At 38.1% G+C, this 144,179-nt stretch overlaps 3 protein-coding genes and 1 pseudogene across 26 annotated transcripts in view; 2 read left to right on the top strand and 2 right to left on the bottom strand.

The window, feature by feature from the left end:
* Nucleotides 1-7,398: 7,398 nt before the first annotated feature.
* On the bottom strand, nucleotides 7,399-64,947 carry NCEH1 (neutral cholesterol ester hydrolase 1). 3 transcript variants are annotated; one of them, XM_082689030.1, is made up of 5 exons: nucleotides 64,563-64,947; nucleotides 26,691-26,919; nucleotides 24,611-24,680; nucleotides 13,460-13,631; nucleotides 7,399-11,137 (listed from the first exon to the last, which is right to left on the bottom strand). In XM_082689030.1, exons 1-5 carry the CDS (start codon nucleotides 64,698-64,700, stop codon nucleotides 10,520-10,522), a joined length of 1,227 nt encoding a protein of 408 aa, XP_082545156.1. In that variant the 5' UTR covers nucleotides 64,701-64,947; the 3' UTR covers nucleotides 7,399-10,519. The 3 variants fall into 3 exon arrangements, with proteins under 3 accessions (XP_082545156.1, XP_082545157.1, XP_082545158.1); XM_082689031.1 differs by lacking the exon at nucleotides 64,563-64,947 and adding an exon at nucleotides 62,641-62,784; XM_082689032.1 differs by lacking the exon at nucleotides 26,691-26,919 and having other exon boundaries at nucleotides 64,563-64,815.
* Nucleotides 34,694-46,624, top strand: LOC309841283 (uncharacterized protein; the record flags this gene model as incomplete). The annotated part of the gene is made up of 3 exons (XM_082684178.1): nucleotides 34,694-34,712; nucleotides 41,027-41,849; nucleotides 46,457-46,624. 3 exons carry the CDS (start codon nucleotides 34,694-34,696, stop codon nucleotides 46,461-46,463), a joined length of 849 nt encoding a protein of 282 aa, XP_082540304.1. The 3' UTR covers nucleotides 46,464-46,624.
* Nucleotides 64,948-86,529: 21,582 nt separating the features above from the next.
* The window catches only part of ECT2 (epithelial cell transforming 2), a 63,553-nt gene continuing 5,903 nt past the window's right edge, over nucleotides 86,530-144,179 (top strand). The window contains exons 1-22 of one of the 21 annotated variants that reach the window (XM_082688793.1): nucleotides 86,530-86,901; nucleotides 90,236-90,387; nucleotides 93,511-93,590; nucleotides 93,707-93,799; nucleotides 95,074-95,256; nucleotides 96,503-96,592; nucleotides 97,324-97,431; nucleotides 98,391-98,464; nucleotides 99,172-99,302; nucleotides 99,483-99,598; nucleotides 100,064-100,126; nucleotides 101,421-101,556; nucleotides 105,887-106,023; nucleotides 110,640-110,759; nucleotides 118,143-118,211; nucleotides 120,032-120,142; nucleotides 120,806-120,902; nucleotides 121,670-121,751; nucleotides 127,466-127,544; nucleotides 128,134-128,253; nucleotides 131,172-131,310; nucleotides 133,079-133,233. In XM_082688793.1, the coding sequence (XP_082544919.1) occupies nucleotides 90,258-90,387; nucleotides 93,511-93,590; nucleotides 93,707-93,799; nucleotides 95,074-95,256; nucleotides 96,503-96,592; nucleotides 97,324-97,431; nucleotides 98,391-98,464; nucleotides 99,172-99,302; nucleotides 99,483-99,598; nucleotides 100,064-100,126; nucleotides 101,421-101,556; nucleotides 105,887-106,023; nucleotides 110,640-110,759; nucleotides 118,143-118,211; nucleotides 120,032-120,142; nucleotides 120,806-120,902; nucleotides 121,670-121,751; nucleotides 127,466-127,544; nucleotides 128,134-128,253; nucleotides 131,172-131,310; nucleotides 133,079-133,233 (2,313 nt within the window). In that variant the 5' untranslated portion in view covers nucleotides 86,530-86,901; nucleotides 90,236-90,257. Of the gene's footprint in view, nucleotides 87,132-90,235; nucleotides 90,388-93,510; nucleotides 93,591-93,706; nucleotides 93,800-95,073; nucleotides 95,257-96,502; nucleotides 96,593-97,323; nucleotides 97,432-98,390; nucleotides 98,465-99,171; nucleotides 99,303-99,482; nucleotides 99,599-100,063; nucleotides 100,127-101,420; nucleotides 101,644-105,886; nucleotides 106,024-110,639; nucleotides 110,760-118,142; nucleotides 118,212-120,031; nucleotides 120,143-120,805; nucleotides 120,903-121,669; nucleotides 121,752-127,465; nucleotides 127,545-128,133; nucleotides 128,254-131,171; nucleotides 131,311-133,078; nucleotides 133,234-144,179 lie in introns of all 21 variants that reach the window. The other 20 variants (XM_082688792.1, XM_082688789.1, XM_082688778.1 and 17 more) reach the window with 20 other exon arrangements.
* LOC309841294 (phosphatidylinositol N-acetylglucosaminyltransferase subunit P pseudogene) lies at nucleotides 137,266-137,661 on the bottom strand (annotated as a pseudogene). Its single transcript has one exon. The product of its transcript is annotated as a phosphatidylinositol N-acetylglucosaminyltransferase subunit P pseudogene (transcript).

The following is a 144,179-nucleotide window of genomic DNA, read 5'->3' on the forward strand; positions in this document are numbered from 1 at the left end:
GATAAGGGTCCTGTATTCTCCGCTGTATTAAATGGTCCTTCAAAAATGCAGAACACCATTTTTCTGTCAGCTTCTTTCCAAGAGGATGGCAATTACAGACCTTGAATAAAACCATGTAAGAGAAACAGACAAACACTTTGGTGGGCAGGGAGATGAGTCATGCTCTAACAAAGGATCACTAAAAGTCCTTTTTCTGTTTTGTTTTGCTTTGTTTTGAGAATTCAGTTGTTCTCTAGGAGGTATTTAATGAGGATTTTATAGTCTCTCCACTTTAAAAAAATCCAACTTAATTTATTCTGTTATGAAACATAGCATGGCCTTTTATTTATCTTTGATAAATATAAAACATTACAGAAAGCAAATCTTTTTTCCAAAATTCCAGGTGAAAACACAATATGGAGGATGGTTAATGCCATCGCCTTTCAAGAGTGCCCTCTGCTGGCAGTTGCCTTGAATTTAAAAATATTTTACGGTAGGTAGGTTTCAGGATTTCATTTGCTGACCAAGTTTTTTTTTTTTTTTTTTTAACCATTAGGCCTTTACATTTTTTTATATTTTATTTTGCTTTGTTTCATTTTATTATTTTATTTGTTAGACAGACAGAGAAAGAGAGAGAGCACACAAGCGGGGCAGCAGCAGTGGGAGAGGGAGAAGCGGACTCCCTGCTGAGCAGGGAGCTTGCCTCAGGACTTGATCCCAGAACCCTGAGCCAAAGGCAGACCTTAACCGACTGAACCACTCAGGCGCCCCAAACCAAATAAAATTTTGGTTTTTTAAGATTTTATTCATTCATTTGACAGACAGAGATCACAAGTAGGCAGAGAGGCAGGCAGAGAGAGGAGGAGGAAGCAGGCTCCCCACCAAGCAGAGAGCCCGATGCAGGGCTCGATCCCAGAATCCCAGGATCACGACCTGAGCTGAAGGCAGAGGCTTTAACCCACTGAGCCACCAGGCGGCCCCCAAACCAAATAAATTTTTAATGCAAACCAAATAAATTTGTAATGCGTTAAAAAAAAAATCTGCAGGAAAACAAAAGCAAAACAAAACGGATTTTATCTGAAGGATATAGATAAGCAAATATATTAAATATAATAGAATCAAGCATAATTTTATATATTAGGAAGAAAAACACTGTTTTACTTTGTGAGAACATGAGAACATTCGTTCAGCCAAGATTCCTTGAGTGCCTATTCTGTGAGAGGACTGTGTCAGCCGCCCAGCCATCCGGATGACAAAAGTGCTGCTCACTCGGGCCAACATCAAGGATCCCACGGTCTTGTGAGGGAGTCAGACCCACTAAAAATTACTCAGCGCTGAGTGTCCAGTGCACTGTGAGACTAATGAAGGATACTAGGAAGGCAGAACCTTCCCAAGAGGAAACCACCCTTGAAAGTATTTTGCTCCTCAGGGGAAAGAGTCCTCCACCCTTTCCCCTGTGATAGATAGATGACAAAAACCTGATTGGATGACACACACAGCAAGGGTTAATCAGATTAAAACAGCCTATCAAGAAGCTTCTAAGAACCCCTAGACTTAGAAACTCTGGTGGCAACCCTTTCGGGTCCCCTCTCTCTTTGGGAGCTTTGTACTGTCATTTTTGCTATCGCTCAGTAAACTTTGTTTTGGTCTTCACCACTCTGTCTGGTCTACCTCTTCATTCTTAGAAGTGATGTGACCAGGAACCATGGGCACTGGGGAGAAAAAATATCCTGCAGTAAGATCAAAGGGAGGGATACATGAATCCACCGGAGGAGGGAGAAGTTAGGAGAGGTACCCTGGAGGAGGCTGGCAGAGGAAGATGAGGAAAGGACAAAGAAAGGCAGAAGGAAGAGGACACAGGGTGGGTATTTCAAACCATGATAATAAGTTCAGTGTTGGCTATCTACCGCTTAGCACAACATACAGGGCTTGCCAATCGATGAGACTGTACAAAGCAGAGCTCCAATGTTTTGGTCTCAGGACCTTACATTCTTTAAAATTTTGGAGGACCCAAAGAGCTTTTGTTCATAGGGACTTTGTTTATTGATGTTTACGGTATTAGGAATTAATTACATGTTAAGCTTAAGCTGTATTTTATGGAAAAGGAAATGCAAAATTTTACCCAACACAAATGAGTGGAAGTGTGGCATTGTTTTACATCTTTCCAAAAATCATTCATGTCTGGCTTAATACGAGCCAACATCCTACCTGTTGAAACTGGTCCACATGTCCAGTAGCAGCTGGGAATCTCCACTCATGAAAGGAAAACAGTGATGAAGGCAAATAACATCACAGTATTATTACCAGAATTGTTTTGATTCTGTAGGCCTCCAAGGGTGGCCAGACCACACCTGGAGAAGCATGGCTGCCTAAGTCTGCAGGGGTGGGGCCATGAGGGGGCACTGTGCTTGTCGCATTTGATGCCCTGAACCTAACCAATGGCCTGAAGGACTTTAAGCTTGGAACTAGAACAGACTGTCCAGGCTTGGAAAGAAGGCAATGGATTTTGCATGTTTGAGATATACATATTTGTTGTTTGCATTTTTATTTAAATCTCTTATAAATATTAAATATGTAAGTATTTTATCTAGAAATATTTGGGAAGTAGATTGATTGGACTCCATGACTGACAAAGTTGAAGGACTATGGGGTGCCTGGGTGCTTAGTTAAGCATCTGCCTTCAGCTCAGGTCATGATCCCAGGGTCCTAGGATGGAGTCCTACTTCTTCCCCTCTCCCACTTCCCCTATGTTGTCTCTCATAAATAAATAAATAAATAAATAAATAAATAAAATCTTTAAGAAAAAAGTTGAAGGACTAAGAAGGTAAAGACAACTCTCACAGTCCTAGCTTGGGTGACCGGAGAGAGAGCAGAAGTACACCTGGTAAAAGAAGGCCTAGGTAAGGCCAAATAATGCAGAGCAAGAAGACAATGCATATATTTAGTTTGGGACTTGCTGCACCAGTGGGGTTATCAGAGGGCCCAGGGAGGCATTTAGAATGAAGGTGAAAGCATGAATCTGAATCTTATGCAGGGGCAGATTTACCATAAAACTTGAGCTTAGGGCCCCTCACATGCATGGGTCCCATTCAGGGAACCAGAGGGACCCCACTCACAGATGCACAAGATTATTGCCTTTTTAAAATACACAAATGTTAAAAATACCTTTTACCTGCCCTTGTTCGTATCAGTGACTCCACCCCAGTTTGTCCATCACAAATTCTCTGGATGCTTAGAATGGTTGCAGATGTTCTGGGGGGTCTGGTCAAGGGGAAAATTGAGTTGGCGGTGCATTGGCCTTGGGTTTAGTGGGATATATTTATGTGATTCACATCTTCTTCAGCTACTGCTGACTCACCCAGTAGAGGAATAACTTCCAGGAGTCCCCGTACCCCACCCTCTGCTGAAGTACTGGGCCAGATGTATTAAAATAGGAACTACTGCACCAGCACCAGAAGTTCAAGGGGTAGTGGAGGAAAAACAAGGTCAAGAACATACGGGGCCAGAAGTAATCTATGGAAAATACTCCCCATCGTCTGATGTGCTGTAAATGTAAGCGGAGGGTTTTGTTCTTGTCAATGACCTGCAGAAATGAACATTCTCTCCAGGCAGGAATTGTGGTGCATCAAAGATGACTTTAATTCCTTGTCATTCCTTCTGGTGAGCAGGAAGCAAGAAGCAGGAAGCAGTGGTGCCTGTTTCCCCTCCCCTGAATCTGGGCTGTGATTTGCTTTGACCAATGGGATATGGTAAAATGATGCTGGGCAACTTCCAAAACTGGATCTTAAGAGGTACAAACCTTCCCACTTTTGCAGACTCAGAATCCTCCATCATGCAATCCCCATGCCATGCTTCTAGAATTCCAATACAGGAGGAAAGGCCATGTGCTAGAGAACCAAGTCACCCAGCTACTGGCCAGCAACAACTGTCAGGCTTGTAGTGAGCCCCATCCTGACGTTCCAGCCTAGCAGAGCACTCTCAGACTATGGCCCTAGTCAGCAGGTGGGTCTGCTACAGCCCTAGTTAGCCTGGTGGCAGGCGAGCCACTGGGCTAAACTTAGTCAACCCAGAATCATGCAGTAACAAATGGCTAGTGTTTTAAATTACGAGTCTCAGCCTAATTTATGACTCAGCAATAAATAACGAAAAGAGTTATTTTGTGTTTGGGTCGGAAGGAAGACACAGTGGAGATAAAGGACCACGAGAGAATTTTTTCTGGACAGGACAGATTTGACTCTCTTTATAGACCAAAACGAAGGAGTGAATAGTTCAGGGAAGAGTAAAAGGTCTAGGAGAAAGGGGAGATATGTCCTTGAATGAGACCATAATGAATCAATTAAGGAGGCAAACTGATGTACTGGCTTTGTATAGAAGACAGGAAACTTCATTCTAACAGAATGGTGGAAATGAAGTCGGCAGGGGATAATACGAAGTTACTTAGCTTGGTAAACCTTTTATCTTACAGAAGAAAACTTAAAATAATTTTAATCTGTGGCCAAGCAAATAAATATTTTTGCATGATTTTTTTTAAGTCTAAATTTTTTTTTTTTTTTTTTTTTTTTAGTAATCTCTACACCCAGTGTGGGGCTCCAACTCACAACTCTGAGATCAAGAGACACATTCTCAACCAACTGGGCCAGCCAAGTGCCCCTATTGCATGAATTTAACTGGAATAAAGAACATAGAATTTGATTCCCTATTAAAGAATAATGAGACCAGAAAGAAGACAATCTCCTAAAAGGGGTAGAATTGCTTTAACTGTTTAAAATTTCTCAGGTTCTTAAATGGACTTCCATGGAACACCTGGTGAAATATGTTATGTTATATCATTCTTTTAGGGCACTTTGCGACAGTTTTATTTTATTTTTTTAAAATATTTTATTTATTTATTTGACAGAGAGAGATTACAAATAGGCAGAAAGACAGGCAGAGAGAGGAGGGGAAGCAGGCTCCCTGCTAAGCAGAGAGCCTGATGCGGGGCTCGATCCCAGGACCCTGAGATCATGACCGGAGCTGAAGGCAGAGGCTTTATTTAACCCACTAAGCCACCCAGGCACCCCTGTGACAATTTTACTTAACACAGTAAAACCCTTGGCTGATATCTGTTAAGAAAAATACAGAAAGGACTTGAGCTATAGAAGGAAGAGAAAAAAAATAATCACTTCACTTTATCGGATGCGACAGAATATTCAGGGTCTGGGAATGAATGGTCAAGAGGGAATTCTGAGGACGTCTTCAGCACAAGAAGGTTGTTTCAGTAAGGCACAGGGACAGGACCTGTGGGCAGAAAGAGCTGCACGGGGTTGTGACAGGTGATTGATTAGATACTTTTAAGTTGGGAGGGGGTTAAGGATGGTGTATGCCTCTAAGGAATTTGGAAGCAAGATTTTCAGGACCTTGATGGGCTAGCTGTTGTGTAAGATAAGGTCATTTACTACTGTCTAGGAAAACCGTAGTCTTCAGAGCCTTCAGATGAGTATCAGTGGGCCATATGTTAGGAAGATGACTGCTAACATATATTTGGGGGGAGGAGGATGGCGATAAAGCAAGTTTCCAAAAGGATTTTTATATGTTGAAGAAGACTTACAGGATCCTGGAGGTCAGGCTAATGTCAAGTTAAGGTTGCCTTTTGCCTCTAGCAATGTATTAACAGTGAGGCCACTGAGGTCCTGGAGGAAGGTCACCCTGACAGTTTGAAGTACTTGTCAGTGAGCTGCAAAGAAAATTTAATTATTTTCTATATTTCTTTTGCTTTTGTTCTCCCCATCATTACCATTCACTTAAAAACATTTGTTTTTGCGTTAAAATGTGGTAGTTAAAAACAGGTATGTAATTACTTTGAATTATTTAAATTTTCTTAGAAATGTTTAAGGCAATAATTTCCATCTAAAGTAGTTTTTTATATTTGACATAAACTTAATTTACTTCTAAAAGAAACACATGAAAAATAATCCAGTTCTTACAAGCTCATTTTTTTTTCCCAGCGAGGATTTATTTATTCAAAAACACATTTTGAGGAGCCCCTGGGTAGCTCAGTCGGTTGAGTGTCCACCTCTTGATTTTGGCTGAAGTGGTGATCTCAGAGTTGAGAGACTGAGCCCTGCATTGGGCTCTGTGCTGGGCATGAAGCCTGCTTGGGATTTTTCTCTCTCCCTCTCCCTTTGCCCCTCTCCCCACCAATCTCTCTCTCTTTAAAATAACAATAACAACACGTTTTGATAGTCCACTGTGGTGTGCTCTGTTCTAAATGCTGAGGAAACAGGAATGCACAAAACAAAGTCCCTGCCTTCATGGAGCTTACATTTAAATATGGGGAGAACAGAAAACAAACACAACTAAATACCGAGAATTGCAAACAGCAGCCATCCACGGCGGTCAGAGGGGCTGAAGTAAGCCTGGTGACTGGAAGGGCTGGGTCTCCTTTGGACAGACAGTCTGTCCAGAAGGTGGGGCCCTCAACCTCCTGTCAACAGTGGGTCCGCTGTAAGAAAATCTGGGGGAGGAGCCTTGCCCCACAAGACACAAGATGTCACCAGCCTGTCTAATGACACAAGATGCTGGTTCTAAAGTGACAGGGCTATCCAGTTTGTAATACACACCTACTAGAAATCGTGTCTATGTCTCCAGCCTTTGAGGTCTGGGGAGGCTGGTCCTGATACCAACATCTTCTAGATGTTTAACTACAGGATGTATTGGAAAATAAGAGATGTTATTAAAAAAAAAAAAGGGAGATAAAAAATGACATTGACAATAGAAACAATACTAAAACACATGGAGTACATCGTCAATGCTCTGAAGGAGAATTGCTGGAACGGTTAGTGGATCTTCCGAACAAAGTAGAGCTCTACCCTAGAGATTCCATTGGAGAAGATAAAAGAAACTACAACTGAGTGGGAAAACATAATTTACACACAGGTATGTGACCGTTCAGAACCAACACGAACAATTCACTTTGAACTTCAATGTTATTCCTGTAACACTGATATAAACTTGGCATAATAAACTCAAGTGTGGAATTATTAGATTTGCTTGTAATGTCAGGGTCAATTTGAAAACTCGCTTCTAGCACTATTGATACTTCCGTGGCTGAACTGCTTTAAATCCAAATTCATTTGCAGCAAGGATCATCCCCTTCTAATCCATGGATTGAAAGTCCCCAAATAGTCTCAGGGCCTGCCTCACGTTTGCAAAGATTCTAGCCAGTCCGAGGCTGGTTTCCCCAATGTAAGCAGCACATACTGCATCCAGACATGAAATGAATGTCATCACGGAGGCCACTGACCAATCTCTCTGTGACTGAAAGGCAGCTCCGGGACTCCGGTGGGCAGAAGATTTGGGCAGAGCTGCGGCTAGGGACCCGAGATACAGAGGGAGAGATGGGAACCAGAAAAAGAGACGAGAAGAAGTAAAAGAGGCACATTCCCAGATGGAGCCATTTTATTTCTAAACTTGAGTCAAAGCAGATACAGGCTTTCCTACCTCCACCCTGGATTTTCATCTTATAAAATAGATTTGCTACTAAAATCCTTCATAAAATCTGCCTTCCTCTTGGCAGTGGGAAATGAGCAAAAAGTCAAAGGTTAAAAGGTCATGCATAAAATATCACAGCCACCAAGATAATTATACAATAGTCTCAAATTCTTCACAAATCAATGATAAAATGTTAAGACTAATTTACACTCCACAATATTTGCAGCACTTCAAGGTTTTTTCTTCATATATTTATGTTCATATTTCACGAACAACAATATTAAAAAAGACTATCAACTTTTTTTCATAAAATAGGAAAACAAAACAAAGCCATCATACTATAAAATTAATCTGCAGAGCATAAACTTCTTAATATAAGAACGAAAACTTGAAAAGAGAGAGAATTCACCCCCACACTAAAATATCTTCACCATAAACTCTATAGGTTTCCCCAAGGAGTTCTTAGCACTCAGATTTCTGGTTGGTTTAAACTCTCTTGTACCTACTGATTTTTGTGTATCCTGACTCCCAACTGTTATTATTTCAGGGAGAATTTCAAAAAAAGAACTTCAAGCAAGGTCTGAGATAGGATCCAGTAACAAGTCATTAGACAAATTATTCACACACATTAAAGCTTTAGTGAAACTCAAGTGTTTCATTTGAAACAGTGGTTGATCCTTTTTCTTTTACTCTGTGTTCATCCAAGAAAACCTTTTAAAGATCTAGAATCATTTGGTGTCTGTAATTACCATAGCATTTAGCTCCTAATTCTGGGGAAAAACATGCCATTTTAAGAAACTTTTTGCATGTATATTTTCCTTTATGTCTGGAGGTCGATAACCTCAAAATAAGGCCCAGACATTGGTCCCTTCAAATGGTATTTAAAAACCCCAACAGTATTAAATGAGGAGAGTAGCTGTCAAAGAGTTAAGAAACAAAATCCTGTTTTTTTTTAGAAAAACAAAATCTTCGATGATACTTGTGTCTATGTATACGAAAAAATGACCTACAAAAAAACCCCAGAAAACAAAACAAAACAAAAAACCAAAACACTAGAGAAGTCAATATGATTTGTCAGACTGACAAAATGCTTGGAATTTACGTTTGGAAGGGACCTCGTAGATTAACTCAAAGTAATTCAAAGTGCTGATTTTAGAGGGAAGGGAAAAAGGCCCAGAGATGGTAAATGACTTATCTCGTTAATCTGCATGATTATTTTTTATATACACAGAGGCAAACACACACACACATACACACACACACACACACACACATTTTATATATAAAATGCTACTGGCTTATACAATAAATGAAAAATAAGGGCGCACATTTTCACTGATTTCAATGCAGAGGTGGTTAGTGCCTCCCTTTCAAACGAGCGAGAAGCTTTCACTTCCTCTCCATCCTCTCCACGGATGGACAGGCCATATCATAACCAGGCTGTCCCATTGCCCTCTGCAGCCCTTGCAAAGAATGGGGGAAGTGTGGGGGGGGCGCAGGTGTGTGTGTGGTGGGGCAGTGGTCAGAGTGGTCAGAGTGGCAGGAAGGAGGGTAGAGGTACTCAACCCAGAATCGGAGTCCCTTCCTATGCCAAAGATGTTCCCACTGGCAGTGAAGGCTTTACAAGAAGTCGAGCTTGGGGTATCGTAACTTCGAGACCAGGCTGGAAGGAGATAAGAAGAGGTGAAGGTACCAGGTGCCAATGGACGCGTCACCCAGCAGAATATGAGCTAGTGTTCCTCTGACCACAGAGGAGGGCAGAAACGAGCAGTGTGTGTCTTACTGAAGTTACTGAGCTATAAACTTAGACGACTTTACTGGGTGTAGTCACAGTTTCTAATTATTTTAATTTGTGATTGCATATAAGCATCAAAATATTTAAGCCTAATGTGTAGTAGTATTAGTAGCTACTTTACGTCTTTCCATAAAATTACATGTGGATATAATTCTAAGGTAGTTTCTTTTTTTTAAAAATATCATTATTTTTAATATTCATTATAGACATTATTTTGAAAAATCTTAAGTCTAGCTGTATATATTAACATTAAATAACTTAAAAAAATAAACAATACATCATATATACCAAAATAGCCCCATTTTAAAGCCATGTAAGTGAAAAAATTGAGTTTTCAAGAATAAACTAGACCCTCTGAAGATATTTTTCATAATTTCAATATTAAATGTATCTTCTTTCCTGACTATGCCAAATATATTACACACTGCTTTTGGTAATTTACGTCAGAAGTATTACTTATGAAAATAAATAGGTCTGTTCGTTTGTCTGTTTTTACTTGTTCTGTACTAGAAGATTTATCCTAAATCTAAATGAATTTGCTCCCAGAAGATCTCCCCAATGGAGAGAGCATACCCAAAAAATGTAGCAATGTACAAGATTTCCAGCCCATGCGACTATATTTTCTAATAATAGTGGTAGAAAGTAACTTTCAAGTATTGTTCTAATCCGACTGGACTTAGAGATAGCTATCCCATAACATCAACGCTCTAAAGGAAGAAAGGCATTTGAGAAACTTGTCCTTGCTAGAGCACCTTGGCCAAAATTCCCATAGGAAACAAAACCATCTATCTGTAAAGAACAGAGGGCACTTGGTACCCAGCACTGACCTTTACGTGCACACAGGTAACACTGCTCTGAATTTAAAGTAGACCCTCGCAAGTTGAAGAAGAGCTTACATTTTCTTTCCTCATTAAAGGTCACTATGTCATCCACAGCTGGAAGAATTTCTTCTAGAAAGATTTTCTTGAGGAAGACAGAACCTAAAGCTATTTCAGCTCCTTGTCCTGTTCTCTGCAGTCGTGAGTATTGGTAGTAGTTTGGCTAAAACAACAAGAACAGAGAGACTGGCCCGCTTTGAGAACCAGCCTCAGACATTTTGTATGTACGTTAGTTAAGCACATTTCCAGAAATTAAATTCACACAGGGTAGGCAAGGAATAGAGATTACGTCACTCACAAGTCACCGGGGGAAATCAGTCAACTAAAAAGTACATCAATTTCCGAAGCAGGTGCAGGAGGTCAAGAGGGGCTCACACATTCTAGAAATGTGACTCGTTCACAGGTTTTGATCCAGCCACTTGATGTAACTATTCCTAGTCCGGATTCCCACTGAGAAGTTGGTGGGCCAGCTGGTGAAAATCATGCAGCCGTGGAAACCATCCTCATAGTGATCAAGGGTCACCTCCACACCTGCGCTCTCCAGACGCTTGGCGTACATGATCCCATCGTCTCTTAGGACGTCGTACTCACACGTCAGAATATAGGTCTTTGGGAGGTGCCGCAGGACTTCCTGATCAGCGATGAGAGGGGCTGCCCGGGCATCCAGCAGCTGAGGGATCTCCCGCACAATCCTGGCGTTGCCAGTGGTCTGCATGACGGGCCTGTAGCCCTTTGTGATGGAGGCCGGCAAGAGGGACGTCCAGTTTAGACGGGCCCTGAGGGCAACAGCTTCTTCCACGTCAAGAGAAGTGTGGTTGTTGACTATCATTGCCTGGACAAAGTCATGGTTGCCTTGGAAGTAGTCTACCCAGTACTTCACCATGACGTAACGAGGTAGGATCGGCGTGTTCACATTTTGCTGGTAAGAGGGTGTGTTGAAATCTAAAGCTTGTAGGACTGGGTAAATCAAAGCTTGCACCTTGAACTTGTCTTTGAGGTTGGCATCTTGAGAAAACTGGGGAGGAGGAAGCAAACACATTATTTCTTTTGGCATGGCTCCTTTTATAGAAATCACACCTTATATAGTAGCTTGATACCTTACTTTAAGCCAAGCAGAGGATAAAAGTGTGAAATTTCCACCAGCCATGGGATTAAGTAATGTAGTTTAAAAAATAAAACTCCCGGGGCACCTGAGTGGCTCAGTGGGTTAAAGCCTCTGCCTTCAGCTTGGGTCATGATCCCAGGGTCCTGGGATGGAGCCCCACATCAGGCTCTCTGCTCAGCAGGGAGCCTGCTTCCTCCTCCCTCTGCCTGCCTCTCTGCCTACTTGTGATCTCTGTCTGTCAGATAAATAAAATAAAAAATCTTTAAAAATAAAAAAAATTAAAAAAATAACACCCCCCCCCACCACCACTGCCCCAATCAAGCTGCTGGATATTTACTGAGAAAGGTATGATGTTTGAATGAACCCTTCAAATGTACACCATCTCTTAGGTCTTTAAACCTCCACGCACACTTCACTTGTCTCCGTTCTTTGGCAGTAGCACACTCTGCTGGATACGACGGATGGATAACCTATGAACCTTATTTAGTTCACTATGCTCTGCAAGGCCCAAAAAAGGCAATGGCTTCCTGGAGAGAAACAAACTAGCTGACCCTTCCAGAAGAGAAGGGTAGGAAAAGCTAAAGGAACCGATGATGGGACTCCAAAGTGTTGGAGCAGGACCTTAGGATATCTCCTCCAATGAGTAGTTAGTGTTCACGGTGGGTGAGAGAATTTAAATGGTGTTGGCAATGTGCCTTCCATTCTCTTTAATGAGTGTGCACCCCGGAGTTGAGGTTGAAATGGGAACGTCAGTGCATCCCCTACCTCAGCAGATCTCAAATCCCCTATGCCCCCGCAAAATGCAAACATACTGCTTCATTTTAGACAGAGTTCTAGTATCTAAAATGATATATATTTTCCTTTTTTCTCTTTTTTTTGAGTCTGTCAAAAATTTTTTATTTATTTTTATTTATTATTTATAAATTATTACTATTTGATTTATTTATTCAACAAGTATCTTGAACTGTTTCCACACATTATCCTCCCCTCTCAGCCCTTATTCATATATTTTTTTAAAGACTGTTTTTTTTTCTGGTTTCTTTTTCTTTCTTTTTTTTTCCTCTCTGAAGGGCAGCTAACTAGGACACCGTGTTTTATAGCAACTAAACAATCTTCAAGGTCACTTTAGCCATACAATTTTGTTTCACGCAGGAGTTTAGAACCCTATCCCCAGGGAAGATGAAACTATTCTGTCAAAGCAAAAGGAAATGATTGGTCAATAGTTCTTTTAATATGTGCCAGGAATTGCATATATATCATTTCACAAAATTCTGGCAACAGCCCTGCAATCACATGGTATTATCCTCATTTTCCCGAGGCTTAGAGATGTTAAGGTGCTTGCCCAAAGCCCTGTAGCTCTCAAAGCAGGGGGACTGGATTCCATCCCAGTTCTGTCTCATTGTGAAGCCCATGAGGCTCTCCTCAAGGACTAGCACTTTCTTCTTACCACACTTGACACAGGTGTAGCAAACGTGCCAATGCCAGAGAACAAAGTTCTCCACATGCAAAACGGAGAAGAAACCGAGTTTCGCCACAGATAAAAAGGCAGATGCTCTCTGGGATACCAAAAGAAATCTGGAGGCGAGAAGACAGAGCTGCTGTTCTAAACGTATTTAATCCACCAGAGGAAAAAGATGTACTTATCTTTGAACTTACACAGCTGCCCCCAATTCTGGGTGCTCTTAGAGCTAGGTAGTTTTCAAAGAATTTAACCAAGTAAGCTCGATGAACTTGTAAGATAACATTTGAAGTGGCTGACCCATTTATCATTTTTTTTCTTTTATATTTATAAAAACCAACCAACCAACCAATAAACTTTGGGAAACGCTTTTTAACTTCTCAATTTGACTCCAAGTTCTAAGGAAGCCACCTCAGCATTGGAATTTAAGCACACAGACCCCGATTTTGCAAGTCTGACGCGGACAAGAAGCCGGGGATACTTGATTTCCATGCATAGCCCTGAGCGGCAAGAGAGCCCTATAAAACATCAGCCCTTCTTTCATAATGGTCGTAATGGGGGCCTTTCTGAGGACTGAGAGATGACACTTCTATCACTGACCTCTCTTCCTACCTCAGAAAGATCGGCGTGTTCTCCAAGTGCCGTCATCTGAATAACGTAGCCCACTACTGACCAGCCCACCTGCTCCGCCTAGGCCATACCTGGTGGAGAATCTGTCTGTCCGCAAGAGGTAAGCCAGTGCCCTCCCACCACCAGCACCACAGGGCTATTACCTGTTGGCCCACAGCAGCGGCCAAATTCCCACCAGCACTGTCACCAGAGATGCCAATTCTGTCTGGGTCAACCGAATACTTGTGTAAGACTTCCGGCTGCAGGAAATACTTCGTGGCATGCACAACATCATGAATCTGTGCAGGAAAATAAACCTTTGGAACGAGTCTGTATCTGTGGAGACAAAAGTGGTATTCATTTAAGGACTTTACCAAGTCTTTCTAGTCCATTTGAAGTTTAAGGGGAAACTGCTTCTTTGGACACAGAAATAAACAAGTGAGGCATTAAAATACATCTAAAGGGGCCCCTGGCTGGCTCAGTCAGTAGAACATGTGATTCTTGATCTCAGGAGTCCCACATTGGGCACAAAGCTTACTTTAAAAAAAAAAAAAATATAATATTTCTTATTTATTTTTTGTCAGAGAGAGAGAGAGAACACAAGTAGGGGTGGGGGGTGGGGGGGACAGAGGCGGAGGGAAAAGCAGGCTCGCCGCTGAGCAAGGAACTCAATGTGGGACTTGATCACAGGACTCTGGGATCATGACCTGATCCGAAGACAGATGCTTAACCGACTGAGCCACCCAGGCATGCCAAACCATTTATTTTCTTGCAAATAAAAAAAATACCTAGTTTAAGAATGTAATGATTTTGTATTAGCAGTAGTCCTCTCCCTCTCCTTTTTATTTTTATTTTTTTTTAATTATCAACCTCCAAACAAAACAAACACCTAGGTCACCACCAATGGAAAAACAAAACTTCGAAGTTGAAGGTGGGTGTTACTAAGATATGGGTAGAACCACAATCGATTCTGAAATTTTATTTCTTGAAGTCAGTGTTCCAATTTACAGCACCAGTGAGTTAGAAGGTAACCTGGCAACATTAACCATTTCATTAACCTCATGCTTAATGCCTCCATGTGGTATCCTTTATGATTTACTTGAGAAACATAGTAAAACTGTACTCCAATGAAGAGTACATTAAACCCAGGAAATGAATTCACTCCCTAGGAGGCCGAAACGGAAAAGCTAGTTGCCAACCAGCAAAGAGGAAGCCAAGTCTGCAAGACAGAAGACAGGCCCTCTGGGACACTTCTGAGGCTTCTCCTATCACTCCACTTTGTAATATCAGAGTCCCTTTCGGATCCAACTCTGTATACTTTGTAGGATTCCTATGCTCTTAACAGTTCCAAAGAACCCAGTTTTGTCAAATGCCCCCCCCCCATAATATCATCTTACAAATCCATATTTGCTGATAACCTCAACCTGGAGGATCCTCTCAATCTCCTTCTTTTCTTATTAATTCTCACTCATCCTTTAAGCCTTACCCAAGGGTTTGGACTCCTCCAGGTAGAGGTTCTGGACTAAAGCTCTACTCACTTCTGGGGCTGAGCTAGGTACCACTCCTCGATACTTCTATATGCTGGGGTATATTACTGTTCTTTCTGCCTCATCATAAAATGATTTCTTTATGGACTTCCTCTAAAGAATGTGTTCTTTGTTTTATTCATCACTGTGTTCCCAGTATCCATCAATGTGCCAGGCATATAACCAACCACCCATCCAGTAAAACCTTTTTGAATATTCATGTACCTTCCTTTTGCAGACAAAAGAAACTGAGGCACCTGCAAGTTACATTATTTGTAAAATAAGTCAAACACAGATAAAAACAAGGTGGGATAGAAACCAATTACTTAATTAACGATATGAAGAACTTGGGTCTTGTAATTACCATTTTAGAACTAACATACTTATTCTCGGAAACTAATTTTCTCCCACCTAGAATCCAGCTAATTAATTAAATATTTTGACATTCAGTACAGATACAATCAAGTGGACAAATATTTGTGAAATACTACAAGAACTAGTGAACATTGATCTGGTTACTCAAGAATGACAGAATTTTGAAAATTCGAAGTATGATAAAAAAAAAATTCCCTTAGTGGTTGCCTTATAACGACAAACTGATTTTCTGACTTTTTTATTTTTCCATCTGTGGATCAATTAATCATCCTAAATGGTTTTTCTCCCTTTGAATTCCATTATGTCCTAGGGCAGCTGCTGTTATGTACTACTACTCTTGGTTAACGAAAGGAGTAGGATTACACTATTTTGTCCACTAGATGGCGCCATCTCACATGATTCCATTTACCCCCAATTCCAGCACAAGATCTCTTTTTGAACTTGTTTTACCAAGCTGAATTCTTTTTTTTTTTTTTTTTTTTTTTTTTTAAGATTTTATCTATTTATTTGAGAGCAAGCGACAGAGATAGTGAGAGAGAAGGCGAAAAAGTAGGCGGTCAGAGAGGAAAGAGAAGTAGGCTCCCTGCAGGGACGCCCCCTACAGGGAGCCTGATCTAGAACCCAGGGATGATGACCTGAGCTGGAGGTTGACGCTTAACCAGCTGAATCACCCAGGCGCCCCCAGGCTGGATTCTTAATTCTTTCAATGAAATAAAAACAAATGCACTTCATGACTCAAGTTGTGACAATAAAGGCTATTCTATCTCAACAAGATTCCATATATCACAATAAACTGTTTTCCAGGTAGCCAGGATGTCAGAATATATTCTATCGGTACACATACATGAATTGAATCTTCAGGTGTTATTTACCCAAAAGGCCTTAGGGACTTTCAATCAAGGGAAATCGGTACTCTTAAAAAAACCTTGGCTATTGCCTCAATCTTGGTATTGCCTCAATCTTACCAGTCTATTAATAATTGGCTCAGATAACAAAGTAAACAAAAGACAAACAGGTCATAATAGAGTCTTCCTGGTACTCTGAAACATTTGTCTCCTAGTCCCTCCTACCTTTATTTGAGCTGGAAACTTTCTCTAGTTTTATTCGATAAGGGACACAATTTTCATAGATTGGAAAATAGAGTGAAACTATATACTTCTGAGGTCACCTTGTGTAAGATAAGCCTTTGAAGTAACTTGAAATGGACCTGAGAAGTAGAGCAAAAGTGCTGTAATATTTTTGTAGACACAGAAAACTTGGAGTCAGGAGAAAATTAATGAGTGCCAGAGCCAAAGAAAGCAAGTATATATCTATGTACCTGATCCTTTTGTTTAAAGATACATTCCTGCAAAGTATGAAAGTATGATTCTGACTTTTTAAAATTTAAAAATGATAGATCTTGAGTTAAAGCACCTGATGAATTTGTGGCAAATATGGTCTTAATTTGCCCAACTCACTGCGGGGACAGATGACTCTGCAGAGTGGGCTTCTGCCTATCTGTTATGGCACACGCCTCCTTCTAGCAAAATTTGGTTGTGAACTCAGGAATGAAGCTTAATCAATTTAATAAACGCATACTCTCTATAAAAATTATCTAACTCCTGCTAGGTGAGGCACCCGGCCAAGTACTCTGCAGGTGTTTCGCTCAAATCGCAGGGCAAACCTCTGGGTTTAAGAATGAGAACGTGAGGGGCTCCTGGTGGCCCAGTGGGTTAAGCCTCTGCCTTCAGCTCTGGTCATGATCTCAGGGTCCTGGGATCGAGCCCCGCATCGGGCTCTCTGCTCAGCAGGGAGCCTGCTTCCCTTCCTCTCTCTCTGCCTGCCTCTCTGACTACTTGTGATCTCTGTCTGTCAAATAAATAAATAACTATATAAATAAGAATGAGAACGTGAGGGGCACCTGGGTGGCTCAGTTGTTAAGCCTCTGCCTTGGGCTCCCGTCTTGATCCCAGCATCCTGGGATAGAGCCCCAAATGGAGCACCTCACTCAGCGGGGAGTCTTCTTCTCCCTCTCCAGCTCCCTTGTACTTGTGTCCCCCTCTCTCGCTATCTCTCTCTCTGTGTAATAACTAAATAAAATCTTCAAAAAAAAAAAAAAAAAGAATGAGAACGTGAGGCTCAAGAAGGATGTGTGACTTGTCGGCGACAGCTGGTACATGGCAAAGCTGTGCAGTGAATTGACCACTGACTTCCAAACCCACGTGTGACCCCTGGCTTGGAAAACATTCTCCTTCTTCAAAACTCACAGCCTTGTCAATGTGCATGGGTACGTGTGCTTTCTCATTACCCCACCCCAAGAAATTCTTAGAACTACAGACTTCTGACATCCCGGAGCATGATTTCCATGGTTTTGCAATATTCTCAAACAAACCACCTACTGTCACTGCCTGGCACATGGTACATCTTTAATAACATACCTTTCTTCCTTCCACACAAAATTTTATACCTTTTACATATAAAATATGTCACAGAGCACTTTCTGTGGTGAGAAAAGTAATAAGCCATATGGCTTTAAAAACATAAAAAAAGAAATTGTTCCTAACCCACCCACTCTCCAGGCACATCTCCAGGAACTCTACTTCTTGCATTCTATGCATAGCTCCGAGTTTCTCAACTCTGTGTGCACCTCAGGATAATCTTGGGAGCTTTACAAAAACACAGAGAGGTTTGAGCCCCTCTACAGAACATTCCAATTGGGGTGGAGCCTTGCATATCTGTATTTGAAGGGAAATTTCCCCAATAATTCTAAGGCACAGCCAAGACTTGGAAATATCACCGAGTCCAGCCAAACTGCCACTGTTCTCTAAACACATTTCCCTGTTCCCATTCCCAGTGCTTTGGTCTGTCCATCCTCCGTGCCCTTCCCCAAGGAAGTCTTCATTCAAAGTGCCTGTCGTGTAAGTCTCATCTCAAATGCCGCTTCTTCCGTGAAACCTTTGGAGAGCCCAGGAAAAGTCACTCTCCTTCCTTGGAGTCCTCAAAGTCTCTCTGACAGTAGTCTCTGTAATCTCTCTGACATCTCTGACAGTCTCTCTGACATTGAGGACACCTCTATTTCCTCTACTAGTGGAGGAAAAGTCCACATACTACAGTTTCACAACAGTCCCTGCGATGGTTTGACCGTAGTCATTCAAGCAAAGGAGAGCTGAGATTGGCGAAGGCTTAGCCCATTGGGTAAGAAGGGCATTCAAGAGAAAGGACAGAGGTCAAGGTGGTTTGCCAAAATCCTGGGAGTGATTGAGTCTACAACTGTGATTCACTGGGATCAGTGTAAGTGAAGTAATTCTTGGAGCACGGTTGAAGACTTTGGGAGACTTCTCTAGTACATGGCGGGGATCTCCCTGGGCTCTAGGCCTGGATCTAAGCAGCCTCCTTCCATTCAGATGTAAATCTTGCCTTTGACGTCAAGGGTAGGCCCAGAGTTCGAGCACTCTCCAGTGGGTCTGGAAGCCCAAAGAGGCTTGGCGCCTCCTCCTTCTGGCCTCCTTTCTTTGTGTGACTTCAGGAGCTAAACATAGCTTCCAGGAGCTCAGGTGTGGGTGGCACTGAGCTGCACACCCTCACTGCGCTTCGCAGTCACAGGTGCTCTCTGAAGCTGCAACACAGACTTGTTGTAAAAGCTCTGACTGTCCCCCTTGTCCTCCCACCGGCCGCTGCCCTGAAATTCTTGAAGACCCAAACCACAGGAGAGAAGCCAATGGATTTTTCATATTACTAGAAAACAGAGCTGGGAAGACATGAGCTGAATATGTGTAAAAAGGAGAGATTCATTAGTCGATGACAGGGAAGAAAATAAAACAAGCTACTTCTTTTTTTTTTTTTTTAATTTTATTTATTTGTCAGAGAGAGAGTGAGTGAGAGCGAGCACAGGCAGACAGAGTGGAAGGAAGAGTCAGAGGGAGAAGCAGGCTCCCTGCGGAGCAAGGAGCCCAATGTGGGACTCTATCCCAGGACGCTGGGATCATGACCTGAGCCGAAGGCAGCTGCTTAACCAACTGAGCCACCCAGGCGTCCCAAAAACAAGCTACTTCTTAAAAGAAGCACAACATTAGCTTTCTCTAGTTTTAAGTTATTTGTGATGTGGGCCTTTAGATTTGCTCAAGTTGGCTCTAAGTTTTCAGCAAATCTTTCCTTACTGGGGGAGGATGCTTAGGAATTTGGTCTGCCCACCTTCCAGGGCTGCCCAGGTAGGAGGGATGCACAAAGATTTCTCAGCTCAGGACTCAGAAGAAGAGCAGAAAAAGGCATGGAGAGAAAGTCACAGCTGGGTCACCATTCACTCTGTGTTTTTCTGGAGACCTTATTCCTACAACAGTTTGCTGAAATGCGTGTTGTGTTGGGCCTGCTAAAAGCTCTGTGACTTTGTCAGCTTGCACTCATCTAATTTTGTGAATTAAAAACAAGGGGGGCTTCTGGGTAGCTCAGTCCTTGAGCTTCTGCCTTCTGCTCAGGTATGATCCCAGGGTCCTGGGATCAAGCCCCACACTGGGCTCCCTGCTCAGCAGGGAGCCTGCTTCTCCCTCTCCCACTCCCCTTGCTTGTGTTCCCTATCTCGCTCTGTCTCTCTCTGTCAAATAAATAAAATCTTAAAAAAAATAAAAAAATAAATAAAAACAACAAAAGCCTAAAAATCCCATTGCTTATAGATATGTTAGCAGCAAATGCAGGAAAGTTCTTCAGCTTCTCTTCCATCTACTTTAGCAACATTCTTTATGGCTCTGTAAAGTTTTAAAGGCTCTGTGCACAAGACCACCTGATATTTGGTAGAATGGGACTAGATCTCCATTTACATAAAACAGAAAGTTTGAGTGTAGTAAGGATTTAATTAAAAGCAAAACACATTTTCCATACCCTAAAAAGCAACAAAAATGCCTTGTAGAACTTAATTATAGAATTAAGTAGATCTATTAAATAGAATTTAATAAAATTCAACATGCCTACTTTGCTATTATCTTGCATTTTATCTTAAAAAAAAAAAAAAAAAGGGACGCCTAGGTGGCTCAGTTGGTTGGGCAGCTGCCTTCGGCTCAGGTCATGGTCCCGGCGTCCTGGGATCGAGTCCCACATCGGGATCCTTGCTCCGCGAGGAGCCTGCTTCTCCCTCTGACTCTGCCTTCCACTCTGTCTGCCTGTGCTCGCTCTTGCATGCTCTCTCTCTGACAAATAAATAAATAAAATCTTAAAAAAAAAAAAAATAAGAAACCTTCTTTTCCTATTATGTCTTATGGTTCCAGCATTGTGTCTTATTATATAAGCTACATGTAAAAGGGTGCAATGTTACAGCTAAACTGCATTAAAATTTATGAAAATAGGTTTGTGGATACAAAACAGAGCCTTCTTAGATTATATAAATGAGGACTATACTTATGAGGACTTAGGACTAAGATACATGGTACATCCGTGTATCTTAGGTAGCATAAGATGAACTTTTGCATTTACTTAACAAATACTTGTTGGGCAATTAATATGTAAAAAGGGCATGGTGTCATAAAAGCAACTGAGCAGAGCATGGCCTAGTTTGAGAACTTGAGACCTTTGTCAACCTTAGTTGCTGGGTCTGTCCCCAGAACTGTGCATGAGCCAGCAACAAGGATATGAGGCGTGCCAGCTCCTGGTACTGGCTCCGTGGGAGTGATTCCATTCCTGGGGCTGACCCCAGCCCTTGCCTACCAGCTTCCTTAGGCCGTAACCCTTCCCAGGGCCATATCCCATAGGAAGCTAAGCCAAGCCACCACCACCCAACTGCTGTGGGCCTCATGGATAAGGAGTGATTGTCTCTACACTGCTCCCTGCTAGAAGGTGGGATTCCAGGAGAACCAAGGGTCTATCATCCTCCTAAGAGCCTCAAGATTATCTCCGTCTCTTTCCTATTTTCCTTAGTTATCACCAGAAAGTTCAACTATCTTCTCTTGTGTTTCATTCCCTTCATGCTCTCTGCTTTCCCCCTTTCCTCCAAGCCCTCTCATTACACACACTGGACTCCCATGGTCAGTCCACTTTGTCTAACTAGATTCTGCTCATTCCTAGGAGCTCAATGCAAACACCACTTTCTTTAAGACATGAATTTTCTGACCTTTCAAACTAGGTAAACTCTTACCTATTTGATGCCTCTGTACTACGTAGCCTTCAACTTCACCTCACTTATCACAATTTAGCATTATTTGTTCATTGTTTATTTTCTCATCTAGACTGTAACTCCATGAGGGCAGGAATTAGGTATGTCTCACGCTGTGATGTCAGCAGAGTATAACATAGTAACTGGCACATAACAGAAATTCAATAAATATTTCTGGAATAAACGAAAGGGGAAAGAGACGAGCAGTGAGAGGAAATGATGTTCCCAAGTTAGACCTCTGAGTATACTTTCCAAGAGAAACACGATCCCATGATGTTGGCTCTGCCTCAACTACAGAACTGGTTATATGGCTCTTCATGGGCTAGCTAGCCTGGATTTTTTTTTTTTTAATTTAACTTAATTTTTTCAGTGTTCCAAGATTCACTGTTTATGCACTACACCCAGTGCTCCATGCAATCCGTGCCCTCCTTAATACCCACCCCCAGGCTTACCAACACCCCCACCCCCTCCCCTCCAAAACCCTCAGTTTGTTTCCCAGTGCTCACAGTCTTTCATGGTTCCTCTCCCCCTCCACTTGCCTTGATTCTAACCACGTTAGCTCTTGATTTCTGCAAAGACGAGTGCTGTGAGCTCTACACACATGTTGATAAATAAATTGTCAGTTGGACCATCCAGTTCCATGGGCTAATCCTCCCTAACTGTCTAGTGCTTTAGTGTATCTGAAGCCCGTTTAGCTCAACTGTCCAGACTGACTCTTGCGACAGTTCTCGGCAGTCCCTAACCTAACTCAGAGTATGTTTACTTAGCATACTTGTTCTAAGTTTTGTATTGGGTGATGGGAACTGGAGGACAGAAGACAGGATTCCCCTTCCCAGTAGCTCACATTCTAGATGCACAGGACAGACTCCTCAGTCCAGCTAGCACATGGCACTAAATGATGTGGCTGAGGTCAGGCAGTCTTGGGAAATGGTACTTGCCTACCACAGTGATATGTCCCTGTGATAAACTTAGGGGTACCATACCACAGAGATGGGGCAGAATGGAAAGTTAAGATGAAAGTAGTCCCTTCCATATTTAAAAGAAATCTTCTTAAAATCATCCTATCCATCCTTATCTGTTGTGTGAGAAGCCTAGTCTTAACACCTATTTTACTTGAGAGAGATTCTCAAGGTGGAGACAGGCCTACAGGAGGAATTTAGACATGCTGCCCACTGCTTGCACTGAAGCCCGGGATGGTAAGGCCCGTAATGGAGACTCTCCAAGGTGCCAAGTAAAGCCGGCACAGTGTCCTTCCTGTCCTCAGGCCTGTGAGGAGCCGGAACCACGCAGGAAAGCACTGGAAGGTCTCAGAGGCTGGTTCCGCAGCTCTGAGCTGTGAGACCTTGCTCCACAATAGGGCCCAGCTACTTCAGCAGACCCTGCTGTCCCGGCTCGCTGCCCAGGCGAGATGCCGGCCTTCTGGTGAAGGTTCCTGCATTATGAAACTGTGCCGCGGGCCCTCTGGTGGTCTGGTAGGATTCCCTTACATCTCCAGTCTGAAGCAGGGGCACAGACCCACAGACCGGGAGAGCCATGAGCAGAAGAACAGGGGGCAGAGAGGCCGCAGTGGGGAGAGGGGAGCCGGTTAAGCTCGAGCATGGATGCTGGGCGTTATCAGTGTCCTTCAGTACTGGCTGGACACTGGGTCCAAAAGTATAGGGGCCTCAGGACGTGGGCTTAATGCCACACTCTACTTACACAACTGGCTGGCTTTGCGACCTCATTTCCTCCTCTAAGAGAAAAATATCAAAACATTTATCTTGAACAGTTGATATGAGAATGAAGATAGACTCCTATTCATTCGTTCCATAAATACTGGTTGAACGCTCACTATCTGCCAGGGATGTTCCCAGGGGCCAGTGATTAACAATGAACAAAATGGGCCAAGATCCCGAAAGTTTCTGACTCTGTGGAACTTACTTTGTCCATTTCAACCCAGTACAATAAATACCTAATAAGTCGAATATATGGTCTGTCAGAGGTTGAGGGCAGTTTTGAAGAAAAAGGAAACAGGAAGATGATATTTGAATTAGGATCTGAAGGAGGAGAAACAATGTATTGTACCAGCACCCGCATAATGCCTGCCACGGAAGAGGCAGCAGGATTTTGTATTTTTGACATCACCACCATTGTAGTAAATCTTACTCATATTCTTCTGAATACTATTAGTGATGATGACTGAGATTTGTTGAACACACTCTATTTACAAGGTCTGAGTTACAGAATAGAACTCTAGGGGAATGAGTTTTCCAACTCTGGATTGGTTTTTAAATTTTACTTGTTTTTAAAATTTTTTTAAAGAATTTATTTATTTGACAGAGAGAGAGAGAAAGATAGAGAGAGAGAGAGAGACAGTGAGAGAGGAAATACAAGCAGGGGAAGTGGGAGAGGGAGAAGTAGGCTTCCACTGAGCAGGGAGCCTGATCCTTCTGCTGAGCAGGGAGCCCAATGAGGGGCTCCATCACAGGACCCTGGGATCATGACCCCAGATGAAGGCGGACATTTAATGACTGAGCCCCTCCCTACCCAGGTGCCCGGTTTTTAAATTTTAAAAGGCAGTAAACAAAATAATTTGCTATATATAACTGCATATTTTTCTGTTTCAGTTAATTCCTTTTCCAGAAATTTTTAAAACTAAGATAAAAAGATAATTCAAGGTGTTAGAAAGCTAGTTCAAGAAATTGCAAGTTGGGGGCACCTGGGTGTCTCAGTGGGTTAAAGCCTCTGCATTAGGCTCAGGTCATGATCTCAGGGTCCTAAGATTGAGCCCTGCATCGGGCTCTCTGCTGAGTGGGGAGCCTGCTTCCTCCTCTCTCTCTCTCTCTCTCTCTCTGCCTGCGTCTCTGCCTACTTGTGATCTCTCTCTGTCAAATAAATAAATAAAGTCTTTAAAAAAATAATAAAAATTTAAAAATTTAAAAAAAAAAAGAAATTGCAAGTTGTATCAGAATCATTATATGAGAGAGTGAGAGAGCATGAGCAGGGGGAGGGGCAGAGGGAAAAGCAGCCTCCGCACTGAGCAAGGAGCCAGACTCAGGACTCCATCTCAGGACCCTGAAATCATGACAGGAGCCTAAGGCAGACGCTTAACTGACAGAACCATTCAGGCATCCCGTATTTCTTTTTGAGAGAGAGTGAGCACGGGGAGGCAGGCGGGTAGTGGTGGGGTGGGGTGGAGAGGGAATCAGTAGACGGGTGTGGGGTTAGAGGGAGAGAGATCTTAAGCAGGTTCCACGCCCAGCACACTTAACCCACTGAGCCACCCAGCTGCCCCTCTATGATTAGGATTATTAACTTACTCAATGGAGACAATGACAGCATTCAATTCTTCAGCCATTGCTGTACAGAGCTCATCATAATACCGGATTTCTAAAAGAGACAAAGGAACAATCAGTACTAAAACAACTTACTTTAGAGTGTCCATTTTTAAATTCTGCTCACTGTGGATTGCTTTTAGACTTGGACTTAAGTTATTCATAATAAAAATAATAAAAAGCAAATGTGAACCTATGTCTCATTTATAGGGTTACATATACAGAAGCAAATATGAAATCTGGTTTCTGATAAAATGTAATTGGTATAAAATAACAGGAAATCCACATTAGATTACCTTTTAATGTGTTTTTAAGTAACTAGACATTTATTTCACAAGAGACTATATGAAATACACCAAATTAATTCCAATTTTATAGCTCTTTCAGTGTATACCTTTCCAAAAATCACAGCAAATAAACAGTTTCCTCCTTGGAACCACAAAATTTTTGTTTTAATACCTTCATTTGCTGCAATTCAGTTGCATTCTTCCAATTTGAAGAACAGCATAGAATTTTGGGAAGTCTTAGCATTTCTTAGAAAGAGGAGCCAAAGACATGTAGTGACAAATACAATTGTAATAACTACATAGCCATGTGCATAGCGTCTCCAACCCGAGCTCTTCCTCTGGCAGGAGTGATCAGTCAAAATCATGTAGACAAGGCCAGGTGGATTGGTAATCCATGTGATTCCTGGTACTTACACTTCCTGGCCTCTAGTGGAATGCCGCCCCAGTACTATAGATGCAATCATTTCTGTTATTCACTTCTGTATCCTCATCCCCTAGCACATACTAGTATAACTACAGATACAGTGTTGCACGTAACTGTTCGAATATTGGAAGTCTTGAACCCCAGGAAACCCCTCAGTCCTGGACAAACCTACATAGTCCATAAACATCTGTTGAAAACATGAACCGAACCATGAATAAAAGAATCAATAATGAATATGAAATGGGATTACTAGAAAGGTTATCCTTTTTTGGCCTTTGCCACATTAAAAAATGCTATTTAAAAACACAGAAAAAGGGATGCATGGGTGGCTCAGTCACTTGAGCATCGGACTTGATTTCAGCTCAGGTCTTGATCTCAGGGTGGTGAGTTCAAGCCCTGCATCAGGCTTCACGTTGGGTGTGGAGTCTATATTAAAACAAACAAACAAATAAACAAAACCCACAAACAAGCTCAAACAAGTTGTCATTACCTTTAAGCCTAGGAGATGCCAGGGTACCTGGCTGGCTCAGTTGTAAGAGCATGTGACTTCTGATCTCAGTTCATGAGTTCGAGCCCCCATGAAGTATACTCAAATGAATAAAACTTTAAAAAACCCCAAAAACAAAAAACAGAAATCATAGGGGATGCCGGTAGCTTTGGGCTGAAGATGAGAAAGTAGCTCCGTGATAATTACAGGCCCTTACTACCTCCTTGGTATGCTTTCTGCTAGGCTGTTCCACTTGGCTGCCTGCCATTTTCAATGTGTTCTGCTCATGAAAGGATCAAACACCAAAAAGAACATTCTTGAATTTTGCAACATTGTTTCCTTTTAATGCACCTTTTATATTTTCATCTTTGGTTTCCTAAGAAGGTAAAATGTGGATGAGTTAACATGGATATTCTGAAATACTGGTCCTACTTCATAGAAAATTATCTTCAAAACACAAGTCAGCAAAAGAGCTGCAGATCATTTCCTCATATTCTGTCCCAGTGAAACTTTGACTTGTTTTGGTGCCAAAAGCTTCTGTCAGCAATTCACTTAAGTTAGCCTATGATTCAGGTCACAGGACCTATTTTCAAAAGAGTCTGCCCAAATTAACAAGCAATAAACAAATGGGCAAAAGTTTTACGTAGGGAAATCATACAGTTAATCATCCAAGACAGAACATTTTCAAGTGTGAAAAGGAGACCCTGTGAATAATTCTGCTGGGATAATAGCAGTAACTGAGACTATTCAAGGGAACCAAATCAAACGGTCCTCCTCTCCTTACCCAACAAGGAAGTCAAGCTCAATCGCACATATCTCCCAGGGCCAACCACAGTCCCCAGAGCCCCGGAGGTGACTAGGACATACTTGCACTGGCCAAAGCCCAGCCTCCTCCATGGATGTAGATAATGCTGCGTTTCAAAGGCTCTTCTGGCTTCGGGGAGCCCTCAAACACTCTGACTTCCACCCCGTCAAAGTCAGTGTCGGTCACCTTCACCTGAGCCGATGACCACGCGCTTTTCTTGCCAAAAGAAATGATGATAAAATTCAGTGCAAGCAGGTGATGGCTCAGGCCCAGGGAGTGTATCAGGTTGCTCTGCAGGGTGAGGGAAGGAACACAGAGGGAGAACACGAGTCAGCTTTGTCATACCCTCACCAACTCCTGGTGTCTAAATTATTACAAGCATCTGCTAATTCTCTTTAGGATTCACTGGCCACTTTCAATTCAATAACAAATTGGATTTGTTTGCAAAGCGTTTGCAAAGTATTTTCCTACAGGAGATTGTATTTTTTGGATCAGCTTGGAGAGGGACATTGGACAGGTCCCATCATTCCCATTTTATCAAGAAGACTTAGAAATTAAACAAACATGAGCATTGAGCTGGCTAAGTGGTAATTGTGGGACTTGTTAATTTTAGGTTTTAGTCCTTTATTTCCCCCTCTCAATCAGCACATCACAGTTCTAATAACACACTAAGAATACAGGAAGAATACTTTCTTTAGATGCAAATAAAAGATATGGAAGTTTCATATTTACTCTAACTACAAGCATGACTTAACTACAGCATGTCTGTTGTTTCGAGAGTGAGGAAAGAAATGAGTGTATGAGAGGCCAGGAGCACAGGAAACTCTGGCCCCAGTGTTGAGAAGCAGAACACCTCAGACATTACCAGGAGCTTTACAGAAATGCGCAAGGAATAAACACTCTGACATCACTTCCTCTTTGAACCCAAGGGCACTGAGCTCTGCATTAACTGACTGCAGGAAGTTATCTAGTTGGAGAAGGAACAAAGAGAGAAGAGACCCAAGTCACCTACCCAGCAAAGACCCTATAGAGTGTACTCCCCTCTTTCCACATCTTATACAAGGTCCTCCTGTTGCAAATACTTATAAAACTGACCTCCCTGTAAGGCTTAATGGCCATGTTTCAAATCCAGAGAACTGGAACCCATCAGGTAGCCAGGAACTAGTCCAACAGAGAGGCTCACAAGTCTTAAAGAATGACTGGAAACTTTCCTGGCACAGGGGCATGAATTTAGATACCGTATCTCCTAGTGGCTCTCCAACCTAGGGTAGAGAGTAACAGTGCCCTTCTGGAAAATATGAAACAGAACACTGATGATTAGTGAAATAGGGAATGCCATCATAAGGTCAAGGAAACAATGTTACTAGTAGCAGAAATCAGGACTATAAAAAGTCTTTGATACAGCATAATACAGCTTCCCAGTAAGGGCCTGCGGCACACTGATGTGCTGTAATTCTGATCCCCTCATCCCTGGGGAGCCAAGCTCATGAGAGCACCTTACCCCAGTGTCCCATATAAGATATTATTATTGTATATGTATGCCCAGCCATGAAAAGACTAGGAAAACACTGCATTTATATTGGCCATGTTCATGAATAACAGAAACAACAGGCAATTAATTTAACCATGAAAAGCTACTCCAGAAATTTCATTAATATTTGTTTTTGGCAATATAAGCAGCAAATAAACATTAATAAAATAATTCAATTTCTATATCCATCAATTGCCCAAATTTACTGAAAAAGTTAAAACTAATAGTGTGCTTGCTATGAATAAATGTGTGTGCTATGAAATAAATTCACACACACGTAGACTTCGAACTATTAAATTAAGGTTTTTGGCGAATCGGGAAAAGGCAATCATCATTTGAGTTTCATGGTAAAATGTCAGCTTTCTTGGGGAATATTAATTTCTGCCAGGACATAGCTAAGAATCACTGCATTCATTAAGCATTCATTTCTAGAGTTTACACACAAATCCTTGTCAATATCGTTATCAATTAACCAAGAACACACAGGGTCCATTCCATTTCTCACAGAACAAGAAACTTGATAGGCATGAAATAATGAATGTTTTCAAAGCAATCCCAGGCTTGGCTGTGTTACTTTCTGGACTTTTTTTTTTTTTTTTAAGTTAAATGAAGACTTCTGAATACTTAAGACAAAGTATATGTGAGTTTCTTCGACTACAGGAAAGCTGTAAAACAGGTGAATTGTCTTTACAAGCCAGATTAGAGAAGATTGTTCATTTTACACAGGGTCTACCTCAGGTTTCCTTTATGCACTGCACATGCTCTGAGTGCATGAAGCCTCGACTCTGTTTGTCTATGCTTTTCCCAAAATACCTCCCCCGTGTCAGCTTACCATCATTCGCACTAACGGAAGTTCTGAACAACTACCGGCATTGCTCACAATGCTGCGGGGTGGTGGAGGGGGCGGCAAGGAGCAGAAGGGTTGACTCAAGAAGGGACAGTTTAAATGGGAAAGACAGTAAGCAAATAGGAGTAAGATAGGGTCAGACAGATGCTAAAATAAAGTCGGGCTCATGTTTGGAATTGCACTGATAAATCAGAGAATGAAAAATAGTTACCTTCCAGAGAATGCCAAGATTATTTCAAAATTTGAAAACAGAGACACTCCAACAGTAATCTGTCACCAACTACTCTTACTATTACTATTGTTAATAACACGTCTCACTGTCCGAGCACCTACAGGGCTAGGGTAGGGTAGACCTATTCAGTATGGGATGACTCTCGCATGTGCATGTGATATCATGTGGCATGATAAAATTGTAAATATTATCTAACTTTTTTCTCCAGTATTTTTTCTCTTCTCCCCAATATTAGCTCTTCTCACTGCTCCCCTCCCTTCCGAATCTTTCTGTAGTTGTTACTTCAGGGAAAGGTATGAGAACAAATAGCAAAGAAGTGGGAGTGACTTTATAATTTTAATTTTCAAAGCCTATATCCTTGGGAGAATTAAAAAACAGGCATTGATTTAGAAGATCACATGATGAGTAAGAAGTCTTCTAGACCTGAAGATCATTCTCCAGACTAGGAAGTGGGAGAGGGGAGGACAAAGGGTGGAGATGAAATGAGGAATGTGTGGATTGATATTGGAAGAGATCCCTGAGACACAGCAGCCCCCAGATAATCTGAGGAATCTGAGAGCAGTGGATATATGCCCCATGCCCAGACAGAACCTCAGAAGGAGGCCAGACCCTAGGGAAGAGTGGCTGCAAGATATATTTAAGACAATGGTGCCTCAAATGGCCTCAGAGTGTTCCTTGGGCTTCCATTAGTGCAGGAGCAGCTGAACGATTCCATACTCCAATAAAGGGATAAAAGTGGCAAGGAAGGGCTGCATGAGTGTCTTGGAGATGCACTTGAGAACACCTTTCTGTTAGCCATGGTCCACTATATGCTCTCAAGGGTCCAATGAGGATAGAGGAGAGCACTAATGAACCTGAGGGTTCTTATAAATTAGAACAAAGGATACTCCAGGGCAATGCACAGGACTCAAACACCAAAGTCTGCATGGAACAATGATGTGAGCCAAGGATGGGTACCCAGATGGCCTCCCCATTCATTATGCCTCAACATTTTGTAAGACCCTCTGAAACCTAAAAGTAAATAGCACTTAGGGGGAATACCTAAATTTATAGGCATGAAGTTCTACCTTAAAAAGGTAGACTCAGGGGCACCTGGGTGGCTCAGTGGGTTAGGCCTCTGCCTTCTGCTCGGGTCCTGGTCTCAGGGTCCTGGGATCGAGCCCCACATGGGGCTCTCTGCTCGGCAGGGAGCCTGATTCCTCCTCTCTCTGCCTACCTCTCTGCCTACTTGTGATCTCTCTCTCTCTCTCTCTCTCTTTCTCTTTCTCTCTCTGTAAAATAAATAATTTTTTTTTAAAAAAAAGGTAGACTCAAAATGACGTTTTATTTCTTGCATCTTTGAGTTTGTAGAGTGGGATTCAGATCCACCCCCCAAAACATTCTTGAGTTGAGAAAGTTTCCCAAAATCTCTTTAGAAGTAGCTGGAAAACTCCAGTAGCACAGAGAAGCAGGCCAAGTTTTTGGAGTCTCATAGGTTGAGAATTGACCAGTTGAAGTACCCTAGGGCAGTGATATAGGTCTTAAAACTTGCCCCCATAACCATTCCAGGATCTAGGGGAGAAATTCTACCTGAGGACATGGGAGGGATGAGGGTACCCACTACACCACGGTAGAACCAGACACAACAAAAAAGGTGAGCCACTGGCTCCCTACCCAGGCATGATGGCCAAAGATGGAAGGACAAACAACAATCAAGGGAAGCAAAGCAGAAGCCCTACTAGTTGTTTAATCAATATACATGTTAGTTGTTATGTTTGTGCATGGGGTTGTTTTCTGTTAACTCACTCAACATGTAAATTAGGAAGTCAGGGAGGCTGATGGGAGAGAAAGAGACACTCTCCAGAGCAGACGAGACACAAGGGCTGCAAATGAATAGCTCATGTCTGTGAACTAAGTAACACAAGCAGTCAGGGAGATAGACAAAAGGCTGCAGGAGCCCAGAGAAGGAAGGAATTAATTCTCCTTTTTTGTTTTTTTTTTGTTTTTAATTTCTTTTCAGTGTAACAGAATTCATTGTTTATGCACCATACCCAGTGCTCCATGCAATACATGCCCTCCATAATATCCACTACCTGGTTCCCCCAATCTCCCACCCCCCGCCCCTCCAGAACCCTCAGATTGTTTTTCATAGTCCACAGTCTCTCATGGTTTGTCTCCCCCACCCCAATTTCCCTCAACTTCCTTCTCCTCTCCATCTCCCTATGTCCTCTGTGTTATTTGTTATGCTCCACAAATAGGTGAAACCATATGATAATTGACTCTCTCTGCTTGATTTATTTCACTCAGCATAATCTCTTCCAGTCCCATCCATGTTGATACAGAAGTTGGGTATTCATCCTTTCTGATGGAGGCATAATACTCTATAGTGTATATGGACCACATCTTCCTTATCCATTCGTCCGTTGAAGGGCATCTTGGCTCTTTCCACAGTTTGGCGACCGTGGCCATTGCTGCTATAAACATTGGGGGTACAGATGGCCCTTCTTTTCACTACATCTGTATCTTTGGGGTAAGTAGCCAGGAGTGCAATTGCAGGGTCATAGGGAAGTTCTATTTTTAATTTCTTAAGGAATCTCCACACAGTTCTCCAAACTGGCTGCACCAACTTGCATTCCCACCAACAGTGTAAGAGGGTTCCCCTTTCTTCACATCCTCTCCAACACATGTTTTTTTCCTGTCTTGCTAATTTTGGCCATTCTAACTGGTGTAAGATGGTATCTCAATGTGGTTTTAATTTGAATCTCCCTGATGGCTAGTGATGATGAACATTTTTTCATGTGTCTGATAGCCATTTGTATGTCTTCATTGGAGAAGTGTCTGTTCATGTCTTTTGCCCAGTTTTTGACATGATTATCTGTTTTGTATGTGTTGAGATTAAGAAGTTCTTTATAGATCCTGGATATCAGCCTTTTGTCTTTATTGTCACTTGCAAATATCTTCTCCCATTCCGTAGGTTGCCTCTTTGTTTTGTTGACTGTTCCCTTTGCTGTGCAGAAGCTTTGATCTTGATGAAGTCCCCAAAGTTCATTTTTGCTTTTGTTTCCTTTGCCTTTGGAGACATATCTTGAAAGAAGTTGCTGTGGCTGATTACTTCTGCTTGTTCTTCCTGGGATGAAATTCAGTACGGCTTCTAGCCTAAATTGTGGCTTAACGGAAGATGAAGGATGGGAAGCAAAGAAAAGGGCTGGAAACCAAGATGTAAAAGTGCCGGGCAAGTGGTGTAATTCAGAGACCCACGGGGAGATCATGCACATAAGGGAAGTGAAGGCAGAGGGGAGGGTGGAAATAAAAGGCTTGACCTAAGAGTCACAAAGAGTGCCAACGTCAACAGCACAGACTTCCAGCCCTAGGGTGCCTAAGTGAAAAGCCCGGCTCCCTGACTTACCAGGGGTAGGATCTTGGGCAAATAGTAAACCTCTGAGTGTCTTGATTTCTCATCTATAAAATAGAAATAATAATACCAACTACTTCAAAAGATTGTTGTGAAGCTTAAAGAAGGTAAAAATGCCTAGCATAGCACCTGGCATATACTAAACCTTATATGAGTTGTTGTTGGTGGTGGTGGTGGTGGTTGTTATTATTATTATTAAAATACCCCTGATCCAGGAGATCATTGCAGAAAGAAATGTGAGCCCAGGGACAGACAGTCCAGTATTTCTAGGGAAGATGAGACTATCATTTTTCTCATGTACATTTGTTTTTAGGACCATGCTAATTACCAAGTTCTGAAATTAGTATGGGTTAAACAGAAGGAAAAGAATTACCTGTAAAAAGTTCATTTGAGGGTGCTCGCTTGGCTCAGTTTGTTAAGTATCAGCTCAGGTCATGATCTGGGGGTCCTGGGACTGAGCCCCATGTCATTGGGCTCCCTGCTTAGCACGGATTCTGCTTCTCACTCTCCCTCTGCCCCTCCCTCTGCTCATGCGGGGAGTGTAAAAGGGAGGAGCAGGGAAGCTGATCAGGGGCTCAGTGCAGGGCTTGATTCCAGGACCCTGGGATCTGGACCTGAGCCAGAGGCAGACGCTTACCGAATGAGTCACCCAGGCGCCCCTGCCTTCAAACAGGTTTTAAATTCTCCTATCTGGATTCTGGTCTATTTCCCTCCTATTACAGGAAAAAAAAAAAATCATGGAATATCTGCATGAAAATTATGATCATATTTTTCAAATACTGTAAAGTTTGAGTATATTTTAAGTGCAGATTTTTTTATTGCCACATAAATTATAGACTCACACTTAAGCCCACTGTAGAGATCACATGTGATTCACTAATGCAGAAATTTTTTTCTACAAAAACCCACAACGTCTGCAGCACGAAACTTCAAAAGGTCAGACAACTGGGCGCCTGGGTGGCTCAGTGGGTTAAGCGCTGCCTTCGGCTCAGGTCATGATCTCAGGGTCCTGGGATCGAGTCCCGCATCGGGCTCTCTGCTCAGCGGGGAGCCTGCTTCCTCCTCTCTCTCTCTCTGCCTGCCTCTCTGCCTGCCTCTCTGCCTACTTGTGATCTCTCTCTGTCAAATAAATAAAATTAAATTAAATTAAATTTTTAAAAAGTCAGACAACTAAAATTCAACAGTATTAATTAGGCACCTACTCTATGTAAAGACTCTGCTACATGCTATAAGAATGCAAGGGTGGGTAAAAGATGGACTGAGAACTTCAGTGGTCAAGAATTTAAATGTTGTCTGATTCCCTCCCTTTCCCCAAATTTCCATCTCTCCTCAAGCTTTCACAGTTCTTTGCACTTTCTCTGAGACTTTAACTTCTAAGGAAAATCCTCTGATTTTAATGCTTTGATTCAGATTATTATTATTTTTAAGTTTCAGACAAAAAAAAAAAAAAAAAAACACGTCTGTATGCCAAATCTGGGCTGAGAACCACCATTTGCAAGTTCCGCGCTGATATTTGTGGTTGTGGGGCAGCTGTTCCACACTGCAGTCTTCTGCCCACCACCCACACTTCGCTTCACAGATATTTACAACACTTTCCTCTAACAGGGTGGAAAGGCATCGAAGTCTTCTTTCTTATTCCCACCCAGATTACAAGGATAAAAATAATTCCTTCACCTGCTGACGGCTGGATCTGCATATCAACCCAACTCTGATAAAAGGACAGGACTGTCTGAGCACTGTTTCTGGAAAGCTTTAGGCTACGTAGTAAATCCCACGAGAGAGGGAAAGTCCATTTGCTTAGGGAAAGCAGAAATTGTAAAGTTGAATAAAATAAAAACTGAAACCTCATCATCACTTCAAGCAGACAGTAGGCAGAAGAGAAAGAACCGATCTTTAAAAGATCACTCTCCCCTGCCTCCCCTCAAGAAAGAGGAAGAATTCATTATTAGCGTAGCAAGAGAATCAAGAGACTGGAGAAGTCGAGGGGGGAGAGAGTTTCAAGAAAGAGCGAGTTGTTAAATGCCTACCGAGAGGCCAAGTAGGTCATGGGTATTGGCAGTGAACATGGGTATTGGTGAACCTAGTAAGGCCAGTTTAGTTACAGAGATGGGACTGGCAGCCAGACAGACTGTAATGGTTTGCAAAGGGAGTAGAAGGACAGAAACAGAGTGAAGGTGAAGGAGTACTTTCCCTGCAGAGATTAGGAAAGCTATAGTGTAATAAGCTGAGGGCGAGTGAAGAAAACCTGTTTTGTTTTGCTGTAGATGAGAGAGACTTGAGCCTGGATGTAGGGAAAAAGGCTGTGAACAGGGGAGAGAAAAGTTACACAGGAGGGGGGAAAAAAAAAAGACAAGTGAATTGAGACCCTGGAGGAAGAAAAAAGGATCTGGGAAAGAGATGGAAGGGTGGGTCCTCAGAGAGGCCATGGAAGGTGAGCTTGCTGTAGGCAGGGAAGGAAGCTGCGATGAACCTCTAGAAGTTGAAAGCTGGATGAACCTCTAGAAGCTGACTTTTGTTGAGACCAGTTCTATCTTTATCCTAAAGAAGACAGCGCCTTTTCAAAGACTGCTTGCTCTCTTGCAAGGCAACTCATTACAACTTGGCTCCCAGCCCCATACCTCTGATAAAAGCCTTATTAGGTTCACCAATGACCCCACGACCCCCACTGCCCACACCAATGATCTACTTGGCTTCTCTGTGGGTATTTAACAATAATTTGCTCTTCCTTAAAACTCTCTCCTCCTTTAACTTCTCCAATATCTTACCTCTTTTGCCACACTAATATTAACTCCTTGAAGGGTGAAGGGGCTCTTTTATTGATTGTTTCTTCCTCTCCTATCCACTGGCCCTTTACGTGACAGTGTTCCCCAAGGCTGCATTTTTATTATATTCAGCTTTACAACTCCTGCTTTCCTTAAGCAAGTCAATGTACTATTATGGCTCAATGTCCAGCAGATGGGAAGTGCTTACCAGCAGATTATTAAATTAAAGGCTCTGACGTCTATCCATATGCTAAAGACTTCTAAATTGTTATCTCAGTCCCTGATCTACCATTCTTAAGCTCCAGATATACATTTCCAACCATCTCCAGGATCTGGCCTATAAGCTCATCAAAATTAACATGTTCTACTCTTCTTCTCCACCTCTGACTCAGCAACCCCATTAAACTCTCAATTAATAATCTAACCATAAATCTAGCTTTCAAGCTAGGCACCTTCATAATTTCTTCCGCTTCTCTCTTCTCTCATGTGATATCCAATCATCAATTCACATCAATTCCACCTGCCAACGTTTTCTGAGCCTTGTTCCACTTCCAGTCTTTACCCCAACTCACACTGCTGACTTGATTAGATGCTCATTATTTCCTGTATTTGCCTACTAACTTGAATTCTAGAGAGCTCCTTTTCTATTACCTGCTGCATACTGCTGTTAGAGTGCTAACCTTGAAAAGCCAATCATTACCTGGCGGTTAAAAAAATGTCCACTGACGTCTAAGTTCCTACAGAGAAAAATCTGAACGTGGCATGCTCTGATCCCACTCTACGTGCCAACCTCATTTCTCACCTCCTCACCCCTCACACTTTCCAGTTCACTAGAATCAAGCGTATTCAGGCATAACTTGCCTAAGTTTATTTTTCTCTTTATTAGCTAGTCTCTTAGGCAATGCCCTTCAGTGATGTGCTGTAACCAGTTCTTAATCTACAAGTCAGCTGACATCAGGTCAGTAGCTTGAAACTGGCCGTGTTGGGAATATTTACATAATAGAAATCAACAATTGCTATAAATCAGGGTTTCCCCACTTCCTAGCCCCCCCATCCCACGGACAGCACTCCACTGCCTCTACTTCACCCCTCCCCTTCCCCTACTCATTCACAGCATAGCAGTGTTTAATGATGTGTACTATGAGGTCAGTTGGCCGAGGTTCAATACTGTTTCTGATATGTTTTAGTTGGGTGATTCTGAGCAATTCACCAAACCTCTGTCTGCCTCAGTTTCTTTGCCTATGAAATCGGAGAGATCATATCAACTTTATAGTGCTTCTTAAAGGAAACCTATCATAAAGCTCAGAATTTATTAAGTGCTCATAATGTTGCTTCTTTTTATTTGCTTATGTCAGGACTTCATAGCATTTTAGCCTGTCATAGAGTGTAGTCTTGCTACATCAGCTTGAAGAGCCAGGCAAAATCACCAGCTACATGTTCCTAAACTGAGCGATATAGAAAGACTTCAAAGTAGCAGAACTCTCTAACTGACATAAACCCCATCTTCAAGGCTTCCTCAGAAGAAAAGGCTCTGAAGAATCAGTTTCATTATTCCTGCCTTGAAATTCTTTGAACAAGGGCAGAAAGGGTTAAGGAAAAATGACTGAGAAGAAAGAGCACAGACTTTGCAGTGAGACAGGTCCCAGTTCTACCATTTATTAACTACATGACCTGGGCAAGCTTCCTGGGCCCCAGTTATGAGATAATAGAGGTGAAAACTTGCACATGAGGAATAAGTCCACATTACTTACTGTTTGTCCCCTCTCTCCCGAGGTCCTGAATTGGCAGAAGCCTCGCCTCGCTCAGGCATTTGGGAGATCCCCATCTGCTTAGGGACCCTTTTTATACCTGTCCTTCCTCTCTTATTTTTTTCACTCAGTATTATTTTTATTTTAAAAAAAATCTTTCATCTCACACTCTGAGAGTAGGCATGGACCAAAAGAGTTCAGTTTGGGGCACAGGGGCACCTCTCCATACAGCAAAGAACTGGAGAGAATTATTTTGCCAACCTGGAAAACGCAAATATAATTATGTAACAGTAGGATTCTCTGATGAGATTGCTCTATTACAAAATTTCAAATTGGTTTAGCCTCCTATCTAAGGATTTCATTAGAAGCCACAAAGCACACCTGAGGAGGATCTCAGCTAACTGCCATTCAGTTAGCAAGGTAACCTAGAACTGCGGGATCTGACACCTTAACCTTCCTTAACCTTAACACCTTCCACCCTAAAACCTCCACTTTGTTCTTGCATTCCCACGGTTGCAATACAATCTGGGGGAGCATGTCTCTTTCCAGTTGCTAAAACTTTTTGTTTATTTTTCACTATGACCCAGAAGACAAATAGTTCTACATTGCCAATGCGCTTGCCTAGCTCCAAAAGCTTCCTACATCTTGTCAGGGTGCATCAAGGTGAACAATGGCTCACATGTACTGACATCTGCTCTCTGCCACTGTTCCCAGTGTTGGGGGAGTCTCAGACCCATTGCAGTCCAGGGAATCACCCAAGGTCACACAGGCAAGAAGTGGGGGGCTGGATTTGAACCAAACATACCAGTTCCAGAACCCTTAACTGCCACCCTCAACTGACATTCAAGTCAATATAGTTTTGAACCTGCATCAGGAAACTGGAAGATTTTATATCTGGAATGAACATTTAGTCTCCCCTATCACACAAAGGGAAACTCGGGCCTGGAAAGGATAGGATACATGACTCACCCAGGATCAGCTGCTCTAGCACAGTCTGGCCCTGACCACTCAGGCTGAAGAGGCACACCCCCACATCCCCTTTCCTCTAGCTCTTCCTCACCAGTGCATTTCTCTCTCTGGGAACACCTCTTCCTTGGGCCTGTTCCTATCTCACTCTTCTCCATACACACACCCATGACTGTTGAAGTGAGACTTTAAAAAATTACTTTGGGTTCTTTTTTATTCGCATTTCTGTTATCTATAATAGCAGTAACTAATTGTGGGCTCCTTTGGGGCAGACAAGGTCTGAGTCTTGGGGATCAAAATTTTTTGCCAGTGCCCCATGTACAGCTGGTCATAAATAAATATCCTTCATGAGGCTCCTCGAGCTGCTAAAAGCCTCCTTTGACGGCCAGGACAAGAAGCATTTGTTTCCATTTGAGTGTTCCAAACAGCAGCTGACTAAAGGCAGCACAAACGAATGAGACTTCACAGCAAAACCTCCCAAACTCCCTTCTGCTATATGACAGTTTAGAGCTGGCCCACTCATGCCTTCGGCCTGACTTCACAAGTGTGTTAGTTACGCAGGATAAGCCACAAGTTGGGGTAATCTTCTGCTTTAGGTAAAGTGCGGGAAGCAGCAAATTAGATGTGACCTTTGAAAACTGTTTCCTAAATGGCATATAAATCCAAAAGATACAAAGCAAATGATTTTTATGGATATCTACAGATGTCTGAAGGGCGAGCTTCAGATAATGATTATAATAAATTAAGATTAAATACTTCCATTTGTGTCTATGCAGAATGTGATTATAATAAATTAATGCATACTATATAAAACATGTAATAAATAATAAAAATCACAATACTCTTTTGTGCAATGCTTTACAGTTTATGACCACTTGAACTTTCACCAGTTTGAATCTCGAAAGGACCTGTAAAATAGGAAGAGCAGGTATTACTCATATTTTATGCTCATTTGTGGCTTAAAGAAGTTAAATGCCTTGCCCAGGATCATAAAGCTCAAAGTGATAAAGCAAGTACTGGAACCCAAAAGCCCAAATGACTGACCCATCATGCTCAACGATAATAGAGCTCAGATGAAAATCACTAACCATACCATTATTTAAAGCCAAACCTCTCTCATCACACAGGTTTTGAATACCTAAGAGTGAAAGGTTTAAAATCAGGGTGGGGAAGGGAAGTAGGTCATGAAATGTATCTCAAATTCCACTCTGCTAGAGGTATATTTGCCCGCAGGTCTGCTAGGCTGGTTAGCAGGACCTGTTTGCCAACTTAAATGATGTCTAAGAAAATTAATACAAAAGATTTACAGCAACTGTTATTTCTATAGCCAGCAGTTTCAAGTTAATGTAGCTCAGTCATTCCTTGGCCCATCATTCCCAGAGGCTCAACGAGGAAGGCACAGGCCATTGGGACAGGATGGAGGTGTTTATCTCTGCCCCAGGAGAGGCTGCTCAGGAAACAGAAAAAATTTACTCCTTATAAACATTTAATCAAGATCCACAATTACAAAAAGCAAATCCAATGTGTTTAATATCTAAAATATTGTTTATTTTTGAAAAGATTTTATTTGTTTTGGGGAGAGAGAAGGAGAGAGGGGGGGGGCACGAAGGGAGGATGAGAGAAGGGGCAGAGGTTAGACGCAGACTCAGCCCAATGCAGGACTCTGGGATCATGACCTGAACTGAAGGCAGATGCTTAACCAACTGAGCCACCCAGATGCCCCTAAAATATTAAGCTTAAATAAAAGTATCTATACACCAGATAACTGTATTCTGTTCCTGAGGTGATTTTACATGTTAGATATCCCACTACAAGGAAAAGGGTATGGATGTGCTTTTCACTCACTTGTTCAACAAACATTTGAATGTTTATTATACATCAGACACCAAGACTAGTAGGGAGATAAGGGGAAATACAAGCATAGGTTCCATCCTTAAGAGGCTGACACTGTATAAGGTGGATATATACAATGTGATACTGTGGTAAGTACCAGGGATACATACACAGAGAAAGAAATAATAATTTCTGCCCAGGAGACTGCAATGTGTCCACAGCATTGGTGACATTCAAGCCGTGTCTCTAAGAACAAATAATCATTTGGCAGGAGAAAAGGGGGAGAAGGATATTCCATACTGTGGAATAATATGGTAACACACAAAGGTACAGAAGAACAAGGCTTATTGGAAAGTTGGGAGGGACTACTGTTCTACAGCCCTAGGAAGAATAGGAGTGGCACCATATTTTAATGTGCTGAAATAGCCTTCATTTGATGATTTTGCCTCTGGTCTTTAGGATACTTTTTAAGAACATCTGTTCTCCCTCCCCGCCCTATCCTATTCCCAGGACAAAACCCAAAGTATGGCTCCACTAAAGGACAGAGCTTCTAAAAGAAGACACAAAAGGAGCCTGGCTCACTGATAGATTAGCAAATCATTGATTTTAAAAATCCACCTGTTTTTAAGAGGTTATTAAGAACTAGTTTTATCTCATATCTCTTTGTTAAGCAATCATACAAATTGTCTAATCCAAGGCTATTCAAAGGATGGTCCACAGAGGAGCAGGACCTGAATGCAAATTCTTAGGCCCCAACTCTACCTATTAAATTAGTATCTCTGAGGGTGGGACTTAGGAATCTCTCCAGGCGGTTTTTTTCCCACTTTAAACCGAGAAATATTGGTCTACTTCAAAGTGTAAAACAGCATTTCATTAAACAAATTTTGTTTCTTTCTCATACCAGCTCTGCATCAGAAGAGGGGCTTGAACCCACAACCCTGGAATCAAGAGTCACGTGCTCTACGGACTGAGCCAGCTCAGTGCCTCTTTAGCCAGGTGCTCCTCTAGCCAGATGCCCCTAGACAGCTCTTGTTACTGATTTTGTTGGCGACGGTAATGGGTGAACAGTTTGGGACCATGTAGCTAAGCGAAGGCCTGCGCCGCAGAAGGTCTGAAGGCACTGCGGGCCTCCCTCCGGATTGAACGGCCCCTTCCCTGGATTCCTATTTATCCTTGCGGACACCTCCTCTGTGAAGTCCCCCAGCCCCCAGCAGCCCCGGCTCCGCAGAGAACTGTTCCGCTCTGCCAGGCTGCGTGTGCGGACGTGGCTTGGACGCGTCTCCGCTGCCGCCCCTCTCGGTTCTCGGCGCGAGGTTTGGTCTGGGTCTGTGCCCCCTCCGCGGACTCTGGGAGCAGAAACCCGGTTGTGGCCGCGGGCGTGCGTGCACAGGCCCCGAGGCGGGCGTGCAGGAGCGGCGCGGGGTGGAAGCGCTGCGGTGAGGGCGTCAGGTCGCCGGAACGCTGCGGGACACAGGGGACAGGGAACAAAGGACAGGGGAGGCGTCACCTTCCCGGCCTCTCTCGCAGCGGCGGGTTTGGTGCTGGCGCTGAGTCACCGGCCGGCCGCACCCAGCTCCTCCCTCCGCACCCGCCGGCCCCTCCCCGCCGGGGGCCTGCCCTTACCCCAGAGCGGGCGGCCAGCGCCTCCCTTCACCTTCCAGGCCTGCCCTCCAGCAAGGCCGACCCAGGAAGCTGGGAGCTCTGGAGCCCCGCCAGGCGGCCACGGAGGGCAGGCGGGCAGGCGCGCAGGCGGAGCGACGAGTGGAGACTGACGGCGCGCTGGGCACTTGGCAGAGCAGCCCGGGGCCGGGGAGAGAGCGCACCAAAGCCTCAGAATGCCTTAAGTGAGAGCCCGCCTCGCTCTGGGAAAGGCCCAGTCCTTGCCCTCAGCTGCAGGAGCGGCGTGATCAGGTAGAGGCCAAATGTCCTGAGAATTGCAGTCTCTGGTAAAGAGGTACCATAACATCGCTAAGATCCTACTTGTCAAAATCCATGAGCTCACCGAGGATGGAGGGAAGGGGTGGCTTTTAAAGGCCGAGGACCTGACCAAGTGGGAGCAGGAAGAGGAAGAGGACGAAGATGAGGTTCAGTCTAATGAGGAAGATCCCCACTCTGCAGTGTCTCGAGAGTCAGAGAAATAAGAGGGGACAGAAATTTTAAAAAGGAGAATGAAAATGGAAAAAATCTATACATAAAAAAGAAACTAAAATATTTTAAAATATGTAAAAATAAACAATATAATGATGTGATATAAACACTAAATATAATAGCAAAATAACAATGTCAACCTATTCTGACATTGCTAAATAATATTAACTGAAAGCAATCAGATCTTGGCCAGCCCTTTAGTTTCAAATTCGATTTTCATTTTCAACACAATCTATCCAAAGGTGGTGGAGAAGAGGAGTTAAAACTTAAGACGGTTTTTCTTGATCTCTTCTATGAGGATTGAAAACTGGGGCTTATAAGCGGCACCTGGATGGCTCAGTAGGTTAGGTCTGCCTTCTGCTTGGGTCCTGGTCCTTGGGTCCTGGGGTCAGGCTGGCACGGTCCCCACATGGGGGTCCCTGCTCTGTGGTTCTGCTTCTTCTTCTCCCCCTCCCCTCCACTGTGCTCTATTGCTCTCTTTCTCAAATAAATAAATAAATAAATAAAATCTTAAAAAAAAAAAAACTGGGGCTTATAAAAGTTGTCAAGTAGGTATGAAGTGAAGAATTTCATTTTGAAACCCTTTCATTGTGCTATCACACTACACATGAACACCCGAGCCCAAACTCAACATTTCCTCAAAGCTTAATTTTTCAACTCCTTTAGCCCTGAAATGTCCCAGTGTAGATAAAGCATAACTCAAGAAAAATGCTATTTTTTTTGTAACCCAGAGACCATCACCTTTACACTTCAGAAGAGAGGAGGCCTGTGTGGTGATCAGGACACTCCTGTCATTGAGGCCAGGAAAACCACCAATCCTCAGGAGTGTGCCCCAGCTTCCAGCCCAGCAGTAGACTAGGTTTAAATGTGCCTGCCCTAGTGGTGCCTTCATCATTTTCATATGTAAATATAAAATGGTGCATAATCAAATTTTGCTTGAGGATAAACTGGCACATAGCAGTTAAGAATTTTCAGGAAGAACACATTTAATTAATTTTTTTTAAGATTTTATTTATTTGACAGGTAGAGGTCACAAGTAGGCAGAGAGGCAGGCAGAGAGCAAGGAAGAAGCAGGCTCCCTGCTGAGCAGGGAGCCTGATGTGGGGCTGGATCCCAGGGCTCTGGGATCATGACCTGAGCCGAAGGCAGAGGCTTTAACCCACTGAGCCACCCAGGTGCCCCAGAACACATTTAATTTAAAGACCATTAGTTTCTTTGTGGGTTTTGAATTGTATGTGACCCAGCAATTTATAAAGAAACATAAGTATAAGGTTATCGGCCACTGTGATATTACTAAAATTTAGTATTATCGTAAACAAATAGTTTCCGTAGCGCAGTGGTTATCACGTTTGCCTGACATAAACAATAAAATACTTAAATAAATAAAATTTAGTATTATCAAACATTTTCTTCCTCTTATGTAGTATATTAGATAAATAGGGTGACCAGACATATTTTTCTACTGGTAAAACTTTGCTGAAGGTTATCATCTTATCATTCTTTCATACCTTAAAATTAATAGAATCATGAGATAAAAATGAATGAGGGAGTTAATGTTAGCATAGGTAGCAGTTCTTTGTTTGAAGCTAGGCACACATCCACACAGGTCATAATGAAAATAATAATGCATTTGTTCACTGTTTCATCCTTAGCTCTTAGTACACGGCCTGGCATATAGTATGTGTGCAACAAACACTTGTGGAATGAATGAGTGTCCAAAATCACACTTAAAAGTATACATTTAACACTTGAAAATGAAATACTATGGTGCTTCCCATACATCTGAAATTATTTACTGAGACATACATTACTATGTCTCATAATCTTATGATTACTAAAACTAATTTTACCTTGGTAAATACCCAAGAAAATCAAATCTAGAAAATAGCACAAGACTACACACAAAACTGGAAACAGTTCATCATAGTGCAATTATGCAAACAACTAACAGCATGTTATCATTCATGCTATTAACCAAAAAACCTATATATCTGGGAAAGCTAGTCAAGTAAATCAGCTTCTTAAGCAGTGAATGATAACTCAATCCAGTTCAGATGCTTGGTGGTTTCAGTCGGAAATTAAGCCATGTTAACATATGAAGCCAACCAAATACCTTCAAGTCTATTGCAATACTATAGAGAAACCCCAGTAGTTGGAACTCACAGTTTCACAGAGTACTGTTAAAGAATTAGCCTCCAAGAGCTTGAGATGCACCTCTCTTGACCTAATTCTCTCTAATCTAGATCTCAGCCTTCCTTTGCTTATACATCTCTCCTCACCAAATCCCCTTCTGAAGGACTCAATCCTTACTAACTTAAATGAGATTCAAATAAAAGTATAATTTTAAAACATCAAAGTGCCTACCTATATAGTCTGTCTTCTTTGAACATTGAGGAAATGGATGCCCAGAGAGGTGAGTGACAAACTGTAAATCATCCAGTTACTGACATGTTTGAACTAGATCCCAGGTCAGCGAATCTGGCTACAGGTTGTTTTGTTTTGTTTCATGTTTGTTTGTTTGTTTTTACTACATCTCTATCAAAAAAAGTTCCAACTGACCTCAGAAAGTTTTTCAGACACTAACTTTTCTCTTTCCCTTCATAGCAAAATTCTTAACTCCAGATTTATTTTTGTGGCTTTAACTCCACCCTCCCCACCTTACTGTTCCACCTGCCTCCCAGACCAAGAGCTGGAGTATCCATGGTTCACCAGCATCTTTCTAAGTCCTCACAATCTGCAATCTTTAAAAAAAAAAAAAAAAAAAAAAAAAAAAAATATATATATATATATATATATATATATATATATATATATTATTTGACAGAGACACAGCGAGAGAGGGAGCACAAGCAGGGGGAGTGGGAGAGGGAGAAGCAGGCTTCCTGCTGAGCAGGGAGCCCAATGTGGGGCTCAATCTCAGGACCCTGGGACCATGAAACTGAGCTGAAGGCAGACACTTAACAACTGAGCCACCCAAGCACCCCAAGGATCTGCAATCTTTTTCATTGTGTCCCATTACCTGATCTTGAGTCCTGAGTTCTCTTTTACATCTCTGGCTTACATACTTAGAAAGTCAGAGCTGAAAGGAAAGCTCAAAGTGCCTTCTTTCAAGCTGAGTTCTATCAAACAGCATCTTGAGGAGATAATTTTGCACAGAGAACGAAGAATGAAGGATTGGGTGGTACTGTGATTAAATAACCTTGGGAAATACTATATATCAATTCTTTTCATAGACAGTCCCAATAAGTAAAAAAAAAAGTCCTGCTTTTTAAGACACTGACAAGTCTCTGACGTAAAAGAGAAATTTATTGAATTTTGCTTACTCTTTAACGTCCTCCTATCTATTAATTCCCCTTAAAACTGGTTTGGTACCACCTTACCTAGTCCAGCCCTGCTGTTTTAGAAATCAAAACTTAAACTGAATTTGAATGACTTACCGAGAACTCCTTCTGTCTGGGGGCCAGAACCAGGGCCTCAATCCAGCTCTGAGTCCCAGGCAGGGGCTACTCTCTAAGTGTTATTCTAAGTATTATTTCTCCTCTACTGGATCCAGTTCTTTCTGGTCTTCAGCATGTCTAGTGTCCAACCCTTTGCTGGGGACAGACTACAGATGTTCCTGTAGTGTTCCAGTGGGGGGAAGGTGAGAAGGGTGGAGGTTTGATCTTATTTCAGCTTGATACCACATCCAATTAGAACACAGGGCTGTGCTGCATCGCCTCAGTTAGCCAACTTCTGTGCAACACTAAACATTGTAGAAATCTTAAACGCATGTCTTCAGGGGCCAGAGCAGAAAATGCACATGAGGAAAATAAGGCAAATGAAGTTATAAGGCATCAGGGAATGGGAGGCTTGTGGCAACCTGGAGAAACAAGGCCTAGAATAAGGATGAAAGCTGCTGTGCTCCCTAGGTGATTGTGTGGTAGGGAAATTCTGGCCTACTGTCGCCAGATGATCTGATTCTTTCAAGAGAAGCAGGAAGACCAGCTTGTTAAGTGAAATATTCTGAAGTTTAGGTGTTGGCAATGACTTCATAAATGTTTAATATACAGGGGTGCCTGGCTGGCCTCATTGGAAGAGCATGCAACTCTTAACTCGGGGTCGTGAGCTCGAGTCCCATGTTGGGTATAGAGATGACTTAAATGAATAAGTAAACTCAAAAAAAAAAGATATTTAATATACAAATGTGAACCAAAAATAATATATCTGCAGGTCAGCCTGTGGCTCTCAAGTTGGTGGTCTGAAATTCAGACCTCATACAAACAATATGCCCGATTGGCAGTGTTCTAACTCTAAACCTGGATAACAATAAATAAAACCAAGACATAAAATTAGATATATTTGATTGTGGGTTTTGTTATTTGGCATTTTAGATTCTGATGGTGCATAGAAGCAGTTTAGAGAGCAATGACAATGGACATGGAAGATCTGAGTGGGGCTTATGGGTTCTCTTGAGGACACAGAGATGGATGTACTTGTTTCTTTTTAAAATTTCTTTTCCTTTCAAAGCAATAATAAAACTGAAATAAAATAAAATAAAATTTCTTTTCCCTTCAAAGCACACAGATTTCCTTATCCCTAATTTGAGTAGTCTTCTTGTCAGAGGTAATTATAGTCATTCTTAAGGGACTACAAAAGAAATGGGGGATAAAGATTAATTTTATGGAGAAAATAAACTGAGTTACAGTTAGAAGACAAAAGGGAAACAGTTTGTTGTTGTTGTTTTTTAATTTATTTACTTGAGACAGAGAGCATATACACGCAGAGGGAGAGCATCTCGAACAGACTCCCCGCTGAGCTCAGAGCCCAAAGGGGGCTTGATCCCCAACCCATGAGATCACAACCTGAGCTGAAACCAAGAGTTGGAAGCTTAATCAACTGAGCCAACCTGGTGTACCACCTTTTTTTTTTTTTCCCCAAAAGGGAAATATATGAAAGAGAATATAATATAATACGATGGAGTATAAGTATGAAATAAGTCCAGGCTGCCTAAGTACTGTCTCCTTCCCCACCACCCTCCAAGGATGCCTGGAAGTGGGTTATTTATAACCGGGTGTTATAAGGGTAGGTGCCCAGTAATATGCTAAGGGTCACTGATCCTTCTCCTTGAGGCTGACAGATGTGATAAACACTTAAAGGTGCTCTAGACATACAGGGCCCTACAAGATAAGCAGGGGTGGAAGCTAACAATCCTCACATAAACTGAAAACCAAAGCAACTTCTAGAGCATGAAAATGACTTCACCCTTGCCAAGAAGTAGGGGGTTCATATGTTTGATCCAACATGGCTACCACTGATGAAAGTTTTTTTTTTTTTAAGATTTTATTTATTTATTTGACAGACAGGGATCACAAGTAGGCAGAGAGGCAGACAGAGAGAGAAGGGGAAAGCAGGCTCCCTGCCGAGCAGAGAGCCCGATGCGGGGCTCGATTCCAGGACCCTGGGACCATGACCTGAGCTGAAGGCAGAGGCTTAAACCCACTGAGCCACCCAAGTGCCCCGAAAGTATTTTTTTAAAACTGCTTTCAGAGACTTTGGTTCATTCCTTTGTATATGCTTAATGAAGACAAATCTTCCTTCCCTGACGTTGAATTCAATTTCCAGAAAAGTCAAAGTCCCCCTAAATAACAAGGTGTGAAATGAAGCTGAGGACTGCACTGTTCATAAACAAGATGTGACCCTAAAGCGATGAGATTGATGTTCGTGTGTACCTCAGGAAATTTCCATAGAAGTGTTTCAGACATAGTCTGAATACTAGCAATGGCATCACCTGAACATTAAGCTCAGAGGAAGATACTTGGAGGAACAGGCACTCTGCTAACAAGCCCCTGTTATTTTCCTTTTCAGGGCAATGAAGAAAATGTCAACTGTTTACAAAGAAATTATAGTTAAATAAGGCATCCATGTAAGCTCTTCAAGTAAGTTTTAAAAAGTCAATTGTAGTTGACCTTTGAACAATGCAGAAGTTGGGGCGCCAAACCAGCAGCAGAGTCAAAAATCTGCCTGTAATGTTTGACTCCCCCGGACTTAACTACTACTAGCCTACTGTTACCCAGCAGACTTACCAATAATGATTGACTAACACATATTTCATATGTTATAGGTCTTATATACTGCATTCTTACCATAAAGTAAGCTAGAGAAAAGAAAATGTGATTAAGAAAGTCATAAGGAAGAAAAAATACATTTATAGTATGTTCTTAAAAAAATATCCAGGTATAAGAAGAAATGTGCAGTTCAAACCTGTTTTGTTCAATGGTCCACTGTCCAACAGTTCATGTTGGAAAGAGTATAAAACAACTGGCATTCTTTCACATTGCTATTAAGCATATACAGGAAAAATAACTTGAAAATAAGAAATAAGACTTGTAAAAATATTTATACCCTTTGATATGATCGTTCTAATTTGGGGCAATCACTTGAGGAAAAACCCTAAAAACAAAAAGATCATATACTCAAATGTGTTCACTGTAACATTTATACTTACAGCAAGTAACTAGTAATTATACTTATAGTAACTATATACTTATAGTAACTAACTATACTTATAAGTAGCTAGTAACTATGCTTATAGCAAGTAACTACTATAAGTATCTGGTCCTACGGAAATAGCTTAAATATGGCGCATGCACTTTGATATATCCATTCCAAAGGGAGGGGACTACTAAGCAGTAATGATATGGTAAATCTTCCTGGTAAATGATAAGTAAAATAATTTGTGTGTAAAACTCTATGTATAGTGTGATAGCCAGCACATACACAAAAAGAGACTGGAAGAAAATACGACAAAAAGCAAATGGAGGCTGTGTTAAGGTGAGACGGAGGTCAAGTTTTTCTATTTTCCACATTTTCTATAGCATAATTCTATACCTCTTCTGGTATATCAAAAATAATTATTCAGTCCTCTAATTCACTCGAGGAATTTTGCTTTCATGGGAAAAGGTTTTCAAGCAGTTGTGACAACTCACAGCAACATTCTCCACCTACTGCATAAACACACCTTTCACCTACTCCAATTCCTCCACACTACTTCCCTGTACACACCTGTGCCCGCACAGCCTGTCTTGCCCCATGCAGTACATCCCTTCCTTACGGATCCAGAAGGCTGAACCATAGGGTTCCATCTGCTACTGGAATTTCTCCTTCTTCCTCTCACAACCAAACCCATGTTCATCATCCTTCAGGATCTATCGCAAATGTCCCCTCCTCTGCGGCACCCTGCCGTAGTCACTCCCCAGACAGTTACTCCTTCCTATGCCCTCTCTAGTTTTTGGTTCAAGCTTCTACTTTCGATACTTGGAGAAATAGATGGTGAAAATCTAACAACTGCCTCCTTCACCTTTGTTGCCTTAAAACGGGCACACTGCCTGGGAGGTAATATGCTCAGTCTAACTGTGAATGGATTAATATAGTGCAGATTATGTTTCCTTTCATTATGGCTTTTAAGTTCTTGCTTTCTGAAAAAAGCAGGCATCTTACTCGTTACCATTTTTCTACTTGGGCTTTTCATGAAGAGGAACAGGAATCCAGGGCAAAAGCAAGCATATTTACTGGGTATTGGTGCAAGCTATGAATCATCAAATTCTACTCCTGAAACCAACATTGCACTGCATGTTAACTACTTAGAATTTTTTTTAAAAAATCTGAAGAAAGGGGCACCTGGGTGGCTCAGTGGGTTGGGCCTCTGCCTTCGGCTCAGGTCATGGTCTCAGGGTCCTGGGATCGCACCCTGCATCGGGCTCTCTGCTAGGCAGGGAGCCTGCTTCCCACCCCACCCCCCGCCTACTTGTAATCTCTGTCTGTCAAATAAATAAATAGAATCTTTTAAAAAATTTTTTGAAGAAAAACCCAAAACAAAAACAGCAGCGAGCACATTTTGCTGCTGGTCCTATTGTTGATGCCTTATTTGACAAGCAGGATGTACGGGGAAAACCTCCCATCAGGACATTTTCACTACCCTCTTTACAGTAAAAGCTGTTCAGGGACTTTGGATCAGTCACCATTTATTCAACCCACAGATATGCATTTACTTCATGCCAGGTACTTTTAGGAGTTGGGTTCATGGTGATGAAACCCACAGACACGCTCCCTCCCCCACAGAGCTTAACACCCTGGCAAGAAAGACAGAATTACTTAGGGAGACGAATTACTTAGGAATTAAACAGGCAATTCCCAATAACAAATGTTCTGTGGAGGGGAAGAACAGGGTTTAGCAAGAGAGGGAAATAGGGATGAGACAGAAACTAGACTGGGTAGTTAAAGCAAGAGGTCTCTAACCTTAGACCCAACCTCTTTGATGAGCAGACAAGATTTGTCTCAAAGAAGGCACCACAGATCTCAAGAACTGCAGTGTTTGTTTTAAACTTTAAACAAAGAATGAGTTTTCTGAAGCAGTGCACTGGGGACACAACAGGAAAGACTGACTTACAAAAGTCTTTGTTTAAGACCAAAAAACCAAGTAACACTAGCAAAATAAATTTTCAGTCAAATTACATATTTGGCCACCAATATTTAAATGCTATTCTACAGTTTGTAACAATGTTTTTAATGGGTAGTTTAAAGCTTATCTCACCAAGTGGTACTTATTCTTGAAAAAAATAATACTGTTGTTGTATGTTTTCATAATTTTACTATTATCTAACCTAGAGTTCGCATAATTAAAACAGTGAAATAGATCCTAACACAGGAATGGGACTAGTTCTACCCCTGGTTCAGTTACATAAAGGTCTCCTTCAAACTTCTTACACCTTTCAGAATCTCAATAGAAGTAGCTTCCGGTAGGCGCCATGCTGTCCCACTGCAGAATTGTATACCTGCTATTTTCTTGGAATGCCCTTACTTCCACATCTGTCTGATGGTTTCTTTGCATCCTTTCAGACTCAAAAAATGGATGGGATGGAGGGGAATGGCATACAGACATCTGAACATTAACAACACCCAAATGAAAGTCCAACTTTTTAAGCAGTTAAAGTTCTACGATCTACCCCAAAATAGGCTTTTATGGAGTCGGAAAATCACGTTTTTAGAGCAATTGAAAATCACTGCCAAACAGATTCCTTCTGTAGACATAACCAATAACAATGTTCTTGTTTTTATCCAAAACATCCTCATTTAAGTCACAGAACTTGCCAATTTGAATTTGCTACGTGAGGAAATAAGATCGACAAGCTATTGGTTTTGAGCTTCTGTGGTCGCTAACTAAGGTTCAAACCTAGCACATGGTGTGTCCTACAAAACCCTGGCCCATTGTTCTTGACAAAAGTATAGTATGAGCATTTTAATGGTATACTTTTAACTACAGAATTAATAGGCATCAATCTATAAGGCAATAAGTTTAATATTCATCTGATGTGAACTTCATGTTGAAGTAGACAGAAAAAGCTACTTAGCTTCTAAGATTCCACATTTTAAAATAGGTTGTCATATAGATGAACCAACCAACATAATAGCTATTTTACTTTTTCTTTCCACTTTTATAGTTCTTTTAAAGTTTTTTTCTTTTTCTTTTTTTTTTAAGCAATCTCCATATCCAGCATATATGACCCTGAGATCTCAGGGTCAAATATATGACCCTGAGATCAAGAGTCAACTGTTCAACTGATTGAGCCAGTCAGGGGCCCCTAATTTTTTTAAACAAATATTTTTTAAATCTACTAAATAGTTATATGTATATAACTTGTATATTTATTTTTATATATAGCTATTTAGCATCTCATTAATATCCATCAGTAACTTCCATTCGGGTTTTAATCATAAGCTACAAAGTTTATTTTTGCTATATCCTGTGAGAAATGATAGCTCAAACTATCATTTCAAACTAACTAAAAACATTAGTTTTGGCCAACATCCTTGAAATCATTCTAACAAACAGGCTATAGGTTGAGACCCTGAAATGTAAAACTCACAGTTGCTTAGGAGTGCATTTGTGGCTGATACTTTGAGGCGAACACCAGGATATAGAGCTGATGGGCCCCATTCCAACCTCACTTCCGTCAGTCTCTCAGGAGAATTCAACTCAGCTGACCACCCTCTCCTGGTACTATTCTTTGCTGGTTTCTTTGACACTTTATTTCCCCAGTTTTCCTCATTATTCCCTGACTGCTCTGTCCCCTTTGTTGGCACCACCTCTTCTCAGATTGAAAACTACTCTCTTCTCATTCAACATTGTTTCCATAGGGGATTTCATGCCTTTACAGGATTTCAATTACCACTAGCCTGCCAACAAATTTCTCCATATTCACTATATTTTCTTGCCACAGATTTTTGGCATGGGATTGTAGTTCTAGGAAGGCCAAGTGTCGTCTGGTTTGTGAACTGCTATCACCACAGTGCCCAGTATATGGTTGTTAACCAATGATAGGAGGCCATCATGAATTTCTTCTGTTATGGTAGTCAACTGAAGACACCTGCCTTTAATAACTTTAGAAATCAAAGTCACCTTTTCCATAGGTACAGGCCATATCTCTAGGCCCAAAAGATGGCAATCAATTGAGCAAATCCAAAGTCCTTTGTTAAGAATATCAACCACTTTCTTGATGTGGCAAGATGGTCCACCACTGGGACAGAATTCAAATAAAGGACTTTAATTTATATAGCAAAATGTCAAGTCACCAACTGTACCTTAGGGACCTAAAGCCCAAGCAACTTTTTTCAGGTGACATCATATTCTAAAACGAATTGATAACTTGGCAGACTCCAGTGGAAATCTTTGATATAAGACAGTGAAAGCCTGAGAGACATTCAATTCCTTTGAATTTTAGAGCACCAACTCCAAAGGCCGAGTGCCTGAATTAGAGTTTTGACTCTGCATGACTTGGGCAAGATACCTACCCCCTCTGTGCCTCAGTTTCTTCATTTACAGGAATAGCAATAGTACTTACCTTACAGGATTCTTATAAAGGTTGAATATATACAGGACAAGACAGAACAGTATGAGTTAGCTACGAGGATGATAATTCATAGATCTATTCAGTTAGAGCATCAGCAAATTCAGCCCACAGACTCCAAAACTTTAACCAGAGGAAGAAGTTTTTAGTTCTTGCTTTACAGCAAGCATTGTGCAGGAATTTTATATATGCAATTGTATATAGTCCATATAACAAGCCTCAAGGGAAGCACTACCATTGTCTCACTTTTATAGATGAGAAAACTAAGGTTAGAGTTCTACGAACTTGCCCAGCTACTTTCACAACTAGTTAGTGCTGAAGCCAGGAGTTAAACCCAGCCACAGCCAACAGAAGTTGAAGTTAAGATCTATATCTATACAGAAATCCAGTCTGCTTGTAAGAACAGTGGCAGACTGACAAGATTAACAGTGAAAATAAAAGAATACAAAACAGTATATTACTGTTGGAGTATATTGCAGACAGTTACAAAAATAAGATCTGGACTATATATTTCTTAGTATTATTTCTGGTACTATTCCAGGTCCTTTACCTACTTCTTGAAAAGATTTTATTTATTTATTTATTTGAGAGTGAGAGAAAAAGTGAGAGAGAGAGCATGAGCAGTGAAGGGGGGGGGAGAGGCCCAGAGTGAAAGGGAGAGGCAGAAGCAGACCCCCCACTGAACAGGGAGCCTGACGTGGGGCTCGATCCCAGAACCCGGGGAACATGACCTGAGCTGAAGGCAGATGTTTAATCAACGGAGCCACCCAAGCACCTCATCATGAAGTTTTTTGTAAAATGAAGACCTATAGTTAATTTTGGGACCCACTGTATATTCTAAGACTCAAAATACATGTTAATATGGTAGGAATTCTGAAATGTTTTACAAGTAAATAAAGAAATCCTGATCAACTCATTACTTCCTGGTCTTATATAACCATAGAACCTCTCCAGTGTGTAATATATATTAAAATCCTCCAGGACTAAAATTTTGAAGGCATAATACATAAAATCTTCTAGGACTGAAATTCATAAATCCATGCTACGTCCTTGATGCATGCTTTCTTTCTTTCTTTCTTTTTTAAGATTTTATTTATTTGACAGAGAGAGAGTAGGCAGAGAGGCAGGCAGAGTGAAAGGAGGAAGCAGGCTCCCTGCTGAGCAGAGAGCCTGATGCAGGGCTCGAACCCAGGACCCCAGGACTCCAGGACCCCAGGACTATGACCTGAGCCGAAGGCAAAGGCTTTAACCCACTGAGCCACCCAGGCACCCCTGCTTGATGCTTTCTTAATGTGGATCAAACAACTAATACAAAACATTCTGGAGTGTGGGTTTAGAAGGGAAGGAGGGAAGAAGGAGCAATCATAATAGGAAGCTATGGAATATCACAGAAAGGGCTATGGAGGCCAACGGATCCCATTCACAGCCAGCAGTTATTTAACCTTACTAGTGGTTGTGTTTATTATTCAGTAAACAGATCCATTATTATACTCTTATCTGCCAGCAATCTCGTTCTATTAAAACTAGATCATTTTCTACAAGCCGAACTGACTTGCTAAGAAAGTCAAGGAAACAGGAATTATTGCTGTCATGGACATGCTTCTCACTAACAGGGAAGAACTGTGCCATGAAATGGAAAGGCCTGCAAGCTTGGGACAGAGTGACCCTTAGAACTGAGGCATAAACTAGGAAGAGTGAGATAAACATCTTGCATTTTAGAAGAGTAGACTTCAGAACCGTCAAAGAAAGGGTAATGTGAATCCCAGAGCACGGACGATATTATGGGACAGGCAGCACAGAAGAGGGTCAGTCAAATTAATTTCTCATGAAGCATTTGTCAATTATCCATTTAAGAGGAAAAGGGAAAGGTAGAACAGTATCAAATGAATGTGGGAATTCACCAGTGATCTTTTCTGATAAAGGATTTCTTTTTTTAAGTTATTTATTTATTTATCTGACAGACAGAGATCACGAGTAGGCAGAGAGAGAGAGAGAGAGAGACAGAGAGAGAGAGAGGAGGAAGCAGGCTCCCTGCTGAGCAGAGAGCCAGATGTGGGGCTCGATCCCAGGACACTGGGATCATGACCCGAGCCAAAGGCAGAGGCTTTAACCCACTGAGCCACCCAGGCACCCCTTCACCAGTGATCTTTTAAAGAGACAGCCTAATGTTTAACAAGAAACAGACAGATACATTTATTACAAATTCAAAAATAAGCATCAATCTGCAAAAATAATATGAGGAAGTTAAAAACCCAGAAAACAGTGAGGCTTGCAAAAAAAAAAAAAAAATGTTGCAAAGGGCAGCAAAAAAATCCTTTGGGATAAGTTCAGAGTCACAGGCCCATGGGAGCACTAAGTCTGCTCTTTGGTGCAAATGAAGTAATACAGAAGACTGAAAGTAAGCAGAACCATGAATTCTTGTTTTCTCTATAACAAATGATCTTCAAGCCAAAACCAAACCCTAAAACGGATAAGGGGAATTATGTCTACGATAGCTGAGAAAGCCTAGAATTTGGTGGGGAGCTTGTATATAAAGAAACATCCACCTAAGGAAAGAAACATAATAAAACACACACATGAGAATGCCAGCAGAGTATAAAGGACAGAGAGATTAAGGCTGATTGGGGAAAAAGGAAAGTTTCCCAAAGAGATGCTTTTTGAGTGGGTGTTGAAAGATGTGTGGAATGTTAGCTAAAGTCCACGGGTGGGAGGGCATGGGAGGCAGAGGTATCAAGTGTGCAGACATCATGGGAACACTGAGGCTAGATCCTGCAATGTGGGACTGACTGGGGCAGGCTCTATATGCCTATTACGGAAGTCGGCACTTCTATTCTGCCACTATTGCAGGGGACATGAAGCCTGGGGGTGAGGGAAGGGATGGCAGGGGTGGGTTACTGGAGGGTTAACAGTCAGGTTTCAGCAGAACAGGGAGCACAGGAATTAATCTACAACTTTGACTTGATTATGCTGAATGGTGGCAAGCCGAATAAACAGTCCAGGTCTGTTTGGGAATAATTCTGACTTAGAGTAGTTTTCCCAGCATGATTATTAATAGCAGCTCCTAGCACTCTTAAAAATGTCCTGGTTTGGACAATAAGTTATAGGACTACCCAGATACCTATGTACCTTGGGGATTATCTATCTATGTTTAATAGCAATAATAACAAACTTGTACTTAAATGGTTATAAACTATGGAGAGGAGAGCTTCCCAACAGGTGGGCCACAAGACATTGATGTTTCGATGTTTCATGGAGGTGAAAACTCAAAACCGTTTTTTATAGCTACTCCAAATTTATCAGCATCCATATTCTATTCGAGACCCATTTGTGTAATCCTCTGTATAAATCTTGCCAGTTCTATCATTCAAGCCCATACAGATCGATTCCCTCCTTATCTCCTCCAGTTTCCTCTGGCATATTTTTACAAGCATAATCGAGTCTATGGCATGGAAAAAGGTTGGGAAGCACTACTGAAGATTAATTTAACTGGGGGAGATCAGAAAAAGGTCAGGATTCAGTGAGCTAGTATCAAAGTTATCATGAGCACTCCCCTGTGCCTGGCTGCAGCTACGAGGGGTGGGTCACAGAGACAGCACTAGAGACAAAAAGGGCAAATCCATCATGGAGGACTTTGTTTTTAGGTCAGCCTGGCTCAGCAAGTGAGAGCAGGAAAATAGGAAACCAGGACATTCGATTCTAGTGTCTGTTTTGCCAATATAAATGAACCATGTGATTTTGGGGAGGTCACTGACCCTTTTTGAACCTCAGTTTCCTCACTTGATAAATGGAAGCAATTCATGCCAGCCAGTTATCCATTACAAAAATAAAAGGAAGGGTGGGGCATCAGGCTGGCTTAGTGGGTGGAGCAAGTGACTCTCCTTAGGATCATGAGTTCAAGCCCCACAGAGAGCTTACTTAAAAACAACAACAACAACCAAAAACTAAAAACAACAAAAAAAACTTAGAACACATTTAAAAAAAAATGATTTATTCATTTTATTTGAGAGAAAGAGAGGCAGGGGAGGGGCAGAGAGAGTCTTAAGCAAATTCTAACTGAACACAGAGTGGGACTTGGGGCTTGATCACACGACCTTGAGATCACGACCTTAGCAAAAACCAAGAGTCAGATGCTTAACCAGGGCACCACCCAGGCACTGCCAAACACAGATTTTTTTGAAAAAATAAAAAAAAGGGGGGGGGCAATTAAGTGAAATCTGTTGTAAAATCTAGACTGCTATATAAATGTAAAATATAATAAGAAATCATGTTCCTTTAGGGTCTCATTTCTCTTAATGCAGGCCTCTGCATCCTGTATCGCCACTGGTATCCCCCTGGGGGTATCCCTGGTAGGATCTCTCAGTCTTACTCTCACTCCATGCACATCCATTCCCGCTACTTTCACTACTTTCCACTCACTTTCACTGAGAAGACTGTTCTAGAATACAGAGTCGACTATGTGATTTCCCTGTGAAAACTCTTTTAGTGGCCCCTTTCTCAGCCCACAGAGCCCTTTGTTATCTGGTCTGTGGCTCCCACCAGCCTTCCCTCTCTGAAGTTTAAACTACTTTTGGTTGCTTAGCTATATAACCCTCTCCCATTGGACTGTCCCTTTTGGCACAGTCCCTCTCCCATTGGAATGCCCTTCCACCCTCCCTTCTCCACCCTCCTCTTTTCCTCCTGCATCTTGTTCACTCAGCTCCTGTGGAAAGGCAGCTAGTACAATGGGTAAACTCTTGAGCTCAGAGTGAGACAGGCAGGAGTTGAATCTCTCATGAACTGTGTCATCTTGAGCAAGTTATTTTCCTTTGCATTTTCAGTTTCCTCCTTTGTAAGGGAAGGAGAGTAAGAATATCCACTTACTGTCTGCTTTACAGAGGTTAGTTTTTTGTCGGGTTTTTTTTTTTTTCTGTCAACAATCAACCTTGGTAACTCAGATTAGATACCAATGTGAAGGGAAAACAGTCCTCAATGCCTGCTGCCTGGTTCTACATTAGAGGTCCTTTTTCAGGCTCTTGGAGCAACCCATGACACCTCTGTCAAAAACTCTGTCATTCAAGAACACACTCTGTAGGGGCACCTGGGTGGCTCAGTTGTTGAGCATCTGCCTTCTACTCAGGTCATGATCGAGGGATCCTGGGATCCAGCCCTGCCTTGGGCTCCCTGCTCAGTGGGAAGCCTGCTCCTTCCCCTTCCACTGTCCCTGGTTGTGTTCCCTCTCTCGCTGTGTCTCTGTCAAATAAATAAATAAAATCTTAAAAAAAAAAAAAAAAAGAACACCCTTGTAACTGCCAATAGGCTTATCTTCCCTTCGTGTCATTGTAAACTGCTCAAGATTAGGTATGGGTCTTTTTCATGTTTGTTTTGCCAGTTCTTAACACAGGTGTTTAGTTATTATTTATTGAAGGAGTGATGACTTCCAAAGGGTAGGATTTTAGTTTTATTTTGGAAACATTGAAAGATTGTTAACATTTCGTAACAGGACACAAACTGGGTAGAGAATATAACGAGGTTTGCCACTTGGACATTCAATTATATTTCTTAATTCTTTATAAATATAAAATGGAGAAAAGAAGTAATGATCTCCTATATCATTTCATTTGACAGTGAAAATATATACTCAGTATGTTAAAACAAAAAATTGTGCATTAACACACTCCTATACCTCCCAGAAATGTCTTAAGGTCAAGCCCAAGTCACAGGATAGAAACAGAATGTCCCACTAAAATAAAGTAATATAGCATTCCTGTGCTGAGGGCTATATTTGTAGAGTTCTAGGAAAAATAACAAAGTAAACTATAAATTGGGCATTGCCTAACACATCTGGTAGCTGAATCAATCTGCCCTAATTTTTTTTAAAGATTTATTTATTTATTTTAGAGAGAGGGAGAAAGACAGACAGCTTGGGGGAGGAGCAGAGGGAAAGAGAGAGAGAAAATCTCCAGGAGACACCCCACAGAGTGTGGAGCCCTATGCAGGGCTCGACTCCATGATCCAAGGATCAGGAACTGAGCCAAAATCAAGAGTCAGTCACTTACTGGACACAGCCACCCAGATGCCCCGCCCCAAAGTATTCTTAAAGCATTTCTGCTGCAGGTGTTTATAAAAATTCCATCAAGTTAGTTCAGAATTATTGTGATTGGTGAAATCTTTAATTAAATGAAGAAATATGGGGCGCCTGGGTGGCTCAGTGGGTTAAGCCGCTGCTTTCGGCTCAGGTCATGATCTCAGGGTCCTGGGATCGAGTCCCGCATCGGGCTCTCTGCTCAGCAGGGAGCCTGCTTCCCTCTCTCTCTCTCTCTGCCTGCCTCTCTATCTACTTGTGATTTCTCTTTTTCAAATAAATAAATAAAAAAATCTTTAAAAAAAAAAAATAAAAATAAATGAAGAAATATGTATCATAGCAAGCCCTGAAGGCAGCGGACAAAACTTACTATTTACTAATGTTCTTGAGTTAAATTTACCGGACAGTAGGAAACATTGCGGTTCACAAACAGTTATGAAAAAGATTAGCAAACCCGGAGTTCTGCATGGCATCCAGCTGAGCTGGATTTAAACTACACACTTACACAGCCTGAGTGCACATTCATGCATGGAACATCCAGGGGAAGCCAAGTTGCATTCTGATGTCTGGAGACATTTTACAAGATGAAAAACCTTGTTCAACTGGTTCAAAAGCACTGTCATCCAGAAGAAACAGGGGGAACATTCAGCAAAAATATAAATTTCAATCATCTGTTTTACATTATGTCATCAAAAAGATACACAGTAGAGGAGCGCCTGGGTGGCTCATTTGCTTATGCATCCACTCTTGATTTCGGCTGAGGTCAGGACCTCAGGTCATGGAACCGAGCCCAGCCATCAGGCTCTGTACTCCTCTCTGAGTCTGCCTGTCCCTCTGCTCCTCCCCTACTTGCACCCGCTCTTTCTCTCCCTCTCAAATAAATAAGTAAAATCTTTTTTAAAAAAAGATATATAGTAGAGTTATTAGTAAATTGGGAAATGATCAAGGTGAGCCAAACCCAGCCCTTGCTCTGAGCTCCCTTCAGACACCTATTGCCTTTAGCCGCCATCTTTACCTTCCTCTAAACTGTACATAACCTCTCCCTTCTATGAGCTTCTGAAACTGTGCCTCTTCAGTAATGCCTGTCAGCAGCTGCCTTCTTAATAGCTATATATTAACATGTCTTCTCCATTCCAGCATGCTGTAGGTTCTTTTAGGCCATTCTAGCATCTCCCTAAAACTGCACACGTGGGCTTCCCATCTGTGTCACATCTAAGTGACTATGTATGAAGCATGCCACTGTGATACCTGTATCAGGGGATCTGGGATGCTTTTTTTTTTTTTTTTTTAAAGAAATCTGACTTCCTTATAGAACAATGACTAAAATAATAATCACATTGGTATGTGTGTGCATATCAATTCCTTTTTAGAAATAGGAAATCTACAAAAACTTTTTAAAACAATTTATTACTATACTCATTCATAGAAAAGCTAGAATATATAGAAATGAAAATTGAAGATAGACCAGGAAAAAAGCATTATATTTTAAATTATACTCTTCTGCCTTTTCTCTAAGTAAAGATAGCCTGGTATAGCTACTGATGTATATAACTATATGTTTTGGTATATAGATATACAGAACTATATATTTTTGTTGCACTTCCTCACTTAACATAAAGTACATATTTTTTGTAGGTCATTAGACATTATTTTACAACCTAAATATTTTGACTGTATAGTATTAAAAAATGTGTGTTCCATAATTTATATGATTTCTTATTTTTCTTGCTTTCACTTTTTTTTAAACCATGCTGCAAAAACAAAACAAGGTTGGTGAATGTTCCCCCTTATTTCTCATGAAACAGCAGTGCTGGGGCACCCGGGTGGCTCAGTCGGTTGAGTGACTGATTCTTAATTTCAGGTCATGGTCTCAGGGTTGTGGGATGGAGCCCCACGCTGAGCTCTAAACTCAGTATGGAGTGCTTGAGATTCTGGCTCTTCCTCTCCCTCTGCCCCTCCACTCACTCTCTCTCTTACTCTCAAAATAAATAAAATCTTAAAAAAAAAAAAAAAGTAGTGCTTTTGGACTAGTTGAATAAGGTTTCTAATCCTGTAAAATGTTTCGATCTCTACAGCTATAATTTTGATTATATCACTGATTACTCAAAATTAATTCATACTGAGGGATTGTTGGATCAAAGAATAAGCCTACTTCTACTATTTCCAATGCATATTGCCCAAATCAGCAGTGCACAGTTCTCAGTATCTCCACCTGTACCAGGATTACCATTTTGAAAAAACTTTCCTTACACAGCATTTTGAAATCAGTCTCCAGAACGCACCCCCACCAACTCTCTACTTTTGTCCCCCAGTGTCTTGCTGACAAATCTTCTCCACTGCCTTTCCCAAACCTTTCGTGTTTTTCCACAGCTCAACATCTTATGAAGGCTTTGCTATAACAATGTAATTTGCCTAGCTATGTAATTTGGCTCTTACAGCCAAAGTGTCAATCAACTAATCTGATAAACTAATCCATGCTAATGTAAAAGGACTCATTTCCAGTAACCTGTGTGCAAGTAACTAGTGCAATTTAAGGAATATAGATTATTTGATCTGCAATGCATTTGATTTACCTTAAAGAGCAATGGTTCTCAAATTTTACTGCATTTGAAATCACCTGGGGAGCTTTTAGAGCTCCTGATGCCTGGGACTCACCTCCCAGAGATTCTGAATAAACCTGGTATAGCACAGAACTTGGGCATCAGGATTTGTAAAGATCCTTGGGGATTTTAATGCAGCATCTGTGTTTGAAATGACTTGAGAAAGATCTCAAGTAGCTTCTTCTTAGGTTATATTGGAGGATCCCAAGGAAAGAAAAAGTATAGTGAACAAAATCTCAATTATCTGACTCACCTGCACAAGATAAAGGAGATAAGAATGGGCAGGAAGAGATGCAGCATTTGCCAATGACACAGAATAGAAGCAGCATCCATCATTCTTGATGCTGGGCACGTGCTGACTGTGCTAAGAAGTAGGCCAAACTTCACTTCTGAAGTAGCTTCAGTGGCTTTTGTCAATGAGCAAATCAACTCTAATTAAAATTGCTTGGGTCACAAACTTCATGCCATGCAATTTAGTGATAGCTCCCCAGGTTTCAATGAGATAAATCACTTCCAGTTTACATTTGTTTTACCGTTTCAACAAGGTTGGTCAATCCCACAGATTTTCTCCACAATCTGTAGTGGACCCTTGGAACAACTCTTAGAGGTATAACTACAAGTTCCAGATATCTAAATACATTATTAAACCTCATAGCAACCTCGTAAGGTAGGTTTTAAGCCTGTTTTACAGGGAAAACAGAGGAAGACCAGAGGTAGTTTGTAAATTGCCTGGCCGTGATGCCAGCAAGTGGCGTGGTTGGGATGGGGCTCAGGGAGGCATACCTCCAGCAGTCATGCTTTCGTATTTACTTACAATGTGTCAAGTCACCTTGTCTTTTCCCTGGCACAATTTGAAGTGACATTAGTAAATTGCTTTACTGGGTAGAATATGCTACCATGTGGCCTGAACAATCTTTCTGATACTTCACAATTTAGAAGAAAAGTGATGAGAGCCACTTCTGGGCAAACCTACTCTCAAGCCACAGTGTCAGGTGAGGATAACTGGTTACCTTATTTATCTCTGTGACTTGGCTTTACAAACAGTATCAGTCCCAAACGCCAGCTGAGGGCACATTTTATACAGAGGATCATAGGGTCCAAAGGTCTTGCCTTTGTTGGGTTGACAGCCTATAGTTGGGGAAGAACGGCTTTTCTCTGAACCTGACTTTTCCCAAATTACACATGATGGGGAAGACTCCTTTGGTGACCTGAAAACTAAAAAAAAAAATCTCTGTAGCCAATATAGCAGTTGGATTTTTTTTTCATGTTTTTCTTATTCCTCTAACTAGTCATTCTTCTTTTTATTGTTGAAGGCCCTTATAACCCACCCAGGTAAAGACCATTTAAGGTCTTTAAAAGAACTTTAAAGGATAGCACTCCCAAATTACTTAATTTCTGAAGGAAGAGAGGGACTTCAGGGCTTCCTACAAGAAGACCACCTTTCTTGGGACAAATGCTAGAGAAGGGAATGGTCATTCTTTCACCAGGTCAGCATTACAGTCAGCAGGAGGGAAGAAAGGGGATCTATAACTTCATAAACCATTCCTAAGAGACAACAGGGAACGGAAAACATGGCTGAATTTAAAAAAATGAATTGCTGGGGTGTCTGGCTGCCTCAGTAGGTGGAAGAGGTAGCTCTTAATCCCAGAGTTGTGAGTTTGAGCCCTGCACTGGGTGTATAGGTTAGTTAAAAATAAATTTTTTTTAAAATAATTAAAAAAAAAAAAAAAGAAAGAAAACCAAATCCCAAGTAGGAATGTGCTACAATACCCTCCTTCGGGGGCTTTTTGATAGGACAAAGCCTCAGAGACTCCGTGATTTTACACACAATTAGAATGGACAGGGAAAAGGAACATCAGCCTGCTAGGAAAATCATGATTTTTTTTTTCTCTCCCTCTTTCTCTAGTCACTCCGGGGCGAGGGGGGGAGCTTACAAAAATAACCTGAGATTAAGAAGCGTTAGAATAATAGGACCCAGCCTTGGCTGCTGACTGTAGTTAAGATTTTAGATTCTCTGGCACTAAAATTAATGTCTCTTACTGTAGAATAAACTGCAGACAGTTACACCGCACTGTCGACGGGGAAAAGAAATCCATCCCCATGGCACAACAGACAGAAATGCTCCCTCGCCAGGGTGAGCAGGAGTATCCTGGCTCAGAGATGATCTCCTTGACAATCAAGGACAGGAAAGACATGCTGCAGGGCAGGCAGAAAACAAGTGCATCACGCGAACCGCAGCTGCCGCCCCCTCCACCGCCTGGTCTTCGGAGTGGCAGCCAGGCCTCCTGGCCTCCTTCTTGGGCTGAGCTGATAAGCACCGCGCACGAAGCCGGAGATCACGGGAGATCACCGCGGTTACTCAAGTGCTAGCAAGAGCCCTGCCAGCTGCCCCCAGGAACAGAGAGCTCCACAGTCAGGGGACCTCGGGAGATCGCGGGGCCCGCTTCTGCTTTTAAGGTGGCCGCACACGGCCAGGAATCAGAGCCTGTTTTCCCCCACAGCCTTCCTAAAACATTTAACTCACTCTCTGCTGGCCCCTACAGAAGAAGGAAAATGGGGAGATTTTATAAAAATGCTGAAAGGTGTTTTTATTTATTTATTTATTTATTTATTTATTTATTTATTGACGTTGTCAACCAAGAAAGAGGGAAGATATTTAGGACAGACGAAGGGTTAAACAGTTATCAAATTCTATTCAAGAACTTCACCTTGGCGGCCACCAACGCAGAGAAGATAGAGATCTAGCCCGCTGCTAGCAAGGAGGCAAATGCGACACCCCGAAAACGCCAGACTGAACCACCTTAAAAATCGATCGCCTAATTGCGTTAGAAAAATACGCGTTCTCGTGGGACGCGGTCCGGAAATCTTGCTTTCCCCCTTCAAATATTACTTAAGAGCAGGGAGAGAGAATCAGCTCTGGGCTGCGTCTCACCACTTGCTGTGCGCTCCGGAAAGTCGCGTCCAGCAGCATCAGCTTCCAGGGATCCGACACGGCGCTGGGCAGGGGGATGTAGATGTAATAAGCAACCAGCGCCACCAGGGCGGTGAGCAGGACACAGGACGACCTCATCCTTCTCCGGCTCGGCGTGCCCGCGGGTGGACGCGGAGGAGAGATCGGTGCCACCCAAAGACCTCCGGCAAGTTTCTGTAAGGGTCAGCCGCTCTTTCACCGGTTTCTTATGCGCCCAGGAGCCAATCAGAGGCGGCGTCGGGAGGAAGTCGGAGCGCTGACGTGCCTCCTCTTCGGTGTCCTTGCAGTGTTGCAGCCACTCGGGGTTTGAGAACGCTCGCGGGCTGCCCTGGGCGCAGCACAGCGGACTCTGGAGGACACAGGTCTGTATTGCACGCCTGTAACTAAGGGCTCGCTCCTGCAGGATCCCGAACTAAAACCCAGAAGAGTTTCGGTGTGATGAGCCTCTCTGTGTGTGCAAAGCCCGTGGGCCACTCTGACTCACAATGGAGATACTGAGAAAGAATAAAAATACACTATCTTCGAGAGCCAGACTTGCAATGGAATATAAATTCCAGCTGATACGTGCTGGGAAAAGATACTAAATTCCCGTAGTTCAATCAGTGACAAGCCAGTAGCCTAGCTAGCACCCAAGTCTTGGCTTCCAAACTCATTTGCCAGTAAAAAGAACCAAGACTCTGATGGCTCTTTGGAGGAAAGGGTGATTCCAAGGCCGGAGCAAGGAAAGTACAAGTTGAGTCTGTTGCGCCAGAAGGTAAGGAAGTGCTCAAAACTGATGGGACTGGTCAAAAGGACACAGGTGACAGCCTGAAGGATCTCCCAATAGCTAAAGGGGGGGGGGTAGTTTTAGCATCAAAATAAATAATTAATGGATTATAAATAACATAAAAGCCAGAAATCTATACTAATATACAAGAATAAATAAATAAGGAAGTGCCACCTGAAAAAAAATTCTTTCAGTGCGTCAATGATAGCAGAAAAATCACTTGAGTCCACATTTCCGATGGGGGAAGAGAGGGTGGATATAGAATGGGCCCAAGAACTTTCCTAGCAGAACTGCAAGCAGAGATCCAGGAGGAAAATATTTGGAAGAACTGTGTTAAGGAGGTGGTATGAGGACAGCTCCAAACTTCTCAAACTAGGCCTTAGAACACTTGGTACATATAATTGTTCACCTTAATATAGTAATTTAAATTTAATCTGATCCAGAGAAGTGAAGTAGTCCCAAGTATGGGACTGATAATGAGATTATTAGGAGAAAATATGTTTCTTGTTTGAAGTTGGAAGAAAACATTTATGTAAAGAGCACACTTCCATGGCATTTCAAGCATTCAAGTTTGAAATCATTGTTTTGTAGCTTTTGTTGTAGCTACTGGTTAAGCACGTAACTCTAAACAGAAAGAGTTATATATGTTTGTGGGTGAATGCATGTGTATAAAGTCAGAAGCTAATCTTTATAGGTGATTAGAAATAATCCCAGAGATACCAACCGAAATGACTACTGAATTAATATAATTCGTTTTCAGGTAATCTGTAAAATAATTCAAAGTTTTACTGTAGATTTTGATATTTTCTTCCTAGATTTTGATTATGTTCATAAAATCATAGATCTTAGAGCTGGTGACAAACCACAACAAACCCCCCACATCTGACTCACAGCTTTTATCTTTAGCAGTAGTAACAAGCTCACTTTTATAGATGAAATTCTCGAGGCCGGGAGCAGCTTGCTCACAGTCCTCCAGTTTGTTAGCGATAGAACCAATATTTACTTCTCCTACCTCTTAGTGCAGTACGCTTTCCCTTAAGCAGTACGCTAAGAGACAAGCCAAGAAAGATGGAAGGAACCTCTGCAACTCTCCATGCTTCTGTAAATCTCAGAAATTTAAAAAAAAGAGAGAGAGAGAGACCACTTTAAGATAAATTTAAACATCTTCATTACTTGTTTCCAATACTTCATTCATTCAACATATATACCTAACCTAGGAAATAAAGGAGTGAGGCAAGGCAATCAGGACTCTGCTCTTTTTGATTTTTCACACTCGGTGGTGATGGGGGTGGGCGTAGGGAGAATGTAAGGAAGGTACAAGAAGATGGTCTGCAGTACGATACAAGTTGGGGCCATTGACCAAAGATATTTATTGCTTAAAACTGGGCACATTCTATTTTCTAAAAATTGCTGCGCTCTCCAGGGAACTGAATGTTATTCTGATGTCCTTGGTGGATCTACCCACGAGAAAAGAGGTAGCCTATGTAGATGACTGGGCATAGTTGTTAGTCCTGAGGTGTATCTGATGGAAAGTAATCAGGGTTCCAGACAATCACATGCGAATTTGAATATCCTCTTCAAGGAAGTTCCAGACTCCTTTCCAGACCTCACTCTGGGCTGGTCTGACTGCCCCTGCCTACCTCAGTAACTCACCTCTTGCCTTCTCTATCTGTCTTCTATGCTGCAACCACATTGGCTTCCTTCCGATCAGATACACTAGGGCTTTTCTGCCTCGGGATCTTTATACATGTCATTCCGTGCGGATTCCTCTGCCTGGCACTCTGCCCCTGTTTTCCATCCTCATTGGCTCATTCTTATTACTGAGCTCTCTGCTTAGGTGTCACTTCCTCCAAGTGACAATATTTTCTAAAGTTCAGCATGTAATTGGGCCCTGAAGCTTGTGAGTACCTTCTGTAACTGCTAAGTGACTACCTATCAGTCTTATCTTCCTCACAAAGTTAATTTAAAAGACCTACCTCTGAGTAAAGATGGAAATGAGTTGGAAAGAGTGTTATGTTGCTGGGTACTTATATCCTGAAGGAACCTTTTTAAAAGTGATTTTCAATATTTCTGAAAACACTAAAATGATTTTATTTCAGAATCTTGTTTCAGAAAGACTAGTGGATTTTTGCCTGCTTAAAAGCCAGTCTTTTAGCAGTGTCGTGGTTAAGTGTCTTTTCTCCGTCTTCCATTTTTTTTCTAGATTCTCAGACTGATGCAAAAAACTATGGGTAACACATTTAAGGCTTATCTTCCTATGATTCCTGAGAAAGTGACTTCATAATTTTTTTATATAAAGTAGCTCCTCCCATTTTATGTGTGCACCTAGGAACCAGATATTTTTTTTTTCAGGCATATGTATGCAATTATGTATCAAGGAATTGATAATATTCGGGCTTATATAACATCACAATATATCACAATTACCTTATTATCTTGGGACATAGATGTCATTTGTTTTCTAAGGTCTGCAGACATTTACCAATGACCTACTAAGTACGGAACACCATCATGCTTGGGGATAGGATAATATCCCTGCACAGAAGGAGTGCTCAGTCTACTAGGAAAAAAAATAAACAGTACACAGGAAAATAAAACTTGCTAAGTGCTATAGTAGAGGTGTAGAAAGAATAGTCTTCAAAGGTGTGTAGAAGCATATCAGACACACAAGCAGAGAAAGGCATATGCAAGCATACTGTGTAATCTAAGGTTTGTAGCAAGAGCATGAAACCTTCAGAGAGCAGCTTCTCCTGATTTTATGAATAATACAGAATAATAAAATTAATCAGCAGAAGTTTCAGGTCTGCTTTTATTGTTGTTGTTGTTTTTAAGTAGGCCCCACACCCAACATGGGACTCAGACTCACAACCCAGAGGTCAAGAGTCATATGCTCTACCAGTTGAGCCAACCAGACATTCCTCAGGTCTGTTCTTAACTGAACTACCAGTGGAACCAAAGATAGTGATGTACAATCAGAATTTATTTCACTGATTTAAATGAATGTATATATATCAAAGATAGGAAAATTTGTCTCTGCATCTCAGGAATAAATGACTTCTATTGATAAAATATACTTTATAATAATTGTTTAAAATATCCACTGGCCTAAGTTTAGGCCAGGTAGTCAGGATGACACTTAAAGTTTAGCAATTAGAGATGCTAAAAATAAGTCAAGTGGGTTATATATTTCAATTAGGTTTCTCTACTGTTTCTTGGTTTCTAAATATGTGCTTATCTCAGAAAAATAAACCATTGGTTAGTTCTTTTGGGCATTTACTTTTGTTAGTCTCCAGAATATGCCCAGAAGTTGTTCTTTTTATTTTTTTTTATTTTTTTTTTTAAAGATTTTATTTATTTATTTGACAAAGCGAGAAAGAGACCACAAGTAGGAAGAGAGGCAGGCAGAGAGAGAGGGAGAAGCAGGCTCCCTGCTGAGCAGAGAGCCTGATGCAGGGCTCCATCCCAGGACCCTGAGATCATGACCTGAGCCAAAGGCAGAGGCTTAATGCACTGAGCCACCCACATGCCCCGAAGTTATTCTTTTTAAAAATTTGAACCCCAGATTTAAGTTCTTACCTATTCTAGTGTCTGCCCTAAGCTCTATAGCCAGGTCCTAGCTCAGTCCTAGGCACATAGCCAAAGTTCAGTAAATACATATAGCTGATAAAATCTAATATTGAGATCTGAAGGGTCAACAATGTGAAAATCATCTCCTCTCTTCCATAGCCAAATATAATCAGGTAACAAATTGAATATAATGCAATAACTAAAAACAGTAAGTTTACTAAATTCAAATCTGTTTTTTATGTATGTCTAATTTTGGTAAGTAATCCAAAACTTTTGAATATCTCCTCTGAGAGAGCACTTGGAAATACCCAAATCCTTTTTTTAAAGTAAAACTTTTATTCCTGTTTTATTTTTTCCAGATTTACTGAAATATAATTGATATGTCACATTGTATAAGATTAAGGTATACAATGTGTTGATTTGATACACTTACATATTGCAAAAAGACTACCCCCAAGGCATTACCTAATTCCTTCATGGTGTCACATATTACCATTTCTTGTGGTGAGAACATTTGAGATCTACTCTTCCCTCAACTTTCGAGTATATAATTCAGTATTGTTAACTATAATCACCATGTTATACAGAAGATCCCCAGAACTTAGTCATCTTGTAACTGGAAGTCTGTGCTCTTTGATCAACATCTCCCCATTTTCCTACCTCCTCCTCAGACAACCACCATTTTACTCTCACTCTCAGTGAGTTTGGCTTTTTTTAGATTTCACAAATAAGTGATGTCATTCAGCATTTTTCTTTCTGTGTCTGACTTAAAAGTGGCAGTTTGTACCCTTTTACCAACCTTTCTCTATTTCCCCTACCTCCCAGCCCAAGGCATTCATTTTTCTACTCTAAGTTTGACATTTTATTTTATTTCATTCTTTTAGATTCCACATACTAAGTGATATCATGCAGTAATATTTGTCTTTCTCCATCTGACCAATTGCACTTAAGCGTAAAATGCCCCAGGGTCCATCCACGTTGCTGCAAGTGGCAGATTTCTTTTTTTCTCATGGTTGAATTAGTCCACTGCGTTTGTGTGCATGCACGTGCTTGCAACAGAGCTTCTTTATTTGTATGCCTGTTGATAGACATAGATACTTGGTATTTTTTGGCTTGTCTTGGCTATTGTGAATAATGAACAGGGGAAGTACGGATTATCTCTCTGATACTCTGTTTTCATTTCATCAGAGATGCTGATCTCTACCTCTCTTTTTGTTGTACTGTCTGGCTTTGGTCTTAAGATAATGCTGGCCTTGTAAAGAAAGTTTGGGAGTGTTCCCTCCTCCTCAATTTTTTGGAAGTTTGAGAGCAATGTACATTAATTTTTTAAATGTTTGGTAGAATTCTCCAGAGAAACCAAATGGTGCTGGGCCTTTCTTCTTGAAACTCTTTTTTTATTACTGTTGCCAGTTTCCTTACATGTTACTGATCTGTTTAGATTTTCTATTCTTAATGAGTCAGTTTTGGTAGGTTGTACATTACTAAGAATTTATCCATTTCTCCTAGGCTATCGTTGGCATGATTGTTTACAGTAGTTTCTATGATGCTTTGTATTTTTGTGTTATCAGTTGTAATGTCTCCTCCCCCATTTCTGATTCTACTTATTTGAATCTTCTTTTTTTCTTAGTTTAGCTAAAAACTTTATTTTGTTTTCAAAATTAAATTTCAAAAAAACAGCTTTTAGTTTCATTCATTTTTTCCTATTGTCTTTTTGTTCTCTGTTTCATTCATTTCTGCCCTGATCTTTGTTAGTTCCTTCCTTATACTAACCTTGGACTTAGTTGTTCTTTTTCTAGTTTCTTGACATATAAAGTTAGGTTATTTATTTGAAATCTTTATTTTTCTTAATATGTTTATTATTATAAACTTCCCTCTTAAAACAGCTTTTGTTCTATCTCACATATTTGAGTATGTTGTGTTTTCATTTTCATTCATTTCAAGATATTTTTTTCATTTCCATTCTGATTTCTTTGACCCATTAGTTGGTCAGGAGTGTGTTGTTTAATTTCTACATATTTGTGAATTTTTTCAGCTTTCTTCCTCTTATTGATTTCTAGTTTCACACTGTTGTGTTTGGAAAAGATACTTGGTATACTTAAATTTGTTATGACTTGCTTTGTGACCTACCATACAATCTATTCTGGAGAATGTTCTGTGTGCAGTTGGGAAGAATGTAAATTCTGCTGCTGTTGGATGGAATGTTCTATATATGTCTGTTAGAGCCATTGGTCTAAAGCATGGTTCAAGTCTAATTTTGTTTCTATTCTGTCTAGATGATCTAACCATTGTTGAAGTCCCTGCTATTACTGTATTGTCTTTCTCCTTTCAAATCTGTCAGTATATGTTTAATATATTTAGGCGCTCTACTGTTGGGTCCATATATGTAGGGGATTATTACATCTTTTAAATGAATTGATCCTTTTATCATTAGGTATGGATATTACATCTGCACTTTTTAAGGATTTTCTTCCTTGAAGTTTGTTACTCAGTTGTGATAATTTGATATATATAGTAAAATATGATACGGCAGTCTTTTTTTTTTTTTTTATATGGCAGACTTTTGATGCATTTGTTTAAATATTTTAAGTTTCTATTATATTAAAGTTTATATCAATATAAAAATCCATTGATAAAATAAGTACATTTCAACAATCTTTATATTCATGTGACAGAAAATGCAGTCAGTAAAGAGATACATAGGAAGATATTTAACCTTACTGAGAGTCAAGGAATGTAAAGTAATTTTCAGGATCTTGTTTTTCCCCTGCAAAAAATTATGAAGAGAGAATAGATCATAGATGAAAATAGATGTTATGAAAGGTAGGTAAATACACAGTATCCAGTTTCCTTTTATAAATGATGTTGTAATACGAGTCTTTATGTAGGAAAAAAATTCCTTAATAAAAATTATTTTAAAAATTATATATATTTAAAATATATAAAAATAAGTTTCTTCTACATATTAAAATAAGTAAACATTATACCTAAATTTAAATGGAACACTTCGCCCTTAAAATAATTTATGTTTTTTTATTTTTATTTCTTTTTATTTTTTCATTAAAATAATTTAAAAAGCAGGATACTACCACAAACAATTGCTTAGGTTATAATAAGTAAATACATATTATGACAACAATTAAGTTTAAAGAACTGCAAAGTTTAAATAGAACAACTGGAGATAAATATACCCAAACCTCAGATGCATTTCTGTTTATGCAGTAGAACTATGAATAATTTTAATTTCTTTTTAACACTTTGAGTTTTTCAATTTTCTTCATTCATTACTACATAATAATGTTTAAAAAATAATGTAGAAACAGAAGTTTACAAAAGTACCTAAGAAAATTGGTACTAGAACCATCTTATACCAGATACACTTGAACTTTTATTGAAAGTTATACCTATTTACATTTATTTATCCAATTCAAAAATTGTATTTATAAAATAATCCTTTATATTTGTCTCAAACTGCCTGTCCTAACAGAAGGAAAGTTGGCTGGAAATTCTTGACTAAGCGCTCTACCATTCACTGTCTATATGACTTTGGGAAGTTACCCAACTTTCTTGACTCTTAGTTTCTTTCTCCATAAAATAATGGCTTGGACCCAGGATCTCTAAGATTCTTTCCAGCTCAAAGAGTTACCAGTTATATGAGAATGCAAATATAAGGTAAACATTACAAAAGGTACTTTAAATAAGGCTCTAATGCCACACTTCTACAAGAAAAACACAAAAGCTACCATGAAAAAGTAATTTATGTATGGAAAAAAAACAAGGAATGGTTAAGATATAGTATTAACTCAGTAAGTGATCATGATCAAATCACAGAAATGTGGATTGGCACAAAATTCTATCATTGGGAAAAAAACATGGAACATGATTAAAGTCTATTAGATTCATTGGCCTAAAGTTATTTTTCTTTACCTTTGGTAAGATAAATCATTCAGTTTTTGAAATATTCATGATTAACTCATTATAAATTTATAACTGGTTGCAACATGGGGGGTTGGGGGGTAGGAGAAGAATAAATGAAACAAGATGGGATGGGGAGGGAGACAAACCTTAAGTGACTCTTAATCTCACAAAACAAACTGAGGGTTGCTGGGGGGAGGGGGACCAGGAGAGGGGGATGGGGTTATGGACATTGGGGAAGGTATGTGCTATGGTAAGTGCTGGGAAGTGTATAAACCTAGTGATTCCCAGACCTGTATCCCTGGGGATAAAAATACATTATATGTTTATAAAAAAGTAAAAAAATAAAAAAAATTTATAAATGGACACACACACACACACACACACCCCAATATATATACACATATACTTTTATTGTATATAATGGCTTATTTCTATTAAATGAAAGTCCCATTAATTTTAGAAATTATTTGATAATCTACTTCATAATAGTTGCACCTGACTCGTTTATTCAAAAATTATCTTTTGGGTTCAGTTGGTCTAGCGTGCAAACCTTAATCTTGGGATTGTTAGTTCTAGCCCCATGTAGAGCTTACTTTAAATAAATAAATAAATAAATAAATAAATAAATAAATAAGGAATCATCTGACTTTTCATACGCCTTACAGTGAAAATGTTTGGGAGCATACGAATGGGACACCATTCCAAAGAAACCTTGCATGAGCATCATGGTGAGCATTTAGTATATCTGTGGCCTCCCAGAATCTTTTGACCACTTTTTTTTTTAAGATTTTATTTACTTATTTGACAGATAAGTATCACAAGGAGGCAGAAAGGCAGGCAGAGAGAGAGACAGAGACAGAGAGAGAGAGGAGGAAGCAGGCTCCCCGCTAAGCAGAGAGCCTGATGCGGGCTTGATCCCAGGACCCTGGGGTCATGACCTGGGCCAAAGGCAAGGGCTTTAACCCACTGAGCCACCCAGGTGCCCCACTTTTGAACACTCTTCATAAATGTTGCTTATTCCTACATTGTGAGTCCTGGGTCTGCAAGCTCGAGGTTACATATGTCACAATCCTAGTCTCTCTCACATCTCAGACATTGAGCATGTTCCCTAGATCCTGCCATTAGCAGCACTCATGGAATGCCTTTGTCTCAAAAGAGCATCATGAGAGGAAGGAGGTGTTGCATAGAATCTGGCTAAGGGCCACTGAGTTCTCAGTGGCATCAGAAGCGAGGGTTGCTGGTAGTCTGTGCAACTTATTCCCAGAGCACTGTGGACAATCTGGTGGTGACTTTGGATATTGCTCCAAGAAGCTTTAGGTTCTGAGAATGATTGTTTTTTTTTTGTAGTTGTTGTTATTGTTAAAACTAACGTGCATGAGTTGGTTCTGTTGTTTGTGATTGAAAGCCCTGATTTCGTCATTTACAAAATAAATTCACAGTGATGGCTATCAGTTTTGCTTATCTTGGCTCTCACATTAATCTTCTTTTTTATTTATTTATTTATTTTTTTATTTATTTGACAGACAGAGATCACAAGTAGGCAGAGAGGCAGGCAGATAGAGAGTGAGAGAAGGAAGCAGGCTCCCTGCTCAGCAGAGAGCCCAATGTGGGACTCGATCCCAGGACCCTGAGATCATGACCTGAGCCGAAGGCAGCGGCTTAACCCACTGAGCCACCCAGGTGCCCCTAATCTTCTTTTTAATTGCCAGCATCCTTGGTCATGACCATAAAATTATGACTCTTAGATTATTAAAAACGATATCTTAATAGTTGTGCCACCAGTACCTGTTTCTTTTTCTTTTTCTTTTCCACGTTTAGAAAGTGAAGTGAGCAGAGACTAATTTTAAGGTGTTCTTTAGCTCTAATATTCCATGATTTATTCCCAAAGCTCTTATTGATTCTGACTCTTCTCTGCTCAAAATACCTTATCCTAAATTTCACATTCGAGTCTCTGCCACAGAAAATAAATATGAAAAGGAAGTTTAGCCTGGAGATCAGTAGCTAGGATTTGAAGCCAGACCCAATACACTGACAATCCGGAATTTGTGACCCTGGCTACCTTGCACTGATGTTTTTTGGTTGTTTTATTTGGTACTCCACCCCTCAAGTAATTAATATTTCTGTAACCCAAGGAAGGCAACCCCTAAGAGAAATGAGAAATAATAAGATTAGTATAGAAATAATGAAAATCATAAATTTAAATCCATAGTATAATACTTTTATAACTACTTGAAGTATAAAAGTAGTAATAAGTTTTATAATCAATATAATTTGTGTGTACTTTGATAAATGAATATGTAATATTTAAGAAAATCTGACATCAGACTTGTGGTTTTTAATTAATAATTATGAAACTTCAGTTATATGTTTCAATAAGTAAATAATCAATGTTTAAATTCACTTTGATTTAATATCTCTTAACTCATGTTTAAATAATTAGTGTAGTGGGACACTTGGGTGGCTCAGTCAGTTGCGGGGCTGGCTCTTGATTTCTGCTAAGGTTGTGGTCTCAGGTCGTGATCTCTGGGTGTTAGGACTCAGCCCTGTGTCAGACTCCAAGTTCAGCGGAGAGTCAGCTTGAGATTCTCTCTCTCTCCCTCTCCCTTTGCCCCTACCCCCTGTCCTGCTCATTCTTTCTCTCTCTCTCTTCCTCTCTCTCTCAAATAGTAAATAAATCTTAAATAAATAAATAAATAGTAGAGTAAATTAGCATTAAACAAAGAACATGTAGGAACCAGAGTTCCTTTTCATGAAAGGTCCAGAAATTGAAGGCCCCATGAGCACTCTTCCGTTTGCCCTCAAGGAAGTAAGCCATTTTGTTTCAGAAGCACTGGAGGGAAGGAGAGGGAGAAAATGAGACCAGTTCTTTGAGGTAAAGATGGATTCTTTACCTCCAGTTTATTTTTCCTGAACATGGTGAAGGCTGTTCTAAGAGGGAGGGAGTTCTCAGACCCACTCTCATGCAGCACTCCTACAGAAGAAACTGCTGAGTAGGCACAGTTTGGGGAAGTGTGAGGACTGAACACCACGTGTCATGATTTGGGGAAATGAAAGACATTTTTTTCTTGCACAGCATAAAAGTAATAGAGGTGTTTGCTTACAGATGATTTACGCAGGCATCAGTAACTAACATTTCAAAGGTGATCAAAATAGACAAAGACTAGAGCTTTTTCCCCTAGATTGTATATGATGATCCAGATTATTTATGATCTAGAGACGGGGTGGAACCTATCTGTCCTATCTTCATTCTCCCATAAAATCAGTTAAATAAGGTGGATTAATGATGGATTTCCCCAAAATCTTGATGAATAACAAGCGTAAGCAGATACATCTAATTTAGAACAGTAAAGGAAATGGTGTTTTTTGCGCCTAGTACTGTGGAGCAGATTCCCAGCCTTTATAAAAGTAGTGGAACCTGAGGTTCCAGAGGTTCCAGCTGGCTCAGTTGGAAGAGCATGTGACTCTTGATCTCAGAGTTGTGAGTCCCAGTCCCATGTTGATTGAAGAGATAATTTTTTAAAAAAGATAATAAACTTAAAAAAAAAAAGGGAATAGTATATTTTGACTCAGTCTAAGCTAGTCAAGATGCATGGGAAAGATACCACTGTGGAATCCCTGGTTTTTTGGAATGTGTCCACATTTGAGAGGCGATATAAAAAGGTCAACCAAGTGAAGCGGGCGGAGGTATAATCCAGTAATGTGGTATAAACCAAAAACAGTGAAATAGAACTTAGCTCTTCATTTGTATGGCTTAGGAAATAAAGCCTATGCTTAATGCCCCATCTCTTGGTTCAAGAAGAGGAAATGTGGTATAATAACCCTTTTTTTTCTGTCTTGTGAAATACAAAAGTCAAGTCAAGAAATCAAGCCAGAGCTTCCTCAAGACAGTACAATGTTGGTTTTACTAAAAAATTCCTTCCTTTTGATAATCGTGTGATAATCAAACACAGTTGATTTTTCTTTAGGGACCTAAGATAATAAAATGGTAAATATATTCATTATAATTCTAACAAGATAGTAGAATAAACAAAGCAATAAATAACCTTTTTTTTTGTTTTTGTTTTTGAGATCTGTGCGATTAGTTGTAAAGTTATGGATAGATGATTAATTTTTAATTTTAAAAATTTAGATAAATATATGAATTGTGTTTTCTACCACAAGGTATCCGAAGAGTTTACAGGATATGGGTCTTTTAACTTATGTTTCTTATTTTCATAGCATGAAATCATATTTGTTCTATCTGCTTTGGGGGAGAGTTGGTAAAAGACCTTGAGTGTTCGTGGGACAGTTTTTAGATGTATGTTACTGATAATTAACAGGGAGTCAAGGGTTTCATAAGGAAAATGGCACAGTTAGGGGTACTTTGTTTCCCTAACTTAAAAATTATAAAAATAATCCATGTTCACAATTTTAAAAATCAAGCAATATAGAAGTGCTACCTAGAGGTATCTATTATATGATAGCATATTGGCTTTTAATTTCATGTTGGTGTTCCAAAGAGCAATACTTTAATACATATAAATTCTTTGGTCAGTCACATTCATGTGAAAAGGAAAAGAAAACAAACAAAAAAATATTTTAATTAGGAAAATGAAACAATGTAATTTTAAAATCTTGATAAACATCTCAATTCAATATGATTCTATATATAACAGCTCCATTTAATCTTCAAAAAGAGAAGTAGGCAAAATGTTAATGAAAAATTAAAGGAAATTATGCTTAATGAAGGAGAAAATAGCCTAATATTTTAATCGCCTCTATAAAATAAGTTCAACTGTGTGTGAAAAAGAAGGTAAAAATAATGAGAGATAAAGCATTAGGGTTTTTTTTTTTCCCACATCTGTGACTATATCAAGCATCACAACTTTCATGTTAGTGTGCATTAGGGAAACATTTTTCTATTTTATACACATTACCATGAAATTACCTCTCTACTATGGATGGTTAGGATGCTGTATGGCCCTGTGAACTCCAGTTGCACAAAAAGAAAGGCAGTAGGATAAAACAGGTATTGTTTAGATAGAACTCACTAAACTCTGACCTCTGTGAGGGCAAAGTCAGCATCAGCTTGTCTCTTAGTTGTATCCCCAATGCCTAGCACAGTGCCTGGTATGTAATAAGTACCTCATAAATATTTGTGAGATACATAATAATAGTGACAGCTAGCATTTATTGAGTGCTTTCAGTGAACTATTCTAAACACTAATATTATTTTATACAGTCCTGACAAAAACTCACAAACTGCTTCATAGCATATCTATTAGTACAGGAATTTACACCTTATGGGATATGAGTTCAAAGGCAGTGGTACCTAAAAAAAGTTTATAGTTAGTTCATTATAGGACAAAGGTTAAGAACTTTCAGAATCATACAATTGCCTGAATTTTAGGTTTCTTCTCATTTACTGTTGTCTAAAGTATGGAATTCTTTTCCTTTCTGTACTCTCTGGTCTTTAGCATCTCATACAGTTTACTTGGTCCCATATACTTGCTACAATTTCAGTAGCTCAGTCAACATGGGCTTCAAACTTCTTTTTGGCTTTCAGCAATTTGACTATGATATGCAAGACTTTCTTAGTATTTATCCCAAGTTGGGTTTGCTGATCTTTTGGAAGTAGAGACCTTTTCTTCTAGCAAAAGCTATCTATGTCTTTTGTCAAATTTGAGAGATTTTTGGCCATTGTTTCTTAACAGTGGGACTCCAATTATATATGATGTTTTTCCACAGATTCCTGAAGCTGTCATTTTTTTTATCCAAAATTTTTCTGTCTTGTTGTTAATATTGAATAATTTCTATTAATCTCTTTTCAAGTTAATGAACACTTTCCTACATTCTACTGTTTAGCCCATCCAGTTAATTTTAGATTTTAACTGTTATATTTCCCACTTTAGAAAATTTTGAAAATGGAAAACAGATTCCATTTTTTTCTTTTAAAAGTGTGTTTATTGAGGTATTACTTACAAAAGTACACTGAATCACTCTGAATGCAGGTGGCAGAATGGATTAGAGAGCAATGAGTTCTGTGTACATTTGTGTAGCTATAACCACAATAAAAAATGAGTACTTCCACCATTCCCCAAAATTTTATTGTGTCATTCTGTACTAAAACTGTCTCTTCAACCTCAGCTTCTGTCAATCACTGATCTGTTTTTTGTCCCCATATTTGTCTTTTTCAGAATGCCATATAAATAGAATCATAAAACAGGTAGCTTTTTGTTTCTGGCTTATTTTACTTAACATAATGCATCTGAGAATCATCCTTTTTGTTACATGGAAATTGCTGAGTAGTATTCCATATTTGGGATGTACCACTATCTGTTTATGTATTCACTAATGAGACACATTTAATTTTTTTCTCATTTTTAGCAACCATGAATATTTCTTCAAAGATTCTTATGTGTAGGAATGGGATTGCTGGGTCTTATGCAGTCATATGTTTAACTTTTTTTTTTTTTCAGGATTTATTTCTTTATTTGAGAGAGAGAGAGAGAGAGGGTGAGTGAGCAGGGGGAGGGGCAGAGGCAGAGGAAGAGAGAGAAAGAAACTCAAGCAGAATCCTCACTGAACGCAGAGCCCAAAGCAGGAGCAAAACAAGGAGCTTGATCTCACCACTCATGAGATCACCATCTCAGCATAAGCCAAGAGTCCGCAGCTTCACAGACTGAGTCACCCAGGTGCCCTTATTCCTTATTTCAATTCAGCTTGGCCTTTATATGTTTTTTATATGGGAGTTCATTGTGATGTTTCATTTGAAGAAATACTCAAAAAAGCTTGAAAACTTAACTATAGAGAACAAATGGATGGTTACCACAGGGGAGATTGTTGGGGGAATGAGAAACATAGGTGATGGAAATTACCGAGAGCATTTGTCATGAAGAGTACGAGGTGATGTATGGAAGTGTTGAATCACTAAGTTGTACACCTGAAACTACTATTACACTGTATGTTAACCAACTGGAATGCAAATGAAAACTTAAAAAAAAAAAAGCTTGAAAACAGTTAATAAATGACTAAATTGTCATTATAACACGTAGATAATATTTCGAAATTTTAAAATCTTTCTTCCCTTCTGCATTTTCATATTTTAGTCCTCATTTCTTCTTTTGCTTATCCTTATTAAAAAAGAAAAATTTGAGTACCTATTATGTAGCGGGTAGTGACCTGGTTACTGGAAATCTACCCAGAACAAAACAGACAAGACTCTCTGCTTTCATGGTGCTCACATGCTAGTATAGAGAGACGGACAATAAGCAATGACATAACTGCCAATAATAATGGCTGTAAAATTAAAAAAAAAAAAAAAAAGCAAGGCAAAGGGGACCAGAGGTGTTTGGGGGAGGGGCTACAGTTCTGGTTGGGGTAGCCACCTAGGCTGATTGAGACAGTGCATTTGGAGAAGAATTGAAAGAGAAGAGGAAAAATGTCATCCATGTATGAGGGAAGAGCATAAAAGCAGAGGAAACAGCCTGACTCAGGAGCATGCCTTCCACGTACTCCTGATATGAGGAGCAGCAAAGAGGCTGGGGTGGCTACAGGTGAGAAAAACTGTGCAGGGGAGAGGTGATGATGTTGGTAAGGATTGTGCTGGGGCCATAAAGTCTATTGTGAGAACACTGGTATTAGAATGGAAGAAATGGGAAGCCATGAAAGGCTTTTGAGCATAGTGACAAGATCTGACTTCTGAGTTTACAGTCATGCTCCAGCAGCTTTACTGAGAATGGACAGTGGAGGTCTAAGGGTGAAACTGAGGAGATGAGTTAGTAGGTACTGCAATAATTCAGGCGAGGGAAGATAGTAGACTACAAAAGGGTAATGGAGGGGCTAAGAACTTGTCGGCTTCTGTATGTATTCTGAAGGTAGAGCCAACAAGATCTGTATTTGTAAAAGTGCAACACATCTTAGCACTCTTGGTCACAGGCAATAGAAATCAATTCTATCTTGAAGGAAAAAAAAAAGATTTATTGTTTTTTTGCAGAATCAGGATAAGGATCAACCTTGGGAAATGGGCAAGAGCTGGAGAGGAGGAGGAGTATGTAGTGGAAACACCAGCAGAGATTATTGGATTCAAAAACTCCGGTCTGCATACTGCTGTTGCTATCAGAATACATATGATCCTAACTGCTTTTCATAGCTTTAGCACATGCTAAGCATTCAAAGTCCTATGAAGAGATGAAGAGAGCATCTGATTGGCAGAGTTTTAATCATGGGAAGAATGTGTCCCCATTCATATCTGTGGTAACAAAGAAGCAGTACCTCTCACTAAAACCATATTCCCATGAGGGATTTCTCAAAAGGGAAATCAGACTATTATTAGGAAGGAAGGGTTAAATGTTGAACAGCCAGGAAAACAACTGCTCACTAAAACATGATGATAAAACGTTTGAAAATTACCAAAAAAAAAAAAAAAAAAAAAGGAAAATAAAAAGGAAAGTAGAGGGAGAAAAAAATCTCAAATGCTATTGGCTAGATACAAACATTAAGAACATTTTTTGTATTTCTTCTATGAAGAAATTTTTTTCTATACATAGTATTTATATATAGTTGCATTGTGCACTTAAATATCATTTAAAATCTCACATTTTAAATAATTTTCCCAATGAATTTGTTATTTCTTACATGTAATTTTTTTAAAAAGATTTTATTTATTTGATAGAGAGAGATTGATCAAGAGACGGGACGCCCAGAGGGAGAAGCAGACTCCCTGATAAGTACGGAGGCTGATGCTGGACTTGATTCAGGGACTCTGGGATCATGACCTGAGCCAAAGGCATACGCTTAACTGATTGAACCACCCAGGTGCCCTTCTTACATGTAATTTTTCCTTCATTATTAAACCTACAGTTAAACTGCTTATTGCAAATTGACCATAAAATTGAGGTCAAATATTTACCATTTTTGGATGACCTGGTTTCCATTTTTATTTCACCTGTATTAACAATTACATTTTTTCCCATTCATTTGAACAGTAGCAACAAAAATACTGCTAGGTACAATCAAAGTATTCAAATGATTGTCATGGCAAATACTACTCTACCAAGATGAAGTTGCTGGCAAAACTTAACTGGCAGAGTTTTTGATATGGATAATTGCCTATGTTCATAAACTATTAAACTATACATGAATTAGATCAGAACCACTAGCATTAACACCCTTTCACTCATAAGTGGACTGGCTGTGGTATAAAAATCATTCAATTCTTGGGTAATGTACTTGAATGTCAAAGATGCAAATTATTTTATCCTTGATGTAAATTTATCAATTTTGGAAATATGCCACTGAATTTTTCCTGAAAAATTGTCATAAATAATGGGTTAGATAAAAGTAAAAATAAGAGATAAGTTTATAAAATAAGGTTGAAGGAATGGGGATCAGAAGGATTGGTAGAGAGAAGAGTAGGTGCAAAAAACCTTGAGAAGAAAATGTGGTATAGAACTCAAAGAAAGTGAACATGGTGTAAGTTGAAGCTGGAAATGTAGGTAGAGGTCAGACATGCAGGCCTAGTAGGTCTGAAGTGTTTTAAAGAGGTGGTGCTGAGTTTGTATTTGCATAATGTCACTCTGAATGCAGGTGGGAGAATGGATTAGAGAGCAATGTGTATTCTTAGGGATCAATTACAATGTATTCATGAAAAACCTAATGTATGCCAGGAACTGTTGCTAGGTACTGAAGATACATACATAAACAAGACCAACAAGGTTCTTATGTAATTGAAAGTATCTTAAGATATTTTAAAGGTTAAAAAAAAATACATATATATATGCATTATAAATAAAGATATTGGCACTTCTACAAGTATGATATAAAATATAAACACTAATATTTTAATAAAGACAGAATAGCTTAATGAAAATAAAACATTTGATATTGATTTTGCCACTAACTAGTTACCTGACCTTGAGTAAGGAATATAACCTCTATGGTGCTGGCCTTGGTAAAATTCTTCTGTAAAATAAGGAATGAGACTAACGAGCTGAGATTTTTTCCACATCTAAAATTTTTTTAATCAAATTACATAATTTGAAATAATGGCCTCATCATATTTGGAAACCTCTTGCTCCATCAAGCAAAGCTAATTCTCTTTGTCCAAGTGAAACTTTAAGTGCTAAATTTGTATAGCCTTGGAAATCTATGGTAAGTGATTTATGGCCTAATGATTCATATGAATAAAGCTACAATTCATATCCTAATTACTGGTTACTGAGGTATCTAAAATGGCTTCTTCTGGCTCCTGTGATTGTAATTTCTAAAGCCTTTTTATAGGCAGAGATGACAGCTTAAAAGATGCTGCATTATAACCTACTTGGATATATGACATTTCCATTGGAAAATGGTATTAATTCCAAGAAAGGACAGAATTCCAAGGCTAGTCATTAAACTTTTTGAAATAAATACCTTAAGTGATAAATTCTTAGAGGGACTGAATCTTTGTATCTCGTGTGGCATTATATATAGGTGCAAACTTCAAAAATACTTTGAGGAGTTAAGGATGGTGCTAGAAGGAGAAAAACAATTTCATGAAATTTGTGACATCGCAATGTTAATATTTAGTTACAGTAAAACATTCAATCCTATGATGAAGTATTTAAATTTACTATAAAATAGAATTATTGGTTGATAGCATTTCACATTTAAAATTTTTTTTGTCACTTTACATGAAAGCACTTTATTTTTAAAAAATTTTAAAGATTTTATTTATTTGAAGAGAGAGCCAGTAAGCATGAGCAGGGCAGGGGCAGGGTATGGGGGAGACTGAGGGAGAGGGAGAAGCAGCCTCCTTGTTGAGCAGGGAGTGTGAGGAGCCAACAACGGAGGGCTTGATCCCAGGACCCTGAGATCCTGACTGGAACCCAAGGCAGATGGGTTGGCAGATGGCAGAGCCACCCAGGTATTCCAACATTGCACATTTTTAAAATAAAATCTAGAAATTGTAATATATTTCATTACAGCTTTAGGTAATAAAATCAAAGTCCATTACAACAGATATTGCCCATTTATTGCAACAGATTTAATAATTTTTCAGATCTACTTGTTCTTATTAAGGTGAGTATGAGGTGGGGAAAGATATCCTGTAACTCAAAATTAACTTTCCTAACTCCCCATTCTTGCTGCTCTGAAGAATTTGAAAGAAGGAGGAGATGGAGGGTGCGGGAATGGAGGAAAAAGAGGAAATATGAATAAGAGGGAAAAAACTAGAAGATGAATAAGGCTATGGAGGTCAAGAAAGAGAGTCACCCAGTTTGGAGATGGAGGTGAGAAAGCTAATCCTCCAAAGGACGAATCTCAGTAGTTCTTTTACATTTCATTTTCTCTACTTTCAAAATTTTTATCCCCCATCTTTAGATATTGTTTTATTGCTTGGGGGAAAATATGTCATACACTACTATGTGTCATACACTACGAAGCATTTAAATTCAGTTAATTAGTATTTCGTATCTGAAACCTGTTCATTTGGAGTTGTGCATGATATATAAGAATTGTTTAATGGTTTATTATTTCAAGTTTCTCCTTATTTTGATTTGTCTACCCCATACAAACAGAGGCTGACATAAATTTAATAACTGTATTTCCAGTGAAGGGGCCTGGAGAAAGAGGCTAACATTTAAGATAAAGAATCTTAGCTAGGACCTGTCTTCGAAGGGGACAAAAGCCTGGCCAAGGGCAGCAGCAAGGGGCTATGTCTTGAGACAAGAGGAGACAGCTTGAGCACAGCAGGATTTCCTCAAACGAGAAAAGGAAGAATAGATTGGTATAAAAGAAAAATTGTCCTCCCTCTGGCAGGGAAAGAAAGCAATGGAGGTCTTGGCTGTATCAAGCTTGGAGCTTGTTTGGAGAGGGGGCTAGTTTGTGGCTGGGGTAGGTCAGGGCAAAGGGAGGCATAGGTGCCAGTGCTCCTGGGGTCAGGGATGAGAAGATAATCAGGCAATTTATAGGGCCCCTTAGTTGAGATAACAATAGTAGTAAAAATAGTAATAGTTTTAACAGCTAACATTCTCTTGCATGTTTACCATATGCCAGAATATGTTTTAATGTTTTAAATATATATAATTATAAAAGTATAAATATATATTAAATATGTTATAAGTATATATGTAATGTTTTAAATATAATATAAATGTTTTACATATATATGTGTATATAAATATATATAAATGTTAAAAATATATGTGTGTGTGTGTGTGTGTGTGTATAGCTCCATGCCCACTGTGAGGCCTCGACTCACAACACTGAGATCTACAGACCGAACCTGCCAGGCACCCATTTTTATTACATCAATTAAATCCTCACAACAAAACTCTGAAGTACTATTTGACCGTTTTATAGAAGGGCAAACTGAGGCATAGAGAGGTTAACTAACTTGCTTGAGGTCACATGGATAGGACATGTAAAAGGAGGTTATTCCATGGTTATGAAATAGAAGATTGTATTGTCTGCTAGTCAAATTGCCATAAATCCCCTAAAAGAAATCAAGTATAGCTTTTGCTAGGCTAGCATACATTTTGTGTGGTGATACGGCATGGTCATTAGATTTGGGTGCAAAGCCAGTTTAACAGAACAGTGCACAGAGGAAATAGGCTGCTCTCTTCAGTAGCTTAGTGTGTTTCATTGGTGAGAATTTTTGGAATGCTGGGCACACCCTGGTTTACGTATGCAAGCACATTCCAAAGTGAAATTTCAATGACTATTTTTTCTTTTCATTCGCCTTAACGGTTATCACAGCATTATAATGAAAGGCAGACTGCAAATATTCTTCAGTTATAAACAGGGAGACCAGTAATACTAGACTGTGTCACTCATTTTTTGGATTACATTACACACTTTTCAGTCATCCTAAGGTGGCTTGACAAAATTAGAAAAACTTGTAAATTCTCACCTGTGTGACATGGTTGGAAGTGCTGCACTGCAAAAGGACAAGTTTTCCTTCTCTTACTGGGATTTAAGTTTGGGCAACGGATTTCCCTTCTTTTACTTAAATCAGCGCTTAGTTGGGAACTATGCAAAACCTACCTGGGGGGAGAAGTATTTTTAAGATACCATGTTATAGGGCATTATATTTAAAAATTGAAGAAAATAAAAGATTGTTTTCACCACAGCTTTAGTAATTACAGGACAAAGGATAAATTCTTGGCTAGACTTTACAGCAAAGAAAAGATCTCACGGTGGCTGCAGGAGACAGCAGGAAAACAATTTACTTTGGCTCCAAGAGATTCTAAAATCTCCTGACATATTTTTACATTTATTCAAAGGTAAACTTATATTAGACAAAAAAAAAAAAAAAAAAAAAAAAAAGTCCGAGGAAACACTAAGAATTTATTCTGATTACCGGTGCAATTCCCCCGACCAGAGCAGTGTTTACATACACGAGAATTTAAATAAGCGGCTGCTGATTTGAACTACACCTGGAGAGCCACGCGTTCCCCTGTCCGGGGCCCCTCCAGGCCAACACAACCACCAAAGTCACAGCCTCTGAAGCCAAATTTAAATAACATTCCTAAAACAGAAAGTACGCAGGCAGGACAATCTTCCGCTTCCAGCAAGCAGTGAAGAAAAATTCATCGTGGGAGCACTGATTTAAAGGATTTAGTGACGCTTAAAAAAAAAAAAAAAAAAAAAAGCTGGCGGGGCGGAGAAATCCACTCAAACTTGACTCAGGAAATGGGAAGTTTATTGAGTAAACAAGCGGTAACCACAGACACACCTGCCACAACCAAGGAAGACCAGGCGCTACCGCTACTGCCTCCCGGTCACATCCGGGTACTTCTCTACCGACTCCTGACGTTCCGACGTGCGAGCCGTTAGGTTTATTTGAAACACACGCAAAGCCAATCCTTCGGCGCCTGAGGGGAGGGTGCGGAGAGCAGTGGCCAATCACCGCCCCTCTGGAGACCGCAGCCTATGGGAAGGAGGTTGACATCACGCGCCAATCGGCATGGCTTTTAGAGAAAGAGGCTCATTTTTTGAATTGGTTGTGGCTGACACCCGCGAGGAATGGCGGTACCAGTAAGGGGAATCAGTGCTTGAACAGGTGGACTTCCGAGGCGTTTTTTGAGAGTGGTGAGGACTTTGTGGATGTGGGTTGGGGAGGTGGGGAGTGGGCCAACGTCCCCGGAGCATTGGGCTCCTTTTCTTGTCGGACTGCCCCACCCCGATGACCGCGAATCCCGAAGCACCCCTGCTCAGGCTTCCTGGCTCTGGAAACTCCCCCACTGCGTTCCCAACAGCTAGGCAGTGACCGCAGTGGGATCCCGAAGGCCTGGTCGTGGGGCATCTTCATCCCTCACCTGGTGAGATATTTCTTCCGGAAGAAGGTCTGGGGGAAGGGAGGGAGTTGGGAAGAGTGGTCTCCACGAGACGCCTTGTCCCTGCGGTTCTGGCTGCCCACAGCTGCTGCCTGTGGGGGCTTATCTTAGAGGGCTTAGTGGTTTCGCTCTAGGATTCTTCTTGGTGCCTTCTGTGTAGGAAGTAGACTTTTTCGTTTTTAAAAACGCCAGCGCATTCCGGCCTCCGCCTAACACCGCCCCCCCCCCCCCCACCGCCCGCTTGCGCTTTCCTCCGGGGTACAGATTTATTTGGCTTTGTGGCTAAAACTGGAGCCTCTGGAATCAGCCCGGGTTTGAATCCCTGTTTTACTGGCTTGGATGGTTACTTGACCTCTCTTTTCTAGGCTTCTTTATGACATGGAGACAGTAATAGTACCTGCCTCTTAGGATGATTTCAAAGAGTAATACAAGTAAAAGACTTAGAACAATGTCACATATTAAGCGTTAAATATTAACATAATGTTTTTAATGTTAACACTAATGTTATTGTTGTCAGTTACAACACCATCATATCCAGTATTTCATTTAGCTCTTCTGAAAAATGATTACCTAAAAAAATAAGTAAAAAGAAACCTAAAGTGGATATTTAAGTGAAGGATTTCTCTTTGGAATGAAAAGAGGCATGTGTTATAGTTATTTAGTCAAAAGCTGCTTAATTATGTTCTTGGATGAGAATTAAGGTGTATAGGTTTATGAACACTAATCTTATACTAGTTTACAGAATACATGAATGTGAAAAAGTAATGAGTGTATTTCCATTTTTTTTTAAAGATTTTATTCATTTACATGACAGAGAGAGATCACAAGTAGGCATAGAGACAGGCAGCGAGAGAGAGAGAGAGAGAGAGAGAGGAGGATGCAGGCTCCCCGCCGAGCAGAGAGCCCGAAGCGGGACTTGATCGGAGGACCCTGAGATCATGACCCCAGCCGAAGGCAGCGGCTTAACCCACTGAGCCACCCAGGCGCCCTGTATTTCCATTTTTAATCAGAGTGCTGATGTTGTCATCAACGTTCCATTCAACTCTCTTTTTTCCTAAAATTTGAAGCTATTTCAGCAATAAATTGATCATATACAGTATTATCAGACACAGTTTTAATTTTTAATTACCTATTTTGATGGCCTTTAAACAGGCATAAGAGAAAATGTAAACTCATAAAGCGTTTTTAATTATTAAAATCTCCCTCCTTCATTCTTTATGTTGGTCTATCTCTTGACTATTTTTAAGGTTCTTTTAAGGGAATGTTGAGTGATAGCCTTTGTAGAATCTTTCTCACTGAGAACTTTTAAGTGTAAGGGACTTAAAAAAAATAAGGACTGGATAGAATTTGTCATTGATTCTAAGTAGAGACTGTTACTAATAATTAATGGGGCATTCCTTTGGAGAGCCTTAGAATAATGATTGCTATGGATGTATGGTAAGACAATTTAAAATGTTCACATTGTGAATATTATGAAAGTTAATAATTGCCCCCTTATGATGCCATCTATTCAGTTTTCATCACAACTGGATTTGAGTTGTGCTATCTTCTTAGATGTGGAAACTGAGCGCAGAGATGAGACAGGAAGCTGGGTTTCCTGGCTTTGAAGTGTGAGCCTAACAGTTATGCTTAGGTCTTTGGATATTATTAATGTGCATATATTCATGCTACTTAGCATCACCATCTAGGTATGATGTTAATGACACCTTACTAAATGCTATTTCTCCATAGCATATAGTTTATTTAAACCATTACTTTGATAAAAAGCTGGTGGAAGATATTTGTTTATTTTATTAATGTAAAAAAAGTAGGAGGCTAAAGTAGGTCAGACATGTACCAGATAAAGATAGGGCCTCCTCTTTATATTTGCCCAGTATTCTGGAAATTAACTTGAGGATAATAAGCTTACATAATACCCTTGATATGAATTGATGAAAATTCATTTAACTTTTTATTTCCTGTTTGCCTAGCTTTACAACTCTTAGGTCCTGAAGTCTTTTTAAAAAAAAAAAAAAAAAAAAAAAAAAGGTTTCCTTAAATGTCCAGAGTCATATTGGCATTAACCCATGTGTAATTTTCTTGTTAAATCTTTTAAAGGAGAGATGATAATAAATTAATAAGAAAATACAGAGGAGAGAGCAATCTCTCACGAGATATACAGAGACATCCACAGAGAATGAGTCAAAAGCAGTGGGTTGGGAGTTGAAAGTTGTGCTAGGTGGAGAATTGAGTACTATTCAGTGTAACTAGGTGTATGGAGTAAATTGTGATCTGTGATTGAAAAATGCTGAGAAATATATTGTGGCTGGAGCATGGATATATGTGGACTGTGGGAATTAAACAGGAGATGAGGTTGAAGAGGTAGGCTAGGATGAAACTGTACACCTACACCTGATGGTGAATTTGGACTTGACAATAAAGGAAAGAATGTTCACGGAAGTTTAAGCAGGAAAGTGATATGGTCACATTTGTTTTTAGGATGATAAAGTTGTTTGGAGCTGTTGTAGTTGACCAAGTGGCCATTGTAGCATTGAGCATAGAGAAGTGGGGCCAGGTCTCAGCTCCTTTTTCTAAAATTTGAAGCTGTTTTGGCAATAAATTAACAATCAGAGATAACCCAGTGAGGGTCCAGAATACTTGAGATAGGATGGGTAGGAACTTGGGGGAGGGCAAATAAAGTAGAGGGAAGAGTCAGGATGGATCTAGTTTTTGACAGGGATTATTTGAGTGATGATGGTAGTATATTGTAAATGAAGATAGGAAGAAGAATGGATTGGTTGAGGCAAAGGGATGGAGATGGAAGGAGGTAGAATATTTATGACCACCTTCTGAATTTTCATTATGTCAGGTAATGTTCTGAGTACTTTTCATACGTTGTTAGTTTTACTATATTCCTATCAGTCAGGTAGTAGTATCTTTATTTTACAGAAGGGGAAACTGAGGCTCAAGTTGAATGACATTTCTTTGCTTCAATATTAAGAAAAATGAGTAATACTGCTTTTTATAAATTCTGGATATAAAAGTAGAGCCTCTAATGCATGTTTTTGTCCAATGCTCATGTATTTTTATTCAATCTTTATTTTTTTCAGCCAACAGAGAAGAGTACTAATAATGGCTGACAATAGTGTCTTAACATCTACTACTGGGAGGACAAGCTTGGCAGACTCCTCTATTTTTGATTCTAAAGTTACTGAAATTTCTAAGGAAAATGTATTTGTTGGATCTGCTTCATATGTTGAAGGTAAACCTATTAATCAGCTTTAAAACAGCAAATCACTGTTTTAATACTAAGGTTTCTGACTAGAAATTTAGAATTTAACTATATAATACTGTTAAGCTACAGTAGTTATTGAGTAAATATTTTTGACAATCTCTTTATACTTTGTAGATTTTTTAGAGTTTTTACTTCAATTCAGTTAGTTAATATATAGTGTTATATTAGTTTCAGGTGTATAATATAGTAATTCGGTACTTCCATATATCACCCTGGGCTCATCACATATTTAAACTGCCCCCATCAGTTTGTTTTCTATAATTAAGAGTCTGTTTTTTCTTTGTCTCTCTCTCTTATTTTTTTCACTTTGCTTGTTTTGTTTCTTAAATTACACACGAGTGAAATTATATGGTATTTGTCTTTCTCTGACTGACTTAGTTCTCTTGGCATTATACCATCCATGTTGTTGCAAATGGCAACATTTCATTCTTTTTATGGCTGAGTAATATTTAATTATATTTATATTCCACATCTTCTTTATCTGTTCACCAATTGATGATAGAGATACTTGGCTTCCATAATTTGGCTATTGTAGATAAAGCGGCTATAAACATATAGGTGTGTGTATCCCTTTGAATTAGTATTCTTGTATTCTTTGAATAAATATCCAGTAGTGCAATTAATGGCTCATAGTGTAGCTCTATCTTTAACTTTATGAAGAACCTCCATACTGTTTTCCACAGCAGCTGTATCAGTTTGCATTCCCACTAACTGCACTAGAGGGTTCCTTTTCTCCACATCCTCACCGACTCTGTTATTTCTTGTGGTGTTGATTTTAGCCACTTATATTGTATAAGTGGCCACTTATATTGTATAGATTTTTTATTATTGTTTGGATTAATGCTTCCCAGCTTTGAAGGAGAAAGCACCTTATTTTTGAATATTCCTTTTCTATATATGAGGGCAGTCCAGCTGCAACAGTTAGAATTTATCCAGTTATGACTGACTAGGTGAAAAGCCACTTCTTCCCTTAACTACTTTATAAATGGGTCTGTCCTGAAGTTGCATGAGCTGTTGAAGAGGATGGCTTTGCAAAATAGTGAATACTTTTTTTGGTTACGAGGAGTACTCATTAATGTACTGTATACTCCATGGCAATTTGTTTTTTCTTTCTCTAAAGTGATAGATGGCCAAATTTTAAAAATAAACTGAGAATTAAGTTGTTTTAGTTTTAGAGAATGTTATGATCTCCTCAAAGATGGAAAAATATGCCAGATATAGCCAAAACAGGGAATAGGAACTATTTTTTTTTTAAATTAACACATAACATACTATTTATTTCAGTGGTACAGATCTGTGATTCATTAATTCACAGAACTCACCATAGCACATACCCTTCACAATGTCCATCACCCAGCTACCCCATCCTTTCTACCCCCTGCCCCTTCAGCAACCCTCTGTTTACTGAGAGTAAGAGTCTCTTATGGTTTGTCTTCCTCTCTCATTTCATCTTGTTTCATTTTTCCCTCCCTTCCTCTATGATCCTCTGTCTTGTTTCTCAACTTCCTCATATCAGTGAGATCATATGATAATTGTCTTTCTCTGATTGACTTATTTCGCTTAGCATAATACCCTCTAGTTCCATCCACTTCATTGCAAAAGGCAAGGTTTTTTTGGCTGCATAGTATTCCACTGTTCCATTGTATATCTGTTGATAGACATCTGGGCCCTTTCCTTCATTGGGTTATTGTGGATATTGCTGCTATAAACATTGCAGTGTATGTGCCCCTTTGGATCATTGTATTTGTATCTGTAGGATAAATACCCAGTAGTGCAATTGCTAGTTCATAAGGTAGCTCTATTTTCAGCTTTTTGAAGAACCTCTATACTGTTTTCCTGAGTGGCTGCACCAGCTTGCATTCCTACCAATAGTGGAGGAGGGTTCCCCTTTCTCCACATCCTCACCAACATCTGTTGTTTCCTGACTTGTTAATTTTAGCCATTCTGACTGGTATGAGGTGGTATGTCAATGTGCTTTTGATATGTATTTCCCTGATACTGAGTGTTGTTGAGCACTTTGTCATGTGTCTGTTGGCCATTTGGATGTCTTTGCAGAAATATCTGTTCATGTCTTCTGTCCATTTCTTGGTTAGATAATTTGTTCTTTGTGTGTTGAGTTTGATAAGTTCTTTATAGATTTTGGATACTAGCCCTTTATCTGATATGCCATTTTCAAATATCTTCTCCCATTCTGTCAGTTGTCTTTTGGTTTTGTTGACTATTTCCTTTGCTGTGCAAAAGCTTTTGATCTTGATGAAGTCCCAGTAGTTCACTTTTGCCCTTGCTTCCCTTGCCTTTGGCGATGTTTCTAGGAAGAAGTTGCTGTGGCTGAGGTTGAAGAGGTTGCTGCTTGTGTTCTCCTCAAGGATTTTGATGGATTCCTTTCTCACATTGAGGTCTTTCATCCATTTTGAGTCTATTATTGTGTGTGGTGTAAGGAAATGGTCCTTACCTTCTGCATGTGGCTGTCCAATTTTCCCAACACCATTTGTAGAAGAGACTGTCTTTTTTCCATTGGACGTTCTTTCCTGCTTTGTCGAAGATTAGTTGACAATAGAGTTGGGGTTCCGTTTCTGGGCTCTCTGTTCTGTTCCAGTGATCTGTGTGTCTGTTTTTGTGTCAGTACCATACTGTCTTGATTACAGCTTTGTAATAGCGCTTAAAGTCTGGAATTGTGATGTTGCTAGCTATGGTTTTCTTTTTCAACATTCCTCTGGCTATTTGGGGTCTTTTCTGGTTACATAAAAATATTAGGATTATTTTTTCCATTTCTTTGGAAAAAAATTGATGGAATTTTGATAGGGATTGCATTAAACATGTAGATAGCTCTAGGTAGCATAGACATTTTCACAGTATTTGTTCTTCTAATCTATGAGCATGGAATATTTTTCCATTTCTTTGTGTCTTCCTCAATTTTTCTCATGAGTATTCTATAGTTTTCTGAGTACAGATTCTTTGCCTCTTTGGTTAGATATATTCCTATCTTATGGTTTTCGGTGCAATTGTAAATGGGATCAACTTCTTTAGGAACTGCTGGTTTTGGTATTAGTATCTGATAAACTAATTTAATAACATTTTTAATTTTAATAGAAGAAATGCCTCAAATTGAAACGAGAATGATATTGGTTCAGGAAGCTGGAAAACAAGAAGAACTTATAAAAGCTTTAAAGGTATGGAATTTTAGCCTTTTTAAAATTTTTTTTTTAGGGAAGGCTATTTTTCTTCCATCAGTGCTTAAATAATTTTATAGTTTTCTTAATCTTATACATAAGTCTCTTTTCCACAGACTATTAAAATAATGGAAGTCCCTGTTATAAAGATAAGAGAAAGTTGTCCTGGAAAATCGGATGAAAAATTAATAAAAAGTGTTGTTAATATGGTAGGTCAAGCACTTCATTGCATGTGGCATGCTGCACTACTCTTGATTGTGTTCTTAAATTCCGTTTAATGGTGATGGGACCTATATACCAGCTCTATTAGTTTGTGAGGACTGCCATAATAAAATACCAAGATTAGGTGGCTTAAACAACAGAAATGTATTTTCTCAAAGTTCTGGAGACTAGAAGTCTCAAATCAAGGTGTTGGCAGGTTTGGTTTTTCTTCGGGTCTCTCTCCTTGGCTTTCAGATGGCCACCACTTTTTTGTTATGTCTTCACTTGGCCCTTCTGGCATGCATATCCCTGATAACTCTGTGTGTCTAAATGTCCTCTTCTCATAAGTATACCAGTTAGATTGAATTAGGGCCCACCTGGTGACCTCATTTAACCTTAATTACCTCTTAAAAGTCCCTATATTCAAATCAGTCTCATGAGGTCATGAGACCTCTCTTGAGGTACGGGGGTTAGGACTTCAATGCGAGTTTTGAGGATACACAATTCAGCTCATTACATCAGCCTAGCAAATAAAGTCCAAACAACTCAGCTATTCAGAATTTTCTTTTAAATGATTCCATTCTTTTTGCATAGGAGTCATGTAGGTACTTAAATATTTTCATTCTTTTTCATAGTTGTATATTATAAAATGTTAAATAGTAAATTAGCTTTTTTATAGTCTACATTTGCCACATGACTACTACCTATATGTTTCCGATCTTTCTCTTATTTCCTTCATATATATTGAAATGATTAAATTAATTTTCACCCTTCTTGTAGATCTAAGTGCGATAGTATTTTTTCTATTTTTATTTCTATAAATCATCCTGAAGTTGATTACGCAGGAAGAACTGTTAAATGTGGCATCATTTTCTTAGAATAAAAAGTAATAGTGGACATCTTTCTAATGCATCTTACTATCAAAATGTGTATACTTAAAAGAAATCATTTTAGTTTTATATGTGTACTAGATGATTTATAATGAGTAAGCCATGTCAAAAGGCATGCCTTTATAATACTAATATTCAAAATTTAATATCAATATAGATGGAGATATGTTTATATAAAAATACAAATAAGTAAAGAAATAAGGCTGTTCACTATTAAGTATAATGCTTATTACACAATAAAAGTACTATTTAAATTTAAAAGTTTACTACAAATATAAAAATAAAAGTATCAATAGTGAATTTATTTTTAGGTGTTATTTAGAGTTAAATGAATTAATTTTATAATCTATAAATAACTTTTATTTCTAATAACCACCTGAAAAAAAATCAAGGAAATTAAAGTGCCCTTTGTAAAGATGGAGTCACTGAAAGAATTTGAAAGTTTGGATTCTCCAGAATTTGAAAATGTATTCATAGTCATGGACTTCCAGGATTCCATTTTTGATGAATTACACAAGACTGATTGTAGAATTATTGGACCACCAGTTATCTTAAACTGTGCCCAAAAAGGAGAGGTAAGAAAATATACATTTATTATGACTTTCAAGGTTAAATTTTTATTCATGAATTTTGTGAAAATTCATAAGCAGAAAAGTCCTGTTAATTGTTGGGAATATGTAAGATTTAGAACAGGGGTAGTATTGGCTACTCTAATATTGTTTTAAAAATCTTTCTATTGTAAATTTTTGGAGTGAAAATCTAAGACTTTTGGAGGTTAAATAATGACAATTAACATATTTGTGTGTATATATACATATATAAATATCTTAGTACATAAAATGTCTTGGCAAGAAATAATTTGTTAAACGTGGGTTCCAGAAATGTATATACATATATAAACTTACTTTCTTCCACAGAATAAATAACACACTTTCATTTTTATTTGTTACTGCATGGTTTAAAATTTAAGAAATTATTTTAGCTTTTTTTTATATTGGGTTGTAAATTTACGTTTATTTACTTTAAGTAATCTCTACACCCAATATGGGGCTTGAACTCCCAACCCATAGGTAAGGAGTCTCATGCTCTTCCAACTAAGCCAGCCAGGGGCCCCACTTTTTTGTTTTTAGTAACATTTCAGTGTTAGAGTTGTAGTAGAGTTCGTCTATATACTTTGGTTTTATTGCTACATTATGCCGTTCTTAAACTTGCCTTATTAACTTAAAATTGTTTAGGTCAATTTTGTGCTTCTTTTGTTATAGATACTTAGTAAAGTGCATGATAATCTTTAATTCTCTGTTTTGATTCAGGGTTGTTGCTTTCAAAAACCAAGTAAATCTTTCAAGGTCAAAATTGTGAAATACTTGCATAATGGTGGAAATTATATAACTATACTTATTTTTTTAACCATTTTTTTCCCATTATATATATCTCCACTGCTAACGTTATTTACTATTTGCATGTTTTTAGCTCAAAAATTGGAATCATATTTGGTTCAAGTATATGTGTAATTTACATGGTGTTTGTTATAAAATATTTTGAACTGTTTTAATTTTGATTAGAATCATTTACAATAGTTGCCAGTAGTTACGTGTGTTTAGATTATGTCTGTCAAATATGAGTTAGTAGTTATGGGGGATTTTTGTATTGTAAAACTTGTAATCTGTTTTTTGCTATTTTTTTGGTTGCATATTAAAAAATGCAAGAAATCTTTGGATTGACAAAGTTGACTGGCAAGAGGGGGGAATATGTTTTAGCTTGAAAAGATGTGTTCTCTTCTCTACTATAAACTCACAGATTTAAAATTGTTGTGTCCTTCAGCCTTTGCCTTTTTCATGTCGCCCACTCTATTGTACAAGCATGATGAATCTAGTACTATGCTTTACTGGATTTAGGAAAAAAGAGGAACTAGTAAGTATTTTAAAACATTCTATTCAAGGAATATTTTTCCCAGCCAAATAAATTTAAATTGACACTTTTTTGGTTAATTATATCATGGTTTTATTTTAGACATATTGAAGGAGAATTTATGAATATACTGTTTGAAATTTTATGAAGAAACATTCTGAGAAGCCTTGTAAAAAAACATTTTGTTTAGGCTGACAGGCATATGAATTAAGAGAAAAACTTCATTATTATTGGATCCATTTAAATTGTCTTTTTGTTAAGTATCATCAGCCACATTCTTTGAAGTTTTTGTTAATACATTACAGTTTTTTGTTATACAAATCCAGCCTTAAAGTATGTTCATTGCTCTAGAGAATTCATAGAAACTTTTCTGATTCATAAAATTTTCTGTGTTGGAGCTAATGGGGTATTACTGTTACTGTGGGATAATATTGGTGTTATATAACCTGGTGTTTAAAAAAAATAGTCTTCTGTTTAGGTTGTATGAAAGCCAGTTGTTTAATTAAGTTTTGGGTAATTATCTTTACTAGCTTATTTCTATGTGTAATTTTGCCTGTGCCAATTAGGCAATCAATTTTGAATTTTTTTGACATAAAATATGTAACTGTATAAAAATTCTTGTATGTACTTTATAAATAAAAATTATTCAGTAGATCCTAAATGACTTCTAAACATAATTTAAAATTTTGTTCAAATTAATCATAAAGTTAATGTTGCCTAATTTTTCTTTTGAGGTCAGATTGGTGACATTGGTTCATCACATGGGTGGAGTTATTCGAAAAGACTTTAATTCAAAAGTTACACATTTGGTGGCAAATTGTACACAAGGAGAAAAATTCAGGGTATGTAAACTTGGGTGCATTTCACTATAGCATTTTGGAGGGGGATGGATTTAATAACAGCACTTTCATCCCATCTATTTTTCCCATAGTTTATTGAGGATAAGAAATTCAATTTTTGCAAATGTACATTTAGTAAAAATTTTAAATCGAAGGAGCGTGGCCCTTTTTAGGTTTTTAAGGAAGCAATGGTACCTGAGTTAGGTCTTGAAATAAGTAGGATTTGTGAATGAGTAGGACTGTGGAGGTTTGATAGATGGGTAACATTTCAGACAGTTGATTAATATTAGCAAAGTTTACTATAAGCATTGGTGAATAAGGGGGTTGGGAAGTGTTGAGCAGATATTTCACTCTTGTCTAAATGGTCTTAATAAGCACAAAGCTATGTTTTTATAAGATGATTGAAAGATTTAACTAGTGCAAACTATAAAAGAACAGGAGAAACTAATTAGAATTAAAATCTCAGTTTAAGATTGCACTTGAATATCTTAGGAAGAATTTATCACCTTGTTTCCACCCTCCATCAGTGTATTTATGTAACAAATGGTAATTCTTGGGTAATGTTGAATTCCTGAGAGGAATACTTTCTAATTCATATCTTATTTTTTTGTGACTTAATCAGCTATTTTCTTCTGTAGTCCTGTTTTGGGGTCAGTACTTCCAAGGAAGTAAACATGGAAAAATAGAACTATAATAAAATAAAGATGAACTTAGCTTCAGAGTTATATTTATTTAAAATAAGGAAATGATTTGGACATCATGGAACTTGTTCTAAATTATTTTAACCTAACTTGTATGATTGAAAGACAGTTTTTGTGTTAATTTTTCTTTATATTTTGTCATAAAGCAGATGAATAATGATCTAAAGCTGCAAAAAACTCTATGTATAAAATTGCTTAGAAATTCCATGAATGCAGTTATTTAAGGTGAAAATTTATTGTAATTAATGTTTGTATTTTTAGATTGCTGTGAGTCTGGGCACTCCAATTATGAAGTCAGAATGGATTTATAAAGCTTGGGAAAGGCGGAATGAACAGTAAGTGTTTAGAAATTCAGTAGTTCAGTATTTGAATTAAGTATGTTATGAAGATAAACCCAAGTGTCCAAACCCTTAAATTCATAGATAGTATAGACAAAATGAATTTAGTCTTTAGGTAGCCTAAGGAATAAAGTCTAGGAGGAGCAAAGTTATAAAAAAAATTATAAAAAATTGAAAGTTGGAAGAAGTCTGTGATATCTTCAGACTCTTCCTTGTGAAATCGTTTTGATTATAATTATCATTTTAAAACTATTGGGTAAAAACTTAATGCATCTGGATATTTAAATTGTTACATTTTTTTCACTGTTTTTCTGGTTACTTTCTAAGTGGTGATTACAATTTGTAACGTGTTAAGCTTTCCAACTTCAAAATTCCTTGCTCTTCTACTACATTATTACTTAACATTTCATGAAACTATAAAACCCCTGGAATACAGAGAAAATTTCATATACAGAGCAAGGATTTGAATCTTGTAAAGACTACTTGTGATCGAATTTTGTTAGAAGTTACTTCAGGGATGACCAAGGATGCACCAATTTTTTTTTTTTTAACTGATGTTTTTGTGAACATTTCTGGACTACATGTAAAATATTTTCAATAAGTAGATATCCTGAAAACCTTGAGAATTATTATAGATTTATAAATTGATATACTTAACTGAATTTAATTTAAGCTGGTTTTAGAAGAGTCTATTTTCTTTTTAGGGATTTCTGTGCTTCAGTTGATGACTTTAGAAATGAATTTAAAGTTCCTCCTTTTCAAGATTGCATTTTAAGTTTCTTAGGATTTTCAGATGAAGAAAAAACCAATATGGAAGAAATGACTAAAATGCAAGGTAGAATTTACTATAATTTTTAAATTTTTTATTTTATTATTATTTTTAGAATATACTATAAAAGTTATATTTTTTTCCTTACTCTTGTTTAATCATCTCCTGGCGAATATGCCTCTTTAAAAATTGAGCTTTGGAGATAAATAGTTTGGTTTATTTATGCTTGCATGTATTTATCTTTAGGAGGTAACTGTTTACCCGTTGGAGATGAAAGATGCACTCACCTTGTAGTTGAAGAGAATGTAGTAAAAGAACTTCCATTTGAACCTTCGAAAAAACTTTATGTGGTCAAGCAAGAGGCAAGTAATTCTAGAAAAGATTGGCTTTTTTTTTTTTTTTAAGATTGTATTTATTTATTTGACACACAGAGTGAGACAGACAGAGAGAGGTCACAAGCAGACAGAGAGGGTGGGTGGAAGCAGGCTCCCCGCTGAGCAGAGAGCCCGATTCGGGACTCAATCCCAGGACCCTGAGGTCATGACCTGGGCTGAAGGCAGAGGCTTAACCCACTGAGCCACTCCGGCAAACCCTGGCTTTTTTTTTTTTTTTTTTTTAAATATATAGAGTTTTATTTTTATTTTATTTTTTATCTAAAGTAAGCTCCACACCCAATGTGGGACTTGAACTCATGACCCTGAAATTGAGAGTTGCGTGTTCTACCAACTGAGTCAGCCAGAAGCTCCAAGATTGGGTTTTTAAAAATACTACTAATCGCTTCTCTGATAAGATAAATTCTTAATTAAATTTTTTTTTCTCCTACCTAGTGGTTCTGGGGGAGCATTCAAATGGATGCCCGAGCTGGAGAAACTATGTATTTATATGAAAAGGTATGTTTATTTTGTCCATTAGTCATTTGTTCTGTGAATTTGATTGTGTAAAGATAACATTTCTATCCAAAAAGAGCAGGTAGAATTGGCATACCAGTCATCTTTTATATCATGTTTAAGAGTTTGAGAATAATTGAACAATTAGATACTGAGTAACAGTTTGTGTAGATTTAAGTAAAACTAATGCAATAGAATTACTTTAATCTAATATATGTCATTTTGTGGTACTTCCTAGTGATGCCATTATGAACAATAAAATCGTATCTTTAGAAATTTAGAACCTTAAGGGAAAAATAGGTAATACAATTATAGTGCAGAATATGTACTATAGTTGAGTAATTACTAACCTCACTTAGAAACTCAGGCAGGACTGAAAAGAGCAAATAAATGTTGAGCCAACTTTCTAGGCTAATCTTGTAAGGACATTCAACTTTGATAGCAGATGGAGATGGTGTGAAGCGTGAAAGTATATTGAAATAGCAGGTAGTTTAGTATGGCTCTAGAAAAAGAGTGTGGGAAAGAATGCCAACAAATAAAGCTAATGATTTAGGTAGAACTAAGGAGTTTTTTATAATGTTAAAGAATTTAAGTATTGGGGACCATTGAAGAATATTAAGAGAAGAGATGTCATTAGAAAACTGACTCTAGTAGTAAATTGTAGGCAAGGAAAATGGAACCTTTATGCTAGATTGGTGAAGAGTGGTATCATTCACCAAAATGTGGCATAAAGTCATAGAAGCAGACTTAAAGATTTTCTTTAGTTGGAGATTTAATTTAAATGGAATAATGAAGGTGAGGTGTGGATTTATTGTATATTGTCTTGTCTTCTGACTCTTGTTCTCAGCATAAGGCTCTTACCCATAAAGTTTAAAAACTGCTTAAAATTTCAGGAGAGAACTTTAAAAAGTCAAATGTTATTTGGCAAATATTGGAGAGCAGTATGTCCAGGCACTGTGCTCAATGCTAAGGATGCAGTGAACAAACTATGAATGGTCCCTGCCCTCTGGAGTTTATGGCCTAATGGGGGACTAGACAGTAAACAAGCTTATGGACGAATATGGAATGGTGATAGAGCTGTGAAGAAACAGAATTTGGTGCTTGGGATTGGGCAATTACAGTAGTCCCTGGACTGTTGTGTTTTATGACTCTTCTGAACTACCTGGCAGAGTATGGAGTGGTAAAATTATTGTGCAGAATCCAGATTTTGTTAGACTTGTAAATATATTTTTCTTTTGTTCCTGTCTCAGTATAGAACCAAGGAAGTAAAATTGAGCTTTTGTGCTTTTGATTGCAGGCTAATACTCCTGAGCTCAAGAAATCAGTGTCACTGCTTTCTCTAAATACCCCAAACAGCAATCGCAAAAGACGTCGTTTAAAAGAGACCCTTGCTCAGCTTTCAAGAGAGACAGACATGTCACCTTTTCCTCCCCGTAAGCGCCCATCAGCTGAACATTCCCTTTCTATAGGGTCACTCCTAGATATCTCCAACACACCAGAGTCTAGCATTAACTATGGAGGTAATTCACATTTTAAAAAATTGATCATTAAAATTTAGTGGAATGGAATAATTACTAGAATATAGATAAATCACTACCACAGAGAATATGAAAGGTTCTGCCTTTTATTACCTTTGTTCTAGCTGAGGAGAAAAAGCACAGAAAAATGCTTCCATTTAATGATTGCTTATTATATGCTAAGTGCTTTCTATATTTTATTTGTATATTACTCTAGAAAATGATAGAGCTGTTCAAAGAGCAAATTCTTAACATTAGCAAAACAAGATCATAGAGGGTGTCAAATGTATTATGGAGAAAATAGGTACAGTGAGATCTGTGGAGGGTGAGCTCAGTTTGTTCTCAAATGATAAAGGAAGGCCCTACAATTAACACTTTCCTCATGATCATCAGTTTTTCCCCTGTATTTTTATTTTTTAATCTTCACACAAATATGTTGTTTTTTAGATTCACGAAATAATCAAAACCTCTTGACCCCATGACTCTCTCTACTTATTAATCCGTTTTTCTTTTGTCTTTTACATGAGTACTCTTCAAAGAATTGCCTTAATCTGTTGTGTCATTTCCTTGCTTTTCATTGTCTTTTTCAACCCATTCCAATTGAACTTAAGCCCTTACTACATGAAATTGCTCTTGGTGAGGAGACTGACAGGTTTTTTTTTTTTTTTTTTTTTTAAGATTTTATTTATTTATTTGAGAAAAAGCATGAGCCAGGGGAGAGGCAGAGGGACAAGTATACGCCCTGCTGAGCCTAGAGGCTGACGTCGGGCTTAATCCCAGGACCCTGAGATCATGATCTGAGCGGACTTCAGACACTTAACCAGCTGAGCCACACAGGTGCCCCAAGACTGACAGTTTTTTTTTTTTTTTTTTTAAAGATTTTATTTATTTATTTGACAGAGAGAAATCACAAGTAGATGGAGAGACAGGCAGAGAGAGAGAGAGGGAAGCAGGCTCTCTGCCAAGCAGAGAGCCCGATGTGGGACCCGATCCCAGGACCCTGAGATCATGACCTGAGCCGAAGGCAGCGGCTTAAACCACTGAGCCACCCAGGCGCCCAAGACTGACAGTTTTTATGTAACATTCAGCAACATTTAACACATGAATAGCTATTTCTTCCTGGATATAGTTTTTTTTCTCTTTTGTACCTCATTTCTCATTTTCCTTTGCCTAACTTCTCTAGTTCTAACTGTTGAATGTTGTTCCTGAGTCATTTCTTCTCTATTGTATTCTCCCTAAGTGGTCTCATTGAATTCTGTGGCTTTAGAAACATTCATATGCTGTTGACTCTCCAATATGTCTTCTTCCCTGTCCAACTGCTTACTTAATACTTACTTGCCCTTGTCTAATACATATCTTAAACCTACCATAATCAAATTAAAACTCTGGATTTTGATACTCTCTACCACTCTCAACTCTATTCCTTTGCCACTCTTCCTTTATCAGCCTTTTCTATAAAATGGATCTCTCTTTGATGATTATGTTGGTCTTCTAAGTGGTTTCTCTATATTCATTTTGCCTTTTTAAAAAAATTTATTTATTGAAGAATTGTCTATACCCAGCGTGGGGTTTGAACTCATGACCCTGAGATTAAGTGTTGCATGCTGTTCTGAGTCAGCAAGTGCCCACATTTTTGCCATTCTATATGCAGCACTTAGGTCCTAAAATTAGATCATGCCAGTCCTGTGCTTGAAGTCATTCCCATGACTTTGTATTATCATAGCTTTCAAGTTCCTATATGATCCTTCCCACATATGTCCAACCTCATACGACAATATCATGCTCTCCAATAATACTCTAAGCTTCAGTCACACTATCTCTGTTATTTTTGGGTATTTCCATTACATTCAAAGGAACTTTATACTTGCCCTCTTTGCCTTAAAGAAATCTTTTTGTGTTTTCTGCGAAGTTAAGTCCCTGTTCCAACACTTCTCACTAACCCATTACCTGATTGTTTTTAGCAATAGTTGTTACTGTTAGAAATTATATGTTTTATTTGTTTCACCAGAATGTAAGCTTTAAGAGAACAAAAACCTTGTCTACTATGTTGCTTTGTTTTAAATGCCTAGTATAGAGTAGGTACTCAGTAAGTGTTCATGGAAGGAGTTGAGTGTCAACTTGTAGAAGGCCCAGGAAACTGAGGGGGAGTTGAGCAATGAGGGGAGCGAGAATACAAATAATACTATACAAACTAGCATTTTAAGGGATAATGAATAGGTCAGTTTGCTTTCGAGTATGGAGGAGTAATAATTAAATTGGAAAGGTTAATTTGGGCCTAATATTAGAATACTTTGAAATCAGACTGGTATGTCTGAACTTCGTATTGTCATTAATAATGAACTTTACAAACATTGAGCAGTAGAGTAATTGGTTGAGTAGGTAATTTGTAGTGGATTATTCTGAAGAATGATTAAAATGAAGACTGTTCAGAGATGGCTAGACCATGAAGTAATCTACAGTGGCTTTCCCACTGGGTGATAAAACCCTAAACCAGGGTTGCTAGTGGTTGGAAAGGAAAGAAGGAAGCACTATGGAGATAGTGATGGAATGGAGTGACAGGAAGGGAAAAAGAGATGACAGCAGAGTATTAAAATAGAAGAAATGTTACCTTGACAAAAATACGAAGTCTATATTTTGGAAGAAGATAGTGTAGTTTTATAGACTGTCCAGGTTAAATTGAGGTACAAATGTCCAGCGGGTGTTTGGAAGAATTGAATTTGGTGCTTGGGTAGAAACATTATGATTAGACACTTAGGTCTGAGAACTTGTTGGTTCCATGATTGTGATGGACATACTGGGCATGGGGTGGTAAGAGCTGATCATGAAGGACTGAAGCTTTGAATATGCGGTTTAGGGGATGGAGAAGGAAATGAATCACTAAAGATAATAGACATGACAACTATACTAATATATTAGGTGCTCTATATAGAATCCCCAGTTAGTAGATCGCTGTGTGAACACAATAATTAAATTGAATCAATGTATGTCAGATTTTTCTTCTTGACATATAATGGCAGAAGCTCTTGGGTCTACAGAATAGTCTGAAATAATGCATGGCACGTGGGAAGGTTTTTGGTCTGTTAGCTTTAAAAAAGCATTCAGACTCCATAGTATGCATCATTGTTTTAATATTTAAAATTATCATTGAGTAAAAATAATATACTGGGTCTTTGTATTGTTTTTGTCATGTCATTGTGTGTTATACATTTGTTTTTGTATTTAAAAACTTGCCATTAGGAGATTCTGTACATTATGTTAAAGTACTTTAACCATATCTAGAGTAAGAAAGTGTATCTCCAGCTTTTATGAAATTTAACTTTTTTGAAACACATATAAAATATTCTAATGTGTCCTTCCACTTTGTGTTACACTGGATGTTTTATATTATGTTGAAAACTAACAGAATTTGCAGTTGATCTTGTTGTGTGTTGTTGAGGAAGGCTTCCTCTGTATATGTAAGTTTTCTCTTACTATGTCATCATAACCTTTTTATCCTTAAACTTAAATATTTTTATATAGTTCTTCATTTTATTTTATTATTTGAGCTTTTTATTTTGAAATAATTTCAGATTGCAAAAAGCTGCAAAAATAGTACAGAGATTTTAGTACTCTACTTAGAATTCCCAAATGGAAATATTCTGCCATGTTTGCTTTAGCATTCATTCATTCTCTCTTTTTCTATATGTACACGTATTTTTTATATCTTTACTGTTTGAAACTAAATTGCAGATATGATGTGCCTTTTCTTCTAAATACTTAAATGTGTGTCTCCCAAAATAGAGGGACATTTCTTGTACCGCTACTGTAGAGGTATTGTAAATTAGGAGGTTGATATTAATAGTATGACTAACTTAATTTTTATCAGTTGTTTAGCTAATACCCTTTATAGGAAAAGAAAAATTCTTTTTTCTGGTCTAGGGCCCAGTCCAGGATCATAGGTTATCTCTCACTAGTCTCTTCTAATCTGGAATAGTTCCTCAACTTTCTTTGTTTTTTATGACTTTGACATCTTTGAAGAGTACAGGCCAGTTATTTGTATAATGTCTATCAATTTGGAGTCATGGATACTTTTGACCATTATTTTTTTCTGGCCTTATCCTATGAGGAAATTTTACTTTAATGAAAAGCTAAATGGGTATATTTCTAAGAGTGGATATACTTCCCTCTTTTTTGTTCTTAAATCTGTACAATGTCTGGTACTTATATCTGGTTTTTCATTAAATCTTTCTTCCTTTTTACCTTTTAGAAACACCAAAGTCTTGTACTAAGTCTTCTAAAAATTCCACTCCGGTTCCTTCGAAGCAGTCAGCCAGATGGCAAGTTGCAAAAGAACTTTATCAGACTGAAAGTAATTATGTAAATATATTGGCCACAATTATTCAGGTAAAAGTTTGGTTGCAAAATGATCCTGTTCCAATGTTTGTAACTAAAAAAAAATCTAAGAGATAATATTTCTTATAAGAAAATTATATAAGCATAGAATTTGAACGTAGGTAATAAAAATGAAAATATATGACAAAAAACTGCTATTGGGGAAATGCCATACTACAATAGTAGCTTTTATTCATACAGAAATAACAACTTTTTCTATAGTGACTAAAAAGAGAAGGATCCTCTGTAGATGATCTAGAGGGGACCAAGTTTTATTTGATATAGAACTTCACAAGTTCCCTGTCATGATACCGCATTTATTTATATTTATACATGGATATGGTAGGTAACTTTTCCTGAAACTGTACATTCTAGGAGTCATTGCTTTATTTACTGTGGCAAATATATGAAAAGCAATAACAATGAAGCATAACAATATGGATGTAATTATTTTGGTAATCCTTTCATGTATCAAGTTTCTTAGAGTATGCAGTGGTTGGTCATAAATGTTAACTCATTGCAAATCATTAAAATGTACTGTGAAGTTAATGCCAAAGAAGAAGAATTCTAATGGATCATTGTAGGATGCGATTGAAGAAGATACTAAGAATAAACTGAAATTCAAGGTTCTGAAAGACAATATTAGGATATTATTTTGGCATCTGCAGAGAGAATAGATTGTTTTAGGTTATAAAAAGGAGATTGTCAGGAAAATAAAGTTGATACCATCAAGCTTGTCTTTGAATAGAAAAATAATAGGGAATTTCTGATTGGGGTTAATTTTTATTTATATTTATACCTCTATTTGAATTCTTAATATAACTGATTAGTGTTCAGTATAATAGCCTTTAGTTGCTTGCGCTGTTGATAAAATGCATGGATAAGAAATGGAAAGACTTCTTTCTTGGTATTCATGGAGAGGTTATTCTTCACAGTTAATTTGTTTAGCCGTAGTCACGGGTTTATGAGGCCCTCTGCTGTATTGAACTTTACTTGTTTTAAGTCAGCTTTGCTCTTCTCCCTCAAGGGAAATCATTCTAGATGAGTTAAGTTTTTATAGTCAGCCAAAATGTAGTCAAGTAGCAGAAAATCCCCTTGGCATATACTGTTCATGTACTTTGGTAGCATTTATTACCCAGAACTGTAAATCCTTTCAGGCCATGGTAAATGCACTGGGGTTTCAGAATTTAATTTGCATATCAATTAAATTCACTAAAATGCCTTTTAAAAAAAGCCCTTAGAATTATTAGACTGTAGATGGTCTCATACCACTATGCTTACTATAAACTCACTGTTTATAGTTATATACTGTTTATATAATTATATACTGTTTATAATGTATTTTCCTTTTATCTTTATCTTTTTTGTTTTTTTTACTTAATCTCCTCCTTCTCTTTTTGCTATTGGCTTTCATTTTACTTGACATATATTAAGATCCCAATAATACATTATTATTTTTAGTTTGAATAGTCAATTGATGTTTTAAAACTTTACTTTTTAAATTATCATACAGTGAAATGACTTTCTTTGTACAGTTCTATGAATTTTAACACATGAAAAAATTTGTAGAGCCTCTACCACAATCAGAATATAGAACATTTGGGAATTGCTTTCTAAGTTAAAAGGATTATGGTGGGGTGCCTTGGTGGCTCAGTGGGTTAAGCCGCTGCCTTTGGCTCAGGTCATGATCCCAGGGTCCTGGGATCGAGTCCCATATCTGGCTCCTTGCTCAGTGAGGAGCATGCTTCTCTCTCTGCCTCTGCCTGCCACTCTGCCTGCTTGTGCGCTCGCTCTCTCTCTCTCTCTCTCTCTCTCTGACAAATAAATAAATAAATAAATAAAATCTTAAAAAAAAAAAAAAAAAAAAAGAATACAGAACATTTCTATCTTGCCCAAACTCCCGGTACTTCCTTTTCTTTTGTAAGTCACACCCTTTCCTCATTGTAACTCCTGGTGACCACTGATTTCTTCTTTATCACTATAATTTTGTCTTTCTAAAAAAAGTTTTATATTTTTTGAGAATGTCCTGTGAATGGGATTACAGTTAATATAACTATTGGACTAGCATTTTTTAGCCTCTGAGGTTCTTCTAACTTGTCTGTGTGAATAGTTTGATCCTTTTTATTGTTGAAGAGTATACCACTGTATGGATGTACCACAGTTTTATTTGGTGACTCCTTAAAGGACACTTGGGTTATTTTTGGTTTGGATGATTATAAAAAGAGCTGTTATCAACATTTATGTATAGGTTTTATGTGAACATAAATTTTCCATTGCTCTTGAGTAAACAGCTGGAAGTGGAATTTTTTGATCATATGGTAAGTAATGTTTAACATTATAAGAAGCTGTCATACCCTTTTCCAGAGGGGTTATGATTTTGCATTTTTACCATCTGTGTGTGGGAGTTCAGTTGTTCATATCCCAGCCAGTTTCGATATTATCAGTACTTTTTGTTTTAGCCACATAGATAAGTATGTCATGGTATCTTATGCCCTTAATTATCATTTCTGTAATGATTGATGGTGTTGAATATCTCTTTTCTATACCTTTTTTTGATAAAATAACTGCTTAAGATTTTCCCCATTTTTAATTGAGTTGTTTCCTTCCTGAGTTTTGAGAATTCTTTATATATTTTGAATACTAGTCCTTTGTCAGATATGTGATTTGCAGATATTTTTTTCCTAGTCTCTAGGATGTCTTTTTTTTTTTTTTTTTAAGACTTTGTTTATTTGTTTGACAGGGAGACAGAGAGAGAATACAAACAGGGGGAGTGGGGGAGGGAGAAGCAAGCTTCCTGCTGAGCAGGGAACCTGACTTGGGGCTCCATCCCAGGGCCCTGGGATCATGACCTGAGCTGAAGCCAGATGCTCAACAACTGAGCCACCCAGGTGCCCCCTTATCATGTCTTTTTATTCTGGGTTGAAAACTTTTAAATTTTGGTGAAGTCTAATTATTAATTTTTTTTTCTCTTATAGTTTGTGCATTTGATTTTTTATCTAAAAGTTCTTACCTAAGCCTAAATTACAATATTTTCCCTTATGTTTTCTTCTAAATGTTTCATAGTTTTAGGTTTTTTGCTTAGGACTATGATCCATTTTTTTTTTAAAGATTTTATTTATTTGACAGACAGAGATCACAAGTAGGCAGAGAGGCAGGCAGAGAGAGAGGGGGAAGAAGGCTCCCTGCTGAGCAGAGAGCCTGATGCAGGGCTCTATCTCAGGATCCTAGGATCATGACCTGAGCTGAAGGCAGAGGCTTTAACCCACTGAGCCACCAGGCGTCTCCTATGATCCATTTTTAGTTTATTTTTTTGCCTAGGGCAAATGGTGTTTTAGTACCATTTGTTGAATGTCGAGCCTTCCACCATTGAATCTGTCAAATATTACTTGGTCATCTGTGTGTGTGTTGGTTTGTGGACATTTTTCTATTCTATATTAATCTTGTATATTTTTCTGTTCACCAATATCACAGTCATGAATACTGAAACTTTATACAAAGATGTTCCTTTGCCTTTATATATAAATTTTTAGAATTAGGTTTTCTTTATCTACAAAAAGTCCTGGAATTTTGATTGACGTCGGGTTAGATCAATAAATCAAATTGGGGAAGAATGGACATTTCTTGCTGTGTTGAATCTTTCAATCCACGTCCTTATTTATTTAGGTCTTTGATTTCTTTCATCAACTTTCTGTAATTTTCAGCATGATGTAGGTATTTTATTGTATTTATATTAATTTTAGTTCTTTATTGTAAGTGAAAAATTACTGAATTTTGTTTTTCATTTGTACATTACTAGTTTATAGGAATGTGATCTGTGTCTGTGTTGAGAGAGAGGGAGTGAGAACATGCATATCTGAATGCTGAGCTGTAACCTTGCTAAGCTCACTTATTAGTTACAGATTTTTTCTTTTTTAAAGTTTGATACAAGCACCAATATAGACATTAACAGGTCTTCTCATTTGAAATCCAGTCTTTTTTCTATTTATAAACCAGGTTTCTACACTACTATGGCAAGACATTTAGTACTTATATTAAGTGCATGTCTGGAAAAAACTGATTGCTTATTGTCTTCCTTAGTAACTTGAATAGAAAGTACAAATTACTCTTGTTTTCTAACAATTTAAATGATTTGTAGAACTGTGTGATAAACTTTTATTAGATCCTAACAACATTTTATTAAAGGAATGTGTATACACATAGAAATATATAAATAAATAGGATAAAATAGAAAATGTTATAAGGAAAGAGTTCTCAAATTTAAGAAGTATTTTTTTAATTGGTTCTTTCTTTTCCATTAACATCTCCTCCCTTTAAAAAAAATTTTTTTTAAAGATTTTATCTGTTTATTTGTGAGAGAGAGCACAAGCCAGGGGTGGGGAGTGGTGAGTAGAAGGGAGGAGAGGCAGAGGGAGAAGCAGACTCCCTGCTGAGAAGGGAGACTGATCTAGAGCTCCATCCCAGGACCCTGGGATCATATCCTGAGCCAAAGGGAGACATTTAACCAACTGAGCCACCCAGGCACCTCTTAATATCTCCTCTCTTATCATTATTTATATGATTACTTTTTTTTTCCTTTTCCTGCAATCTATCTAAACTAGTCTTTTTTTTTTTTTTTTTTTTTAATCTAGTTATTTCAAGTACCTTTGGAAGAGGAAGGACAACGTGGTGGGCCTATCCTTGCACCAGAAGAGATTAAGACTATTTTTGGTAGTATCCCTGATATCTTTGACGTGCACATGAAGATAAAGGTAAATTTTTTATGTTAGGTTGGTAAGTAATTCTTTTTGGATTGTGTTTATATAATTTCTCGGGTACTATTGATTTGCCAAATGAGGTTTATACCTGAAACTTCTTATTTTCTTTTTTTATTCCTTTGAATCATTTATGTCCCTTTGCTCCAGTACCTTATTAATATTTGTTGTTTGCCTGCTTTTTGATTCTTTTTTTAATTCTGAAAATAAGGGATTAAACCTTCTCAAGTCTTTTCTATAGAGACATGTGGTTGCTAGTGCTTATTTTCTTATTTTTCTACTGTTCCTCTCAGTTTGTATGTTTTGTTTTGCTTTGGAATGTTTGAAAAACTGTGAAGCTGGAAAAGACTTAGAGACCATTTTGTTTGTTTTTCTATATCTGGTCAAATAAATACAAAAACCACGTAAGACAATGCTATCTATCTGTTTAATGATTTTTTTTCCTGTGATGAAGTGTTCGTGATTTATAGCTATCAGTCTCTCATAGTTAAGTAATTTGGGAGCCGGTTTAGCTGAACTCTTAAAAGTAGTTAAACTTTATTTCCTCTTATTTTTCCTAAAAGGTGCTAGAGCAAAATTGATCCGTTTTCTCCTCAGGACACCCTATATGAATGTTTTGTCCATATTCCAATAAAAAGATCAATCTGAATTATAGAATCCCCCTTTGGGCTCCTTGCTGGGCGGGAAGCCTGCTTCTCCCTCTACTTGCTACTCCCCCTGCTTTTGCTCTCTCTCTCTCTGACAAACAAATAAAAAATCTTAAAAAAAGGAAAGAAAAGAAAATACCCATAATCTCATCACCCAAATTTAAAAAGTTTTTTTGTATTTTTTTATTTTTTTATACATAGCAGTTTTTTCCCTTCTTTTAAATGTAGCTAGCCACCAAGTACTGCCACAGCTATTTGAGTAGTACCAAGAAGTTGGTATTACTGTTTGCGTTTTATAGATGTAAAACTGCTACACATGGAAATTAAATAAAATTTCCAAAGTCAAGTCATCTAACAAATGCTGCATTCAGGGTTTGAACTCTTGTTTATCTGATTTCAAAGACTGTTTTCTTTTCTTAAACCCTAATGCTATCTTGCTTTTTTTGAGATATAATTGGTATAACATTGTGTTAGTTTTAGTATATGACATAATGGTTTGATATGTGTATATACTGTGAAGAAGTGATCACCACAATAAATTTCGTTAGCATCTATCACCACACATAGTTACAAATTCTTTTTTCTTTGTGATGAGAACTTTTAAGATATACTTTCATAGTAACTTCCAAACATGTAACACAGTATTATTAGCCATAATTATGCTGTATGTTATATCCCCACATCTGTCTTACCTTATAACTGGGAATTTTGTATTTTCTGACCACCTTTGCCCATTTTGCCTCCCCCTTGCCCCCCATCCTGGCTCTGGCAACCACTAATATGTTCTCTGTGTCTATGAGTTTGGTTTTATTTATTTCTTTAGTTAGTCTAGGTTTTTTTAGATTCCACATATAGTTGAGATCATACAGCGTTTGTCTTTCTCTTATTTAATTCACTTAGTATAATGCCCTTAAAGTTCATCATTGTTGCAGATGGCAAGATTTTCTTTTTTGTGGTTGAGTAATAATTCAGTTTTATATACACATACATTTTCTTTACCCATTCATCTGTTGATGGATGCTAGATTGTTTCATGTCTTGGCTATTAATGGTGTATTGCTTCTTGATCATGCTGTAGGTATACTCTTTTAGTATGTAAAGGAATAAACTGTGTAAATGTGTCCTAAATTGGTAAAGTTTTTCATATTATCTTGTTAATACAGAATTCCTGAGAAGCACTGGTGTGTATGTATTTTATGGTATCACATAGAGGTTACAGATGTAGACTGTGGAATAAGGCATATTTGGTCATGAAGTCAGGTAGTGAAATGCTTCAGTTTTCTTATCTGTAGAATGGGGATAGTAAGTGTCTGAATTGGGGGTTGTGGAATTTTTTTTATTTTTTACATATTTAGAAGACACTAAGCATAGTGCTTGATACTTAACTGAGCCTTCAATAAATAACAATAGCAATTCATATTAATAATCTAAATTCAGAAGCTGAGTAAACTAATATTCAGACATTTTGTAAAGGATTAAAACTAGTTTTGTTTGCCGTGTTTACAACCACTGTGTCTGGCACTTAGATTTCTATCAGTAAATGTTTGCTGAATGGTGGTCATGCTGCTTTTAAACGTTCCAGATCAGACTGGAAGTCTGTGTTTCCTTATCTAGATATTACATGAACAACTTGACCTCATTCTTAATTTGACTCCAAAATAATATAGTGATGATACTTAGTTTAAGATGAGAATTTTTGAGGTTGTTATCAACATCTCTCTTTTCCTATGTGTGAATATTTCCTTTTCAGAATTTATCAACATTCATCCTTGACATACAAATGCCTGCTTTTGTGTGGAACTATGATGAAACAAAAGAGAAAGGGGAGGGATTGGATAGAGTACTTTTTCTTTATATGTTTATCCTTTGTTAATTTAATGTAAGTCTCAAAGTATCCTGGTGCTTGTTTCAGGAACAGGTGTGTATTGGGAAGTCTGCTAATTTGGTTTATTGTGCGGTGAGCTAGAGAAGTCCAGCTTAAATATAAGTAGATAATAACAAAACAAAACAAAAATATTAAAAAAAGTAGATAATAACAGTACAGAATAAATCTTAACAAAGACAAAAAGAAGTAAGCTCAGCTCTTTTAGTCCCATCTGTTTAGTTTCTCCTCTTCCAGCAGGTTGTTGTAGCCTGCTCTATGTCTTAGAACTATAGAGTTCTTTCTTAATGGCCAGGAGGTAAACCTGGAAGAATCCTATGGAGAATTCCTGATGTGTTTGGGCAGGGAGAATGAGATGTACCCCAGTGTCTGTGCTAAATTGGGTGAAGCATTTTCAGATAGAAACATTGTAAGAAATGGTGGCACTATGAGTAATATTCTTAGGGACCTACCCCCTGTCTTGACTCCCATTTCTTTTTCTTTCTTTTTTTTTTTTAACAAACATTTTATTTATTCATTTGACACAGAGAGATCACAAGTAGGCAGAGAGGCAGGCAGAGAGAGAGGAGGAAGCAGGCTCTCCACAGAGCAGAGAGCTGGATGCAGGGCTCTATCCCAGGACCCTGGGATCATAACCTGAGCCAGAGGCAGAGGCTTTAACCCACTGAGCCACCCAGGCGCCCCTTGACTCCCATTTCTAAAGGAGAGGAACTGTTGTGTAGATCAAGTGGAATAATGGAATCTGGAGCTAGACTACTTGAGTTTGAACTGGTTCACAACTATGTGATTTGAGTCAAATTGCTTGATCTCTCTAAGCCTTAATTCCTTTATTACATAGTTTGTGAGGTAACCATTCATGAAGACAGAAATGCTGAGTCAACAAACATTAGGAATTCAAGGTTCATCAGAAATAGATTATTTTTCAGAGTGCCTAGAGATTATATTGCTTTCTGATAGCAATGTTCTTACAAAAGTATATACACTCTTCTTACAGTTTTTTACACTTTATTTTTTTAAGATTTTATTTATTTATTTGAGAGAGAGCATGAGCCGCAGGAGGGAAAGAGGGAGAGGGGCACGCAGACCCCACTCTGAGCAGGGCATCCAGCGCAGGGCTCAATCCCAGGACCCTGAGATCATAACTGAAGCTAAAGGTAGACTCTTAACTGACTGAACCACCCAGGGACCCCAGTTTTTTACCCTTTAGAAAAGGATCACTAGATTAGATTGCCAGACCTGTAGGTTTTTTTCTCTTTTGTATCACAGCTTTCTGAGTTTTCTGTGTACTTTATATTAAATACATACGTAAATATAGTTAATGATAGCTTACTTAGCACTACAATCTGTTAAGGATTTTTTTTTTAAGATTTTATTTTTAAGTAATCTCTACACCCAATGTGGGGCTTAAACTTCAGCCCTGAGATCAAGAGTCATATGTTCTACCAAAAGAGAAACAAGAGAGAGGAAGTTTGTAAATGAGACTATGCTTCAGTCAATATAATGTAGTAGATTCTGACACTGACTAGCTAGTTTTAAATTCTGGCTCTAGGGTTTGTTCTGTGGCCTTGGGCAAGTTATTTAACCTCTCAGTGTCTCAGTTTCCTGTTCTGAAAAATGAGGATGATAATAATTTCTGTCTAAAAGGATTAAATTAATACTTATTAAGTACTTAGAACAGTCCTGAGGGGTGCTTTCTTTTGTTTCTCCCAAATGCAGTTTTAAATGGCTAAATCTTAGTTCTTGATTTTTGGGCTGTTATGGTATCATTGCTTTTAGTTTCCTCTTATGCTATCAGAAGTGGTTTTTCCCCCTTTTTAAAACTTTTCTGAAGCTGCTAGTATCATTATTGAGGAACTTTTGTTAATGTGGGTTTTATTTATTGGTGTTAACTGTATTTGAAATTAAAATGGAAAATTTAAAAGTATTTTTCAGGATGCTTCAAAATTTTTAACTTTATTGAGGTATATTTTATATGTCTTTAAATTCATCTATTTCAAATATACTATTCAATGATTTAATGACTTAACTAAGTGATGCAACTAATCTGATCTGATTTCTGTCTCTATAAATGTGCCTTTTCTGGACATTTCTTACAAATATAAATATACAGTATATTGTGTCGTAGGTCTGACTTCTTTCATGTAGCATATTTTTAAATTTCCTGTATGATATAGCATGTTAGTAGTTCCTGTGCACGGACAGATAATAGTCTATTACATAGCTCTGCCACATTTCTTTAGGGTTTTCCCAGTTTTTGGCTTTTACGAATAATGCTGCTATGAACATTTTATGTAGATATTTGTGTAGGCATGCTTTCATTTCTTTTCAGTAGATACTTGGGAAAAGAATTGTTGGGTCATATTGGTAGTCTTATATTTAAAACTTTTCAGAAACTGCCGAACTTTTACATCATTTTACATTCTCATCAGTAATGTATGAGCTTCAAATGTCCCCACAGTCTTGCCAATACTTTTATCTTTTTTTTTTTAAAGCCATTCTAGGATGTGGTGTGGTCTGTTTTTTGTTTTTTTTGGCTTGTTTAAGATTTTATTTTTAAGTAATCTCTACACCCAATGTAGAGTTCAACAAGAGTTGCACGCTCCACTGACTGAGCCAGCCAGCTGCCCCTCATTGTGGCTTTGATATGCATTTCCTTAATAATGATGTTGGGGCGCCTGGGTGGCTCAGTGGGTTAAAGCCTCTGTCTTCGGCTTGGGTCATGATCCCAGAGTCCTGGGATTGAGCCCCACGATGGGCTCTCTGCTCAGTGGGGAGCCTGCTTCCCCCCCCCCCCCTCGCTCTCTCTGCCTGCCTTTTCAAAGAAAAAAAAAAGTAATGATGTTATGCATCTTTTCACATGCTTTTTGTCATTTTTATATTTGGTGAAATGTGTGTTTAGTTCTCTTGCTCATTTTTTTTTTTTTAAAGATTTTATTTATTTATCAGAGAGAGGGGGAGAGAGCGAGCACAGGCAGACAGAATCGCAGGCAGAGGCAGAGGGAGAAGCAGGCTCCCTGCAGGGAGAAGCAGGCTCCCTGCGGAGCAAGGAGCCCGATGTGGGACTCGATCCCAGGACGCTGGGATCATGACCTGAGCCGAAGGCAGCTGCTTAACCAACTGAGCCACCCAGGCATCCCTGTTGCTCATTTTTTGATTGGGGTTTTCGTCATCTTATTGAGTTGCTAATGTTCTCTATAAATGCTTGATATGAGTTCTTTATCAGCTGTGTTTTGTACATACTTTGTCTCAGTCTATTGTTTATCTCTTCATTTTTTTAATGGTGTCTTTTGAAATACAAAAGTTTTTAATTTTGATGAAGTCCAGTTTATCCATTTTTTCTTTTATTTACTTTACTTTTGCTTTCATATCTAAGAAATTTTGCCTAACTTAAGGTTTTAAAGATTGTTTTCTTCTAGAAGTTGTATTGTTTTAGCTCTATAGTTAGGTCTGTAATCCATTTTGAATTAATTTTTGGGTTAAGTGAGGGTTCATCTTTTTGCATGTGATATCCAATCCAATTTAAAAATTAATACATTTAAAGTAATAATAACTCATTATGTGGGTAGCATAAGTAACATAATCTTTATGGAGAATAACTAATTTCCAAAGCAAAATAGTGAGAAGAGTGATGGACAGACGTTTTTTCTGTCTGGTTTACGAGAAGAAGGCTTCTCATATCAACTTCTGAATTCAGTCACTTGTAGTATCCCACATCATATAGACTCTAGGAAACTTTGTTGTATGATTTGAGAGAATTAGAGTGGAAAAATAAAATAGAACTTTAGTATTGTAATGAAAATAGTTTTAATCTCGTGAATCCCACTAAAAGGATGTCCTGAGGGGCCTGTGGTTGACACTTGGAGAACTTTTGGTTATAAGAGCTTATTGATTAATTTCTAACTTAAAGTCACTTTCAAAAATTTCTGTTAGGAAATGGGTCATTTCTTGGCATCTCATTTTATCATCTGATTTGTGTTTTACTATCTTATAATGGTTTTACATGTCTTCTATTTCTTATAAATATTTCATATTTTAGGATGATGATAGAAAAGTTTTATAGATCAGGAATTAACAAACTACAGTTGATGGACCAAATCCAGTCAGTTTTGGATTTTGGTGTTTTGCTTGTTTTGGTAAAGAAAGTTTTATTGAAACACAGCCACATTGGGACACCTGGGTGGCTCAGTGGGTTAAGCTGTTGACTCAGGTCAAGATCCCAGGGTCCTGGGATTGAGTCCCACATCGGGCTCTCTGCTCAGCAGGGAGCCTGCTTCTCTCTCCGCCTCTGCCTGTTTGTGTCTGTGTTCGTTCTCTCTCTCTCTCTCTGACAAATAAATAAGTAAAATCTTTAAAAAAAAAAAAAGAAAAGAAAAAAGAAACACAGCCACATTCAGTTACTTATGGATTGTCTATGTCTGCTTCCACAGAACAAGGGGAGAGTACTTGTAACAGAAACCATATGGCCCTTTAAGTAAAATTTGCTGATCTGTTAGAGATTATAGTTTCAAATGGCTGATGTTAAATAAGATGCTTCAGCAGCAAGATCAAAAGTAGTTTTCTATAATTAATAGCGGCAATCAACTTTGTAGTTAATAGAAAAAGATGCTGAGCTGTCATATCAATTTGGAAAGTTAGGCTTAGGCTATATTTTCTTAATATTTTTCAAGGATATTTTCCTTTTAGTCAAAAAGTTAATTCCTTCTTGAGGAGAAAGAATGTGTTATATTAATTGTTTAGCACATCAAAGTAAGATACTTTGTAAGGTGCTTCTTTCAAATATTTTAAAAATACTGAAAGATGTTTAAGGGCCTGTCAAGTGCAAGCTTAAATGTTTCACTTTGTGCTGTTATAGGATGATCTTGAAGACCTTATTGTTAATTGGGATGAGAGCAAAAGCATTGGTGACATCTTTCTTAAATATGTAAGTATTTTATTTTTCTTTTAGGATTTCAGGTTAAAGCATCATCTCATTAAGTACTTGCAGAGAATAACAGTTACTTGTTTAAATGTGAGAGCTTTCAATTTTGACATAGTTGTTTGTGAAATATATTGGAAGTGTTCCTGTCTTCTGAAACATAATTGTTATATATAAGTTAACACTTTCTTGGTACCCTAAGGTCATTATTAGGGACACTAATTGTCATACTGTGCTATAATCTCTTTATTATATATGACTTTATTTGTCCATCACAGAATTAAAAAAATTTTTTTCTATAGTTGAGGTTCTTTTTCTTTATAGTTGATACCTTTTTTGCTGTCATTACTTCTCTGCCTAACAACTTCTAATGAACGGCTTTTTCTTTACTAGGGTAGGAGCCACATAATTATCAAATAAAGTAAATTCATTTTGAAAGAGATGCTGTGAATAAGGCTTATAAGTGTCTTTCAGTCTCTTTGGATATAATTTATAAGTTTCAATTCCTTGAGTTCTGGTGCATATACTTTTCTGAAACCTCCTAACTTCCGTCCTTCCCATATAGTCTTACATGTTTTTTTTTCTGGTTGACTGAGAATTCCAAATATGCAGATTATTGTCACATATCTTTTTCTTTTCTTTCCTTTCCTTTTCTTTTTTCTTTCTCTCTTTCTCTCTTTTCTTCCTTCTTTTCTTTCTTGTTTCAGAGCTAGAATTTAGTGATTCATCAAATTATATACAACATCCGGTGCTCATTACTTCAAGTATCCTCCTTAATGTGCATCATACAGTTACCCCATTCCCTCCAGCAACCCTCAGTTTGTTTCCTAGAGTTAAGAATCTCTTATGGTTTGCCTCCCTCTCTGTTTTCATCTCATTTTATTTTTCTTCCCTTCCCCTATGTTAATCTGTTTTGTTTCTTAAATTCCACATGTGAGTGAAATCATTTGGTGTCTTTCCCCTACTGACTTCTTTTACTTAGCATAATACCATACTCTGGTTTTACCCATGTTGTTGCAGATGGCAAGACTTCATTCTTTTTGATCGTTGAGTAATATTTCAGAGAGTGTGAGTGCTTGCATGCATACACATTTCTTTATCCGTTCATCTGTCAGTAGACAACTGGCCTCTTTCCATATTTTGGATAATGTGTTGCATATCTTTTTGATACCTTTTAGTCTCCTCAATTAGCCAAGACATTTTTCCTTTTTTTTGTTGTTGAGTTTTGGAGTAATATAATTGATCTTTAAAATGGTAGTTTGAAAATAAAACTGGGGCACCTGGGTGGCTCAGTGGGTTAAGCCTCTGCCTTCGGCTCAAGTCATGATCTCAGGGTCCTGGGATCGAGCCCTGCATCGAGTTCTCTGCTCGGCGGGGAGCCTGCCTCGCCCTTTATCTCTGCCTGCCTCTCTGCCTACTTGTGATCTCTCTTTATCAAATGGATGAATAAAATCTTAAAAAAAAAAATGGTGGTTTGGATTCATCAGTAAATAATAACATGTTCTTGGGTACTAATTACTATATTCTGAACTTACAGAAGTTTTTAAACTTTATCATGTTTCTGTCAATACAATAGGAATTAGTATTCTTTCTGAGTCTTTGCTTTTCAAGTTTTAGGCTATATGTACCAGTTGATGTGTTTTGGTTAGCAGTTAACTCATTAATGAGAAATTTGTAAAATTTCTATATTTAACTTGAGAAGAACTTATTTTAATTCTTCTTTTTCATCCAGTATGTCAGATTTTGACTATTTATTATTTGGCTTTAAATTCCATTATCTAAGGGTAACATGTATAACAAATTAATGTGTTTTTTCTTCTTCCTAGTCAAAGGATTTGGTAAAAACCTACCCTCCCTTTGTAAACTTTTTTGAAATGAGTAAGGAAACAATTATTAAATGTGAAAAACAGAAACCAAGATTTCATGCTTTTCTGAAGGTAATGTGTGTTTCTTAAAAAAAAAAAAAGTTTGAGAATAATTTCTGAAGGAGTTCACTTAAATAATGCTTTTAGTAAAAATCTATCCATATAAGAACATCTTAATGTTTAACCTGTTAACTTCAGCCAAACCTGGGGAAGGGGGGCAGTGATAATAGTCTTCAGAAGATTTAGATAGCAGAAGCTGTGAGGGAGCTGAGTGAGTGAAAATGCTATCTGCAAGTACTCAGATTTTTTTAAAGTTAAACATGTTTTAGTTCAGAGACATTTGTTAGTGTGATTTGGTTTTGCCTTTAAGGATTTTTTTTTCTTTACCAGTGCTTTATTTTGTTTACTCAGTGGTATCTGCATACTTAATTCCTCAAAAACTGTTTTTTCTCATGAATGGTGTAGACTCAAGAAAAACTCAAGATGGAATTTATAGGAGTGTGCAGAGAAACTCACTTTGTGTTTAAGATCTTAATCCTTGAGTGGCCAGGAGGTCATTTCAGGTCCTGGAAGTTTAGAATTTATTCCCCAACAGTAATCTTCCAGAGAACAACTGCTACCCCATCTCTTCTATTAGTTCTTTAAAGGACAGTTGTGATAAGGTGTAATCTAATAAATGTAAGGTATTTAATGTTTGCAGGAAAACTTTTTTATTGTTAAATTAATTCCTTTCAGATAAACCAAGCTAAACCAGAATGTGGACGGCAAAGCCTTGTTGAACTTCTGATTCGACCAGTACAGAGGTTACCTAGTGTTGCGTTACTTTTAAATGGTACTTGTCAGATCTGTTTTCATATTACTTTGGATGTTTTTTATGGAATTGCTTTGCTCTAAAAATTTTGAAATTCTTTTCATTTTCATAGTTTTCTTAAATTTCAGCATTAAAGTTTATGTCTTATGTAGAAAATACCTTTATGGATAATCTTAAAAACACAGATACTATAATAATTCAGTCCCCTAAAATGCTTTATTTATTACCATATCAACTATATTGACTATTATTTTTTCAGTTTTTGTTTCTCTAAGGAAAGCCTTACATTTCATGGTGTGTCATTAATGGAAAATCAGTTTATATCCATGTAAACAAAATTCACCCACAAAATCACAAGATGAGAGATGATTCATGTCTCAATCTGAATCTTTATAAAGTCTGTATACTTGGTCTATATGCTTTGTTTCTTCAGTTATACAGGACACTCTTGAAGCATCCATTTATTCTAAAGCTTAAAGAGAGTTAATTTTGGTGTTTTTTTTTTTTTTTTTTAAGATTTTATTTATTTATTTGACAGAGATCACAAGTAGGCAGCGAGGCAGGCAGGGAGAGAGGAGGAAGTAGACTCCCCATGGAACAGAGAGCCTGATGTGGGACTTGATCCCAGGACCCTGAGATCATGACTGGAACCAAAGTCAGACACTTAACCAATTGAGCCACCCAGGCACTCTAAGATGTACAGTATTTTGAAGTCTTAGATAAAAAAACTACAATTTTTTTTTAACTACTATTTTTCTAATGTTGGGGAAAAAAATTTTATATAACAGATCTTAAGAAGCATACAGCTGAAGAAAATCCTGACAAAAGCACTCTAGAAAAAGCTATTGGATCACTAAAGGAAGTAATGACGTAAGTGCACTATTTCAATTTCTTATTGTTTCCTAGATTAAAATGGAATTGTAGAACAGTTAGAATTATAAATGGATTGAAAAATATCAATAGCAAATTTTTATAAAGTAATGTCTGAATTATTTTTCTAATAGTATAGTTACACATTAAAATGATGAGAGAAGTATTGCGAGAATACATTGATTAACCAAAAACATTTATTTCTTAAGGTATTAAAGTATTATGTATAGAAAGAAACAATGATTTAGAAATATGGTAATGTTATAAACTTACTTCTGGACATGTTCTTTATATACCTCCACTCATAGCATGTTCTTGTCTTCATTTAAACTACTCAGATATAACTAGGAAGTCGACTGTAGTGAAATAAAAAGAAAAGATTTATAATACTTCTTTCATTTTTACTTTTGACTTTTTGTTTCTTACCTTGAATTTAATGGCGTATGAATTGATAGGGTTGGTTGGAGATGTATTAAAAATATAAACCCTGTGGAACTGACTTGGGTGATTGATTGTTAAACTTAGGCTAATTTCTGTAGGTCTAACTTGGAGACATAGCTTTAATCAGAAATGATCTTTTTTAAAAATGTAAATTCAATTAATTAACATATAGTGTATTATTAGTTTCAGAGGTAGAGTTAATTGATTCATCAGTCTTATATAACACCCAGTGCTCACTACATCACATGCCCTCCTTAATACCCATCACCCTCACCCCCCTCCTCTCCAGCAACCGTCAGTTTGTTTCCTATGACCTCTTTAATTTCATCTTGTTTTATTTTTCCTATCCCTTCCCTCTTTTATGCTCTGTTTTGTTTCTTAAATTCCACATATGAGTGAAATCAAATGATAATTATCTTTCTCTGATTGACTTATTTCCCTTAGCATAATAGCATAATACCCTCTAGTTCCATCCATGTCATTGCAAATGGCAAGATTTCTTTTTTTTTTTGATAGCTGACCAATATTCTATTGTGTGTGTGTGCATGTATATGTGCCCTCATATATATACCACATCTTAGGGGTCATGAGTTCAAGCCCTATGTTGGGTGTGGAGATTATTTAAAAATAAATAAGCAAATAAACTGAAAGAAAAAAGAAATGATCTTTCTTTTATTTATTTATTTCTTATATTTTACATTTTGATTTTTTTTTTAAGATTTTATTTATTTGAGAACAAGAGAGTGAGTGAGAGAGTACCAGCAGGGGGAGGGATAAAAGGAGGGGGAGAAACAGGCTCCCCATTGAGCAGTGAGCCTGATGTGGGACTCCCATCCCAGGATCATGACCTGAGCCAAAGGGAGATGCTTAACCGACTGAGCCACCCAGGCACCACAGAAATTATCTTTCCTGATTATTATAATCAGAAAAGAAAACTGTTGCTATTAATTGTTATGCCTCAAGGAGGGTGAGGGCACTTCTACTCTTTGGATTTTGTCATCAACATGGTTAATAGATTTAGTTAAATGACTTCTCAGATTCCTTGAGGTGCTTCTGTGTGAAACAGTTTCTTAAAATACTTGAAAAGGAGCTCTTAGAGACTTTGCTAGCTCTAGAGAGAGGGTCCACCAGTAGAATAATGCTCAAATTAACAATAATAGCTTCTGTTTTTGCTGAAAGGGTTACGGGTGTTTTGTTTTTTGCTTATGTTTATATTTTATATGTCAGCCAGCCAGACTTCATGCTTTTACTTTTTATTTTGATGCTAGGAGGATAGTTTTTTTCAACACTTTATTGTTTAACATACTCTGCACATAATTTACCTTGATCCTTTCCACAAACTATGAAGTAGACAGTCAGTGGTAACTTGTCCTCACAAAAGAGAGGACTGAAAGGTTATTATTTGCCCAATCTACTGTTTGGTGTGTAGAGTACTTTACCAGTATTATCATATTATACATAAATATTTGTTATGTTCTATAATGTTCTATATGTTCTATAAACAAAGATTATAGAGTACCTATGTTCTATAAACAAAGATTATAGAGTACCTAAGTAGGGTATAGTCATTTGACCTGTTGTCTCCCTTAGAATAGTATCTGTTGGCTGCTTTAGGGATAATGAGCCATACTGATAAGATAGGTGATTAAAGATTTCTTTCATTTTCAACATTATTTAAGCTTTCTGAGAATTTAAGAATCTTTCTAATATATCTCTATCCTGAATGCTGTGCTCATAATAGGTTTTCAGTAAGTGTTGAGTTATAGGAGCTACTATTTTAGTGTTGAATTGTGATGCTGATTTATAAACTTAATACAGTTTCACCACATCTGAGTTCTTGAGACTTCTGAATATTTAGCTTAGGTTTTAAATGCTTATTATGCTTGATTGAAACAACTATAATTTTTCAGGCCAATTAACTAGTCCTTGCCATTTAAACAAACAAAACCCCCCTAAGATTAGATTCTTACAACATTAGTTACACTTGTTTAACTTATTGTTTTTATTTATTTGCATATATTTTTAATTTTTACTTATTTTTGAGAGCAAGAACACAACTCAGGAGAGGGGGAAGGGGCAGAGGGAGAAGCAGACTCACCGCTGAGCAGGGAGGCCGATGCAAACTTGATCCCAGGACCCCGGGATCATGACCTGAGCTGAAGGCAGATGATTAAGCCCCTGAGCCACTCAGATGCCCATACATGCTTAGCTTATACAGATTAATTTGTTATAGGTCTGTGCTTTAGTAGCTTTAGTATGTGTGTGTTTTTTGTTTTTGTTTTTCAAGCTATATTATTAATTTTGGTATGTATACTCTCCCATGGTACCAACACTAACTACCATCAAGATAAGGGACAATTTCTGTCCTCTCCAAAAGTTTACTCATGCCTAGTCCTGCTCATGCCAGGATAACAACTGGTGTTGTTTTTATCAGTATAATTTTCATTTCCTAGAATTTTGCCTAAATAGAATCAGACCAAAAAAAAAAAAAATTAGAATCAGACAGTATATTGTCTTTCATCAGTCTTTCACTCAGCATGATTATTTTGAGAGTAGTCATTGCTCATATCAGTAGTGCATTGGTTGTTATTGTTTTCCATTGTATGGATGTACCACAACTGATGTGTGCTTTCATTTGTTGGTGGACATTTTGATTGTTTCCCCCATCTCTGACTCTTACAAATAAAGCTGGTATGAACATTTGTGAACAGGTCTTTGTATGAATTTATGCTTTCCATTCTCTTGGATAAATATCTAGTGGTAGGAATGAGTAGGTCAACTAGTAGGTATATGTATAACTTTTAAAAAATTACCAAACTGTTTCCAAAGTAGTTGTACTATTTCACATTCCTACCAACAGTATATGGTGAATTTCAATGGTTCCATGTCCTTACCAATTCTCAGATGTTAGTTGTTTTAATTTGTGGAATTTCAATAGATGTGTATATCCATTGATATCTCTTTGTAATTTTGACTTGTGTTTCCTTTAATGACAAATGATGTTGAGCATTTTTTCATGTGATGATTGCCCTGGCCAGAAGCTCTACTGCAATGTTAAACAGAGGTGGTGAGAATGAACATCCTGTTCTTGCCCTATTACTGATTTTAGGGGGAAAGCATTCAGTTTTTCACTACTGAGTATAATGATAGCTTTGGGACTTTTATAGATTGCCTTTATTAGATTGAGGAAGTCCTTATTTACTTCTTGTTTGTTGAGTGTTTTTATCCTGAAAGGACATTGGATTTTGTCAAATGCTTTTTCTGTCTATTTAAGTGATCATGTAGTATTTGCCTTTTATTCTCTTGGTGTGGTGTGTTACATTTATTGATTTTTGCTTGTTTACTCAAGCTTGTATTTCCTGGAATAGTATATTTTTTTATGTTGCTGGATTTGTTTGGCTAGTATTTCGATGAGGGTTTTGGTGTCTATATTCATATGGGATGTTGGTCTATAGTTTTCTAGTGATGTCTTTTGGCTTTAGTATCAGGCTTATACTGGTTTTAGAGACTACTTTGAAAAGTTACCTTCTTCTGGTTTTTGGAAGAACTTGGAAAGAATTGGTTCCAATTCTTTAGGTGTTTGGTAGAAATCATCAGTGAAGCCATTAGGCTTTAAAAATCACTAATTGAAATTATTGTTACGGATCTATTCAGACTTTTAATTTCTTCTTGAGCAAGTTTCTATAGTTTGTGTCTTTGTAGGATTTGTCTATTACAGCTAAGATATCTAATTTTTGGCGTGTAGTTGTCCATAGTTTTCTCATAATCCCTTTTATTTCTGTAAGGTTGGTAGTGCTGTCCCATCTTTTATTCCTGATTTTAGTAATTTGTATCTTTTTTTCTTTTTTCTTGGCCAGTCTAGCTAAAGGATTATCAATATTGTCAATCTTTTAAAGAAGTAAATAATTTTGTTTATTTTTCAGTTATTTTTTGTATTCTCTATTTCAGTAATTTCTATTCTATGATTTCTTTCTTTTTGCTTGCTCTAGATTTACTTTGTTTTTCTCCCCATTGCTCAGAGCAGAGTCTTAAATCAATATAACCTAACATGTTTAGGTTATTGATTTGAAATTTTTTTTTATTATATGTGCATTTATAGCTATAAATGTATAGGTACTACTTTAGTTGCTTACTGTATGTTTTGTATGTTGTGTTTTTGTCTTCTCCCTAAGGATTTTCTAATTTCCTTATGATTTCTTCTTGACCCATTGGTTATTTAGGAGTGTGCTGTTTAATTCCAGCGTACTCATGAATTTCCAAAATTTCCTTTTATTATTTATGATTTTACTCTGTTGTTGTAGGAGGAGATGCTTTGTGTTATTTCGATCCTTTCAGAATTTTTGAGGCCTATTTTATGGCCTAACCTGGAAAATGGTCCATATACACTTGAGAAGAATGTGTATTTTGTTGTTGTTGGGTAGAGTATTTCTATCATTTAGCTTTCGGCCTATTTATATCTTTGATTCGAAAGTTTGTCTTTTATAGACAGCATTAAATTGGGCTTGCCTTATTTGTCTCCTGTCTCACAGAATTGACTTTCTAGTGTCTTGACAAGCCCTCTTCCCTTTCCTTTCCTTTCCTTTCCTCTCTTTCTTTTTCAAGAGAGAGAGCACCCTGTGCATGGTGGGGAGGGGAGGGTGGGCTAGGGGTATGACTGAGGCACAGGGAAAGGGAGAGAGAGAACCCTAAACAGACTCTACACACAGCAAGGAGTGGACCCGGGCTTGATCTCTGGATCCTGAGGTCATGACCGAAGTCAAAATCAAGAGTTGGACGCTTAACTGAGCAACCCAGGCACCCCAACCCTATTTCTTTATATCTTTATGATTTTTTAGTTGTTTCAGGAAGAAGTTGTATCCTTTCCTTCTTAATTCATCTTACATGGAAGTAGTAGTCTTAGTTTTTGTTTCAATAAAATAATTAGCATATGACTTAGGAATAACCTACATAAAACCTTAACTGAACTTAGATTTAGAACTTCTATTAACCTGAAGTTTGTATGGGTTTATTGTATTTTAGGAAGTATATCAGGGTATAATAAAAAACTAATATAAAAGAAGATAATAAAACACTTTTCTGAAGGATTCTATGGAATTTTTTTTAATATAGTTGGCTACTGTTAGGAAATATCTTAACTGATGCAGTTGTCAAAATTAAGATAGACTCACATGGAAGATCTTTTTTTGTGACATGAGATGTCTTTGAATGCAGTTTTCCAATTTTATTAAGTTTTAAAAGTTGAAGTTTTAAAACTAAACTTTTTAATTTTTCAGCCATATTAACGAGGATAAGAGAAAAACGGAAGCCCAAAAGCAAATTTTTGATGTTGTTTATGAAGTAGATGGCTGCCCAGTAAGTATTCTTTTTTTTTTTTTTTTTTTTTTTAAATATTTATTTGACACAGAGAGATCACAAGTAGGCAGAGAGGCAGGCAGAGAGAGAGAGAGGAGGAAGCAGGCTCCCTGCTGAGCAGAGAGCCTGATGCGGGACTCAATCCCAGGACCCTGAGATCATGACCTGAGCCGAAGGCAGAGGCTTAACCACTGAGCCACCCAGGCGCCCCAAGTATTCATTTTTGATGAGTGTCAATTTATTTTTTATTATTTAGATTCTGTATTTTAAATATGAACAGAATTTTGGCACCATCTTCTTTTTTCTTTTTATTTTCATTTTTCCTTTTTTTCTTCTTAAAATTTATTTATTCTAGAGGGTGGGAAGGGACTGAGGGAGAGGGAGAGAAAGTTATCTGAAGCAGAGTCCTCACTGAGCACATAGCCCAGTGTGGGGCTCTATCCCTGAGATAATGACCTGAGCCAAAAGCAAGACCCAGATGCTTAATCAATTAAGGCACTCGGGTGCCCAGCACCATTTTCTTTTAAATGGTAACTTTAAAAAGATTACTACCAAGTGACTCTTTTACTAATATTTTCAATCTCTACAGGCTAATCTTTTGTCTTCTCACCGAAGCTTAGTCCAGCGAGTTGAAACAATTTCTCTAGGTGAACACCCCTGTGACAGAGGAGAGCAAGTAACTCTCTTTCTCTTCAATGACTGCCTGGAGGTAAATTTGTTCTTAATGTAGTATAATAAACTGCTGATTTATGTGACTTCCCTGAATATTTAAAGCCAAGCTTTGATTGAAGTATAATATACAAGTTAAAGTTAATGTAATCAGTTTTTTGAGACCACTGGTTTAACACTATTAATAGACTGCTTTTAGAGAAGGCCAATACTAGGAAGTACGATAAATTTTCATGACTTAAAATACAAGTCAAAATGAAAAATTTGGTTTATTTTCATGCTAATAAATGCTTAGGTTAAGAACTTTAGGAACGTCTTGTTTCTATGTATGTTTGTTCAAGATCCACAAAGTAATTCGAAATTTAAGTAGATTTTTCAAGCGAAGAGGGAGCCTGTATTTTGTTGATGAGTGGGATAATGTGATTATTTACTACTATGAATTGTGATCCCTGATTTTTGCTTAAAACCACCCATTTTAGGGTAAGTGGTTGGTGTATCAGATGGGGTGCGATGATTTTAATTTTAAATTTCTCCTCTATTCAGGGATTTCCCACATATTAATTCTGTGGGCAAATTGAATCATCTTTGTGTGCTTTTCCAACTCTTTTCTTAGTAGTGTATTTTTAAACAACTAAACAGTCTAATGGAAGATATAAAGATGTGTATTTTCCTTTATCTCAGAAAAAAAAATACCTGTGTATTTTGAAAATAAATACCAACCAGAAGACTTTTGATATTTCTGTTATTGGGTAACTTGCTGTTGCTTTCATTGCAGTGATTTGATGGGTTTCCTTTTTCTTTAAAGTCTGTACCTCTTCCTTTTATGCTTTTCTACTTCTCTAGAAGTGCTGCCCTCTTATGTATATTATTATTTAAAGTATAAAATACAAGGGAATTTTAAAGAACCAACCATGCGCAGTTACAGGTATAATAAAATTTCACCAAAACTTTGTGTTAAATGCAGAGTTTTGTTGTAGTGAGGTTAATAAAAAATGATATTTTTATTGGTCAGTAATGTCACAAAAGACAGTGAAAATACTACACATAATTGACCATACCCTGAACTGAAAAAGTCATAAAAAATCATGAGGCAGATAATTTTGAACTACTTGTCACCTCCATGAGGAGAACTTCAGCTTGCTTTTGGAGGACAGGGGCTGGGTGAAGTCAATTTCCAGTGGGGTTTTACTGTACGTAATTGTTCAGTACTTCTATTTATTTACTTCTCTTAAAAGCCTGTTTTAGGTTTTTTCCCATTGACGTGCCCAGGTCAACTGGCTCCATTGTCTGTACTTCTATGCTAATCTATTCTGGGTTTTATCCTCTTAATCTTGACAGAGTTGTGGTTTACTTTAAATTTTTGGTCATATGTCTTCAAATTCCATGAAGTTTTCTATAACTGGCTCATCGACTTACCTGCCACTTTAATTCCTGTCATTGGTTATTCCCTATAGCTTCTGAGTTCATTATGTGATATTCCAGTTTCATATTTCTTTTACCTTCTTAAGTCCACTGACTTTTTGTTCTGTGTATCTCAGCTCTCTCTCTTAGAATCATATTAACCAAAACAGCTCTATCCCCAAACATTCAAATTAGACTTCAAGATTTATAATTCTAAACTTTTATTCCTTAGCTTGTTTAAAACAAAACAAAACCCTTAGCAAATTTGCTAATATGATAAATGTTAGAAACATTTAAAATGGATAAAGATCTAAATTGACTTCTTTTAAATTTGACAGTTGATGTTTTCCTGAAGCTAAGCTGATAGAGGATTTACAGACATGTTTCCTTTTTATATTTTATCTGTGCTTTGAATTTTTACTTTGGTGTGCTAGCATTTGTGTCATCACTATTGGTACTTGTTATTGTTTTTTCTTTTTAAAAAAATGAACTTTAAAATTACTTGCTTATCCAAATTGATTTCAACGTATATTCAGATTTATAGTGGAAATTACTTAAAGTCTTTATTGCTTATTTTTCCTATGTTAATATAAATTTTAATATTTGATAATGTAACATAGATCTATATCCTATTTCTGCTTCATTGTGAATATGATATTGACTGTCTTTTGCATTTTTAGCCAGACTTTGTCATTCATGATGATGACCAATCTCAATTCATTAATTAACTTACCCTAAATCATTTTGTGTTAATGTCTTTCAGTTGATGATCATGACCTCAAAAATGATGTTCTTCTAAAAAGCAAAATAGTACACTAGACTTTCATGGAAATGAAAAGAATAAATTTAAAGACCTTAGAAAATTCACAGAAGTCAGTACATTATGAATCACAGCGTTCTTTCTGATTTTATTACTGTCTTCCCCTGAGTTACTTTACCTATCTCTTTCTCTTGCAGGAATTCCTAGTTTAGGTAAAGTTAATCTTAACACTGCACCTTATAATTTGTATCATTTGCATAATGTATTGTTTAGTTAGTTCTTTACTCTGCCTCTTTCTCAATGGTATGTAAATATCATGAGACCCAGAACCATTTCTGTGTTTTTTACTCTTTTGTCTTCAATGCCTTGTACAGGATCTGAGATTGTGAATTCTGCTCTTAAACTAAAATCGATTATCTTTTGAACCTGAGACCAAGATCCAGAGCAACTCTTCCCCTTTCTGAACTCAAGGCTTTTTGTTGAAGATTCCTCTGTCCTTCAAGGCTATTCCCTCTCAAAATGCTTCTAAGTTCTTTCACACCTCTGGGACCTTTTGCATAGATCTTCTTCTTTGGTCTGTTTTCCTGACTTTTAACATTCTTCTCATACATACATGAGCATTTCTTTTATACAACTTCATGCCTGTATGAATTAGTCACATGGTAACTCTGCTTTTTATCACAGAGTAATTCTCAAATGACTAATTGTCAAATGGATCTCATGTAAATTTATATGATTATTATCATTTTTATGTATTTGGTCTTTGTTTTCATCATATTATTTTTTTCTATACTCAGATAGCAAGGAAACGACACAAGGTTATTGGCACTTTTAGGAGTCCTCCTGGCCATACCCGACCCCCAGCTTCTCTTAAGCATATTCATCTAATGCCTCTTTCTCAAATTAAGAAGGTACTGGACATAAGAGAAACAGAAGGTATGTTCACTGGATAAACTGTTGGCAGAAAATAATTTTATTCATTGTAGGTTTGATTCAGTCCCTTTTGTTTTTGTTTTAAACTGGTAAACTCTCCTTTTATTTTTATTTTTAAAGATTTATTTATTTGAGAGAGAGAGCGCACAAGCGTGTGAGCTGGGGGAGGTGCCCCAGAGAGAAGGGGAGGGAGACAGTCTCAAGCAGACTCACCACTGAGCATGGAGCCTGACATGGGTTTGATCTCACAACTTTGAGATCATGACCTGAGTTGAAATCAAGTGTTGGACGCTTAACCAACTGAGCCACCCAGGCACTCCTAAACTGGTAAATTATCTTTAAATACAGTTGGTTAGTTTTTGTAATTTTTCTTAGATATCTATCCCCACTCTTCTCTCGGAACCTACTTGATATCTTACTTTTCTTAAATGAAAATGCTCTCTCAACCTGTGGGATATCTTTCATCCCTTAAGGGATAAAGTAGTTTTTAAATGGTTCTATGTCAAGATAGTGCCTTAGGGGCACCTAGGTGGCTCTGTGGGTTGGGCCTCTGCCTTCAGCTCAGGTCATTATCCCAGGGTCCTGGGATGGAGCCCCACATCCGGCTCTCTGCTCAGTGGGAAGCCTGCTTTCCCCTCTCTCTGCCTGCCTCTCTGCTTACTTGTGAGCTCTGTCAAATAAATAAATAAAATCTTAAAAAAAAAAAAAGTGAAAGTTAAAGATAGTGCCCTAATCTAGCTCTTACCACAACAAAACTTACTTTTATTTCTTCAGAATCCAAAAGAAATCACCAGTCTATTGCCTGTACTCTGCATCTTATTCCTTCCCTGTCAGCAATGGCTGCATTGCTAGAAATATGTTTAGGATATGGCTGGAAAAGAAGTACTTGAATAAATGCACCCAAAATAACTATGGTAGAATTAACATGGGTCAAATGTGTATTAAGGAGAGTTTCCTCTCAAGCTTGATAGTGTTAGGGAGATTCTCTGAAAGCCTGAAATTACCAAAAGTTTATACCTACCAAAACCTGTATCATCTGGTTAGTTGGCATCTAGTGATGTGTGTGTATGACCATATTTTAGATGTTAGACATAATGTTTTTATGGTGTAAGCTGGTTTCATTACTGATCCCTCCCACTAATAATGGAAGACTTTGAAGTTTATGAGAAACAAAGAAAACTTGAACAGCAACTTATATTGTTACCTTGATTTGGTTGTCAGATTCTGGATTTATTAAGGGTTAAAATAGTGCATTTATTTAAATCACCTCCATATTTTTGGATTTGACTTATAGATTATAATTATTATTTAAAATAGGTTCTGTTTTAGCATTTTGGTCCAAAAACATTTTGTAACAGTTTTGATATTTGGATATTTTATTTCTTTGAACTTGATTTAAGTTACCAAATTAATCTTACAATACCATTTTAATTTAAAACTTAAATTTAGGAGTTCTAAGAAATGATATCATCTAATTCAAAAAACTATCTCATAGAAAATACTACTTAATGTCAGTAAATTTCATTGTTGGTTTCTTACATGGTACTTACTATTATAATTCTTACCAGTGTTTCAATGTAGTATGGATGTTCTTTGTCCAGTTAAAAATAGAGGGATAGAATGATCTCCTTGGGGGGAAAAAAAAATAGAGGGATAAAAAGGGTGGAGAAGAGATAACTTTATTGGAATTTATTGCTCTGAGGAAAGCTTGAATAAATCTATCATTTCTAAGGAGTAACACTTAATGTTTATACTTATTATGGAACCTTAGATTGCCATAATGCTTTTGCCTTGCTTGTGAGGCCACCAACAGAGCGGGCAAATGTGCTGCTCAGTTTCCAGATGACATCAGAGGAACTTCCAAAAGAAAACTGGTTAAAGATGCTGTGTCGACATGTAGCCAATACCATTTGTAAAGCGGACGCTGTAAGTTCTTAAACAACTATTAAAATGAAAGCTTTAACTTCATTGCAATGCATTCAGACTAACCCTGTACCTTTCTGATGTCGGTGATTATGAATGTAGGAGAGTTTTAGTTTTACGTGAATTGAGGAAAACTGGTTTAAAAAGTTGTTTTGGAAAAGATTTTTAAAAATATAGACACACGGACATTTTGAGTCCCTAACTTACAGATAGGTCCTCAAAGCCTAATAGCTTCTGTGCCTTTCTGACTTGTGAGGCTTTTGGGACTTGTTCTGATGTACCCTGAGATTTTTTTTTTTTAAAGATTTTATTTATTTATTTATTTGACAGGTAGAGATCACAAGTAGGCAGAGAAGCAGGCAGGCAGAGAGAAGAAGGGAACCAGGCACCCTGCTGAGCAGAGAGCCTGATGTAGGGCTCGATCCCAGGACCCTGGCATCATGACCTGAGCTGAAGGCAGCAGCTTTAACCCACTGAGCCACCCAGGCGCCCCATACCCTGAGTTTTTTATTGGTGCTCTATGACCTGGCTGTTTGTAAAATAGAGGGTATCTTGTTCTAATCTTTTATCTTATTGAAAGCAATAGATGAGTTGTAGCAAGCTGTTTTTTCTGTTCGGCAAGTTGCCAATCTGGTTTTCTCAGCCCAACCTCTGAAAATCAAATATCATTATGAATATATAATTATCTTACACAGTTTAACGTGCAGATACATTGGAAAATCAAATTACTAAAGTTAAATGACTCACAGAAATCAGAGAGCCTGTAGGAGATCTTGGATGAAATCTAGATCCCTTAACAGATAATTTGATTTCTTCATTATATATGGGAGGGACATGTGAAAGACAGGTATAGACCCTTCCGTCCTTGTACAAATGACATAGATAGAGGAGAATGTATTGATAAACAACCCTTTTCAGTACAGTAGCACTATAATGGAAATTTGCCTTGGACATTCCTGTTGGAATATTATTTTATCATAGTTAAGTCTGACCTTGAAGACTATTGAGGTATAATTTTAGTGGTTTATAGAGTAGATAATATTTGACTAAAACCTCCTACTTAAGTGTTAAGAACAATTAACAGACTTTTTTTTTAATAAGGAGGAGATTTAAATTTCTTTTTCTTTCTTTTTTTTTTTTTTTTTTTCCGAGAGAGAGAGAGGATGAGAGCACAAGTTGGCAGAGAGGTAGGCTCTCTTCTGATCAGGGAGCCTGATGCAGTACTCTATCCAAGGAACCTAGGATCATGACTGGAGCTGAAGGCAGACACTAATGACTGAGCCATTCAGGCACCCGAGATTTCAGTTTTTGACAGGGAAAACCAAAGAATAAAATTCTGAGATTGACTACTTTGTCGTAATTGTCATTTACAGAACACTTCATCCAGCATGATTTGTTTTGTTTTTGTTTTTTTAATTTCTATGGGCCAACAATATGTTGTTATAAGTAAAAGATTGTTCCACAAAAAGGTTCACAGAAGGCTAGTGCATACAACAGTACTAGCTTGAAAAATGATGGAGACAGCTTTTGTTAGAAAGTTTACAAAATGCTCATTGTTAGGAGGAATTTTTTTTTCACAGCTCTCTAAGAATGCATATACAAAATGGATTACTGCCTATTATAGAAATTACTCCTACATTTATCATGTCAGACTAGATGGCTTATATAGTTATTTCCAAATTTATAACCATAATACTGAAGTGCTATCAATGGAAAAATTTTCATAAATTTATTAGCCATAGGATGGCTAATAATTCTGGAACTAAAATGTAAACAGCTAATGGAAACATTTCATACATTAGCCACAAGATGGCAGCAAATGTTTAACTATGTCCTGATTTATACTTAAATCACAAAATTCTTTCAAGTTGCGAAATTTTGTTACTACGAAATATTTTGTAAATTGCGATATTCTCACTGACTTCAGTTGAGTTCTTTCCCACATTTAAGATACTACATAGAGTAAATTTTAAAAAGCCCCGAGTTGATATCTTACCATTTGATAACATTTGCCTGTTGAAGATTTCTAAATAAACACACATACACACACACAGTGTAAAAGATAAAATTTTCTTGATTCTTTCAATCAGTAGTTTTTGTCCTTCTATTACAAATTTTGGGTTACCTAAACAATGGGAGCTTGCTTAATTAAGGGTCAAAGTAATACAGCTGTCTTATTCTGTACTGTTTCATTCTTCATGCCCATTTATAAATGACTTAAGAATTTTAAGCTGAAATGAAACCTAATCTAACCTCATTATTTTACCTGTGACATTAAGGCCAAGAATATAAAGCTTACATTAGAATCCAGGTATTCCATTTCTTGGTTAAACCCTTTTGTATAGCTTTTCTCGCCATGGGTATGGTGTCCCATTGTCTGTTCATTTAGAATTTAACATTAGAGTTTTAATCTGTTGAGAGTTTTATCTCTCAGAATACTTAGGTTTGTATTTTTGGTCTCTTGCCAGCATGTAGCCTTTAAATGTATGGTCCATACTCTTAAGGTTCATATATTGCCTAAGGCCAGATGGTAGCTTTCTAAAGTCATTGCAGATTTCTAATATCAAATATCAAAAGTATAATTTATTAACACGTGGATTTAAACAATGTTATTCTTCCACTACCCCTACTTTGAATAGTTTAGAGGAAGTAATTTGAAAATTAAATGCCCAATGCTGCAGCTCAGTTCTTTTACTACTAATTCTTCAAATTTCTTTAAAAAAATATTATTTTTTAAAAATATTAAGTTTTAATATTTTAGTTAAATCACTACTGGCTACTTTTCAGTAGCAATATTCATTCTTAGAAATTCTGTTTACAAGTTTAAGAACTAGCTACATGAATAATAGACTGAAAGTAGAACATGTAAGAATTTGTGCTTCTGAGCCAATGTTATTTATAATGGAGTTATTATGATTTGTACTTAAAATTATTCTGCTGGTTATTAGCCACACATAATAAGTTGCTAATATAAATATTTGTTATTGGTACTATTTTAATTTGGCTAAAGCAGACGTTCTGAGCTGTAAATATGATTATAGAGCTTGAGGAAATCACTGACGCACAAGCTAAGGGGAGGCATTACGTTACTAGTTATTTTTTCTTTAGCATCTGTGTTTGAGGACTAGTAGGAGAGGAGAGCTTAAAGAAAAAAGGGTCTGATAACTCACGTGTGTGGGCTCATTAGCTCAAGATGTCAGAAATGCTGGAAAATTTCTTTTGAATTAATACCCATGAATACATTTGTAGCGGAGATTTAATTTCTCCTGAAATTAATATGTCTCTCATTGGTAGAAATTGATGACTACTTTATTTCTTTCTCTTTTTTTTGAAGATTTTATTTATTTACTTGACAGAGATCACAATTAGGCAGAGAGGCAGGGAGAGAGAGAGAGAGAGAGAGAGGAGGAAGCAGGCTCCCCCCGCTAAGCAGAAGAGCCCGATGTGGGGCTCCATCCCAGGACCTTGAGATCATGACCTGAGCCAAAGGCAGAGGTCTTAAGCCACTGAGCCACCCAGGTGCCCCCAGTTACTACTTTCTAATCTTAAAATTTGCAGATCTGTCTTTAGAACGAGTCTTAGGTACATGTGAATTTGGGGCTTATTGAAGAACTCCTTCCCTTTCTAGCCTTTAATCCTTGAGATATGTTGAAATCATGAAATGTTTTTAGAATTATATTAGTATGTTATTAAAAGTGAGTTTTAGTTCTAGCATAAATTTTATTTTTATTTTGGAAATTTAGAAGAGTAAAGTTTTTTTGGACGATTAATTTAGAGGAAAGAGTAAAGTTTTTATTTGGAGGGACTTTGCTTTTACTGATAATTACTTTTTAAAAAGTCTGGTATGTGGTTATGCTGTATTTTATTAATTTCTAATATTCAAGAACATTTTATAATATCAGTGGAACTTAATCTTAAGACAAGTTCAGCTTTTTTTACATTTCAGTGTTGGGTACTATAAAAGATAGTAAAAATAATTATGGTCAAAATTATTTCATCAAAACTTTAAATGCTTGATGTTAGTCTTCATACAATTTACTTTTTGACATAAAGTTCTTTGGTTGCAAGAAAGAACATTTAATTTACTTCACTAATAGGAATATCTCTTAAGGTGGGCTGGTGTCTTCTTGGTATTTCTTCTGCTATTGATTTTTAGCATAGTTGCCTGGAATTGTATAAATGGAGTTGAGTGGAGAGGTACTCATCAGGTTTATAAGAGTACATTAACTGATTACTATGGTAATGAGGTAGATGAGTAGTGCAATTGCCTAGTATTTTTGAGGCCAATAGGTTAAGCCTAAGGAGTTTAGCCAAGATTCAGGTATAAAAAGCTCACACAAGATACAGTATGAAGCCAAGTTGAGAGCTTAAGAAAAGAACAAAGCCATATATCACTCTTTCTGGCAATGGTTATGGTGAATTTCCCACCATTTCCCTGAGGCTTTAGACAGTCTCAGTATCCAATCCTCTGCAGAATTGCATGTCTGAGAAGCATGAGTGGGGACGAGAGAGGAAAACTTGGGGAAAGACCAGGTCACGACAGTACGCCCAGGGTAGGTTTTTTTCAATATTTGGAATAGAGAGAATGGGAACTGTTAATAAGATAAGACTAGTAGAAGAAAACCTTGGAATAATAAAGAAAAGTTTCTCCTACTTTACATTTTTGTCTGTGATTTGCTCTATTTGCCTTTCTCTGTGTAGAGAGAACTAAAGGAAGTGTTTCCATCTTTATATCTTAGCAAACAGCTATACGTCTTCTCAGCCGCTAGAGCTACCTAGGTGCTTAGTCTTTCAGGCATTCTGAACCCAGAGCTTCTAGAAATGTAAAAGACCTCCTATCTATGTACCCTAACCAAATTAGAAGTAGTTTGTTTGTTGAGAGAAAACAGGAAGCCATCTGGTCTCTTTTCAGTTCAAAGTTTGTTATTATATGCTTAATAGTTAAGATAGCAATAGGAAAATATCTCTTATCTTTATTAGCAACTGCTTAGGGATTTCGTTTTATATTCATATTGTGAATTTTACTCTGTTATTTAAATGGAAAAATAATATTTGCACATAAGAAAAAATCAAATGGACGGAAGTATACACCAGTAAAACATATGCACCTGTCCCACTAGTCTTTTTTTCAGCAGTGCAACTTTTGACAGTTTCATCTGTCTTTCCAGAAAAAAAGAGTGTAGACACATCAATTTCTGGTTAGATGTATTCTTAGGTAATTTTCTATCTATAATTCTATTCATAAATGAGATCTTTTAGCTAAATTGTTTTCTAGTTGTTTTGTATGTAGGTTAATGTTTGATATGGATGTTAGTTTTGTAACTAGTCACTTTTATTAAATTAATTCTCCTATAGCTTCTAATTGTGTCCCACCTAATTCTATTGGACCTTTCAGTGTTTAATTTTTTTCAAGATTTATTTATTTGAGAGAGAGAGGGCATGTGCATGAGCAGGAGGAGCAGAGAGAGAGGGAAAGGCGATCTTAAGCAGACTCCATCCTGAGCGGGGAGCCCATTGTGGGGCTCGATCTCACATCTATGAGATCATGACCTGAGCCCAAAACTGAGAGTCTGACATTTAACTGACTTCACCACCCAGGCATCCCTTAAGTGTTTAATTTTTTAAAAATGTCTTGGGTTGACCAATTTAGAGTGAGCATTGATGAATTACTTTGAATTTTGAAAACAAAACATCATGAAGGAGGAGATATTTGTGTCAAAACATCCCTTTTCTGAATTTCCTTTTGTATCTAGGAGCATAAAAAACTTCTAGCAAATAGGTTTTTAATATATATTTGTTTATTGAATGAAAGCCAGTTTGAAATGAAATCATATGAAACTAAAATTGAAAATGAAATGATTGGGACGCCTGGGTGGCTCAGTTGGTTAAGCAGCTGCCTTCAGCTCAGGTCATGATCCCAGCATCCTGGGATCGAGTCCCACATTGGGCTCCTTGCTCAGCAGGGAGCCTGCTTCTCCCTCTGCCTCTGCCTGCCATTCTGTCTGCCTGTGCTCTCTCTCTCCCTCTCTCTCTCTGATAAAAAAAAAAAAAAAGAAAATGAAATGAGAACAAAATCAAATTCATAATACTAAAGTTACAGCTGTGCTTAGTTTATGGTATCATATGTACAGCAATGAAGGAAATGTGATCCTTTTATTATAAGATGTAGGAAATCTTTTTTTTTTTTTTTTTTTAAAGATTTTATTTATTTATTTGAAAGACGGAGATCACAAGTAGGCAGAGAGGCAGGCAGAGAGAGAGAGAGAGGGAAGCAGGCTTCCTGCGGAGCAGGGAGCTCGATGCGGGGCTCGATCCCAGGACCCTGAGATCATGACCCGAGCCAAAGGCAGCAGCCCAAACCACTGAGCCACCCAGGTGCCCCAGATGTAGGAAATCTTAATGCAGAACCTTACAGGTGTATGTGAATGGGGATAAGGAAGACTCAGGGATAGGCACAGCTTGAATCACAATCCTGACTGCTTTGTTTCTCATAAATACATATATATTAATAGTTTTTATTTTATTTTTTTTAAAGACTTATTTATTTTAGAGAGCGAGCTCATGAGAGAGCATGGCAATTGGCTGGAGGGGGGCAGGAGCAGAGGGAGAGAGTCCTCAGCAGACTCCCCGCTGAGCGTGGAGCCCAACACAGGGCTCTATTTCATGATCCTGAGATCATGACCTGAGCCAAAACCAAGAGTTGAGGCTTAACCAACTGTGCCATCCAGGTGCCCCTCAGTAGTTTTTCTCTATGTTGGCAGTAACCAACTAGAAAGTATAGGAAAGGAAGACCCCTCTTTCTAATAAAACTTGGTATAAATTTAGGAATAGCCTTGTAAGAGATAAATGAAAGTTTTCCATTTTAAGGAAACTATATAATACTTTGCAGAGAAATTTATGATGTTCCTGAATGAGAATGCTGCAATTCATTGTAGTTCTTATAAAATCCTACAGGAAATTTCTGGATTTTGACAGAATGACTCCAAAGATAATTTTTAAAGAAAAAGCAATTATAAAAAAAGTAAAGAACTGTACTTCTTTTTTGAGATACTACATTTTTAAAGTTACAATGATAAGTACATTACTGCACAATGAAAAGGATAAATGTCCGTGAAATAAGACTTTACACATGATAAATATAGTACTTTAACAATTTAATAAGATTTTTAATATATGGTGCTACGATAGTTGGTTAAATACGTAGGGAAGATTAGATATATATCCTAACCTCATATCGACATAAGTATGTAGGTAGAGTCGTGAGTTAAAAGTGAAACCATTTAAAAAACTTGTAAGAAAATGTAGTTGTAGGTGGTGAATGTTGAATCTTGTTTTGCTTTCTTTGATGTTGAGTTTTAGGCATTCTCTATATATTCTGGATATTAATCCCTTCTCAGATACGTCAGTTATATGATGTATATTTTCTCCTGTTCTGTTGGATTGCCACCTACTTAGTTGATAGAGTCTTTTGTACAACGTTTACCAATTTTTATTAAATCTCTTTTTTTGTTTTTCTTTTGTTGCCTCTGCCTGTGGTGTTATCGCCAAGATAGTACTGTTAAATCTAGTATCTTGAAGGTTTTGACCTATGTATTCTTATCTTCTAAGAGTTTTATAGTTTTAGTTCTTATATTTAGATCTTTGATCTATTTTGAATTAATTTTTGTGTGTGATATAAGGTAAGGATCCAGCTTTATTCTTTTGCCTCTGGATATCTAGTTTTCCCAGCATCTTTGTTGAAAAGGCTGTCCTTTTCCTATTCTTAATGCCCTTGTCAAATCACTTGACCATATTATATGAGGGTTTATTTCTGGGCTCTCCATTCTGTTTCATTCCATTCTATTCTATATCTTAATGCCAAAACAGTACTATTTTGATTATAGTAGTCTTCTTTTTTTTAAGATTTATTTATTTTAGAGAGAGAGAAGAGAGTGGGGGGTAGGTAGAGGGGAAGGAATTCTCCAGCAACTCCCTGCTGAGGGAGGAGCCTGGTATAGGGCTCAATCCCGTGACCCCAAGATCGGGACCTGAATTGAAATCAAGAGTCAGATGCTCAACACTGAGCCACCCAGGCACCCTTTAGTAGCAGGTTTTTATTTTATTTTATTTATTTATTTATTTAAATATTTTATTTATTTGACAAAGAGAAATCATAACGAGGCAGAGAGTCAGGCAGAGAGAGAGGAGGAAGCAGACTCCCCGCTGAGTCGAGAGCCCGATGCGGGGCTCGATCCCAGGACCCTGGGATCATGACCTGAGCTGAAGGCAGAGGCTTTTACCCACTGAGCCACCCAGGCGCCCCAGTAGTAGGTTCTTAAACCAAGAAGATTGAGACTGCCAACTTTGTGCCTTTTTCCCAGGATTGTCTTGACTATTTGGGGCCCTTTGTGATTGCATATGAACTTTGGCATGAAAATTTTTTTTTCTGTGCCAAAAAGTCACTGGGATTTTGATAAGGATTTTATCAAATCTGTAGATTGCTTTGGGTAGTACTGACATGTTAATATTAAATCTTCCAATTCAAGAACACAGGATATTTTTCCAGTTATTCATGTATTTTTTAATTCCTTTCAGCAACAACATTTTGTAGTTTACAATGTATGTCTTTCATCTCTTTGATTAAGTTTATTCCTAAGTATTTTATTTTTTTCTGATGTGATATTTCTTAAGGAGAAGAAAGTAGAGGCATTTTGTGTTAGAAAATAATGAAATGATAAAATTAATACGCTTATAATCAGAAGAGACTTTTATCATCTGTTCATTAATAGTAATTCCTTTGAGTATATAATGATATGGAAAACCATAATATACAGCTAATTGAAAAATATAAGATATAAAACTGAATAGAACCACTCCAATTTTGTTAAAATAAAACATTTTTGCATATAAAAATATATGTAAGAAGTGTGTGTAAATGTAAATAACAAATGACACTTAATTTGTTATTTTAATAGCAAATGACACTTGGTGGGTGTGGAGGCCAAGAAAAACAAATAGTTAACTTGCAGAGATCACAACCCTGCAAGACAGGAGTCTCCCTTGGTTTACAAATGTCCTAGAGATTTACAAGTAACTCAGTTCCTCAAGCCCTAACATCACCCTCCTCTCCATAAAACTGAAGGAGGCTGAGGCTGAAGAAAATGGAAACAAAGTTAAACCTAAATCTCACTAACAAGAACACTTGATAGGAGAAATGTGACATTCCACCAGGAAACTCCCAATTGTTGTCATGTTCGTGCCTCTTCAGAGGGAGAACGGCCTTGACTTGATAATAACCAGGGCTCTAATATCCTGACAGTCTTCTTTACCCTGATAGCCCTTCTGAACATCCCCTTTGTCCTCACCTACTGCTGAGCCAGCAGTCGTGGCCCAATTATCTACTGCCGAGTCCACCCCCACTCTGTCTTTAAAAACTCTGACTGTAATCCAGTTCGGGGTCCAAGTCCCTACTCCGCTGTACCGGGTATACTTGGGCCCAAGCTTAAGCTTTTAAATAAACCCTTGTGTGATTGCATCAGTGTTGGCTCCTTGGTGGTCTCTCAGACATGAAGACTTGGGCATAACAGTGGGTAATTTTCTTATTTTTAAATTTTTCTTTCAAATTTTCTATAATGGAATTATTATTTTTTTATACTCAGGAAAAATATTAATAGCATTTTAAAAAGTTACTGATGGGGGCGCCTGGGTGGCTCAGTGGGTTAAAGCCTCTGCCTTCAGCTTAGGTCATGATCCCAGGGTTCTGGGATCGAGCCCCGCATCAGGCTCTCTGCTCAGCGGGGAGCCTGCTTCCCCCTCTCTCTGTCTCTGCCTGCCTCTCTGCCCACTTGTGATCTGTCTGTCAAATAAATAAATTAAAAAAAAATAAAAATAAAAAAATAAATAAAAAGTTACTGATGATTGCAAATAATATTACCTCATCAGAATTCAATAAGTGACAGTCTTAGCAAATGGACAAAGTGGAAAGAGAGGGTCTGGAATAGGCATGGTGAATTTGCTTGTTTTAAGAAGCTTTGGCAAAATCAAGCCTGTCTATTGGATGTCAATGGTAGAGAGCCAAAACAAGCAAACTGTAGAGTATGATTTTTAAGACTATTATTTGCAAGGGGGTTTAACATTTTATTTCAAAGAACTACTGTGCATTGTCTTGTTTCATAATTCCTGTGGATTAAATATGCAGATATTTTCTACATTTTGCATTTGAGAACATTTTCAGAAAAACCAGTATTCACAAGGTTGTATTAAATTCTCTCTAGCCACAGAATGACAGTGGTGGAGGATAGTCTCAATAGTGCTAGACTAGAGGGGAAACTTGATTCATGACCTAGATTTATAAATTTAAAGTGCAAATTGGTTATAGGAGTATGCAAAAATATTTTGTCTCCCCTGCTTTTTTCAAAAAGCCCAAATGAAATTTGAGCAAGTGATATTTTGGATTACTTGAAAATTAGTTGTCTCATTTAAGGTTAATTTTGATCAGTGTTCTTGGCCTATATGAACTCTTTGACTCCTTTTAGAATGTAACATAAACTACAAACCTACTCCTCAGAAAACTGACCTTTGCATTTATGAACACACAGAATTCTGCACAGGATTTCAGGGAGGTTGCCTACCTCCTGTTTCTATCCATTAGCACTCCTAGGATCACAGATTCAGAACCTCCAATTTAGAATCCATCTAGATGTTGGCTGAGGAAGAAAGGAAAAAGGAAAAAGTCTAAGTTTTAATTTGAGATAATCTCAAGGAAATTGTTTCTTGATGTTGGTTTTATAGCAGACTTTATACTGAAGCATTATGTCCACTAAGGTTCTAACTTGTTGGTTTTAAGGTTGTTAAAAAGATTTTGTATTGAGTTCTTGTTTCAGTTGCTTTGGTGTCCATAGTCCTTGGAATGTATTTTTCACTTAGTGAATGCTAATTTTTTACTCTCCTTAAATTAGTACACTTAAGAG

This window comes from Mustela nivalis (assembly GCF_964662115.1).
Source record: "Mustela nivalis genome assembly, chromosome: 1".
Lineage (NCBI taxonomy): Eukaryota > Metazoa > Chordata > Mammalia > Carnivora > Mustelidae > Mustela > Mustela nivalis.

What these genes read in the sequence shown, in the direction of transcription:
- NCEH1 (XM_082689030.1), bottom strand. Translation starts at nt 64,700, where the DNA reads ATGAGGTCGTCCTGTGTCCTGCTCACCGCCCTGGTGGCGCTGGTTGCT. An exon ending in TCCGGAGCGCACAGCAAGTG is followed by an intron (nt 26,920 to 64,562) that starts GTGAGACGCAGC and finishes CTCACCCTGCAG; the next exon opens with AGCAACCTGATACACTCCCT. An exon ending in CCGCTGCTGTGGGCCAACAG is followed by an intron (nt 11,138 to 13,459) that starts GTAATAGCCCTG and finishes CCTCCTCCCCAG; the next exon opens with TTTTCTCAAGATGCCAACCT.